General features: G+C 33.8%; 9 protein-coding genes and 3 pseudogenes across 12 annotated transcripts; 8 read left to right on the top strand and 4 right to left on the bottom strand.

The window, feature by feature from the left end:
- The first annotated feature begins 3,034 nt into the window (after nucleotides 1–3,034).
- On the top strand, nucleotides 3,035–4,239 carry LOC131175399 (F-box protein At5g07610-like; annotated as a pseudogene).
- A 20,120-nt stretch (nucleotides 4,240–24,359) lies between these two features.
- On the bottom strand, nucleotides 24,360–27,614 carry LOC110662482 (putative kinase-like protein TMKL1). Of its 4 annotated transcripts, XR_009145709.1 has the most exons (4): nucleotides 26,743–27,614; nucleotides 25,445–26,060; nucleotides 24,854–25,338; nucleotides 24,360–24,760 (listed from the first exon to the last, which is right to left on the bottom strand). XR_009145709.1 is itself a non-coding variant. In XM_021821448.2 (3 exons), exons 1-2 carry the CDS (start codon nucleotides 27,224–27,226, stop codon nucleotides 25,489–25,491), a joined length of 1,056 nt encoding a protein of 351 aa, XP_021677140.2. In that variant the 5' UTR covers nucleotides 27,227–27,614; the 3' UTR covers nucleotides 24,360–25,338; nucleotides 25,445–25,488. The 4 variants fall into 4 exon arrangements, 2 of the variants coding, with proteins under 2 accessions (XP_021677140.2, XP_021677139.2); XR_002496297.2 differs by having other exon boundaries at nucleotides 24,854–26,060; nucleotides 26,743–27,613; XM_021821448.2 differs by having other exon boundaries at nucleotides 24,360–25,338.
- Nucleotides 27,615–35,731: 8,117 nt separating this feature from the next.
- LOC110662481 (uncharacterized) lies at nucleotides 35,732–39,890 on the top strand. Its single transcript, XM_021821446.2, has 5 exons — nucleotides 35,732–36,114; nucleotides 36,507–36,648; nucleotides 37,972–38,198; nucleotides 38,677–38,934; nucleotides 39,400–39,890. The coding sequence occupies exons 1-5, from the start codon at nucleotides 35,893–35,895 to the stop codon at nucleotides 39,703–39,705; spliced, it is 1,155 nt and encodes a 384-aa protein (XP_021677138.2). The 5' UTR covers nucleotides 35,732–35,892; the 3' UTR covers nucleotides 39,706–39,890.
- Nucleotides 39,891–41,706: 1,816 nt separating this feature from the next.
- LOC110662465 (protein DYAD) lies at nucleotides 41,707–45,633 on the top strand (the record flags this gene model as incomplete). The annotated part of the gene is made up of 7 exons (XM_058139931.1): nucleotides 41,707–42,042; nucleotides 42,165–42,883; nucleotides 43,005–43,388; nucleotides 43,532–43,646; nucleotides 43,722–43,805; nucleotides 44,286–45,047; nucleotides 45,167–45,633. Coding segments are annotated over 7 exons (2,604 nt in total), but the record flags the coding sequence as incomplete, so codon positions are not given.
- Nucleotides 45,634–47,493: 1,860 nt separating this feature from the next.
- Nucleotides 47,494–48,813, bottom strand: LOC110662464 (gibberellin 20-oxidase-like protein). The gene is made up of 2 exons (XM_021821431.2): nucleotides 48,439–48,813; nucleotides 47,494–48,344 (listed from the first exon to the last, which is right to left on the bottom strand). Exons 1-2 carry the CDS (start codon nucleotides 48,795–48,797, stop codon nucleotides 47,741–47,743), a joined length of 963 nt encoding a protein of 320 aa, XP_021677123.2. The 5' UTR covers nucleotides 48,798–48,813; the 3' UTR covers nucleotides 47,494–47,740.
- A 3,896-nt stretch (nucleotides 48,814–52,709) lies between these two features.
- LOC110662462 (PLAT domain-containing protein 3-like) lies at nucleotides 52,710–53,431 on the top strand (annotated as a pseudogene).
- An 8,793-nt stretch (nucleotides 53,432–62,224) lies between these two features.
- Nucleotides 62,225–67,034, top strand: LOC110662480 (DNA-directed RNA polymerase III subunit rpc4). Its single transcript, XM_021821445.2, has 9 exons — nucleotides 62,225–62,381; nucleotides 62,468–62,517; nucleotides 62,657–62,726; nucleotides 63,739–63,778; nucleotides 64,779–65,020; nucleotides 65,124–65,187; nucleotides 65,903–65,994; nucleotides 66,098–66,334; nucleotides 66,684–67,034. The coding sequence occupies exons 1-9, from the start codon at nucleotides 62,346–62,348 to the stop codon at nucleotides 66,834–66,836; spliced, it is 984 nt and encodes a 327-aa protein (XP_021677137.2). The 5' UTR covers nucleotides 62,225–62,345; the 3' UTR covers nucleotides 66,837–67,034.
- A 316-nt stretch (nucleotides 67,035–67,350) lies between these two features.
- On the bottom strand, nucleotides 67,351–71,280 carry LOC110662479 (uncharacterized). The gene is made up of 4 exons (XM_021821444.2): nucleotides 70,754–71,280; nucleotides 69,567–69,810; nucleotides 69,214–69,307; nucleotides 67,351–68,032 (listed from the first exon to the last, which is right to left on the bottom strand). The coding sequence occupies exons 1-4, from the start codon at nucleotides 71,170–71,172 to the stop codon at nucleotides 67,752–67,754; spliced, it is 1,038 nt and encodes a 345-aa protein (XP_021677136.2). The 5' UTR covers nucleotides 71,173–71,280; the 3' UTR covers nucleotides 67,351–67,751.
- Nucleotides 71,281–74,396: 3,116 nt separating this feature from the next.
- Nucleotides 74,397–76,228, top strand: LOC110662478 (60S ribosomal protein L15-1). The gene is made up of 4 exons (XM_021821443.2): nucleotides 74,397–74,541; nucleotides 74,787–74,953; nucleotides 75,283–75,480; nucleotides 75,798–76,228. Exons 1-4 carry the CDS (start codon nucleotides 74,538–74,540, stop codon nucleotides 76,041–76,043), a joined length of 615 nt encoding a protein of 204 aa, XP_021677135.2. The 5' UTR covers nucleotides 74,397–74,537; the 3' UTR covers nucleotides 76,044–76,228.
- Nucleotides 76,229–77,263: 1,035 nt separating this feature from the next.
- Nucleotides 77,264–83,440, top strand: LOC110662477 (uncharacterized; annotated as a pseudogene).
- An 11,959-nt stretch (nucleotides 83,441–95,399) lies between these two features.
- Nucleotides 95,400–99,801, top strand: LOC110662476 (leucine-rich repeat receptor-like protein kinase TDR). Its single transcript, XM_021821442.2, has 2 exons — nucleotides 95,400–98,440; nucleotides 99,234–99,801. Exons 1-2 carry the CDS (start codon nucleotides 95,773–95,775, stop codon nucleotides 99,656–99,658), a joined length of 3,093 nt encoding a protein of 1,030 aa, XP_021677134.2. The 5' UTR covers nucleotides 95,400–95,772; the 3' UTR covers nucleotides 99,659–99,801.
- A 4,157-nt stretch (nucleotides 99,802–103,958) lies between these two features.
- Nucleotides 103,959–105,164, bottom strand: LOC110662467 (zinc finger protein ZAT9-like). Its single transcript, XM_021821435.2, has one exon. The coding sequence runs from the start codon at nucleotides 105,139–105,141 to the stop codon at nucleotides 104,152–104,154; it is 990 nt and encodes a 329-aa protein (XP_021677127.2). The 5' UTR covers nucleotides 105,142–105,164; the 3' UTR covers nucleotides 103,959–104,151.
- Nucleotides 105,165–110,288: the final 5,124 nt, after the last annotated feature.

The following is a 110,288-nucleotide window of genomic DNA, read 5'->3' as shown; positions in this document are numbered from 1 at the left end:
CATGACAAGAGATGCGTAACTTATTAGAAACAAGATCCCAACAACGATACCCTTTGTGTTGAATGCCATAACTAAGAAAACAACATAGACGAGCACGGGGTTCTAATTTGGTATGTTCATGAGGTTGTAAAAGAATAAAAGAAACACATCCAAAAGGTTTAAGAATGGAATAGTCAGGAGGTTGTCCAAATAACTTTTCAAAAGGAGATAAATTATGAAGAACCAAGGTAGGAAGACGGTTAATAATATAAACAGCATAAAGAGCTGCTTCTCCCCAAAATTTTTTTGGACATGAGGCAGAAAGAAGAAGAGTAAGTACAAAATCAAGAATATGGCGATGCTTGCGTTTGGCTCGCCCATTCTGTTGAGAGGTGTGAGGACAAAAGTTGAACAACGGTGCCTTGTTGACTAAGAACTGAAGTAAAGAAGAATCCCGATATTCCATGGCATTGTCTGTTCGGAGAATTTTAATGTCACAAGAGAATTGAAGTTTAATCATTTTTGCAAATATGATGTAAATTTGTAATAACTCAGATCGATGTTTCAAAAAATATATCCAAGTAAACCGAGAATAATCATCAATAAATATCACAAAATAACGAAAACCCTTTATTGAAGAAATAGGAGAAGGACCCCAAATTTCAGAATAAATTAAACCAAAAGGAGTGTCTGAAGTAGTATTATTATGAGAAAAAGATAATGCAGGTTGTTTTGCAAGATGACAATTTAAACAATTAAATAACTCAAACTTAGTAGATCCTAATAATCCACGAGAAATTAAAGGTTGAATTTTACTAGCAGAAGCATGACCAAGATGAAGATGCCATTGGTGAATGGAGGAATTAGGGATTGTAGCTGCAGACACAAATCTTTGAGGAAGATGTAAAGATGCAAGCTCAAATAATCGATCCACTCTGCGACCCTCCCCAAGAGTCTGTTCCATTTGTGGATCCTGTACCTTGACACCATGGGGAGAAAAAATAACATTTAGTCCTTTTTCACACAACTGACCAATAGAAATAAGATTGAGTGCCAAAGTAGGGATATAATAGGTGTCAGAGAGATGAAATTTGAGGTAGACACATGACCAGTATGTGTGATGTTCATTTTAGTACTATTTGCAGTATGGATTGGTGGTAAGGAAGATACAGGTTTTACAGAAGACAAGAATTTAAGATTAGTGGTTATATGATTACAACATGCAGAGTAAAAAAGCCAATAAGAATTACCCGGAGTGGCAGACATGGCAACAGGAGAATTAGAAGAGATAACCTGTTTGAATAGTGCCTCAAGATCATTTATGGTGATGGCAGTAGAACCCTCAGTAGCAGCAACAGCAGTGATAGAGGAAGATCTAGGCTTTGAGACATTCTTGAATTTAGAATGCCCTCCTTTTGGTCTTGGAGGGCGTGTGGAACAATGTTCAAGAATATGACCGTAACCATGACAATATATGCATTCTATAATAGGACAATATGCAAAAGCAATGACCAATTTGATTACAATTCTTACAGAGTTGATTGCCAGATTTCTGATGTGATTATCGAGTAGTTGCAAGAGCAGTTTCAAATTGAGGAGTTTTATCCAAACTGAGATGAGTCTCTTCAAAAATAATCTCTTGAATAGCAGTATCCAATGATGGGAGTGGATTTCGATGTAGCAGGGACGCTCGAACGGCCTCATATTCTGATTGAAGAGCCATTAGAACTTGAATGAGATGAAGATGATCTTCACTGATTTTGGCCTAAGATATTTGATTCCAAATGGGTTGGACCTGGGCAAGAAAATCATTCAAAGATTGACCTGCTTCTTGTTTCAGATTATGAAGAGTAGTCCACAACTGATAATAGTGGGCAAGTCCAGTGGTCTGATATCGATTAGCCAAAAAATCTCAGATTTCTTTTGTAGAGTCATAATTAGCAAATTGGATGTGGATGGACGAGACAGAGGTATTGCGAAACTAGGTGATGATTTGATGATTTTTACTATCCCAATCCTCAAGACGGTCAGCAAATTTTATATCAGTTTCATCGTTTTCTCTTGTCGGCATAGTGATATCTCCGGTAACAATACACCAAAGCTTGCGACCTATCAAAAAACTTTTCATTCCTTGAACCCAAAGATTATAGTTGGAACTAGTCAGAACTGTTGCAATAGGTTTTGAAATATCAGATTTCTCCATTGATAACAAGATGAGGAGAAAAAAAATGATATAATAACAGGAATGAAAGAATGAACCAGAACAGGTTGTAGAGAGATAAGAGAGACCCCAGAAACTAGAAATAAAAGTTTTATGGCTCTGATACCATGCTAGAAGAAAGAATATAAGTAATGAAGGAAAGAATTGTGTATTTATCTGTGTCTTATTTACAGAGATATTACATCTATTTATACATGAGAATATGATCTAATTTAGACAAGAATAATATAAATCTCCTATAATCATGCTAATTGCTGTAATTATGCTATACAAATCTCCTATAATCATGTTAATTGCTGTAATTATGCTAACAATACTAATTATTAGATATATTAAAGTATTAAAAAAATATTGAGATCTTTCCCTTCTACCAAAAAAATATATATATTTTTTATTTTTTCTAAAAATTTATTGAATCATATATATCTGCCCTTTTTATCCTAAGCTGAGAGAAAATAGCATTTTCTTTACACTGATAAACATTGGAAGGAATGCACCACCATCGATTTTACAGGCAATTCTGTTAATTTTTTTTACAAGGTCGTTTAGTCCATGCTCTGCTGGACGTCGCCAGAGTGCTTCTGGTAGTTTAGAAGATATCTTAGCAAGATAATGGTTCTGTTTGACATTTTTTCTTTTTAAATCTCACGTGTGGTGTCTGGTTTATGCAAGTCGAAAAGAATAATGAAGAAAGAGGGATTATTTAATATCTTTAACTTTAGACGTTCTTGAGAGTCAACTTCAATAGCTTACACAACAATATTGTTTCCAGGGCAGAGAACCTATAAATTACATTGTTCTTCTCGCAGGAATGAGGCCATGTATTAAATCATCATGTTCTCTTCCAAAAGAATCTGAATCAAAATAACCTTCCCTTCATTGCGATCATTATCGGCGGAGATAATTGTCAACAACGATGATCTCTTAACCGAAATCCTTCTCCGTTTACCCATCAAATCTCTCCTAAAATTCAAGTGTGTATCCAAGCATTGGGTCTCTCTCATCTCGGATCCTCTTTTCTACCTTCGCCTTAACCCCTCCAACTCTCCTTGTGCTCTCTTGGTGCATCAATGGCCAAGTTTAGGCAACCCTGAATTCGACTTCGTCAAACTTGATTCCAACCACTCTAACACACCCTTCAAAACTTTGAATTTTGTTAATCAAACATCAGATATAAAAATCATTCAGCCCTGTAATGGATTACTATTGTGTAGTGGTTTCTGCAAATATTCATGGGAAATAAGCTATTACATCTGCAATCCTACTACCAAGCAATGGAAAATACTTCCTCCACAGACTCAAGTTGGTGAAACTATTGGTCTTTATTTAGCTTTTGATCCTCGAAAATCACCTTACGACAAAGTTATTTGTGTATGTCAATGAGAGATTTCACAACCAGTATACAGAATACTAACTTACTCTCCGGAAACTGGCCGATGGAAGGCCTCAGCAGCTGCGACTTTCACTCTACCCTTCGACGTTGGAATCTATGGAGGGGTTTTCTGAAATGATTCTATTCATTGGTATACTGATTCAGGTCCTTCTGTACGTTTTGATATTGATAAAAAAAAAAAAAAAAAAAGTTAAAAGAAATGCCAATTCCTCCAACGCCAGATGAATGGTATCGAAGAAGGGCAAAATATTTTGGCGAATCTAGAGCACATTTGCTCCTGGTTGAGATTTATACTCCACCCTCTACGCAATTCAATGTGTGTGAGATGAAGAAAGACAACTGAGGATGGTCTGTCAATTACCGTGTTAATCTTGAAGGAGTTGTAAGTGCATTTCCTGAAATGATTAGATCCTATGTTGATCCTTCTGCGTTGAATTACTATCTTTTCCAAATATTGAGCATTGTAAAGGGAGAAAACGAGGACGGCGACTATTTGGTGCTGCATATACCTACACAAATCGTAAGGTATAACTTGAAGGATGGAAGTTTTAAGAAGCTTTGTGATTTTGCTCCAAATCATGAGGATGCCTCTAATTTTGTATAATGTAATGCTTATGAGTACATTGAGAGTCTTGCTTGTGTTTGAGGGTGAATGACCATACTAGGGTAACTCGAAAACAAAAAATACTGAAATGGGCTAACAACTCGAAAAATTATCAAGAGGAGGCGGGTTTCAGTGGTCAGCGCCTGGGACGCTATTCAAAATAACGTCCGAACTCCGGATGCTATTCATATTAGCATCCAAAGTTGGGAGGCTATTTTAAATAGCGTCCTGATGCCTCCGCACGCCACCCCTGCAAGAACCTGCACGCACCCCTGCAAGCACCTGGACGCTGCAGATGGAATATTACGTCCCATCTGTAACAGGGCGCGGGACGCTAGTTTTATTAGCGTCTTGTGTGTTCAACTGTAGCTCCGGACGCTAATATAATTAGCATCTTGTGTTCGTGGCGCATCTCCGGTCTCGTCCCAAGTCCAATCTCCAGGTAGCCGAAGTCCCATCTCCAGTGAAGCGGGACGCTATTTTTATTAGCGTCCTGTGTTCATCCCACTCCCCTTATCTACCCCTGCTCTCTCTCCCTGTGCTCTTATTTACGGCATCTATTTCGTAATTTTTTTTCTAAGAAGCAGCTTACAGCCCTCAAAACGCTCATTCATTCCTCATCCATTGTCTCATTTTGGTGGAGCAGCTTACAGTCGGGTGGAGCAAGAAGGAGAGGAGACAGGTGCAGTTGCAGTGGTAGATCACAAAGAAAGAAAGAAGAAATTTGAAAAAAAATTATAGTCAGGTATGTATTTTGATTGTTTAATAATTTTTAACATATAATATATGAAATGCTTAGGTGATAATAATGTTTATTATTCTGAAAATAATGTAATTTTTTTTTATGCATGTTTGTGAGAAACTTTTAGTGAGCAAGTTGATATTTTTGTAAGCATGACTTAAGAAATAAAATTTTGTGATAATTTTTAACATGCAATATATAAAATGCTTGAGTATTAATGTAATTATTATTCTGGAAATAATTTTTTTTTTTTATGCATGCATGTTGGTATGTTTGTGAGAAACTTTTGGTGAGCAAGTTGATATATATATAGTAATAGCATAATACTGATAAAATAAGTAAAAGTTATTGGGAAAAATAATACAAGAAATTATATTTTTAGTGTATAATAGTAAAGAAGGTAAAGAAAAAATAATATAAATTTGTAGTATTAAGAAAATGTTAGGAAAGAGAAAATAAAAATTATAAATGTAAATTATGTTACAAAATAAATTTTATATTAAGTCATATAATTTTTGTATCACAAAATATAATAGTTTAATAAGTTGAACAAAGAATATTAGTATAAAGTAAAATAATAGTTTAAGTTTTTAAAAATTAGTAAAAGCTATAGAATAAAGGGAAAAATTAATAGAAAATTGAGTTCATAATATATTATAGAAAAGGATGTAATAAAAATAAAATATAAATTTATATAAAATATTATTAAAAAATGAAAAATTAGTAATATAAAAAATTGCCAAAAATAAGTAGCATTTTAATTAAAATGTAATTAATAAAAATAAATTATAAAATTATATTATTTAGATAATATTAAAGAAATAAAAAATAGTAAGATAAAAAAAATTGGCGAAACTCAATATAACAATTAAAATGTAATTATTAAAAAAATTAATATTATTAAAATATGATTAAAAAATAAAAACAATAGTAACATAAAAATTCGTCGAAATCATTGCATATTTAATTAAAATATAATTATTAGAAATAAAATATTAATTTATTTTATTAATTAAAATTAAAAAAATAGAAAAATTAGTAATGCAAAATGTTGTTGAAAATAATTTCTTTATTAATAAAAAATTGAGTTCATAATATATTATAGAAAAGGATGTAATAAAAATAAAATATAAATTTATATAAAATATTATTAAAAAATGAAAAATTAGTAATATAAAAAATTGCCAAAAATAAGTAGCATTTTAGTTAAAATGTAATTAATAAAAATAAATTATAAAATTATATTATTTAGATAATATTAAAGAAATAAAAAATAGTAAGATAAAAAAAATTGGCAAAACTCAATATAACAATTAAAATGTAATTATTAAAAAAAATTAATATTATTAAAATATGATTAAAAAGTGAAAACAATAGTAACATAAAAATTTGTAGAAATCATTGCATATTTATTAAAATGTAATTATTAGAAATAAAATATTAATTTATTTTATTAATTAAAATTAAAAAAATATAAAAATTAGTAATGTAAAATGTTGTTGAAAATAATTTCTTTATTAAGTAAAATATAATGACCTATTATCAACCAGACCGTTTATACTGATAGTTGTTGCGATTTTTATATTATCAGAAATATCAATTCCAACTTTTGCTACTTTATATTGGGATGGAGAAATCATTATGGATGATGAAGGCTATGAATATTATGGGGGTTCATCAACCATCATTACTATTGGTAAACGTATGGATTTTGGTACTTTAGGAATGAAAATTGTCCGTGGAATTAATCTTAAAGGTGGACATGAATTTATATCGAAAATCTTATTCAGACAACCCATTGAAAAAAATAGCTCATTTAAATGGGATTGCATGGGTTTGGCAAACGATGACAATGTGAATATTATGTTTAATTTCATTGATGAAATTGGAGGTATGTCATCGATTGAATTATATATTGACATTTTTCGACCATCTGCAAATGTTGTTGATGAAACGGGCCCATCAAATACTTGTTACACTGAAGCACTTAAGTATACGGATGATTTTGAATCCACTAGCAATGATTATTGTCCCGATGATGATGAGGATGATGCGTAGTCTGATGAAGAATGGATTGATAGTGATGACTGGGACATGAATGAGGATGGTGGTCATCATAATGAGTTAGTAGTAGATTTGCCTTGTTACTATAATACTCATGTTGCAAACCCAATAATGCCGCTTGTCCCTCCTCCTCCTTATAGTGAAATAGATTTTTCATTGCTAACGGTTGATCCATGGTCAACACCACAATGTAGTTCAATGTGGGATCCATTAAAAGAGTTTGAATTAGGACTGATATTCTCATCTAGAGAGGATGTCCAAAAAGCTACCAAAGAATATCATTTACATAGGCACCATGAGTTTTGTAATGAGGAGACAAAGAGTAGAACATATGCCATCAGGTGCAAAGACATAAAGAGCAATTGTAAGTGGAGATTGCGTGCCTCACGAGGGAAAGGAAGTGATATATGGAAAATTACGCGATATAACGGACCACATACATGTGTTAATCCATCACTGTCACAAGATCATAAGCAATTGGATAGCAAATTTATATATGATTTCATTATTGCCATTGTACGTGAACAACCCAATGTGAAGATATGAGCGTTACAGTCTGAAATGAAAGATAAGATTGGATATATGCCAAGTTATCGAAAGACCTGGAAGGCTAGGCACGATGCAATTATTAAGATCTTTGGTGATTGGGAGGAATCTTACGGAAGGTTGCGACAAATTATGCTTGCTTTGTGCAAACAGAACCCTGAAAGTATGTTCTTCATTGAAGATGATCCTTTTTTTGTTAATAATAGATTAGATCCTGCTTATCGGGTTTTCGATAGAATGTTTTGGGCATATAAACAAACAATAGAAGGATTCAAGAACTGTCGACCGGTTATATTCATAGACTCAACTTTTTTATATGGGAAGTACAAAGGATGTTTATTTTGTGCAACAACACTTGATGGTAATAACCATATTTTCCCAAGTGCGTGGGCAATAGTCGACAGTGAAAATACAAGGAACTGGGATTGGTTTATGTCTTGTTTGAGGGTGTTTGTGAAAGATTGTAAAGGAATATGTGTTGTATCAGATAGACATATTGCCATAAAAAAGGCAATGAATCAAGATTGGTGGCAGCCCCCTGATGGGCATCATTGATACTGTTTAAGACATATCCTCAGCAATTACAACACAGTTTAAGAATACTAATATGAAAGAAGCTCTCTGAAAGGCAGGTTAGTTTTCTAAGTTGACTAGTTATTATTACTGTAATCGAAATATAAATTTGACATAGTAAAAAACAAATAATATGGCTTTTTTATTTTTACAGCACAATAAATGGAAAAAAAAAAAATTTATGAGGCCATGAACACAATCAAGAATGAGCATCTTGACACATTTGAATGGGCTACAAAGATACCTTTGGAAAAATGGACACATTCTCATGATGGATGGAAACGTTATGGCTCCATGACAACCAATACTGTTGAGTCTGTTAATGGAATGCTCAAAGGGATCCGTGCTTTACCAATAACTGCAATGATAGAAAAAATATTTTTCCAGTGTGTTGGTTATTTTGACACATGCCGCACGACCCTCCGTGAGCAACTGCAAATGGGCTTCAAATTTACACCAGCATGTCGTCAAATATTACTTGACAATTTAAATGAAGCAAACTCATATAATGTCTGAATCTTTAACCGCGATTGTGGTGAATTTGAAGTTTGGAAGGGAAGATCTGAAACGAAGCATGTGGTCAAAGTTGATGAAAGGATATGCACATGTAAGAAGTTTGAAGAAATACGCATTCCATGTTCTCATGTGATTGCCGCATGCCAAGCAATGTCAATTAATTATGAGCAATACGTTTCAAATTATTACACGTTGGAGCGAACGCTTAAGTGCTATGAGTGGCAGTTTCATGCTCTTGGACATCCTGATGATTGGCCAACAGATAATTATCCAGTTCTTCTACTTGACCCAACCCAGAAAAGGTCTAAAGGATGACCAAATTCTTCAAGGAAGAAGAATGAAATGGATTGGAGTGTAAATCATTGTTCGCTATGTCATGGACAAGGACACACAAAAAAAAGTTTTCACATGCGAAGGAACAACATAACTTAATTATGTTACTATGTATCATTATTATAAATTGTTGCGGACTGTATTTCTTTCTATATTTTAATTTTATGCATGTAAATGTAACATGTATTATTATCAAGTACATTATCTCCCACATTGCTTACCCTCATGATAGTGATGATAAGTCCATATTGCATTATTTAATATAATGTTTGCATTATCATGTGTTTTTCATTTATTTATTTGTGCTCCATTTTGTTTATGTCGTAGATAATATAATGGCTCGTATAATGCGCACTCCAAAAAGGATTGTCAATCAACAACATAGAGCAAGGGTACATGGTCTAATTATGAATTTGATTAATCTACCAATGGAAGTAACACCTCAACTACAGGGAATTACCTACTCTGCATTGTTAAGCATATGATAAGGGTTAACGGGCTCATTCAACAAATCATATGGGAAGGAGAGCTATTAACAAATAAACCTAGATATTTGGCTTTAAGGTCAGCTTTTAGCTGTATCCACGATAAGGGTATATTTGACCGCGTATGGCAAAAATTAGAAGCTAACCGTACCCCATTATATTTACTGCTACTTAAGAGATTCGCAAAAGAATATGCTAGTTGGGTCACTACGCAGACAATATGTCGGTCAACTGGTATAAAAATTCGTGATAATAACAAACATACTCTGTTGAAGCCCATGTTACCTAAAATCAACTACACATTGGACAAAGACCTTTATGATGAGCTAATTAGATCATGTCCTGTGAATCAAATAGTCAGGGTGACCTAATTAGTTCTAATATTCTAAACAATATTTATATGTTTTATTGATGTATATTTATATGTTTTGTTCATGTATATTTATATGTTTTGATGATGTACTCAACAATATTGTACTTTTAAGTAATGTATTGACTATGTTTATTTATATAATTTAATTCCTTCATTATATGTTTTTGTTACCATTCGTGTATTAATTAATGTACAAGAAACATATGTGCATTGTTTTACCTATCAAAAGATCCATTGAAAATGTATATTTTGTAATAATAAATAGGTATGACTACACAACAAGAAAGAAGAGATTACATTGTGCCTGGTCCAATTGATAAAGAGCTTATTCGACTCCAGCCACAACACCGTTCTGAAGGGATTTGGAATGGTACAGTTGAGCATGAAGTGGTTACATGCAGGAGGCAGGGGCTAATATTACATACTGACATTGATGACCGAATTATTCCTCATCTTCGCGATTCTGGATTTATTAGTATTGCTAGACTAGGATTTTTTTCTCTTGATTGGCACCTCATCAGTGCCTTTGTAGAGTGATGGTGACCGGAAACCCATACGTTTATGATGCCAATTGGTGAGTGCACAATCACTCTTCAGGATGTCAGCATTATTTCTGGTTTGCCAGTACATGGGTCTGTTGTAACTGGAATGTCACAGGCCGACTGGCTAGAAGTTTGTGAGACATTATTGGGAGCTAGACCACCCCCAAAAATGATCCGAGGACATACACTAAAATTATCGTGGCTAGCTAATGAGTTTAGAGATATTCCACATCAGGCTGATGATTTAACCGTATTATGGCATGCAAGAGCATTCATATTACGACTCATTGGTTCGATATTTCCCGACAAGACAAACTCACGTGTCAACTTGATGTTTCTACCCCTTCTAGAAGACTTGAGGGAAGCTGCGACATACAATTGGAGTGGAGCTTGCTTAGCCTTCCTTTATCGTGAGCTATGCCGTGTTGCTGTTACTGAAACAAAGGAGATTTCAGGACCACTATTCATTTTGCAGATCTAGGCTTGGGAGAGATTTAAAATAATCTCTCCATCAATAAGGGATCCATCAGCACCTCATGATGCACCTCTAGGTGCTAGGTATGTCATTAAATTTATATTTTTATCCATTAAGCAATGAATAAATTGCCTTTTATTATATTATATTTTTAATTTTCTTATCAACTAACAGGTGGAGTAGAGCTCGACAAATCACGGAAGTAACAACTCATGTACTGCCACAAATTCGGTATAACCTTAACCAGATGCAACCTGAAGATGTAATAATATGACATAAAATTCCATACATAAGTCAAAATTCCATAAATCTGACAAAAAATAATATGTTATATTTTTCCGTACATTTATAATCACTTCATGTTTCGCTAATATTCACTTGCAGATCACATGGGAACCATATAGCGAGGAATTATTGGATGAGCAGCCAGACATGTGTATCCAAGGTCGTCCCAGTTGGAAGACAGTGGTGCCATTAATTTGCTTTCATATTATTGAATGGCACCAACCTGACAAAGTGGTGAGGCAGTTTGGTTTGGCCCAGCCTATTCCAGCACCACCAATGCAAACAGATGAGTTGCACGATATTACTCTCCGACTCAGTAAGAGTAATTGGGCACACCACTATGCAATATATATTAATCGTTGGAATAGGCGAGAACAATATATTGTTCAAGGGCAACAAATGGAATAACCACTCCACTATCATTCTGAATATATGGTGTAACACCCCAAAATTTTAAATTTTATGAGTATTTTTAGTATTTTAATTTTATTTAAATTTTAGGAATTTTTTTGAGATTTTTCGGATTTTAAAAATCGGGTTCGATTTTCCGAAAATATAAACTTTGATGATTTTTAAAAATTAATTTAAAGACCACGTGGCAAAACTAAAAATATATTTGGAGTCTACGTATTTTTCTGAGTTTTCTGAAATTTTTTCGGAATTTTTGGACCTCGTTTTCGGTCCCGAGGCAGAGTAAAAATTCAAAATTTTGTATCTTGAATCGGACCGGCCGAATCGAACCGGACCGGATCGGACCGGTCGAATCGGACCGGCCTTTTCCTTTTTCTTCTTTCCTTCCCCGCGCGCGTCGACCTCTCTTCCTTCTCTCTCTCTTTTCTCTCTCCTCCTGCCCCTGCCGCCGGCCAGCCACCTCCCCCTGCCACCCCAGCCGACCGGCGCCGCCTCCCAGCCTCCCCAGCCAGCCGGCCGCCGCCCCAAACGGCCGAAAAACGCGCGCGAACTCCCTCCCTCGCGCGCGCGGCGTTTCGGCTTCCCCGGCCAAAATCCGGCCGATCCGGCCACCAATTGGACCGGGTCTTGTGTCTAAAATCATCTACTCGGCGAGAGCTTTCCATAGACACCAAGAACGCCGAAATCCATCGAGCGGTTTGTCCAATTTTTGCTCGGGAAGTTTTTAGCCCATTTCGACTTTTGGGCTAGATTTCTCGAAAACCGTGAATCCCACGAGAAAACCGAGAGTACCAGAGCGCTCCACACGTCGAGAGCTTCGCGGGGATATAAATTTCAAAATTTTCCGACACCGTTTTTCGGTGGGTCCCACGGAACTTCGCAGTGTTTTTCCGAGCATTAAATGAGCTTAGAAAATTCTGAAAAATTTATGTACTAACCCCCGTGTTATGGGCTTCGTGTAGGTATCCTCAATTCGCGGAAATTCGACAGTTGTCCGGGTCTGTGAATTTCCTACGCATGCACTACATCGAAAAGTCTCCGAATTGGATCGAGGTTTTGGCTATCCCCCCATTGTCAGATGTCCCGAGCGCGTCCCCAAAGTCGGAATCGGCAAAGGTAAACCCGAACCTTGCTTTTTCATAATTTTCTAGTGCTTAAATAGGATTAAAAATCCATAAAATATTCGTGGTAGCTTAGAAAATTATGATTCTTTTTGCAATAGCCTAGTAATATTGCTAAGGACCGCGGGGCAAAGTTTTAGAATTTTTAGAGCTTATTTGGGCAGTTTTTGCAAAAATGGTCAATTATAGGGACTAAATTGAAATTTTACATGTTGTGATGGATGATTGATTTGGTGGGCCCAGGAGGGGCTGTGTGATGTGATTGAGTTGTGGACATATGGATTGTGAATATAGAAGTGTGTTTTGAGCCCTTTTGCAGGTTGGGTAGGTCCTAGGTATAGGGGAGACTGCCGGATTTTCGGCACGACTTAGGACGTATTGGTCTTTTTCTTTGTTTGTATTGAGTCAAATTTATTAAATGATTGTAATAAAATTGTCAGGTGAGCCGGGACAGCCTTCTTCCTCCGCCCAGCCGCCTCAGTGACCATCGTCAAGTCTGTGAGTAAAATATTAATTTTAATTGTAATTTCACTATTATTATATGTTCAAGCATTCCCATGCATCACTTATATGCATATATTTATGTAGTTAAACTCTAGGCACGATTTATGTTGCCTTGATAACTGTTAAAGTTCCATGATGTTGTTGTGGTAATTTGGAGCAGTGTGCGTGCGTTGGTGTGCGTGTGATGTGGCGTGGACTATGGACAGGACAGGTAGTCACGGCTTGAGTTCTTCGCTAGGACCCGATCCTTCGGGGGGTAGTCACGGCTTGAGTTCTTCGCTGGGACCCCCGATTTGGTTTATTAAGCGAAAGTACGGCTTGAGTTCTTCGCTGGCACCAGGTTGGATTTAAGAGAGTCAGATAGGGATCAGCTCCCATATATTATGATTGATGCTACAGGGTGCGTGAGTGCTCCAAATTACCTTTTTGATGTTATGATGTGAAAATATTGTTGATGTTGCATTTCACTTTACAGGGTGCATTAGTTTTAGATAGTTATAGAGATTATGGTTAAAATTGATATTTTACTCTCTGAGTCGAACGCTCACTCCTGTTCAAAAATTTTTCCAGGCCACAGGAGGATATTTTTGAGGTTAACCTGCTTTCTCCCTCGCAGGTCGATTACTAATGTTTGTATAAACTTGTTAAATCTTAGAATTTCCGCATGTGTTAGAAATGTTTATTTGATTTGGGTCTGTAAACTAAATTATTATTTTGGACCTGTAAACTTAATATTCTATGCATGTTTGATGGATTGGATGAGGGAGCTGAGCTCCCATTTATTTTTATGCTGATGAGTATGTGGAGGGTGAGCTGAGCTCCCCAATTGAGTATTTATTGTGTTTACAGGTCGGGTGAGTCGAAAACTCCCCGTTGGAAAGTCCATTTTATGGCCGGACTCTGTCCGTTTGGTTTCTTGAAATTAGGCCCAAATGGGCCTTAGAATTGGGTAAATGAACAGTTAGGCTTACTACGGGCCTCGGGGGCTTTAGGCTGGCCCAGGTCCTAGTGCCGGTCCGGCCCATAGGTTGGGTTGTGACATATGTGGCATCAGAGCTTAGGCTCCAGATTCTTAGGGAAAAATTGTTTAAGTGTTGGGAAGAGTCTACTAGGAGTCACATGCGGAAAAATAGGGTCCATATTCGTCTTGCATTGTCATCTTTGCTTCTAGTTTCTGCTTTATATATTGTGTGTAAACATGAGTCTATAGAGCTATGTAATGTGCAGTTTTGAATTTTGTGGGCTAATGCTGCTGAATTTCAGGGAAATGCGTAGAAGGTGAGAGCTACCATCGCACTGTAACTGCATGTGCTGACGAGGTGTCGGCACAGGATGAGGCGCCTGCCCCGAGGAGGCGGGGTAGGAGGCCTAGAGCTGCTCAAGTAGAGGAGCAGCCACCCCCAGTACAGGATCAGTCCTTTATGACACAGGGTCCCATGGACCCCATGGCAGCTACTCTCGCTGGGTTGCAGAGAACCATCGATATGATGGCACAATATATGGTCCACCCTCCACAGCAGCAGCAGTCCACTGCACCAAGAGGAGAACCTTACAAACAGATCATCAATTTTAAGAAGTTGGTGCCTAGTACTTATGATGTGTCAGACGATGCATATCGGTTTTTGGATTCCTGCAGACAGGCAGGAACAGAATTACAGTTGACTGATAGAAGACTGATAGAGTGTATGCAGCATGTCATGGGGCCTATGCCTAGACAATGGATGAATGACTACGTGTTACCCCGGATGGAGGGTTTGACATGGGCTCAGTTTGTGGAACTTTTTATTAATCAGTTTGTGCCAGAAAGCTTCAGGGATCAAAAGCAGTGGGCCTTTGAGGCCTTAAGACAGAATGGCAGGTCTGTAGATGAGTATGCTACAAAATTTCTAGAACTGAGCAGGTATGCCCCTACAGCAGTAGCTACAAAAACTATGAAGGTGAAGAGATTCCTAAAGGGGCTGGACAGGAGGTATGCAAACCTGGCCATGATGTCTGATCAGTCTTTTGATGTGGTAGTTGATCGAGCTAGACAGATAGAGATTAGCTATGCTGTGGATGACAGCGGAAGGGCAAAGAAAAACAGAACAGAGGGTTCCTCAGGTGTTCCTTCCATGGGTACTCCGGATAGTGGTGGCCAGAGTAATTACAGAGGAAAAAGTAGGAACAAGAAGAGTGGTTTTAGACACAAACCTCGAGGATCTGCACTGTGGTACGGATCCAAAGCAGTGGTCACGCTCAGCAGTACAGCCTGGTCTGGTTCAGGATCCTCCTTAGCACCTTGTGCACAATGTGGAAGAGGACATTCAGGACCTTGTTTGATGGGATCAGGAGTATGCTTCAGGTGTGGCCAACCATGTCACTTTGCTAGAGAATGCCCCGTTTTCAGTGAGCCACAGATGGGGTCACAGGGTTCTGTTGCAAATGTTCCTCGCCAGTTGTATCCGGGTACTTCCAACATGGCAGCGATCGGTGGCCAATAATAGGCCGAGGACAAGGGGGACGTGGATTTGGAGGCGATCAGAGGTAGAAGTCGATCGTGGTTCGCCACTCGAGTAGGGGTCAAGCTCGGGTTTTCACCCCGACCCACCGGGATGCTCAAGCTTCAAATGCGCTGTGGCGTGTATTCTTCCGGTCTGCTCTTATGAGGCTCGTGTTTTGATAGATCCGGGTGCTACGCACTCATTTGTCTCCCCTGTGTTTGCCATGAGGTTGGGTAGAAACCCTACAACTTTAGAGTGCCCTTTGTCAGTAGCTACCCCACTTAGCGATAACATAGATGTAGTTATGATTTTTCTGGGTAGCCCAGTAGTAGTGGATGGAAAGATTCTCCCAGCAGACTTGGTTCCTTTATCAGTAATGGATTTCGATGTAATCTTGGGGATGGATTGGTTGGCAACTCATTATGCCACTTTAGACTGCAGGAACAAAAAGGTGTATTTCCACATACCTGGTGTGGAAGAGTTTAGCTTTGATGGTGACAGGAGCGTGGCTCCATATAATTTGGTGTCAGCAATTATTGCTAGAAAAATGTTGAGGCGTGGATGCCAAGGGTATTTGGCATTGGTGAGAGATACATCTGTAGAAGGTGTCAGCATGGAAAATGTTCTTGTTATCAGAGAATTTATGGATGTCTTCCCAGAGGAGCTTCCAGGGTTGCCACCAGGAAGGGAAATAGAGTTTTGCATTGATGTTGTGCCGGGTACAAACCCCATATCGATGCCACCTTACAGGATGGCACCAGCAGAATTGAAAGAGCTGAAGGAGCAACTACAGGAGCTTTTGGACAAGGGTTTTATACGTCCGAGCACTTCACCTTGGGGCGCTCCTGTTCTATTTGTGAGAAAGAAGGATGGGTCATTGAGGTTGTGTATCGACTACAGACAGCTGAACAAGGTGATTGTGAAGAACAAGTATCCACTTCCTCGGATCGATGATCTGTTTGATCAGCTCCAAGGGGCTAGATTCTTTTCCAAAATAGACCTGCGATCAGGCTACCATCAATTGAGAATCAGGAATGAGGACATGTCCAAAACGGCTTTCAGGACAAGATATGGTCATTATGAGTTCTTGGTGATGTCTTTTGGACTCACTAATGCACCAAAGACCTTCATGGACTTGATGAACAGGGTGTTCAAGCCATTTTTGGACCGTTTTGTCATCGTATTCATAGATGACATTTTGGTATACTCTCAGACCGAGGAAGAACACGTGTGGCACTTGAGGATGGTGTTGCAGACTTTGAGGGAGCACCAGCTATATGCCAAATTTTCGAAATGTGAATTTTGGCTAGAAAGCATCTCATTCTTGGGACACGTGGTTTCAAGAGAAGGTATTCAAGTGGATCCCAAGAAAATTGAAGTCAGAATCGATTGGCTTAGGCCTACAAATACCGAGGTGCGAAGTTTTCTGGTTTAGTGGCTACTATAGGCGTTTTGTGCAAGATTTTTCCAGGATAGCGGCTCCCCTAACTAAGTTAACTCGGAAGAATGTTCCATTCATTTGGACAGATGACTGTGAGAAGAGCTTCCAGAAGCTTAAGGAGTGTCTAACCACCGCCCCTGTGTTGACACTACCTATGAGTGGTGAAGGATACACCGTGTACTGTGACGCCTCCAGAGTTGGCTTAGGGTGTGTTTTGATGCAGAGTGGAAAAGTAGTGGCTTATGCTTCAAGACAGCTGAAGAGGCATGAGCAGAACTACCCCACCCATGATTTGGAAATGGCGGCTGTAATCTTTGCACTAAAAATCTGGAGACACTACCTGTATGGTGAAGTGTGCGAGATATACACCGACCACAAGAGTTTGAAGTACATCTTCCAACAGAGGGATTTAAACTTGAGACAGAGGAGATGGATGGAGCTTCTGAAAGACTATGATTGCATCATCCAGTACCACCCTGGGAAGGCCAATGTTGTAGCAGATGCTTTGAGCAGAAAATCTTCTGGTAGTTTGGCGCACATTTCAGCAGAGAAGAGACCGTTGATTCAGGAAGTACATGAGTTGATGGATCAAGGTTTAATCCTAGATCTTTCAGATGAGGGGGTATTGCTGGCTCATTTTTCAGTGAGGCCAGACTTGAGAGACAGAGTTAGAGTTTCCCAGAGACCAACAATTGATGAAGATCATAGAAAGAGTACAGCAAGGTGAAGGTGGTGAGTTTGGATTTGCCAATGATGGCGCCTTAGTGCAAGGTTCTAGGATATGTGTGCCCGATGTGGACAATCTCAAAGACGAAATCATGCGAGAGGCACACTATACCCTGTACAGTGTCCACCCAGGTTCCACCAAGATGTACCATGATGTGAAGAATAGCTATTGGTGGAATGGCATGAAGAGAGACATAGCAGACTTTGTGTCCAAGTGCTTGACTTGTCAAAAGGTGAAGTTTGAACACCAGAGACCGTCTGGTAAGCTGCAGGAGCTCCCTATCCCAGAATGGAAGTGGGAAATGATCACCATGGATTTTGTGACTGGGTTGCCTCGTACCACGCGAGGATATGATTCGATATGGGTAATTGTAGACCGCTTGACCAAATCAGCTCACTTCTTACCTGTGAAGACTACATATTCTGTGGCACAGTACGCCCGGCTCTACATTCGAGAAATAGTCAGATTGCATGGAGTTCCAGCTTCCATAATATCTGACAGAGGGCCCCAGTTCACTTCTCGGTTTTGGAGAAAGTTGCAGGAGGCACTTGGCACACAGTTGAACTTCAGTACGGCTTTCCACCCTCAGACAGACGGACAGTCCGAAAGGACAATCCAAACACTGGAAGACATGCTTCGCATGAGTGTTTTGGATTTTGGAGGTCAATGGGATGATCAGCTAGCTTTAGTGGAGTTTGCCTACAACAACAGTTACCATTCCAGCATAGGGATGGCACCCTATGAGGCACTATATGGAAGAAAGTGTAGGTCTCCTCTGTGTTGGATGGAAATGGGAGAAGCGAAGGTGCATGATGTAGACCTAGTGCAGTACACTTCAGAGGTAGTTCCTTTAATCAGGGAACGATTGAAAACAGCTTTCAGTAGGCAGAAGAGTTATGCAGACCCCAGACGGAGGGATGTGGAGTTTGCAGTAGGCGACTATGTATTCCTGAAGGTTTCTCCGATGAAGGGAGTCATGAGATTTGGAAAGAAGGGCAAGTTGGCACCTCGGTATATCGGACCTTTTGAGGTTACGGATAGAGTTGGAGCAGTTGCCTACCGGTTGGAGCTACCACCCAACCTTTCTCACGTTCATCCCGTGTTTCACATCTCCATGCTCAGGAAATACATTCCAGATCCTTCTCATGTACTACAGCCGGATGTGATAGAGCTAAAAGAGAACTTGACATTTGAGGAGCAAACAGAGCCATAGTGGACTACCAAGTGAGACAGCTGAGATCCAAACAGATCCCTATGGTTAAGGTTTTGTGGAGGAGTCAGTCAGTGGAAGAGTGCACCTGGGAGTCAGAACGGGACATGCGTAGCAAGTACCCTTATTTGTTCAATGTATAATCATGTGCTTTATTCTGCCTTGTGTAAAAATTCGAGGACGAATTTTCTGTAAGGGGGGAAGAATGTAACACCCCAAAATTTTAAATTTTATGAGCATTTTTGGTATTTTAATTTTATTTAAATTTTAGGAATTTTTTTGAGATTTTTCGGATTTTAAAAATCGGGTTCGATTTTCCGAAAATATAAACTTTGATGATTTTTAAAAATTAATTTAAAGACCACGTGGCAAAACTAAAAATATATTTGGAGTCTACGTATTTTTCTGAGTTTTCTGGAATTTTTTCGGAATTTTTGGACCTCGTTTTCGGTCCCGAGGCAGAGTAAAAATTCAAAATTTTGTATCTTGAATCGGACCGGCCGAATCGAACCGGACCGGATCGGACCGGTCGAATCGGACCGGCCTTTTCCTTTTTCTTCTTTCCTTCCCCGCGCGCGTCGACCTCTCTTCCTTCTCTCTCTCTTTTCTCTCTCCTCCTGCCCCTGCCGCCGGCCAGCCACCTCCCCCTGCCACCCCAGCCGACCGGCGCCGCCTCCCAGCCTCCCCAGCCAGCCGGCCGCCGCCCCAAACGGCCGGAAAACGCGCGCGAACTCCCTCCCTCGCGCGCGCGGCGTTTCGGCTTCCCCGGCCAAAATCCGGCCGATCCGGCCACCAATTGGACCGGGTCTTGTGTCTAAAATCATCTACTCGGCGAGAGCTTTCCATAGACACCAAGAACGCCGAAATCCATCGAGTGGTTTGTCCAATTTTTGCTCGGGAAGTTTTTAGCCCATTTCGACTTTTGGGCTAGATTTCTCAAAAATCGTGAATCCCACGAGAAAACCGAGAGTACCAGAGCCCTCCATACGTCGAGAGCTCGCGGGGATATAAATTTCAAAATTTTTCGACACCGTTTTTCGGTGGGTCCCATGGAACTTCGCAGTGTCTTTCCGAGCATTAAATGAGCTTAGAAAATTCTGAAAAATTTATGTACTAACCCTCGTGTTATGGGCTTTGTGTAGGTATCCTCAATTCGCGGAAATTCGACAGTTGTCCGGGTCTGTGAATTTCTGGCCAGACAGACCCGTTACCGGAAAAGTCTCCGAATTGGATCGAGGTTTTGGCTATCCCCCCATTTTCAGACGTCCTGAGCGCGTCCCCAAAGTCAGAATCTGCAAAGGTAAATCCGAACCTTGCTTTTTCGTAATTTTCTAGTGCTTAAATAGGATTAAAAATCCATAAAATATTCATGGTAGCTTAGAAAATTATGATTCTTTTTGCAATAGCCTAGTAATATTGCTAAGGACTGCGGGGCAAAGTTTTAGAATTTTTAGAGCTTATTTGGGCAGTTTTTGCAAAAATGGTCAATTATATGGAATAAATTGAAATTTTACATGTTGTGATGGATGATTGATTTGGTGGGCCCAGGAGGGACTGTGTGATGTGATTGAGTTGTGGACATATGGATTGTGAATATAGAAGTGTGTTTTGAGCCCTTTTGCAGGTTGGGTAGGTCCTAGGTATAGGGGAGACTCTGCCGGATTTTCGGCACGACTTAGGACGTATTGGTCTTTTTCTTTGTTTGTATTGAGTCAAATTTATTAAATGATTGTAATAAAATTGTCAGGTGAGCCGGGACAACCTTCTTCCTCCGCCCAGCCGCCTCAGTGACCATCGTCAAGTCTGTGAGTAAAATATTAATTTTAATTGTAATTTCACTATTATTATATATTCAAGTATGTCCATGCATAACTTATATGCATATATTTATGTAGTTAAACTCTAGGCACGATTTATGTTGCATTGATAACTGTTAAAGTGCCATGATGTTGTTGTGGTAATTTGGAGCAGTGTGCGTGCGTTGGTGTGCGTGTGATGTGGTGTGGACTATGGACAGGACGGGTAGTCACGGCTTGAGTTCTTCGCTGGGACCCGATCCTTCGTGGGGTAGTTACGGCTTGAGTTCTTCGCTGGGACCCCCGATTTGGTTTATTAAGCGAAAGTCCGGCTTGAGTTCTTCGCTGGCACCAGGTTGGATTTAAGAGAGTCAGATAGGGATCACTCCCATATATTATGATTGATGCTACAGGGTGCGTGAGTGCTCCAAATTACCTTTTTGATGTTATGATGTGAAAATATTATTGATGTTGCATTTCACTCTACAGGGTGCATTAGTTTTAGATAGTTATAGAGATTATGGTTAAAATTGATATTTTACTCTTTGAGTCGAACGCTCACTCCTGTTCAAAAATTTTTCCAGGCCACAGGAGGATATTTTTGAGGTTAACATGCTTTCTCCCTCGCAGGTCGATTACTAATGTTTGTATAAACTTGTTAAATCTTAGAATTTCCACATGTGTTAGAAATGTTTATTTGATTTGGGTCTGTAAACTAAATTATTATTTTGGACCTGTAAACTTAATATTCTATGCATATTTGATGGATTGGATGAGGGATCTGAGCTCCCATTTATTTTTATGCTGATGAGTATGTGGAGGGTGAGCTGAGCTCCCAAATTGAGTATTTATTGTGTTTACAGGTCGGGTGAGTCGAAAACTCCCCGTTGGAAAGTCCATTTTATGGTCGGACTCTGTCCGTTTGGTTTCTTGAAATTGGGCCCAAATGGGCCTTAGAATTGGGTAAATGAACAGTTAGGCTTACTACGGGCCTCGGGGGCTTTAGGCTGGCCCAGGTCCTAGTGCCGGTCCGGCCCATAGGTTGGGTCGTGACATATGGAGTGGTACCGTCGAGCTGCTAGACGTTGGATCTCAATAAGTGGAGCTGCTATTGGTTGTGTGGTAATGATTAACAACATGTATTTTTTTCATTAGTAAATACTTATAATAATTATTTTATCTTTTTTAACCTAAAATGTAACGTTATGTATATATTTTTTATTTTTACAGGAGGACGCAATTGAGGATTGTTTGATAAAATTACAAAATCCATCAACACAAAACGTGGCAGAAGTTAAGCATACATTAAGGAAAATGATGATTGCTCTGGAACAAGAAAGTAGGCTTTGCCAAATGCCACCTCCTCAGTCTGCACCTCACGCAGCAACTTTTAATGATGAATTGGAAGAGGACCAACCCATCAACCAACCTGGGCCCTCACGTAGACCAGCATGATGTCAATCACGTCCTCCTCGATGTCATCAACATCCAATGCGTCAATCCTCTCCATCTGATGATGTTATGCCCCCACATGTCGCATTTCACCCTTTCTACATGGCATCAGTGTCTGGTCCTGTTCCCTCAGCTCCAGTACCGTCTCATCCTAGTCCATCCACAGTATTCCAACCATATTCAGAAACTATTCCCCCACATTATACTGGTTGGATGCCTACCCCATCAATACCTGGCCCATCAACACCATGGATGTCATATCATTCTCATGTGCAAAGCAGAAGCACATTTGACTTCACTGAGAGTCAGCAGCCACAAACACCGATGAGTAGCTTATTTGCTCCATTTGGCAGACCATCTAGCATTGGGCCATCACAATATGCTTCTAGTCAATTTGGTGGATATGGTTCAGATCAATACTATGCACTATATCAGTCTGGTGCCTTAGGCCATATTCCATCTGGTGCAGGTCTATTTGGACACCATGAACAAGGTGCTATGCATTATACTGCAGGGGGGGAATCATCAGGACAACAACAAGGGCAACCTGGCTAACCCCAAGATGCACAAGGTGATCCAGAAGAGCAGCAAGAAGGGGGACAACATTGAGTTCTTCGACCAAGACGACATATTCGAAGACCTAGTTGTGGCACATGACTAATTTAAATATTTATTTTTATTTGTATAATAATTATGAATACTTGTCTTAATTTATATCTTGCTTTAAGCCAATTGCTCGTATGACATGTTAGTAAACATTTTATATATATATTTTTAATTAATTTGAAAATAATCAAGTAATTAAAACTAATAAAGTAATTACATTTATTAATTGCTATGAAGAAAATATATTTTCCATAATTATAATAAGAATAAAATTAATATTAGTTATACTTTAATAACTTTTAACGTTTATAACTAACATAATTTTATATTTATCAATCTACTATGTTCTAAATATTAGAAACAAAAAAATCCCCATTAAGATGTATAAAATATACTATTTCAAATATTATACATTTATATTTTTAATCTATAAATTAAGAAATATTTTTATGATTAATAATTTTTTTTTACAAAAATATAAAATTTCTAATACGATGGTAATATTTGTAATTTTTTGAATATAAATATTTTTTAAACCGTACAATTATATTCTATTTACAATATATAAATAAAATTAATTTCACAAATATATAATATTAAATTAATATTACTACCACTAAAACATAAAACAAACTTTAAAAAAAATCAATATATACAACTAACATATGTAAATTTAATATATTTTATAAAATATAATAAATAAATAAAATTAAATGATCAAAATATTATAAATTTAATATATTTTATAAAATAGATTAAATAAATAAAATATAAAAATTGTGTTACTTGGGACGCTAATCATATTAGCGTGTTTTTGGGTTACGCAGGCTGCATGGCGTGCATGGCGCGCATGTGGAGAGGGGCTTGCTGGGATACTGCTATAAGTAGCGTTTTGCTCGCTGGGACGCTACTATCAGTAGCGTTTTGCTGCTGATGCCGGTGTTGTGTCGGCTAGTAGGTGAGGACGCTATTTTGAATAGCGTTTTTACGTCAGGACGCTATTTTGAATAGCGTTTTCTTTGGGACGTTATTTTAAATAGCATTTTTCTGTTGGGACGTTATTTTTATCAATGTTTATGTGTTCCCTCACCCCCTTCCCGTAATTATCCAACATTCTAACCTATTTCAGTATATTAATTTTTAGGTTACCCTTGTACGGTCAATTTCCCTGTGTTTGATGATAGATTTGTGCTGGCAATCTCTAAATTAGGTGGGTGGTCTTTATTGTTCTTATGTTTTATTAGTTCAGAGGTTAATTTTTCTTGTTTGTTATAATGCATTCGCACATTAATAATCTTCATCTTGTTAAATAATTCTTATTATATATATATATATATATATATATATATATATATATATATATATATATATATATATATATATATATATATATATATATATATATATATGTGGTCCAGTTGACAACTTGGAACCGAAATTTATCACTTTTTAATTCAATGGTGTATGTATTTCATATTAATGGTGAGAAGTCATTGCATTTAAGAAAAAAATTTCAATAAACATTTTTGGTTTTTTTTTTCGGAGAAGACACATTTTTGCCTTGTTGATATTTATAAATAAAAAAACTGGTTTTAATAATATGATTAGTAGTGGTCCCATCGGGTTCTAAGACTGTGCCACGCTAAATTATGCTAAATGGCGCATCCAGTGGCCCACCGGCCCTTGCCATGAAAACTGTGAAAAGTTGAGAGGAGAGAACCATTGACCAAAAGTGACATTACAATAAAATACAAGACCTCCCTGTTTCTCGAATGGGGATCTCTCACCATCACACTTGGACTTTGGGCCAATCCAAACCCTTGAGCCAGCTGGCGAATGATAATACAGAAGCCTGAATGCCATAGAGCAATGGGAAATGCCCTGTATGATTTTCCAGTCTATTTTCGTTCAATATACATTTGACCATTTAAAAAAAAAAATAATAAGCACTATTAATCAGAACTACAGAATTACCTCACTATAAGGTCTACAGGAAGATGCCATGGGATGCCGGGGAGATTTGGAAACTTGCCTGTTTGGCCTTATTTATTAGCAGAGAACAAACAACAATCCAACTTGCTGAATCATCCCATTTTATCTTCAAGAAATGGAAATGGCCCAAACGTGTTTAGAGGTACCTTTGCTCTGTCAGCAGAAAGAAACACAGGAACTTTTGTTGCTGATAATTGACTCTTTCTAATAAACCTTGTATGCCTTCACAGAGCAAAGCTGGGACCATATAAGATCCACAATCTTTTGTTGCTGATACTTTTGCCAATAAAGAATTTCCAAAATCCGACAATGTCAATCACGGCTGCACTATTCTTGTTGGATGGTTGAAGCGTGCAACTTCAGCTTCAAATCAGTACCAATCCTGGCTTTGTTGGAATCTTCTCCTTAAACGTATAAATCACCATTTCCACTTTTTTGCTTCTAGACACTAAGCAATTTTGCCCTCCCTGCACAGGACAATTTTGTTTTTCATCACTGCTGCCATTATCAAACACCACTTTAGAAAATCAAAGTGAAGAAATTTAGCCCGCAATTAACTGCACAATGACCTACCACCAGAACCCAGTTCAACTTCCCACAAAATAGATAAGATGTCATCATCTTCCAATTTCTTCAAGCCTCCAGAGGACTTGCCTAATGTTTGGTCTAAGGGAGGGTGAAGGAGAACAACATGCCATAGCAAGCTGAAAGAATTTGAGCACAGTTTCCTCAGTAACAGTACTTTCATTTATGTCTGGATGGTATAAATCTGTGATCCTTCTATCAAGAACTGCATTTCTCATGAAAGTTGGCAGATGAAAATCATTATCATTGGTTGGATTCTCATTGATTCGTTCCTTCCCTGAAAGTAGTTCAAGCAAGATTATCCCAAGGCTGTATACATCAGTCTGCTCACTTGCATCTTTCATTTTGATAAGCTCGGGAGCTTTGTATCCATCAGCTGCAGAAGCTTCAAGCATTTCTTGGCCAGCAGTAGGATTCAACAGGAGATGCAGGCCGAAGTCCGATATGTATGGTTGGTAATTGCGATCCAACAAAATGTTTTTCAACTTGAGATTCCCATGAATTACAGGCTTCTGAAATCCTGTGTGAAGATGATCCAATCCTTTGGCTATGCCAATAGATATCCTATACACGATGGTCCATTTGTGAGACTCAGCATTTCCATCTGCCCATAAAGAACATTGTTGGACCATTCAAGATTTTCTGCAACTTAAAAGTACTTAAAGGACAGGAATTTATTTAGAACATCTAGAAATTTGGTCATTAAAAGCGAGGTAATTGCAATTGCCAAATAATAATAATAAAATAAAAAAAAAAAAAACATGGTCATCAGAGGAAGGTTAACAAAGGCAAACAAACATCAGCATTCTTTTCCAAGGAGATGTGGGAAGGGGAGATGACAAAAGGTGCCGACAGATACAAATAAAAAACAAAAACGGTTGACTACTTGCCAAATAAGAAATCTAAAATAATGCAGGCAAAACAAGATTCTGTGAAACTTACACCCCAGCCACTTAACCCCCAAGAAAGAAGAGAGTAAATAAATGAACATTATTGGAACTTGGAAGATAAAATTATACTTGATCTGATTGTCCAAGATCTATACAACTGTTAAGATGCCAAACCAAATTATGGACAACTCCATTGATCGATTAGGTATATGATCACAAAAAATTTGATGATGCAAAATCAAGTTAGAAAGATGAAATATGAAAACTAATTTTGTCGAGATTTCAGATTATTACCTTGCATCCAAAGTTTTCCATTTTTACAGAAAATATGCAGACATTTTCTCAGCAACCAAACAGAAGTCCAAAAAAAAAAAAGGAAAAAACTAATCGAATTACCTCTGATGAACTGAGCCAGGCTGCCATGTCTGAAAAACGGGTGCACAAGAAGCTTTTCACCTCTCGGCCCTGAATAGAAACCCAAAAGAGGGACCAAATTAGGATGTCTAATGCTGCCCAGCAACTGTATCGCCTCCCCAAAATCTTTAGCCCTTGTGGTGCAAATTGGCCTCAAGAACCTAAGCAGCCTCACACAGTTGCTTCTGAGAAACAAGGCCTTGTACAAGGTACCATAGTTAGATTTCCCTATCACCTCTCCGGGAGCATCAAGAATGTCACTGATAATGAGGTCTTCCCCGCCTTGGAATGTCAACAAGTCCTCTATTTCTATCTCATCCCTATGCTTGATTTCAGGGCTTTCTACGTCATTATGGCCATTTCTTGCCCTTCTTTTGAAGTAAAAAAAGATGACAAGTATGAGACTGATGAAAACCGTAGCCGAAGTTAGTCCAAGAATGAGTTTTAGCAAATGGGTGTTCTTCATAGCTGAGCTGTGATCCCTATTAGATTAAAGTAGTGAGAAAAGATATGATAAGAACAGCTTTAAAAAGTGCAGGAGAGACAAAGAGCAGATAATTAAGATCTGGGCAGAGAGTAAGAGAAAGAGAGATTGAATTGGGTTTAGTGAAGGCTTTGTTTTAAGATTTGTATGGAAAAGTGAGAAGGGAGAAGACAACTAGATGAAGATAGAATTGAACTTTGTCAAGATTTATGAGGGTTATTTGGAAGGAAAAAAAAAAAGAGTTGACAATGTGGTTTAGATTAAGAGTAATTGTAATTGCAGAATGAGGATTAAGGGAAGAAGCGGTGCAATTATGCAGAGCTAAATCTAGCAAAGAGATCTAGCCATGTGATGTCTTATTTATTTTCACTGTTTTCGTTGGGCTTCCGTTGTGAATGTTCTGCCACTCCAGTACAGGTTTCTTTTGGAAAGAAGGGATTAAACAAATCTAAAATTAAATTTTAAGTCAAATAAATTTATGTAATATTTAATTAATATTAAATAAATTTTAAAATAATTTTATAAAAGAGAAATAATAATATTTTAATTTTTTTAAAAAATTAAATTTATTTAACCTTAAGTAAAAAATTTAATCTTTATTTAACTTAAAATTTAATTTTAAACTTATTTGAGACCGAATAAAAATATAAGAATTATATAATCTTTTTCCCGATTGCTTTTCTTTCCCTCATTCCTTTTTAACAACCATGATAGGGACTCCCTTTTATGCATAAATTTTTTTTTTTTTTTAAGACCTTATTCAAATATGCACATACGATCATATATATATATATATATATATATATATATATATACATTAATTTTTGAAATAAATAATATTTAATTCCTAAAATTTAATATTATTAATGGGATAATTTTTTTTTTATTTTAAAAATTATGTTAATTAGTTTATATATTAATTCCAATTTGGTGCACTCATTTTTCTAAATCTTAGATGATTTTGATTAATTTTTATGATATTTTTACTTAATTAAATCCATTTACTTTTATATAAAAATCCAAGGTATTTTTTCTGCATAAAAAATGATTCCTAGGATGATTTGTAAACCTCATGGGGACCATTTAAAATAAATAATTAATAATTAGAAATTTTCTTTTACAGAGAAAAAGGATGTCCGTATGTCTTGATGACTTTCCAACTGGAGAATGGTATCAACAGATAATAACTTTGATTCCCGTGGTCTACTCGTTGAGGTGCATTATTTTTCTATCCAAATACACACGCAAGTTAACGGCGGTGATTGATGAGGTGTAAGGTTGCTAAGGTACAGCCTACTTTACTAAAAGCTCAGCTTCCATCGCGATTTTGATAGCTGTTATCTGAATTTGCTTTCGCCTTTTAACTTTTACTTTATTATTAAAGAATTCTTAAATTTTAAGTTTATTTATAAAAAATTATTTTAAATTGATTTTTTAATTTAACATTTATAAATAAAATAAAATAACATTTACAACATATTAGAAAATAAAATAAAATTAAAATTTATAAATATTTAATAACAAATTAAGAGATAAAAATAAAATATTGAGTAAAATTAAAAATTAGCCTAGCTTCTGAAGTTATGCTATCCGGGCAAGTCAACCGTGCCAGCTGGGAAAGACAGGGACCCTCCGCACAACGTAAGATGTCATAGTCTACCCAAAATTGAAAGACAGATATGCCCCAATGGCATCTTTCTTTTTCTCTGTTTCGTTTTAGGTGGCTTTTTTATTTATTTTATTTTAAATAAAATAAAATTACTTTACATTAAAAAATTTTAACTTCACAGAATTTTATATTTTATCATATAATTTTTTCTAAAATAATATTTAATTTTATAAAATAATATCTTTATATGAAATATATTAAATTAATAAAAAATGATATTTCAAAAAACACATAGAAGCATAAAATTTTTTGTAATTTAATTTTAAAATTTATAAATTTTATATATTTTATCTCATAAATTTATATAAAGTGATAGATATTTTGTAAAATAATTATTTTAAAAAATTAAATATTTTCATTGTTATTAATATAATGTCTTATTATATTAGTTTACTAAAAATATTATATTTATATATTTTTTGAAACATTATTATATTTTTCATTAATTTAATATTTTTTTAAATGATGACTTTACAAATTAAAAGGATAAAAACTTAACCTATAATATGTGTCTTGCTTATTTAATAATACAATGAAAATATAAATATTTTGAAATATATTATCAAGTTATGATTTTTTTTTTGTTATAAAAATTAACAAAGCGTTGAAAATATTTATTTTTAAGCTATAATCTGTCAAGAAAATATTAACTTAGTCAATATTACGCGGTATTATCAAAGCTATATGTATAATATTTTCTGCACAGGAAAAGAAACATAAAATATTCAAAGCAAAAGAAAATGAAATCAAGAACATGAGTTGAAATTTAAGCACACATGAATATAATCTTTCCTTTTTCTCAAGGGTTATATATACATATATATACACGGAGAGAGAGAGAGAGAGAGAAAGAGAGAGAGAGAGAGAGAGATATCATTAAACTGTAATATGAACATCACATGCAAGAATGGGACACACCACATCCTTGAGATATACCCAACTCAAGTAAGCAATTATAAGAGCCTACCAATTAATCAATAACTTTATGTGTTGTCTAATTTATTTCTTTAATATTTGTAAAATCACAGCCACAACATCAAAGAATCATACCCCACGAGTTCAGAGTTAGAAAAAGACAATCGGAGATAGCTTGTTAATTTTTTTTTTTAAGAAAAAAATTTAGATGGGGAGAAATTTCTCATATTAAAGTTAATATATACTATTAATTTCATTAAAAAATTTTAGTATAATTTATATATCATTCGCTAAAGAGAGATGGTTAATAAAATTTAAATTTTTAATTTAACAAGAATGCTGATTGAGTCTTACCAATAAAATTATCTTTTTATTTATATAAATTATTGTAATTCAAAATTATTTTTATTTATCTTAATTTGTAATTGTGTGAAAGAAATTCTTAATTCTAATGTCAAAGTACAGTAATTTTAAAATGGAAGCCAGTTTGCTAAGTTTGGGAGTGCAGATCATATTTCACCACATTTTTATTTTATTTTTAATAGAGAAGAATGGGAAATTAAAAGAAAATATCACAAACTCTAAATCACATAAAGTCCACTCAATATTTTAGATTCAGTTATCTAAAATCAATTATTGCTGATAATTAATGAACTTAAACTATAGAAAACTCATCGATGTCCATTGCAGCTACCTAAAGAAAAAGAGAGGCAACCAGGGACCAACGTAGATAATAGTACGTATAGATATGAAATTTAGCTGCACGCTGCGGCTCAGCTCAGGCTCTTAAAGGAGAAGGTGGTCCTATATAATAATAATGCACTTAGAGGTTTGAATAATCTGCATTCTGCAGTGCCTCCTCAAAAGCCACCTTCACTAGGAGTTGGAGTAGATTGAAACTGAAACAAGAGATAGCTTACTCCATATCTCACATACAGTAAGTCTGGTGTGATCACATTCAAATGAACCATATATATTCATCAGGAAAGATCACAAGTCTGTGTAACACCAGAAGCCGATTAATGGGTGCTTCTACAAAGAAAGGAAAGCTTGTGCAAGATAGGATGATATATAAACACTTTTATTTGACACATAAATTACTGAGTAGATCAGATGCCTTTACGTTTCACAATTTAATGCACAATTAAGAGGATGTACACTGTTCTTAAAAATTCAAATCAAATTAAAAACTGTATCAATTGATTTTAATCGCAATAAATTGAACTTATTTTATTATTTTAATTAGTTATTCTATTATTTTAATTTGTTTGATTTTAATTCTTTAATAAGATTTTGTCACGATCCAACCTATGGGCCGGACCGGCACTAGGACCTGGGCCAGCCTAAAGCCCCCGAGGCCCGTAGTAAGCCTAACTGTTCATTTATCCAATTCTAAGGCCCATTGGGCCCAAATTCAAAAAAACAAGTCCGCCATAAAATGGACTTTCCAACGGAGTTTTCACTCACCCGACTGTAAACACAATAAACAATCCATTGGGAGCTCACCACCCTCCACATACTCATCAACATAATAATAAATGGGAGCTCCTCATCCAATCCATCAAAAGCAGACTTAAAATATTAAGTTTACAGTCCAACATGAATATAATATTACCAATTTCAAATAATTCCTAACACATGCGAAAATTCTAGGAGTAATTAAAATTACACAAATATTAATAAACAACTGCGAAGTAGAAAAGTTAACTCGTAACAAAATATCCTCCCGTGGCTGTAAAATTTTTGAACAGGAGTGGCGTTCGACTCAGATAGTTAAATATCTTTTTTAACCATAATATATATTACTATCTAAAACTCATGCAACCTATGGAATGAAATGCAACATCAGCAATAAATTCACATCATAGCATCAAAAAGGTAATTTGGAGCACTCACGCACCCTGTAGCATCAATCATAACATATGGGAGCTGATCCCCTATACAGCTCTCTTAAATCCAACTGGTGCCGAAGAACTCGACTTTCGCTTAATAAACCAAATCGAGGGTCCCATAAGAACTCAAGCCGTGACTACCCCTCGAAGGATCGGGTCCCGAAGAACTCAAGCCGTGACTACCCGCCCTATCCATAGTCCACACCACATCACACGCACGCCAACGCACACTGCTCCAAATTACCACAACAACATCATGGCACTTTAACAGTTATCAATGCATCATAAATCGTGCCTAGAGTTTAACTACATAAATATATGCATATAAGTGATGCATGGGCATGCTGAACATATAATAATATTGAAATTACAATTAAAATTAATATTTTACTCACAGACTTGACGACAATCACCGTGGCGGGGCGGAGGAAGAAGGCGACAATCATATTACATTTATTTAATACAATCTGACTCAATACAAACAAAGAACTCAAGCCGTGACTACCCCTCGAAGGATCGGGTCCCAGCGAAGAACTCAAGCCGTGACTACCCGTCCTATCCATAGTCCACACCACATCACACGCACGCCAACGCACGCCCAAATTACCACAACAACATCATGGCACTTTAACATTTATCAATGCATCATAAATCGTGCCTAGAGTTTAACTTCATAAATATATGCATATAAGTGATGAATGGGCAGACTTAACATATAATACTATCGAAATTACAATTAAAATTAATATTTTACTCACGGACTTGACGACAATCACTGTGGCGGGCGGAGGAAGAAGGGACAATCATATTACATTTATTTAATACAATCGACTCAATACAAACAAAGAAAAGACCAATTACGTCTAAGTCAAATCCGTGAGTCTCCCTATACCTAGGACCTACCCAACCTGCAAAAGGGCTAAAAACGCACTTCTATATTCACAATCCATATATCAACAGTTCAATCATATCACACAGCCCCTCCTGGGCCCATCAAATCAGTCATCCATCACAATACGCAAAATTTCAATTTAGTCCTTATTATTGATCATTTTTGTAAAAACTGCCCAAACAAGCTCTAAAAATTATAAAACTTTGCCCCGCGGTCCTTAGCAATATTACTAAGCTATTGCAAAAAGAATCGTAATTTTCTAAGCTACCACGAATATTTTATGAATTTTTAATCCTATTTAAGCACTAGAAAATTACGAAAAAGCAAGGTTCGGGTTTACCTTTGCCGATTCTGACTTCGGGGACGCGCTCGGGGCGTCTGACAATGGGGGGCTAGCCAAAACCTCGGCCCAATTTGGAGACTTTTCCGATAACAATTTGCATCAATCGCCGAATTTTCGCGAATCGAGGATACCTACACGAAGCCCATAACACGAGGGTTAGTACATAAATTTTTCAGAATTTTCTAAGCTCATTTAATGCTCGAAAATACGACTCACCAAAAGCGGTGTCAAAAATTCAAAATTTATGTCATTGCTCTCGACGAATGGAGCGTCTTGGTGGCCTCGGTTTTCTCGTGGATTCACGGTTTTGAAATCTAGCCCAAAAGTCGAAATGGGCTAAAATCTTCCCGAGCAAAAATCGGACAATCCGCTCGATGGATTTGGCGTTCTTGGTGTCTATGGAAAGCTCGAGTAGATGATTTTGGACACAAGACCCGGTCCAATTGGTGGCCGGATCGGCCGGAAGCAGAAACGCACGGTGGGGAGGCTGGTGGAGAGGAGAGAGAAACGAGAGAGAAGAGGAGAGGGAACGTCGCGCGCGGGAGGAAGAAAAAGAGAAGAGACCGGTCCGATTTGACCGGTCCGATCCGGTCCGGTTCGATTCGGCCGGTTCGATTCGAAATATAAAATTTTGAATTTTTACTGAAACGAGGTCCAAAAATTCTGAAAAAATTCCATAAAACTCAGAAAAATACGTAGACTCCAAATATATTTTTAGTTTTACCACGTGGTCTTTAAATTAATTTTTAAAAATCATCAAAGTTTATATTTTCGGAAAATCGAACCCGATTTTTAAAATCCGAAAAATCTCAAAAAAATTCCTAAAATTTAAATAAAATTAAAATACCAAAAATACTCATAAATAATAAAATTTTGGGGTGTTACAGATTTGAATTAAAACTTTATTAAACATATATGGAATCAAAATTAAATTGATATTCGATTTTATACATATATTTCTTTTTTTTTACATATATTATATATTTAGATGAATCTCTTCTTCTAAGTTGTAGAGAGACTCTCATTTTCTTGTTTCTCTCAAACAAGCAGAGTTTCTCAACTGGTTTTTGTCACTCTTCCCTGCCCTGTCCTAAGGGCAAGGGAAGCAACTGTTTTGTCTCAACCAAGTGGGTGATTTGCTCTCCGTTTCGCTGGGTTTGAAAGTATTTAGGGTTTTTGTATATTTAGTAGATTGAGGCATTTCAATAGAAATAACTTCTTTTTATCAGTGTTGTGGTTATGGTGGTTGGAGCAGCACCACCGTGAAAGTCAGTAGCCTTCGTCTTCTTGGAGGGTCTTCACATATTTGGTGGTGGTTAACTCGAGGTTGTTGAGCTTGTCTCTGTTGGTGGCTGCCCCCTAAGACTGTAAAAGACTGTGAGGCCATGAAATCTACTCCTCCTACCCTCTATTAGCAGCTGTTAAGGGTGGTGTGCGTTAGGTCAACCACCGAGCTAGGTTGATGTGAGACGGTTGCTTTTGGTTGCAAGTGGTTGTGAAAGCTACTATTTTAATCGACCCTTTAGTTTTGCTCTAGTTCTATCACCTGCAAAAACCACAGCACTGAAACTTTTATTGGACATTTAAAGTCTGCGTGGTATTACTGTTGAAACTGTTATCGAAAAAATCACTTTTTAAATATACTGATAAGAGAGTTTTAAAAAATAATTAAAAATAAAATTTAATTAATTTTAATTATAAAAATATTAAAATAACAAAATATTTTTTTTAAATTATTTTTTTAATAACATATATTTTTATTTAAAAAATTAATTTCAACATTTTCAACTCAATACAAAACAGACTATTAGGTTCTCTGTCTTTAAGATTTATATTAGCTTTGGATTTGATTTTCTTATTTGTTAAACTATTTTTTAGCTGGACCTTTTGTATCTTATCCATTGGACCTTATTTAGGCAGTATCGCAATTAAAAAAAAAGATATATTATATATTTTTAATATAATTATATATCTTTACATGTAATTAATATTATATATATATATATATATATATATATATATATTACAATAATACTTTTTTAAAATAATATAATATATTATTATATTATATATTAATTTATTTATAATTAAAAATTATAAAATGATTTAATATATTTATAGTTAAAATTATTAATTTAATTATAAATATATTAAATTATTTTATAATTATAATAAAATAAATTAATATATTATATAATATCATTTCAAAAGAATATATATTATTTAATATGCTAATATATATATATATATAAAAATTAAAAAATAATAAAAATATATATTATATGATATATTTTACATAAAAAATTAATTATAAACATTAAACGTTAATTTAAATATAATTTTAGTGATAATAATTATATAAAATTATTTTAAGAAATTAAAATTAAATCGAATGGTACTGAAATTAAAGTATAGAGAATTACACTAAATTAATATTAAAATATAAAAAAATAAAATTAAAATTATATGAAAATTTAATTTAATACCAATTTTTAAGCAGACGTAAAACGAAATCCGACCGCCCCGTCCTACGCAACGGCACAAGCACTTGGAGAAAAGATACAAGGAATTTTCCAACACATGCGCACTGAACATTGAAGAAATGCCCGTGGCCCGAGTTCGGTCCAGCGAGGCCTCTGGCCCAACCCAAGGCTAAGGCCCCAAAATGATCACTCTGAGACTGAAAGATCCAACTGACCTAATTGAGTGGTCCCACCGATCACAGGCAGTGTACTGCACAGGCCTTCTCATTCCGTCCATGTACATTACAATTGAGATTTGAGAGGAGGTTTCATTAGGTGTTCGGACGATATATTCATTCTCTTACAGTGAGATGGAGTCCACCTCCCATAAATTTATGGAAAAGCATCTTCTAATTTTCCATTTGAGAGAGATGAAGGATAACGACAAAACAAGGATCAACGTAAAGCATAGTAGATGGGCTTAAGAGTGAATTTCTGGAGCCAGACCTCACTCTTGATACCTAAACGACTGCTTCTTCCATCTCATCCTCTTCCCAGGTCATCATCTTCTCTTCACACTTACAGTTTACCAGCCCACAGAAAACCACTCGTGAGAGCAATTGCCAGTTCCACAGAAGCATTAGCGCCAGCGAAAATGGTCAAAGCTATTAGGGTTCATGAGCTTGGTGGACCTGAGGTCTCTCTCTCTCTCTCTCTCTCTTCTGCATTTATATTCTTATCTGAAACCTATGATTAGGCGTCATCTTATTTGATCAAACTCTGATAACCCTTGCTCCTTCTAATTCGCCTGTGTGAAGTAATTGGTGCCTATTTTTTCTCGTAGCTAGATGTTTTATCCATAAGATTTAATGTTTGATTGGGTTTAAACAAATTGTATCGGCTAATGGCATTTTCACTTGTGTGTATTCTGGAATTTAATTTTCATGATCTGGTTATGATTTCATCTAAATAAATTGCATATCTGGGTTATGTCTCCATATAATTATTTTAAAGTTTTCATTTAGAAGAATCGTGGATGTTCTGCTTGTTCTTAAATTATTCATTTCACTTATTACATGATGACACCAGGCCTTGAAGTGGGAAGATGTGGAGATAGGAGAGCCAGGTGAGGGTGAGATACGTGTGAAAAACAAAGCCATTGGGGTTAACTTCATTGATGTGTATTTCAGAAAAGGAGTATATAAGGCTCAATCAATGCCATTCACCCCAGGTTTCTCTCTCTCTCTCTCTCTCTCTCTCTCTTCACTGCATAAATTTGCCATTCAAGTATTCAACACCAATATGGATTCTACTTATCTTTATTTATTTATGCTTTTTGTAAGAGAATATATTGTTAGTAATAAAGGCACCAAATGGGGATGGCACTATGTGCTCTTGGAGTATGCTTACAGTTAGGTCCTGACTGCCTGCTATGTGGAGTTGGTTTATTTGCATGCAAAAATAAATTTATCATTGTTTTTTCAATGTTTTAATTTCGCTTAAATGTAAAATAAAGTCATGAATTTTTATGTATTCTTAGTTATGGCTATCTTAGAGTTCATTTGTAAATGAAATCACATGATGAGATGAACTTTATCTTCTTGTGCGGTTGTTCTTATGGGGTATTTAGTTGCATGGGAAATAACTTTTCTTGAAAAGCCATTAATACAAAGTCATCTCTGAAGCAACCAGCTAGGAAAGGCAGCAGCAATATGTAGAAGAAGGGAACGATGCCTTTGTGGTAGTAGGTTTGGTGTCCATAATTCTGCATGAATTTGGATATAGCATAAAGAAAAGAACACATTTTTATGCAGTGTGGTCTTTGTTTGAACTAATTGAAAATAATGTGTTAGTTTTTGAATGACACATTTGTTCAATCAACATGAATTTGGATTAGGGGTGGGGGGCAAGAGGGTTCTTGACTGTTAAAGTGTACTCAAATCCTGCTTCCTTAGAGAGGTAACCAACTAGAAATAACTGAAGCTTTTATAGAAAATTTCCTCTGAAATAGTTTGTACCTGTTCTTGACTTGGGGAATGATGAAAATATTATCACACATTTTGCTAGTGATGCTTGAATGTGATCTTAATTGGAGATAAATGTCATATGTGATTTGTTAATGGTTGCTATCATAAACGCTTAAAGTCAACTTGGCATAGAAGTTAATTACTTTAACTTGTGTGATTGATATACTGTTGATTTTTATTGGAATATAGACTTCTGGAATTCTACCTCTCTGAATTTTAGATGTCATACATGAAGAAAAAGAGTTTATACTCCTTTTAGTGGATTTTATTGGAAGGATGATATAGTCCATACTCCATAATGAATAATTGAGACATCAATATTTGAAGGATGAAAGATAGATGCATGGAATTTAGAATCTTGACAAATCAAATTGTCTTGGTGTTTGCTAGATCTGTATACACTATAAAGGTGCCCAAGTGTTGTGATCTATTTTTCTATTCTACCTGTTGATGTTGGCTATAAGCATTGTTAAGATAGTCTTGCATGGAGTCATTGACAATAATTCTCTAATATATCTCTTATGTAGGTATGGAGGCTGTTGGAGAAGTGATAGCTGTGGGCCCTGGACTTACTGGTAGGAACATTGGAGATATTGTAGCCTATGCTGGCAATCCTATGGGCTCATATGCTGAAGAGCAGATCCTTCCTGCAAAAAAGGTTGTGCCCGTTCCTTCCTCCATCAGTCCTGTTATTGCAGCATCTGTTATGCTTAAGGGAATGACTACTCAGTTCCTAGTCCGCCGTTGCTTCAAGGTAGGTTGTATAGTAAGTCTTCATAATTCATATTATTGTGATTATTAGGTCATGGAATTATTTTTAATTTGAAATCAGGACAAATAATGTCGCAATAATAAAATTCCTGATGTCTTTCCATCAGGAAAGGTAAAAATATACCCATCGATGCCCCCCACGTTGCATATGAATGATGACTCACATTTGCATTAATGCATAAGTCTTTTAATGTAATGTAACTAAAACATTACCACTGGATATGCAGTTCATTACCAGTGAATATGTTAATTTCATAAATTTGTGCATACATGCTTACACCTGTACGACTTACAATACAAATTCGTGTTAATTTCTCCAAACTATTTCTGGGTTTCAGCTGCAAGGACTTTCTTTTGATTAGCCACTCTCTGAAAACACTTCTTGCAAATAATTATTTACATTAGTTAATTGTTTGTTCTTTTCCATAGGAATATTTGTCTGAGTTATCTTTCTATTATAGGTTGAACCTGGGCATACCATCCTTGTTCATGCTGCAGCTGGTGGAGTTGGCTCTCTCTTATGCCAGTGGGCACATGCCCTGGGTGCCACTGTCATTGGAACCGTCTCATCCAAGGAGAAGGCGGCACAAGCCAAGGATGATGGATGTCACCATGTAATAAACTATAAAGAAGAAGATTTTGTTCTCCGTGTCAATGAGATCACATCAGGCAGGGGTGTCAATGTTGTCTATGATTCTGTGGGGAAAGACACCTTTCAGGTAATTTATACTCTATTCTCCTGCAAGGTGGTTTTTTGGAATACATAACAATATTGTTCTGAATCCACAATTTGTGAATTGATGATTCATAGTTATTTTATTCTATATGCTTTTTATGTCATCACATTTTATCGGCCATATGGCACCACACCTTGAGTAGGTTCAGTTTTCCATTATATCATGTCATCAAATGGTTTAGATTATCAACCCAAGGACCATTGCAGCAGTTATGGTTACAAAGGTTTCACCTAATCTTATAATTATTTCTCTGTGCAAGGTCTTATCTTCCAAAATCTTTTTTTTTCATTGGGCTGTTTTAGAAGGTTATAAAACACCATAGCTGCACATTGGTGAAAATTAACTGTTGGCCCAAGTAGTTATAATTACACAGGCACAGAGCCAAGTTGCACTTTGCTTTCTTGAAATTTTAGTGGTTAAGAGCTCTTAGCAAATCATGATATTCAGGGATCACTGGCATGCCTGAAGACTCGTGGGTACATGGTGAGTTTTGGGCAGTCATCAGGTACACCAGATCCACTTCCATTGTCAGCGCTTGCACCAAAAGCACTGTTCTTGACAAGGCCTTCCCTCATGCTCTACACTGAAACTCGAGATGAGCTGCTGGAAACTGCTGGAGAGGTATTTGCCAACATTGCTTCAGGTGTATTGCGAGTTCGAGTAAACCATACATACCCTTTGTCTGAGGCAGCACAAGCACATGCGGACCTCGAGAGTCGGAAAACATCTGGGTCAATTGTATTGATACCATGAAGCAAATGTTTAGTTGCCAGCTATGCTCAACTCTTCATTGAGGAATCTACTCTTGGTGATTTGCACTTTATTAGTGCCAGGTTGTGTAAGATAAATAATGTGTGTTATGGCAGTTGGAAAAAGAAATCACAACATGCAAGGATAATTTTCATTATGTGTAATAAAAGGTTTTGCATCATCCTCAATCTGTGTTCTCGTGCGTATCCTGTTTTGGTTCCCAGCTAGGGATAAGCTGCTTCTCATGTATGCAATTTAAAATGGACATACGAGTTCAGAAAAAGGTGAGGCAGTGCTTACTAAGGATGATTCAAAACATTCACCTTTCACATGAATATAAAAATAAAATAAAGCTTTTACCACTTGTTTACTGTAATCACATGTGACCTGTGTTGTCAAGTATTTTCCATCTATGCCGCTTTGGCGTCCCCACTCGTGTCTGGATAGCAGCTTGTGTAGACGGGTGTGAGCACTCCCAAACGCTGGTTCGTTTGCAATTTCGCATAATTTGGATGAGCCATTTATATGAAACCAGTTAGTATTCCCCAGGTCATGAATTGTCGCAGCAAGTACATTTCCAGGAGGTATGACATGCTATTGCCTGAAAACTGAATGTGTGAAGATCAGGAATCATTGCTTTCATCGCTTGTCAGCTTAGCTACAACACCAAAACTCCAAGATAGGGAATAAAAATCCCGTGATAATTGGCCTTATGCCTTATGTTTGGTAAACTGGTAGGGGAATGCCGAGCAGCCTGTTTTGTTGGGAGTTGAGACAGAGGGCAGAATGGTAATTTGCTAGCAACGAAAGGAGGAAATGAAAATCTCACGTGAGGCAGATCATAATATATAATCATTGCCATATACTCTCTGTCTCTCTCCATCATAACAGAACATTTCTTCTCTATCACATTTTCTTGCTCTCCAAACACTCACTAGGTCACAATCACAAGCACAAAGCAGCAAAAAGGTCCGCCACTTGATCGCTTTCTCTCCTTGTATTTTTTCAATCTCAGTGCTTGATCATGAGTGTAGTGTAATTACAGGACTTGAGCTCGGATGGATCCTCATCTTGGAAAGGTATAAGCTTTGTCCAGTTTCTCTGTTTTGCTATCCTCCTATCTACAATACAGATGACTCCAACAATAAAACTCGTCTCTAAACTTGGTTATCCATTTTTTGTTGCTCAGTGGAAGTCTATGAGGTCTTTTCCCTCTGTTGCTTGCTCCTCTCAGTGGACTAACAGATGAATTTAGGCCAATTAATAAGTTCAGCTCTAAAAGTAATGCCATCTTAGTGTTTGAATACAAAGCCTTGCATTTTCCCTAGGATTTCTCGCCGCTCAAAAACTCCCTCCGTTGCCATTGCCATTGTCTTTTCAAATACACAAATTAATGAATTTGATTTAAATATTTTATTCCTCGTTTGAAGATATAATTAACCGGGGCAAATTCTGTGCATTTTGGCTCAAATGGTGTGGTATGGTAGACTGCTAGGTCACTAGCTTTTAGGGAGCTCGGGTCTCTCTGCTACCACTCCAGGGATTCCATTTTTCTGTTACTCATGTCTCCATATTACTCCACGCTCACTTTCTCTCGACCAACTCACGCGCCAAAACCTCTCAATAGCGTCAGCCAACCAGACGTCGTACATTCACTTAGTACTGCAGTTGGTTTCACGCGTGCGTCAGGCGGGTAAAAATCCACACGTCTGGCTGGTTTAGCATGTCGTTGCAAACAAAAATTTCCCAAGCTAATGATTAGAGCGCGTGATCAGAGGGCACATATATATCACCGTTAATATTCTCTGCACCACCATACACGAATGCAATTCATTCTGTTCATTTTGCGTTTACCAAATACAATTTTGTTCAAGAGGGAAATATGAATGATGTGTGTGTGCGTGAGTGAATTGATGAGAAAAAAGGGTTTGTCGTGGATTGTGGTTACTGGTTGGTTACTGGGTTATGTTATGTGCATATGCATGCAGGAAATAATGTACTTGAAAAGGCAACAACAAAGCCCCGACGCCGCCGCAAAAGATACATATTTGGGCGGACAACTGCTGCCGATATCTTCACCAATTGGTACCTTTTTTCCCTGATCACCTGATTCCAATCAAACTTTTCTTGTCCGTTCTTGCTCTCGTCTTCAGTTCATTTTCTCACAGCATGTCCCTGCCATCAGAGTCTCTTCTTCAACCTCAAAGCCCATCCCATCAGTGTAGTTTCATGCTTGAAGATCCTACAGAGCATATTAAAGTGGGTTCCTTCTACGAACTTGCTCATTCCAAGCTTCCTCCTAAATTCCCAGATCAACTAAACTCAATCCGGGTAGTCATGGTAAATTACAACCTATTAATTACGTACAATATTGGTCCATTTGCTTTTTTATCTTCTCTATTTTTATTGGATCCTGTTTGTGTGATTTAACTTTGAATTGTTTTGGGTTCTGTTTTGATCAGGTGAACGAGAAGACTAGAATGAGGGTGTCACTTAGATTTCCAAGCATCTACTCTCTCCGGGCCTACTTCCGTGAGACAAACTGTACTAAGCCGGATGTAAAGAAGCTGCCGGCACTGGACGAGAAGTACATTATAGGATCGGAGGTAGCAGCAGAAGCTCTTTATCGGCGAATTCCTCCTCATGAAATCACCGCGAAGAGAGATTCGTGGCATTTCTGGGCTGTTCCTTCGATTGCTGCCGAGAAAGTTTCAAGCGCACCCTCTAATTCTAAGCCTACAAGTACTGTTGTTTCGAAGAAGGGTTCTCTTTGGTCTGAGCTCAAGGGCACCGGGATGCTCAAGTGGGGCCAGCGCCGGCAGGTCAGATACTTGGCTCGGCATGTCGAAGATAAGCGTAAAATGATTTTTTCGACTAACGTTCCGGCCAAAGAAGAAGAAGAGGCAGGAGAAGAAGAAGAAGAAGAAGAGAACGCAGAAGAGGTCGCAAGTGACGAGGATGAAGAAGAGAAAGCAAGTGATGACGAGAAAGAAGATGATGTGAAGGCTGGTAAATCACAGGACACCAAGACGAATAGCAAGAGAAAGCATCATGGGTCCATCTGCAACACCCAGAATAATAACAAAAGGCCAAAACGTGAAAAGAACAATCAAATTGTAGCTTGCAAGCAGAAGAAAAACAAAGTCCTCAAAAACTCCATTGACAGATGGTCAGCTGAGAGGTGAGGACTAATAATAAAGTTTAGTTAATCAATTAATATCTTACTCCTTTTATTTTTATCAGATTTATTTGTCTATGTAGTCAGAAAGTTTAATTGCTGTGATGAATGACTGTTTACGAAGGTATAAGTTAGCTGAGGTGAACATGTTAAAGATAATGAAAGAGCAAGGTGCAGTGTTTGGGAAACCAATTCTAAGGCCAGAATTGAGAGCTCAGGCAAGGAAGCTAATTGGGGATACAGGTCTGCTGGACCATTTACTGAAACATATGGCAGGGAAGGTGGCGCCAGGTGGTGAAGAGAGGTTTAGGAGGCGGCACAATGCAGAAGGGGCAATGGAGTATTGGCTGGAGAAAGCTGATTTGGTTGATATAAGAAGGGAGGCTGGGGTGCAAGATCCTTATTGGACTCCACCACCTGGGTGGAAGCCTGGTGATCATCCTTCTCAGGACCCTATTTGTGCGAGGGAGATCAGGGATCTCAAGGAAGAGATTGTTAAATTGAAAAGGTAATTAATGAACCTTTTTTAGCCACTAATTATCTTAATTAAGTATGCTTTTCAAGTAGTTTATTGGTTTTACTGATCTTTCTGCTGCAATATGATACTTTGTGTTTGAAATATTGAATTTTTGCCCATTGTTTGATGAACAGGGACATGGAGGAGCGGTTATCCAAGAAGCATGAGGAAGAACTAGTTATTGTGACCCCGATTCCTTCTGTTACTAGTCACAACATGGAGAATGAGAACTTATTAACTCCACTGAAGGTAAATCTGAAAGTAGGACCAGATTTTGACCAACACAAATATTTCTCTTGACCATTTATTATTATATTTTTGTAGGAAATGTATATTGATTTGGTGAATAAGAAGGCTAAGATTGAGGGACAATTGATGGAAATTTCACAATCCTTGTGTGGGATGGAGGTATGAAAGCATGAACATTTAATTTTCCGTCTTCTTTATATAGGGAAAAGGATCATTACAACCCGAATTGTAGATTATAGATTTCGATGCTACTTTTTTGTTTTATTTCAAAATAGTGTAGCTATGGGGTACTGATTTTAGTTTACGTGCATGATGGATTTTGCTATCTTCAATTTCAAGGTTTAAATTTGACAAAGAATAAAGGTTTAAAACCGTCATAAATAGTTCCATAAATTAATGTTGATGAATAATTTGCACTGCCTTTGTTACTTTGAACACTCTTTGGTTATAAAGATTTTTTTTTAAGTATAATTGATTTTGATTGAGACTTGAACTGAGATCTCATCCTGCAGGAAAAAAATATCTAATATAAAGTCCATTTGTCATAAATGATTCTTTTAACAGAATTGTTTATTGATGCTTTTAGTTGTATGGCGAAAATGGTGATTATGGTGATATTATGGGCTTTATTTAATGCAGGAACAAATGGGGAAGCTAAAAACAGCCGTGGAGGAAGCAAACAGAACAGAATCATCTGAAAGACCAGCATTAATGGGATTACCAGAATCAACATCACCAACAGGCACTCAGAGAGAAAGAAAAGAAGCGGTAATGCAACAAAAGAAAGAAGCAACTGTATCAAGGGAATTAAGACAAGAGCATAGTGTGGCAGGAAGCAATAAAACCCCACCAACAGCAAAATCACCAGCGCCAACAGAGGACAAAGCAGCAAAAATAGAAAGGCTGAAGAGTGGGTTCCGGATATGCAAGCCCCAGGGGACTTTCCTGTGGCCAAACATGGTGATCTCATCTCCTCAGGTCGTGGTCCAGCTTGAAGACCTCTTTGCTGTCCCCACACCTCCCTCTGTCTCTTCCACATCAGCAACACAATCCCACCTCCCTGCTCCTCCTTCTCAACACCATGGTCCCATCCCTACTTCCACTCTGAAGCCATTAGCTGAAAAAAGACCTGTCACAGTTGCTCTATCCACAGCTGTCACCAGACCAATTCATTCTCCTGGCAGCACTCAGTATGAGAATAGCAGCATTAGTACTACATCTGCTGCTAGCACTACTACTAGCACCATAACCTCCCTGCTCAACCTCAATGAGCCTCCTAGCAATATTCAAAATGACAATGGACTTAGTGGGTCACAGTCTCATGTTCAGACCTCCAACTTTCCTGTCACCTACCAAAGACGAGGCCATCATGCTGTGACAGCCATTGCTACCATGCCATGTGTATGTAGTGTGGAAATTAATCTCACACATCCATATTTTTCTGATTTTTAATTTTTTAGCCTTGACTGAAGTTACATATATCATGCGCCCTTTTTCATGTTTCTGCTCCTTTTTCACAGTTGGAACCTGCAAAGAAAGAGATGAACCAATGGGAGGAAGGTAATGATGAACAAGAAAAGAAAATGATGAGGTACTGTGAACAGCAGCAACAGGGATGCTGCTCCGCCTCTTCCACATCTCCGTGCTTGTCAGTGGAAGTAGGAGCGTGGTTGGCTCTTGCTACTTCTAACCAGCCCTCGGATAATAAATCTACAAGGGGTTAAAAAAGTACTAATTACGGGAAAGTTCATATATTTTGGTGTCAATTACAGGATCATACATTTGAGATTCAATTACAGAATCATACATATATACTTTGAACTCCAGGAGGATACACGCACCAGAGATTACTTTTATCTTTTTCCTAGATGAGCCTTGATACATATATCTATATATACACTTAATGCAGGCTTGGTAGGATTTATGCCTGCTTTATGGGGATTATGATATTCATATATTTGTTAAATAATTAGTAATGATTTTGTTTCATTACCTTTCAATTCCGCATTCTTTAGCTATCATAAATCCAAAATCTCGTCCACATCTAACACAAAATTGAAATTCAACAAATTTCAAACCAGTTAGTTACTTTAATATTTTTTAATTAATTTTAATTAAAATTTAAATATTAAGATTTAAAGATGATTTTAAAATTACCTGCCTCAAAAAGGTTAAGTATTGGCTGTTGGGTAGCTAGCAAGCCCTCCATTTGGATTATTTTGTACACATGATTCTATTCAACCACCATATTTAATTAATTATGAAAATAAAATTATTATAATTCTATCAAATAATTATTCTTTTATGGTCAAGCATAATCATAACAGGTGACTCGTTTTTACACGATACGATTATATTTGACTCGAACACGACATGATTATTAATCATGTTATAAATTTTTAATCTAGATACGACTCATTTATTAAATATGTCACATGATACAACCTGTGAAATCCATTTAATAAATAGGTCACTTAAACAAGTCATAAGACAAGATTCATATAACCTGTTTAATGACCCATTTATTAAACAAGTCATCGAAACAAGTTATAACCTATTTAATGACTCGTATTACTTCTTTATTTAAAAATTTTAAGGTAGTTGCAAAGGAAAGGATAGGATTTGAACCTAGGTCTATTCAGTAAATATAATCTTCTTCATATATAAATTAAATTAAAGTTATATTAAAATAAATAATTAATTAATAACATCAGTAATTTATTTTATTAGTGTATTCGTAGAAATTATTTTTTAATCAATACTAAAATTTTATTAAATTTAATCTTTTATTTTTATTCTTAAAATAAATAAAAATTTATTTTTAAATATTAACAATCTTCAAAAGAAATTTATAGTCACTATGTAGTTTTATCTTCTTAACCTCATATCATTTATTTATATATAAAATTAGTTATAATGAAATCAATTATAATATTGGGGTCTAAATTTTTTTGTCACTATATAATTTGTTTAATATAGATGATATTAATCAAGAATTGAAATTTTCTTTTAATATCAAATGTTTTATAAAAATAATAAAAAATATAAATTATAAGATATTGAAAGTAAAATTATATTTTTTATTATAAATAAAATAGTTATAATAGATTTAAATGAATTAAAATGAAACAGGTTAACCTAATTAAATAAACAGATTATTGCGTGTTTTATCGGGTTAAGCACATTAATCCTATTAAACCCTTATTTTTAGCATGTTATAAACATGTTGACCCATTTATGACCCGAACCTGTTTATACTAAATTCAAACTTGTTTAACTACGTGTCGTGTAATCAAATCGTGTCAAAAATTACCAACACTAATAGGAATCATCAATTAACAAATAATCTGTAAATTACATTGTATTTCTTTAAAGATATTAGTGATATATCCAGACCCTAGTGAACGTCCCCTCACGTAATCTTTACAAACTCCTTTTTTTATTTAATTTTTATTGTTTATTTACTCGATCATTTTGCGCAAAAATATTTCTTCAAATTCGTGGGGAAATTTTCCCAATTGCGTTCTGAATTTTCCTCATGGATAGTCATTTGCTATTAATGAATGATTATAGTTCCAGCAGAAGCTTTGCTTACATACAGTATTTACTAATTAATTTGTTAATTATGCATGCCTCAAGTGATTAGTTAAGAATCTCTCCTCGCAAATGAAAAAAAAAAAATTTTTGTTAAAGAAAAGATGCAATTTGTCTCATCAATCTTTATGGGACATTAAAACATACAAATTTTTATGTTGTCTAATATAAATATACTAAAAATTCATAGATTAAAATAAAATAATGTTAAAATGGGTAAAATATTGCAACATTATCAAAGCCTCAAGTACAAATCCATAACCCCATCACTTTTTTTTAATACGCTCTCACTTATTTTCAAATTTCTCAACCCAAATATACTTAGTGGACTGTTATGTAATACGATATATAATATAATCAAATTTTTTTATTAAATTTTAATAAAAAATTTTGATTATATTACCATCTACCAAATATTACAAAAACAGAAAAAGGAATGTAAGCTGAGACACAAAGTGGGGGAAAAAGCTTTTATAATTAATTTCCATCTACGTTTATATTTATCCCCCATTTCCTGCAAAATCTTTGACCGTGAACCCAACCGTATCAAACTTGCCTTTCTCACAGCTTTCTCTGAATTTCAAATAATCCCTGCAAACAAATGGCTTGTACATCATGAAATTTCCTTCTCCAACCACTTCATTAGGTGCTAAAATAACTTTCTCGTCCTCAAAGCACCAAAAGAAGGCCAAAGAAAATCGATTAACGTATCGTTTTAGAACAACTCGGTGCTCAGATGACCTCAACTTGCCATTGCTCCAAGCATGCATTAAATCCCCAATGTTCACAACCAAAGTATCTTCACATGGGTTTATGTCCATCCATTTCCCTTCCTTAGATCTCACCTGAAGCCCTCCAATCTCATCCTGACAGACAATTGTCACGCAGCTCATATCAGTGTGCATTCCAAGCCCTTCAACTCCTTTTTCTTGTTCCACGCTCTCTGGTGCTGTATAATTGTTTATTCTCATGTATCCATGGCAGTTGCTAAAATCAGATTCATAAAAGTTGGTATCGAAATCTTCCCCCAAGCTCATTAGCACTGCCTTAACTATTCTTTTTGATAGTTCAGACATCTTGTTGCCATATTCTTTCAGTGTTTCACTGTCATAAGTTGAACACATGCAAATCACATAAATCTTTAAGAAACAAGCTCTTCCAGAGATTAAAGAGATATAACAAGAGTTATATATGTTACCTGAATTCAAGGTTTGGATGATCGAAGAGAAGTTCTGCGGAACTTTGTGCAGAACCATGGAAGTCAGGTCCAGAAACTCTGAGACTTTCAAAGAAAGGAGATGCAATGAAATGAGGGGTGTAAGATTTGAGAGAGGACGAGGGGCCAACCTTGATCTTGGACTCACAAGGGAGGCTGAAGAGATGATTGGAGAGGGAATAAAGTTTCTTGTAAAGATTTTTGGAAACTCCATGGTTGATTATATGGAAGAAACCCCATTCTTTGCAAGCTAAAGAAAGGGAGGAGAGCGATGATGGACTTAAAGGCTGAGAAATGTCAAACACAGGAAGATGTATACAAGCCTGCTGGGATTCAGGCATTACTTAATGGATGAGTTACTTTGTTCTGTTGGATTACTGGAGTTGATTAGATAGATTTTGATTTATATATAGCTAAATGGTGCATACATAATTGACCAAAGACAAGCATACAGCTGTCTAAGGTACAAGTTAATATGAAAATGTAAGTCAAATAATGAGAAGGTCAACCCCCACAGCTGGGATATTCTTTGAAGGTAATCAATTTCTAATAATTTCTATATTGAGAAGGCCAACCATGAGAAACATGAGTTTGTTAATTTGTAAGCTGATGGCCAGCAATAGGCAGGAATGCAGGAGGGTGTTCTTGCTGCTCATCTGTACTTTGTCAAGTCAAATTTCTGTTTTGCATTTCAAGCTTAGATTCTGCTCAGGAATCGTTGACCATTTGCATTATATGTCAAACAAGAATTTTGGACAGCTGAATAAACCACAAGTTTACCTAAACAATTTTGGACAAACTGGTAGACATATAAATTCATTGACCATGTAAATGATGATGGTATAACTGTCAAATTCCACTCTGCTCACAAATTGAAATCCTAAAACAACTCCACTACTGCAATATAGTATGCATCTGTTATTTCTATCAAAGCAACATGATTTCTCAAAAATTGGAATTTACTATTTTTGTGTGAGTGCAATAGACAAAAGGAAAGAATGAATAACCATCGTTATAATTTTCTACCTGTTCCAGGGAAAATAGCTTGCGATGTGGCTCCAGCTTGTGATTGGTGAAGTAATAGCGGTAGATGTTGGAGTATTTCTGATCACCATTATAACTCAACTCAACACAACTCAATTCAACTAAGTTTTTATCTCAAATTTATTGGGGTCTGCTATATAGATTCTCTTTCTCCACTCTGAATGATTTTGAGTTAGATCCTCAGAAATGTGTAATATTTCTAGGTCATGTTGTACTACTGTTCTTCAAGTCAGTTTAGGTCTACTCATTCTTTTTTTTCTATCTTCTAACCAAACGTGCTCTACTTGTCTAACTGGAGATTCTGTATGTCTACGCTTCACATGACCAAACCACCTCAATCTCCCTTATCTCAGCTTATCCTCAATTGACACCACTCCTACATTTTCTCTAATACTCTCATTACGGACTTTATTTAGTCTAGTATGGCTACTCATCTCCATAACTCTTATCATACATCCATACAACTCCTTCATTGCCCAATACTCACTACCATATAACATGGCCAGTCGTATGGCTGTACGGTAAAATTTTCCTTTCAACTTATTGGAAATCTTGCGATTACATAAACCATCCGGCTTTAATCCTATGACTAACATTATCCTCACATTCCCCATCTACTTGAAGTATTGAGCCGAGATATTTAAAATGATTATTTTGTAGTAATACTACTCTATTCAAACTAACTCCTTCTCTATCACCAGTTCAGTCTTCATTGAACTTGCAATGCATGCATTCTGTATTCGTTCTACTTAACTTAAAACCCTTTGACTCCAGAGTATTTCTCCAAACCTCTAACTTGTCTCATCTATCAGAACTATATCATCCGCAAACATCATGCACCAAGGGATACTCTCTTGTATATGTTTACAGTTGAACCTTGGTGTAATCCAATTGAGATAGGAAAATCTCTTGTGTCCCCTCGCACTGTGCGCACAATAGTAGTTGCTCAGAAAATCTCTTGTATCCCCTCGCACTGTATGCACAATAGTAGTTGCTCCTTCATATATATCTTTCAACATTTGTATATACCTAATAGATATCATATTTTGTTCTAACACTCTCCATAAAACATCTCTTAAAACACTATCATAAGCCTTCTCCAAATCGATAAAAATCATGTGTAGATCTTTCTTCACATCTCTGTATTACTCCATCAAGCTTCTAATGAGAAAGATCGCTTTCATAGTTGAACGACCGGGCATGAAGCCAAATTGATTGGGAGAGATAGAAGTGTCATGACATAGTCAATGTTCCACAATTCTCTCCCACAACTTCATAGTATGGCTCATGAATTTAATTCTCTTATAATTTGAGCAACTCTGTATGTCTCCCTTATTTTTAAAAATATGTACAAAAATACTCCTTCTTTATTCATCAGGCATTTTCTTTGAGTTTGGAATCTTATTAAATAATTTAGTTAATCATGCTACTCTCATATCTTTCAAACACTTCCATACTTCAATTGGTATTCCATTGGTCCACTGGCTTTACCCACTTTCATTCTCTTAAGTGTTTTATTTACTTCTGAAGATCTAATCCTTCTACTTCTAGTATAATTTATAACTTTTTCTATTATTCTATAGTCTATATTCACGCTATTACTACTTTGACTATTATTAAAGAGATCATTAAAATAATTTCTCCATCTTTTTTTAATGTTCTCATTTTTCACTAATACTTTTCCTTCTTTATCCTTAATGCACCTAACTTGATTGAGATCTTGACATTTTTTTTTTCTTCTCCTTGCTAATCTATAAATATCTTTCTTCCCTTCTTTAGTTCCAAGTTTCTCGTATAACTTTTCAAAGGCCTGTGCTCTTACCTGACTAACTGCCTTTTTTCTCTCTTTCTTTGGGTTAATTACCGTACGAGTGTGCAATGAGAAGGAAAATAAGGAAAAAATGTTGAAAATCGAAAAATTGCGAGAGTGGAGTGAGTTGAAAATATAGACGCGAGTCAAAATAACGTCTTTACATAATCGATGTCCCGCTCATTTTGCCTCCGCATGCTATCAAAGATAGCGTCCCAACTAAATACGCTATTTTGACTCGCGTCAGTATTTTCAACTCACCCCACTCCCATAATTTTTTAATTTTCAATCCTTTTTCCGTATTTTCCTTCCCATGGCACACTCGTGCGGTAATTAACCCTCTTTCTTTGCTATCTTATACTGTTCATACGCCTCATTATTATCACACTTAGGTAATTTCTTATACCATTCCCTCTTTCTCTTCACTGCCTTTTGTACTTCCTTATTCTATCACCATCTAGTCTTTTGAGGGTGGTCCATGTACTCTAGACTCTCCAAGTACTTTTCTAGCTAATTCTCTAATCTTTGATGCATACCATTGGTCTCCACATCCGGCTTCCATGCTTCGGACTCTTTTGAACTTCACTTGCTTTATTCTTTTGAACTCGTACCACTTTGTTCGAGCTACAATATTTTTTCTAGTTTTACTTAAATTGTTTCTAAACTTGACATCCTCTTATCACCATTTCAACCAAGAAAACTTATGTCTGAAAATGGATGAAATGCATAAGGATGAATAGAATATATTCTTTTATCTTTCCCAATTGTTTGGCATGAAACATTATGCCTCAATGCCCATTATTATTTTAGGAATGCTACCCCCAACCATCCAAATTTCCAGATTTCCATCATCCACAATTGCATAATGCAGAGTTCCCTGACTCACCCCAATGCATTCGGGATGTAGACTATTATAGGCATTGCTTGGAAGTTTTACAGCACGAACACGACAACTCGCACTCATTTCTTCGTCAATGGAAAATTTCACCAAGTATCCCATGTCAGTTAATTTGTAAACTGCCCCATTGAAGTAAACAAATCACTTATTTCAAAGAGCAGGGAGTCGAGCCATCTTCCAACTCCAAGTTTAAAACCTTCCAAATCCTAGACTTGGAGGAAAACACCAGTAAGCGAGCGTTAAGATTATCAAAAATAACAAGTTTGAAGTGAAGGGATACACAAGGATCAAAAGCCAAGGCAGCACGCATTTCATGGCTTGTCAATTGGTTCTCAGGAGCCAGAATCCTAATCCTGACAAACTCTTGGGTCATGTGATTGCATACCACATAAACTGATGGAGGTCCTCGTAGAAGCAACAGCCATCTAATAAATCACGAGCCAAGGGTGGAGAGAGCAAAAATGTAGAACAACTATAAAGAACTCGTCTGTTGTCAATATAATGCACGTGGTATGTTCTTCCTCAAAAGCTGCTTACCAGGAGTTGGAGATTCAATGTCTTGGGGATGCGGAAATCAAGAATCCTGCAGTGCCACGTCTTAGAAAAGCACATGAATCTTACTTGAGATTTCAGAGGCAACTCACATAAGATCTCTAGGATCATATCATGCATATGAACCTTGCCAATTGCAGTTGTAGTTGAGGCTGACGAATAAACGCTTAAACTTTAGAATTCCTACTTGCATTGGGGCATCTGGATGTTCTCTTCTCCTAGGATATAAACCCTAGTTCCAGGAACCGATTCCAAGATCAGCCTGTCCCTCGATGACCCACAAGGCCTTTATGTTTGGGTCCAAGACCTCCAATCCTGGGGCCTAATGGGCCCCTCCCACAACTACTACGAGCGAGGCAACCTTGACATCTTCAGCGGCCTCGGCCCCTCCATTTGCACACCCTTTTGCCGCCTCAACTTGCCCTCTGGTGGCTCTGGGTCACACCATGGTTGGTACTGTGATTACATCGAGGTCACCTTCACTGGGCCTCACAAGGAGTGCAGCTAGACCATCTTCTACGTTGATCAGTGGCTGGCTCCCAATGTTGCACCTTTCAAATTGACGGGTGAGCTTGAATGGTGTAGTTTGTGGGACGAATCTGAGAACAAGGCGGTGAAGGAGGAAGGAGTGGTTTGTTGTTGGAAATAGCAGAGGATCTGCGGCCGCCTGAGAAGGGAACAGTACATTCTTTTTTTTAAGCAAGAGAATTTTGTTAATAGAGAAGTGGTGTTTTCATTTGTTGAGAATCCTTTTAAGCTAGTTTGGGTTTCTGATGAGTATATCAAGGCAACGAGGCTTAATGATAAAAGTATAAATACATATTATATAAAAAAAAATAAAAATTAATATTATTTTCATTATTTTTATTTTTTACATTTAAATTTTATACAATAATTAATTGAATAATTTTATTTTTATAAAAATATATTAATAATTAATTAAATTACTTTGATCTTACTTAAAAAATTATATAAATATTTATTATAATATTTAATAAGATAAAAGGTAAAATCAAGAAAAAAAATTAATATTCCTTAATTTTTTTAAAATATAATAGATAATTTTAAATAAAGAAATTTAAATGCAATAAATAAAAGAAGAAAATAAAAAAATTAATAAGGGATTGTAACTTAAATTAATTACAATTAAACATGCAAAATATTTTATTTATTAATTTTTGTAACACCCCTATTTGCATAACCTGGTAAATTATACTGTTCCGGTGATCGATGTCTGTCCAGAGAATTAAGAGGATAAGAATCACAATTAAGTCACCTAGAAAAGCTCTAAATGAAAATAAATAGTAATTACTGGATGGTAAAGTATAAATAAGAAAAATATAGCATAAAAGGTTAAATAAATCGGGGTCATAACAATAGGTGACTTTACCGAAAAGTGACTGCGAGGTCAGTCTTAACTCCAATTTTGAACGGGTAATTGTGACACCGCAGTCCTAAGGACTATGACGAATCTAGTGGAAAAGAGAAAATCACGGAAAAGAGCTGATAAGTAGGTCAAATAATTAAGTCAGAGCTCCGAAAGAAATATCAAATTATTTGCAAACTGGGTCAAACCGGCGAGGGGCAAATTGGTCAATTCACCCATAGAGGTGACTCCTGACCTAATTGTCTAATAAAATTGGAGAAATGAAATTTTCGAAATATAAAATTAAATTAAAGAAGAATGGAAAAATAAAGGAAATAGAAAAAGAAAAGAAAAAGTGAATTACTACATCACCTTAATGACATCATGTATGATGTCAAAAATAAATTTTCATTTCCTTAATTTTTTACTAAGTCAAAAAGCAAGTTAAATATACAAAAATTAAAAGAAAAAAAAAAAACAAATGTTGTCTTACTCACCCTCATTTGTCGTCCCTCATCCCTCTCTCTTCTCTCTCACTAAATTCCACCATTGAAACTTGATTTCAAGCTTCATAAACTCTAAAAATTCCCCATAAATTCTCCAAATTTCTTGAATTTCCTTACTTTGGCAACTTGAAAAGAAGTTTGATCAAGAAAAAAAGGAAAAAAAAGTGAAAGAATTGAGAGCTGGAACTTCAAAGTAAAGGTTAGTAACTTAAACTTGTAAATTGTAGTTAAATTATGCTTATGTATGTGAATTAAACTTAGAATGAAAGTGAAATCCAAACAAAAACAATTATGGAGGACCAATTGTGAATTTTGGCCAGCCCTTAAGGGAGTAGAAATTGCAAGATTTTGATGCTTTTAAAGATGTAAATAAGATGGATTTAATGTGTAAACAATGTTTATATACTTTAATTTTATGGTTTGAAACAAATTGTGTGAATTAGGGTTCTTGAGTTCTTGAAATTGGGAGAAAAATTAGAGAAAATGGTCAATTGATGCAAATGACCTTAATTGAGGTTAGAAATGGTACATTGGGACCAATTGTGATGTGTAGGAATGAGTGGAAACAAAATACAATTCGGATTGGTTAGGGGTTCCAATATGGGAGTTTGACCTAAGTCCCTTTCAAAGACCAAAACTGAAATTCTGCTAACCCAATTGGTGTGAGGCCAATTGAGAATAAAATTAGACACATAAAGACACAATTTTCATGTAGAGACCATGCCCAGAAAATGACATTTAAATAGTGAACAATTATGTCAAATTCGGATATTATGTACTGTCACTTTACAAAAATGACCAAATGAACAGTGTTTGTTCATTTGGCTATAACTTGGGCTAGACAGGTCCAAATGACCTGATTTTTGAGGCATTGGAAAGGTATGATATAACACTACAACTTTTATGGAAAACACCAACTCAAATTCTGCCCATAACCAAATCATTTGCCACTCAAATTTAGTTGTTTAAAACTGCCAGAACCAATAAAGTGCCCAGAAATTTTGGATAACACCTATCCGGTCAGTCTTAGTAAAATGCCCATATCTTGGGCTGAAAAACTCCAAATGGAGTGATTCAAAAAGAGAATTAAATTTAAGATAATAAGAAACAACTTTTATGAAGAACACTTTGCCAAATTTTTATAGTAACTATACCAATAGAACAGTGAAAAACAGGGCACCAAAACTGAAAAATTGAATTTTCTCTTAGGAAACTTAAAAATTGAAATGGCAACCAAGACCAATAAATTAGGCACTCAAAATGTGATATGTGAGTGTAATGAGAATTGGTACACCTATTTAGTATAGAAAAGTCAATATTTTGACCCAATAGTCAAATGAATAGTAACCACCATAATCAAGAACATAAAGAACTCAATTTATGGGATTATATAAGTAAAGTTTAAATGCAAATTTCAATTGCTAAAATTATGATTAAATATAATTTGGATAAATATTGAAACATCTTAATTGTGTGCTTCAGTGGAAAAAGGCCTTACGAGAAAAAGAATCGACAGGAGTGAAATAAGGAAAGATTAATTATAAGGTTTGTGCACAATAAATTTATTTAAGTATTTCTTATTGAAATTTGATTTAGTATGCAATATGAATAGTTTTTAATTGTTTTGGCTTTGGGAATTTTATTTGAAAATTATTGTGTTGCCTACTTTGTAAATAAAAATTTTGAAATAAAATGTGATTTGTGATTTGTATAAAATATTTAAATGTTGTGATTTGAAATTATTTTTTATTCACATTTGGCATGACAGTCCCTTACTATGTTCCTCCTCCATTTGTGGGGTTGAGTTTGATATGTAACACCCTTACAGGCATAGTCTTGTGCAAATCACTGTTCCGGTAACCGGTGTCGGTCCGGATAATTAAGAGGATTAGAATCATATTTAAGTCACTGAGAAAAACGCTAAATGAAAATTAGTAGTGATTATCAAAAGGTTAAAAATAGATCAGAAAAATAAAACATAAAAGGTTAAATGAGCCGGGGGTCACAGCGATGGGTGACCGCACCGAGAAGTAACTGCGAGATCGGTCAAAACCCTAATTTCGTACGGGGCATTGTGACACCGCAATCCTAAAAAAAATTGCGAAGCTAAGTGAAATGTGAAAATCACAGAAAAAGGTTGAGAACTTGATCAAATAATTATGTCAGAGTTTCGGAAGAAATACAGTATTATTGGTAAATCGAATCAAACCGGCAAGGGCAAATTGGTCAATTCATCCCTAGAGATGACTCAGGACCTAACTTTCCAATAAAATGTGAGAAATTAAAATTGTGAAATATACAATTAAATTGAAGAAGTGAGGAAAAAGAAAGAAAAAGAAAAAAAAATAAAATAAAAGATTAATGACATCATATAAGTGACAAAAGCATGGACTAATTAATCCATAATTTTAAATTTTGAATATTATGGGATAATTATAATATAAAGTAACCAATTAAAATAAAGTTTTCATTTTCCCATTTCTCTTCTTCTTCTTGCCGAATTGCTCCCCTCTTTTCTCTCTCTCTCTTTTCATTTAATCCTCCATTAAAGCTCACCTTGGAGCTTCCCTAACCCTAAATTTTACTATAATTTCTCTAGCGTCTTAGATTAAATCTTATGTTTGAGTTTTGAAAAGAAGCTTGGAGATGTAAATTGAAGGAAGAGTTGGAGAGATTTGAAGATAGAAAAACTACAGAAAAAGGTTAGTGATTTTCCTTCAAATTCTTTCTATTTTATGAGTTAGATACTTGAATTAAGTTGAGATTGATGAATTATTGTAGAAATAAATGATAAATCATGCATGTATAACCACCAAGAATTTTGGCCAGCCATAGATTTATGAGGACATGATGTGTTTTGATTAAATTAAAAGTGTAAGTAAGCTTAAATGAGTGTGTAGGTAATGTGTATACATTTTAATTTCAAGAATTAAATCAAGTAGCAAAATTAGGGTTCTTGACCCTTAGAGTTTTGGGGAGAAAATTTGAGAATTTAGTAAATTAATATACTTTGACCTAAGTGAGGTTTTAAATGGTCAATTGGGACCAATTGAGATGTGTTAGAGTGATTAGAATTGCAATGAAATTCAGATTGGTGAGGGGTCATTACTGGACAGCCTGACCTAGGTCCTTTTCAGGGATCAAAACTGTAATTCTACCAACTCAATTGGTATGAGGCTAATTGGATATGAAAGTAGACACATAATGGCACAATTTTTATGTAGAAACCATGCCAAGAAAATGATATTAAGATAGTGAATAATTAGGTCAAATCCGGGTAATGTGTACTGCCACTGTACCAAAATGACCAAATAAATTGTATTTGTTCATTTGGCCATAACTTGGTGTAGGAAGGTCCAAATGACCCGAATTTTATATTGATGGAAAGCTGAGACATATCACTACAACTTTTATGAAGAACATAAATCCAAATTTTGACTATAACTCATTCAAAAAGTGAGCTACAGTCAGCACATCAAAACTTCCAGAACCAAGAAAGTGCCCAGAATTTTGGGTTTGTACCAATCCGGCCAGCTTTAGAAAAACAGACCTAACTTGGGCTACAAAGCTCTAAATACAGTGATTTAAAAAGAGAATTAAAGCTAAGACAATAAGGAACAACTTTGATGAAGGAAACTTAGCCAAATTCTCATAGTAACTAGACCAATGGAACAGTAGAATACAGGTGACCAAAATTGAAAAATTGTAATTTCTCTTAGGAGACTTAGAAATTGAATTGGCAATCAATGCCAAAAAAATTGACATCCAAAATGTGCTATATGGGTGCAATTAGAACTAATAAACCTATTAAGTATAGAAAAGTCAATATTTTGACTTGAATAGTACCATGAATAGTGTCACTATACACAAAAATATGAAAGACCCGAAATTCATAAACCGTAATAGGTAGGATAAGTCTGCAAAGAAATTGTTAGAATTAAATTATTAGAAACAGATACTGAAGCAATTTAAATTTATGTGTTTCAGTTGAAAATGGATCTTCAAAGGGGAAACGAAAGTTTGAGTAAATTGAGTTGACAAAAGAGGTTTGTTCACAACTAGTTTTAAATTGCTAATGTTTTGCATATCTAATTAAAGTAAATGATTTTATGTTCTTTATTTATTATGTTTACCAATTATTAAATTTATTTCAATGATTATTGAAATATGTTATAGTATAAATGAGTTTAGTTATGGGAAAATGATTAAGTTATGATTTTATTTTAAATATGAATTGAATGAGTTCAGTTTTGAAAATTTGTTAATGAAATGGGATTTGCATGGAAAAATACAAATTTATGTTTTGAATTATGATGAGCATAAAAATTATTGGATATTAGAATTAACTTTGAATTGAATTGTGTTATGATTTATGCTCCCAAAAAGAACAAAGAAATTCATGATATTATTTTATATCTCACTATAAATGCTTGACTAGATTATTACCCGTCTCTCTCATTTGTTGAGGAAACAATGGAGTTAGCTTTGTTTTGTTTTGAATACCATGGTATATGCACAGGCTTAGATTCTCCTCTTATTATAGGTTAGATCTAAGTTTTTCGTTGGCCCTTTTAGAAGTTTCATTATTGTGTTGTGTACTGTGCACGATGATCCGACCTCCCCGACCATAGGGAGTTAGAATCGCCCCGAAGATGGCCCTTACGAATTAGTCTTGCATAGTTAGTAAGATAAAGAATGGGTTTTGAATAGTAAAAATTGTGATTTCAAATGGGATTTATGCATAATTAATTTTATTAAAATTAAGATTTATTTTCACAAATTACTGGAATTACTTTAAATATTTAGTTATGATTTGATAAATTGAAATTCTAAAGCAGAGTCATTTTAACAAATGATTTATTTTATTGGTAATGAATATTTTGATTGAATTTCAAAATTTTCAAATTCTTTGCTAAAATTTTGGTAAGGTATTGTATATTATGTTTTAAGTCATGGTTGTGCACCACTAAGTTCACCACTCAGCGATAGCTTGGTATGCTGTCGCAGGTGAAAGTAAAGATAGAGCAGCCGAGTGAGATTGCCGGTAGCTGCGCCTTGAAGACTCATTGGGATTAATTTCAGGTATATTAGAAGTATACCCTTGTACATTAGATTTTGATATATGTATGTAATTATATGTATGTAAATTGTTTGAGCAGTTGTACAAAAACTCTTGTAATATTATTTTGGTATGTAATGAAATGTAAATTACTGTAATGTTCAAACTTATTTTTGAGTTTTGTAATTAATGTAAATAATTAATTCTTTTTGTAATTTGTGAATGATAAATTATTCTTTTTTTTTGAAATGAGATGCTTCGAATTGCGGTTGATTTTGAGTTGAGCTTCTTGTATGAGATTGTGAGATGAAATGGATTTGTATTGGAGTTATGGTTGAGTAAAAATTTTGGAAGTGTGTTTCTTTTTAGGTTTTGAAGAACTGTTTTATCAAAATACAGCTGGTACTCTACCAGAATTTTTATAAAAATTGCGGTAGTTTTAAATATCCAAAAATTTGATTTGTGACTTAGTGTCAATTAAAAGTTTTTAATATTTATGAAAAATTTACCCACCGGCTTAAAAATGAACAGAAATTATTTTAAAATCTCTTATAGTACATTCAATGGGTTACCGGTAGGCAAAATACAGTAATTCGTTAGGTGTACTACAGGATCATGCTATGCTTTACGAAAGAGTAGAGTGTAACATGATATTTGATCATTTTCCTCCCTCTCTGGCTTGCCAGTCTGAGGTGAATTTGGATGAGTACTCATTAGCTAACTAGCTACCCCCCTCATTGATTTCGATTAGTGGGGTGAGTTTGTATTGTCGTGGTGTATAACACGGCAAAGTTTGAAAATTTTGTGTCATGACTTTGAATGCCTGTACTCAAATTTATAAGAATCCCTAAACATGGACAGATTCAAATTGAGAATGCCTACTCTCATACTTTGGGTATATTATTCAAAATAACACCACTTATAGTATGGGTATGTCAATGCCAATAGTATGACCACCGGCAATATCACAGACATCATTAGCCTGGCCAAATTCACCTTGGTTCAATAGTTATTTTCCCATAGACACAGGTTTGAGCAAAATTTTTTCATTTTACCCAGGTTTGGCAAAAAGCCCTTTCTTTTCTCACTTGATGATCTATTAGTCTTTAACTTGCTATCTCAAATTAAATAGCACTTTGAGTCAGATTATTGAAATCCATGTGGTCTTTGGATGGGAATGGATTAGGGTTGCTTGCAATTAAGGATCATAGAGCATTCACCTTTTGCTCAAGGAGAATCCCAACCTCGCATACTAAGTAATTATTTTATTTCACATAGTTGAGTTCCATCATTTTAAGATGTTTTACAGTTTTTACAATGTGGAGGTGGTAGCAAATGAAGTTAAGGCTTGTTATCTCTAGAATATAAACTTCAGAAGCAGTTTTATGGCTTTGGTGATATATTCTTGTCCATCTGCTAAAGTTATTATGTGCAAGTTGATCAGGATTTAGCTGTTTGAGATGAAAACAAATTTCAGAAGGGTAGGTGTTTCTGTCAAAACCTTGGTAGACCCTGCCAAAGAAGATACTTGGTTGTTAGCTACTAATGCTCCTTTAGGGCAACTGTTTTACTTAAGGTCTTCTCATCTCATGTTCTCCTTGGACCCGAAATTTCTGATTTAGTTGGGTTTCTTGCTGTAAACGGTTGGTTCAATTGTAGAATTGATCTGTCTGCTGATGGCGGTTTGTGTTAATGTGTGCAAGGCTGTGTTCTACGTGGTAACTTATACAGTACATTCATTGCATTAAAAAATAATGTACTAAATAAGCAAATACCAATAAGAAATCAATTAAGCCATGAATTTAGAAAAGTGAGATCTACTAATTTGTAAGTGAAAGTACACATACTCTGAATACATTCAATAATTTTTCGTTTTACTCTTTTTTTATACTTAATAAAAAAAATTCAATTACGATATAATAGAAATATAAAGTATAATATCTCATTATTTATCAAATTAAAACTTGCATTAAATCATCATACATGGCAGCTACTATAAATTTAACTTTATATAAAAATAAAAGTAATAATTTTACATAAAAGATTTATATTAAAATTCATACAAAGACGATTCAAATATATGCTAATGAAAGTAAAAATGTTAATATAAATATTTAATTAATAAAGTCATTCTAATATAAAATTGAATTTAGTTTATAGTATCTTAACCATATAATTTTTTTTCCCAAGAAATTCATATTAAATTTCAAAATTTATCAAGAACTCTTTGCATATTAATTAAATCAAACCAAATAATTAATAATAATAATAATAATAATATAATTTCAAATATTCAAACAATGATTAAAATAATTAATAAAATACAAAAATTAGCTTAACCAAAACTGAATAAATCAGTACTAAATTCAAAATTGCCATTATTTCGATTATAATTAAATTATGCCCATCCATAAATGGCATGGTACATGAGCTAATTTTTTCATATTCGTTTGTTCGATTGGTTAATGCATTGACAAGGCCAGAATTATTAAATAAATAATTTGTAGAATTTGGCCAAATTAGTTTAATAGTTCAATCGGCAATTGCTCGTTTTCGATCGGTTGAGGTCGTGGGTTCGAAACCGAACAGATTACCTTTTTCGCAAATTTTTTCCTTCTTGCTCGTCGTCTTCTCTCGCCGGAAAATCCATCACCATGGATCAAGAGCAACCATCTTCAGCTCGCAGAAAGGTAAATCCCGTAAAATTTGCATCTTTAATTTTCATATGAGCTTTGAATCTTACTCAGATCTTGAATTCTCATGAAATCTTCAACAGGGGAAGTTCACCCCCAAAGGTGGAAAGACTAAGCCCACTGTCCCTAAATCGTACCGTGCTCTCAACTTTTCTATGTTTTAGCTTTGCTTCAATTTCTCTTTTTTTCTTTGGGAAATATTTTTGAATAACATTTGTTTGAAATTGAATTCTTTTGAGGTTTGTTTTCATCGTCGGTGTTGTGAAATGCAGTGAAGTGAGTTATAATACTAAGAAAGAAGATGAAGCAGCCCAGGCTCAGAAGCTCGTAACCAAATTCAATGTAATATTCTTCTTGTTCCCTTCTTCTCAATCAACATTTTATGTTCTGCGCGCAATTTCCCTTTCTTTTTCTTTTCTCAGCGAAATTATTACGTTCTATTTCTATTCTTGAAATTGTCTACCCTTACAATTTTAATAAGGACAATGGCTAAGGGGAATGTCCCGCGAGTGAATTTGATTTCAATATATATATATATATATATATATATATATATATATAAAAGAAACTGTCATTTGGTTTGTTTTACCTTTTATTTTCGTTTAAGTGGAAGTCTATCGATCCAGTGCGGATAAGGTCATGGGTTTTCTTTTCTTCGGTTGGGTTCAAAACTTCTGTAAATTTTAATACTAATATCTTTGAATTTCAATGAGGATAGGCTTTTACTTATATAGTTTTGACCTATCTTCCTTCCTTCCTTTCTTTCTTTATTTAGGGTTTAGACTCCCAGGTTTGGTGTCGTTTTATAACTTTCACTAAACTTGCCCCTAATCTTACGCTCCGAGTCTTACAATTATAGCTTTAGCTATTTCCATTGCTTGTTTTACAAATAGGAAAATATCAAGCCATTTCCCTATTATTTGGCTGCTCTTTTGTCTTTTTAACTTGCTTGGTAACCATATAGAGGGACATTTATCTCATTTCATTAAAAAAAAAAAACCCACCTTGTGGAGGTTATCTTGGTTGTCATTTAGTTCACAACTATAGAAGATTGGCATTCACTTGTTTCTAATTTCAATAAGGAAACAGCTCTTCCAATTAAAGAAAAGGAAAACCTTATGCATTGGCAGGCCATAGTATTTTCTACTAATGAATTATCATGACTCATGTTTGAGACAAAATCTTAAAACAGTGTCCAGTTGGTGACAGAAATTTGTAAGAATGTATTGACTGTGTGCGGTGAATGCGGATAACTTGTTTTAAAGGAGAATGCAACACTACATGCCACCTTACACTAACCTGATAGTAGAATAATGTCAACTGAACTGTAATTTGTTCTTCTTGGCATTTGCAGGAGAATCTCAGAAGAGATGTGCCAAAAGTTCAGAAAAAATGTAACTTCTCTTTAACTAGTACATACATTTATTCTGTTGTGTTTTTGTATTGTCAACTTTTGGTTTTTGTTCATACTTTTTCATGTTGTTCAACTTTGTTTTGCTTTGATTTTTCACTCTTTGGTGCTGGATTTTTCGGCTGCCAGAAAATTTTATTGGTGATTACATGGCTGATTGAATTTTGGCTGCTATGAATATACAGTTTTTATATAGTTTGAAGGTTTGCATTGCCAGTCTAAATTTATCTTCAATTTGCACATTCTGATTTTTACCAAGGTACTTGATTGTAAATGAATAGATCATGGACAGTATTTTTCTGTTTCAGTGTCAATGCCTATTCTTGTTGCATGTTTCATTTTGCTTATTGACATGCTACAATTAGAAATGCATTTTGAATCCTTCAACCTCAGACCACAGAGTTGAGCTGGATACAACAGGAGTCCAAACATAATTATTTGTAAATTCGGAAGCAAGAAAATGAACAGTAATCATAAAATTTTAGATCAGAAGGCTTAGAATAGAACTTCCCTCTTAAGGGTTAGCGCAGTGTTGGCTTATGAGGGATAGCGCGCCTTGGTAAAATTGTCATGGTTTTACTAAATAGCGTATTCCTTCCTTGAGCTGCATGTGTGTGCATACAGGCCATATGATACAACAATGGCTGCTGTTAAAAAATTGAAAATGAGGATGCTGCAGAGGCAAAAGGCATCTTCATACTTCCTTTATCCTTAACATCAGAAAGTTCTTTTCTCTACAGTGCTGTTAATTCATTCTTATATAATTCAATTTCTATATTGCAGTATGCTGCTTATTTTTGGTGGGTATGTATCATGTCGTCCTCATTTCTGAAATCACAGACAAGGCTTGTTAGTTGTGGTGGAATAGATTGTGGAATGTGTGCTAATTAAAGACTAGTTTGCGATGAGGAAAAATGAACTGCCAATTTTATTAATGTTAGCACAATTATCATTATCTAATGTTTAAAGTTTCAAACTTGCAGCTTCAGTGCAAGTTGCCTTTGGGCCAGGTACCACATCAACTTCTTTAAGGAAATATGGTGTTCCTAGAGATGAGAATGCTGGCAACAGCAGTAGGTCAGAGATAAAAGACTCTATTGATGATGATGGAAAAATCATCAGTTCTTCACTTTCAACTGTCACAGAAGATGGGAGCATTGATTCTCCTTCAAATGCCATTGCAGCATTGCCCCTGAAAATCAAGAAAGATTACAGACAACCTTGGGTGAGGAGTTTTATCTACGAACCTTTTGTTCTGTTATTTTCCCATAAGCTTCTTTATCTCTCTCTCCTATTCCCTAAACCTGGTTTCCCTGATGCCATTGCAGGATTACAAAGATACCTACTATCCTACAACTCTTCCTTTAAGAGAGCCTTACTCAGGCGACCCAGGTATTCTATTAGATAAATGTAGAACCCAGTTTCCCTTCTTTCTTCCACAGCATTGTATGCTCATTTCAACCTCTGAAATGGAAAACATCACATGACTAGAGAATTTTATACAAGGTTCAGAATTTCCACATGGTCATTAATCAGCAGCAGATGTAGTGCAAAAAGGGGGTGGTGAATTGACCCTCTTTTATATATATATATATATATATATATATATATATATATTGATGCATCGTAAATTAATTATTGAACCATCTTTTTGATAAAATTTTGAGACAAAAATATATGTTGTGTATTTAAAAGTTTATTTACATTTAAAATTTACTGTAATTATTTTCAATAAGAAATTTTATCAAGATAAGATAGCATAATTGTATTCGTGACTAATTGATAATGACCGGTTATTTACTTATAAAAAATATATATATTTGGTATCATTAAAAATAATAATGTAATTTTGATAATTTTCTAGGTATTAGATTTCTTCGAGTCTAATTATTAGATATTAATATTATATTTTTTATATATCTTTATAATATCTTATTTTTTATGTGTTGATCCTGGAAAAAAATTTTCTAGATCTGCCATTAGTCATAAAGATTAAAAAAATATTGATTGGTCTATAGTAATAGTATAAGAATGTTTCTGTAATGTCCTTTTTGCTATTAGTTTTAACTCTACAATATTGAACTAAAGTTGCCTGTGTTGCTTTTAGAACTTCTTGACGAGGCTGAGTTTGGGGATGCTGCAAAGAAATTGGAGTATAATGAGAACACTATTAATCCTGCTAAAGATCTTGGACTATTGGTTGGTTTTTGGATTAATAAATTACTCAAATAATTTTGAAACACCACATGTTTGATACATTTGAAAGACTTTGGCATTGAAGTAAACGTGTGGTTGGTAACAGGAGGAATGTGATAAGGAAAGGATGTTATTCTTTCAATTTCCCCCCAAGCTGCCCCTTGTCAAGCGATCAGCTAGTGCAAAGGGAAAAGAAAAGGCTGAAGGCTCAACTCCTTCACAAGGCAAGAGTGTTTCAAAGAAAGAAAGCAATTTGGAAGAGTTACCAGGGGGATACATGGGGAAAATGCTAGTTTACAGGAGCGGAGCTGTCAAGCTGAAGCTAGGTGATACACTGTTCGATGTAAGTCATCACATGTTTCCTTTACAGTTTACACACAAATACGTGTGCCTGCCTACTGTTTTTCTACTCAATGGATGAAGGCATGGATATTTTTGTGCTAAAAATCTTACCATTTCGTAAGGAACTTAAGTTGCTTCTCCTCCTTTTTTGTTCTTCATTCTTATTTTTGAGGCCTTAGCATATTTTTCTTTATATGAACCCATACTATGTTTTTTCTTAGTTCATTTCCAATCCTTTGAGATGCATTCATGCTGGAAGTAAATATTCTTATATTTGAGTTGGAAGTAAAAAGATCTGGTTTGATGCTTAATTTGCTTAGTTTTATTCCCCTTTTTTGGTCTATGGACAGGTTTCACCAGGTTCAGATTGTACATGCGCTCAAGATGTAATGGCCATCAACACTGCAGCCAAACACTGTTGCACTATTGGAGAACTTGGGAAAAGCGTTGTTGTAACTCCTGATGTTGATTCTCTCCTGGATTCTGTGATCAACCAGAGCTAAATGCACAGCAATAGATTCAATAGGTTAACACTTAACAATGTCCATAGAGTGTGAAACACAGCAGTTCAATGTGTAAATGGTTCAGTAGAATTGCAACAATGTTGACTAGATAGCAGGTGAAGTTGCTTTGGAAATTTGCAGGATGTCATTCTTGAGCTATGCGCTCCACTTCATGAAAACTAAATTTTGCCTTCACCACATGGCATGGTACATACCGTTCGCTGGTTTCTTTTTTGTTATTTTCTTTTTATTCCCCGTAAGTTTTATTAATATCTCATAACAATAAATATTCATATAATTAATCCAAAGTAATTTGAGATTATGATTTTATTATTATTATTATTATTATTATTATTATTATTATTACAGCTAATTTTTTACAGCCCAACAATGAAATGAATCTATGCAACCTGAATTTGACAACTCCTCCCAGCTTAAAGGCTCCAAATCCAAATCATAAGCTAAAGGCTTTATTAATTAACAAATGCAACTTAACATTCAAAAATCCCAAATATCGCACATAACAAGTTGACATTAATAAGACTATCCAGAGAGGCGTTCTTAACAAGACAAAAGGACTTAAATTAATTACATAGCCATAATTAAAAAAAGAAAAATGCATAGCCATAAGCTCTAACACAACTATATCCTGAGCTGAAAGACTCAAAAGTAAATACCCCAGAAAGGATACCACCCGTTATGTCGGCAAATTAAGGTAAAGTCACCCTCAAGGGGTTGGTTAAGGTGATGAAAGGAATTTCATTCAACCTGAGAGATCTTAGGAAGTATCCCAAACTTTAGCCCTAACATAAATGCAGTGAGAATACTTATAAATGTGCGAGTACAAAAGGAGCAGTGTTCCTTACCAGATGTGTGGTTAGCCTAACTGTACTTTTTTTTTTTTTTAAATTATGGTCAAGCCCTATGGGCTCGAGTCACAACCACAACCAGCAGGACAACCACAGATAACAGGAAAGATGTTCTCAGATTTTCCTCAAATGGACCTGTGGCTCCTGTTGTTTTCTTATCATCATTAGGTACTTTGAACAACTCATTCATCAGCTTTGCTATCTTCTCAATTGCTTCCATGAATTTTGCCTTTGTGTTTTCAAATATCCACTTCACAGCATTCAATACAGGATTAGAGTCATGGCCAGTCTTATCTGAACTCTCGGTGGTTGAAGTTATACTTTCGTCTGCATATATCATGGGAAGGCCACAGTATTGCGTGCGAGAAATTTATCCAAATAGTGATAAATGTCATAATATAATAATTATTCTTTCTATTTGAATAAAAAAAGGACAAAAACAATTTCATCAAGGACGAATAACAAAAACAACAGAAGTTTGTTTAATTGATACTTAATTTGGAAAACATTATCTTTCGAAACAAATTTGTTGTATACATTCAATAAGCACAGAGAGAGAAAATCCTATTTGAACGGTTTTTGCTAGCTATTCTTTGTAGCTACGAATCACAGATAATAAACTCTTAATACAAAATAGAACAGGGGGGAATTTCTCAACGATGTAAATGCTTTCATCAGAGACTAGGCCACAGTACATTCAAGATAACTATCTGCCTTTCTGAAAGAATTAAGAGAAATGATAATAAAGCATGGATCTGAAAAACACATCAAACATGAATTGAGTGCTGGCTAGATATTGTGAAGCATTAAGGATACCCAGCAGCCAGCGACATTATCAAGGACCAACCCTAACCCAAAACCATTGGAGAGATAATGGTGAATAAACAAAAAGGAAAATTAATCTCCTGACTTTGTGATTTATGATATGTGCATCACCTTCTGCATTTTAGAAGATACAGGTTTAAAAACCCTCTTATATTTGGGAAACATTCCAGTGAGGAACTCAAAAAGTGAAGCTCTAACAAATTCAGGAATGGCTTTGTAGACTAAAGAATTGAGATTCAAAGACTCAAGTATCAAAACATGAACATCAGTTGATCTTAAGCATGAACTTGGTAAGGGAAACTGTAAAGTCAGATTATGAGTTCGCTTGAGACTGGTTGAATGTATTACATTAGGAGTAGTACATTTGAACCTTGATAGCTTCCTTGGATAATTAACTCCTTTGAAGTGAAGATTAAACCAGAAAAATGATAATTCTAAGTCCACAACAAAGAGCCTGAGAGTTTCTCTTCTCAAGCAATTAACATCCTTTGCCCAAGCTAAGAAAACAGGGGCACATCTCAAAGATTAGCAGATGACTCAAACAAGAACAACTAATTTATCAAGATATTTCAAACCTGATGAAATATATGAAAGAAACTTCCTTTTCCTTCCTACTATTAGAGGTGAAATATATAAAGCCCCTTAGAAATGTTCAGTGTTAATGTAGTGTACTTCATACTAACCTGCATGGTAGGTCTCACGCAGCTCCCGAACTACCTCATTGTTCAAAACAGCATCCCAAACAGCTTTATCAGTAGACAATGAGATGACCATTCTCTGCACAACAAGTTTATAGCCTTTGATAAGGGGAAACAAACAGTAACCGCAGCGGGGTCACTTCTTCAATGAAAAAATAAAAACACTAAAGTATGTTTCTTAAACACTGAATGACCATATTTCCATTTTGTTTAGGTACACATCAGAGGATGTGCATGTGGACTTTAAAAAAGTGCATAGATTGATTCCTGTTTACAGAAAGGAAAGTGGCTCAATCTAACTAAACATTCAACATGCAACTGTCATTAACAATAGTCACCTGAATAGATGGCTCGGTCTGCAATAAATGGAAAGCATCATAAACTCTGTCAGGTCCATAAGGACGTAACATTCTTGAGTTATAAAGATGTGGAGAGGGCTCCAGCCAATCTATTTCTGACCCAGCTGGAGAAACATGGGGCAGCTTCTCAGTTGGACTCAAAATTTCATCTGCTACATCCATATCCACATTACAAGCAAATTTATCTGTAATGAACTGTGGGTACGACGCAGCATCAAATACCCTGCAAGAAAAATTTCCAGAACGGTACATGGGACATATGCATGCAACAAGTAACCCATATTTTTTACAACTTATATATATATATATATATATATATATATATATATATATATATATATATATATATGTATAGAAGCTCTCTCAGATGCACACATGTTGCAGTTTAGAGATCAAGAGGGAAGCATCTCACCCCATCTACATGGAGTTCTCTTCACATCATGACATATCACGTTCTTAAGAAGTTTTATTATTTCTTTTATTTTTTTCCCCACCTGCATTCTCACATTTATTGGGCCTAATTCTCATTTCTCAAATAAAAATACTCGTTTAGCTCATGAATGAAGTGCCAGAAACAACAAAATCTTCATTTCTTGCTGAGTAATCAGGAATCAATTAGAATTGATCGAGTAAAACCAGAATTAAGCTAGACATATTTAGCAGTTCCCACTGTTCAAACTAGAGACATATTTAGTAGCAACCATTGTTCAAAATTACATCTTTTCTTCGCCTCAAATTTTTAACATAAATAACATTCATTCTCAAGACTTTCTGGTGTTCAAAATAGAAAAATTTTAGGAACAAGAAACTGAGGTGTCAGATAACCTGATTTATGCAGGTAAACATCACTGTCACCTTCATTCTCATTATAAAAGCATTGATTTTAAGGTTAAACTTGAGATAGTCACACTTGATTTTAAGAAAAACTGCAGCAATTTCTAAAATACTCTTTCGTGTTATTGTGACCTATAATAATCTATCTAGAACAAACCAATCAATAATACCAAAATAACAAGACACCAAGCAAATTTGAAATAATAAAAATCAATAATAGTTCTGAATTTTATCAAATATGCAGAAAGCGAAACCAACAACAGCAAACATATAATTGAACTTTAAAACAATGGAACAAATAATTTTCATTAAAAAGGGAAAAAAAATCTCACTGTGTAAGGGCAGAGACAGCGCTATGAACTTCGTCCCTGGAAGGAACAGGTCCCAGAACAAAATCATCACCAACTACAATTGCAGTATCCTCTTCACTCCCTTCCACAGAAACCCACTCATAATCATCACAACAAGAACCAGAAGGAGCAAAAGAAGGCCAGCAAGAGGCGTTGGGACCCCCAGAATTAGCAGATACTGGAACATTGCAAGTAATACCAAAAGGAGACCCAAAAGCTGAAGATAAGATAAGATTATTATTACTGGAAGAATTGAGCCTTTGGGATGACCTAGAAATAGCAGAAGAAGAAGAAGAAATGGATTCTTGGAGGTTGGTTACACCAGCACGAGTAACTGCCCTACCAACCACCTTTAACATGCTGCCTCCTCCACCGCCCATGCCTTTGCCTCCACCAAACATGAATATCACTCGGGTGTCGGTAGCTGGGAACAAAGATTGCGTATTGGGGATTCTTGTAAGTGAAGAAGACTTTTATGGGCTGATTGATATCTACGAGGCTATTGCATAGCGGATAGGATCGGTCCCAAACAAGTCCACTTTAAGTAGAAGTCTACCTCTTTTCTTTATTTGTGGAATTTACCCTTCACTTCCCTTTTCTTTTCACTTCTATCCTTATTTTAGATGGCAAGGGACATAATTTTTTTGGATATTCAATTTAAATATTAAATAATTCAAATTATTTTTATCAAATATAACAAGCAATGGGATAGTAATTAGAAAAAAAATAAAGTAATTTTTGTGATTACTGTTCTACTTATTTTTCAATGGATGGGTTCATGTGAACCCATTATTCATATTTTTTTTATAAAAAAATATTAAATACATATATTTATTTTCTTTTATTTTTTTAAAAACACCTTTATTTTCCTTAATAAGTAAAAATTACCAATTAATCATATTTTAAATTTAAATACACAATCTAAAATTATTCTAAATTTTTATTTTTACATTCAAGTAATAAGTAATATAATGTAAACATATGAAATATATAAATTAAAATATAATGAATGATATTGGGAGTATATTGATGAATTTCAATTTAATAATATTAGTGATATTTTTAAATTATAAATTTAAAATATAATCAGAGCTTAATAAAAAAATATAATAATAAAAATTTATTATTTAATTCTTTTACATTTTAATAACCTAACTATTTACTCTTTTATCTTAAAAAATATATATTATTTAGTTTTTTAATTTTTTGTTGATAAACTCAAGCTCAATTATTCAATTTTATAATTTAAATGATATAACTATTTAATCTCATAATTTTAAATTTATTAATTATTAATTCTTTATATAATTATTTTCTCTCATTTAATTAATTTAGCTAACATAAAAATTAACCAAATTACTAAATAGTTAACGGAAGAATAAAAAATGAATAAACTAAATTATATATTTTTAAAAATAAATAAATTAAATTATTAATTTTATTAAAATATATACACCAAATAATAAATTTTCTATAAAAATATGATATGAATTGACAATTGAGTTTTGAATATTAGCGTGGAATGAGAATCCAAATCCATTCAATCATTAAAAAGAATATATAAATATGGTTATTGGTTGCGATTCATAAAACGTTCCATTTCAGCCAAAGAGTCCAAAATGTGGGCCCATTTTTTCTTGTTTTCGTCTAATTGATTTGTTCTTGTTTTCTACCAATTTTTATGATTAAGCCAAATAAATAGTACGCAAGTAAGGTCACCTATTAAATTCAATTTTCTTTTCTTTTTTTTTTTTTAAAAAGTCAAACTATAAAAGGCTTTTATATTAGATTTTATAATTGATCGTATACTTTATGGAGTCTTTTTTTTTTTTTAATTATTAGAGACCACAATATAATCTTAATTTAGAAAGAATGCCAACATATGAAATTTATATACATTTCCTTTTATAAAGTATCGTTATTTTTAATATGTATATTTTACATTTATGTTAATTATAATAAATTTAGAAATATATTATAAAACTCTAAAAACTACAATTATGGCATAAATTTAGTAAAAAAAAATATTAAGTGTAAGATAATGAACTTAAATATTTTTTTAAATTAAAAATAAATAATTATTATTTAATAATTAAAATTTTTATTTAACAATAAAGTTCATACATATATTCTCTCAACCTTCCTCATCTCCCTCAAGTATGTAAATATGAAATTGATGTAAATAAAAAAAAATGGCATTTCAGTAATAATCTAAGAATTGTGATAAATGATCTCTTAATTTTAGTTATAATTGATATAAATAGGGGTGAGCATTCGGTTCAAACCGAACCAAACTGAATTAAATTATAAAAATCGAACCGTAAATTTTAGAAATCGAACCAAACCGAAATGGGTAAAAAACTAAATCGAACAGAACCGTTCTGTTTCGGTTCAGTTCAGTTTAAACAGATCGGTTTGATTTTTTATTAATTTTTTAATTTAGACTTGATTTTCAAGTTATTTTATCTAATTTTAACTTTGGTTTGAACCTAATAACCATTAATCAATGAAATTAAAAAATTAATATATATAAAATTAAATATAATTCATAAATTTTTCATAAAAATAAATCAATTCAAAAATCGATTCGGTTCGATTTAGTTTGATTTAACTATATAAATTACTATTCAGTTCGGTTCAGTTTAAACGATTTTTTATTCTTCAAAACCGAATCGAAATAACTAAAATTTTTATAATATAAAATCGAACTGAATCGATTTAGTTTTAAAACCGAACCGATTGAACCGAATTGACTCGGTTCGGTTTGCTTTTTCGATTTGAACCGAATTCTGCTAATATTTAATTATATATAGAATGGTGAAATTTCAAATTTAACTACAGCTAATTGTGTAAAAAAGATTTTTCTTTTTTTTTTTTAATTTTCTTTACCAATCTTTAATTATTAAATGCATGTTTTATATGAAGGGAAAGATAAATGAAAATGGTAGCAATAGGAAAAAAAAAAGTAATACTTTTATTTTATTTGAAGAAAAAAAGAAAGAAGGAAAAATTAAAAATTAAATTCCCTGTTTTGCAATTTTGAGTCACCAATCCTCAATTATTAAAAGCTTGTTTTATATAGAGGGGAAGGGAAAGGAAAATGATAGTAATAGGGAAAAAGGCAACTGCCTTATTTTATTAGAAAAAAAAAGAAAAAAAATTAAAAATCAAATTCCTTGTTTTGTAATTTTGAACCATTTTGTTTTCTATACAAATATGGCAAAAAAGGGCGGAAAACAAATTAACTTTTTTGTTTTTGCTTTATGCCATTTTTTCTTTCCAATAGTTAAATTTTAATATAATTTTATTTATTTAATATAAACATAATAATTAAAATGTCATAATTTTCTCTCTTACCTTTTTATTAAAAAATAAAAAATAAATAAATCACTTCTTTTTTTTAATTTAAAAAAATAATAATAATTTTAATTTTCATAAAATTTTACTTTCTTATAATTCTATTTACTTTTCCTTTCTATAAAACAGGCTTTAAAACTTTAATATCATACTGTGTGGAATATGGATGGTTTTGAAATCTGGGTCAACCATGTAACAAACTTCAACCCGAAATCAAGCAAATCAACCCAAAAGAATAATAGTGGGCCAGACCCATTTCGAGCCCAACTTCATTAGGAAAATTTGGAATAAGTAAGGGTAAATTGGTCCTTTGGCTCTTACCATCTAAAACCCTAATCGATATTTATACGACCCTTAGTCAGCATCCCTCGGAGCCGAAACCGCAGAGGGGAACCTCAACGAACAAACAATGGGTACGCATTTCTCTTTCTTTTGCCTTTATCTCTCCATTTCTAGCATCTCTAAGATTTAACCTTTTCAGATTTATCTGTGTAGTTCTGTGCTAATTTACCAGGCTATTTGTTCTTGAATCTAATTTCATGAAATCGTTATGATTTTGGCTAACAGAGGCCTTTTTTTAAAAAAAAAAAAATCATTAATTACGTATAACCTGGTGGGTGGTTTATAGGACTAATTATGGTGATTATTGTGAAACTAGGGGCGTACAAGTACGTATCGGAGCTATGGAGGAAGAAACAATCGGATGTGATGAGGTTCCTGCAGAGGGTGAGGTGCTGGGAGTATCGCCAGCATCCTTCCATTGTGCGTGTCACGCACCCCACCCGCCCTGACAAGGCTCGCCGCTTGGGTTACAAGGCCAAGCAGGTAAAAAAGCCTTTTTTTTTTATCATGTTATTGAGATGATAGTTGTCGTGTTGCAACTGTGTCTGTGTGCTTCACGTAGGGGTGACTGATCCTCTAATCATTTTACTTCAAATTAATCTAATTTGCTGAATAGCCACTTTGTTTAATCTATGAAATGAATGCTTGTGATATATCAATTGAAATTGGAATTTTTCTTTTCTATTCAATTTAAAAGTTAGTGTTATTTGCTATGATAATAGATATGGCAGTGCAATTTTACTTTTTGGTTCTATTCTTATTATTATTTATGACTTGACTGATACACTTGCCCTGACTGATATACCTGCCAGGGTTATGTGATATATCGTGTTCGTGTAAGGCGTGGTGGAAGGAAGAGACCAGTGCCCAAGGGTATTGTGTATGGGAAACCCACAAATCAGGGTGTTACTCAGCTGAAGTTCCAACGCAGCAAGCGCTCAGTTGCAGAGGAGCGTGCTGGTAGGAAGCTTGGTGGCCTTAAGGTTCTCAACTCTTATTGGCTCAATGAGGTGTGTACATCTTTTGAACTTTTGATAACCATTATCTGTATATATTTTGATTGTCAGTTCTTAAAGGATAGGGTCTGGTAATGAAGATGGGAAACTGTTAGTGAATGTTTTATTAGTGTGGATTTTATTTATTTGTTGCTAATGTTGAGATTACTGGGGATGTTGGAAAGTGTAATTATTCTGTATAGGATTTTTCTAAATAATTCTCATGGGAAACTTAGCGTGGTGGCAACTTACGCGTGCAGAAGTTGAGAACCTGTGATTTGTGATAGGCATCCTGATCCTAGTTATTCTAAAGTATCTTTGTACTTGTGCAGGATTCAACATATAAGTACTATGAGGTAATCTTGGTTGATCCTGCACACAATGCAATACGTAACGATCCAAGGATCAATTGGATCTGCAATCCTGTCCACAAGCACAGGGAGCTTCGTGGGCTTACTTCTGCAGGGAAGAAGTATAGAGGTCTGCGTGGCAAGGGGCACTTGCACCACAAAGCAAGACCTTCAAGAAGGGCAACCTGGAAGAGGAACAACACTCTTTCTCTTCGACGTTACCGTTGATCGTTGTTACTCTATTTGTTGTTTCTATCATTCTATTTTTATTTTCTGTTGTAGGATTTGCCTATTTTGATTGAATTGGTTGGGCTGCTTCTGTTAAACTTGTTTAATTTAGCTGCATTGAGGCTGTTGAGTTCCGTATTGGTGGAACTGCTTTGGGATTTTATCATATGATTTTCTTTGGAGCCTGTTGGATGTTTGATTGTTCATATTATGGAATGTTATGGGTATTACAATATTATTTAAACAAGGCAGAATTGGGGTTTGGCGGAGCCGTGAAGAGAGATTCATAATTGGCAACCAAGAAGACATGATGCTTAAAGTTGCTATTCCAATGCTCCTTGGGGTGTTCAGAGCATTTCAAATAAATCAGACTCTGCCCTGCATCCTAAGCAAGTAAGCATGCATCTTCCGTTGACACGATTTCAATCATCTGGGAGGCTGCAGATTAATTTCAGGGAAAAAATATGTTCGCAAAAATCTATGCCCCGTCTGTTTTTGCTCAAGTATCATTAGAATTGAGCAACGATTTGATTGAGATACTTGTATACGACATACTAGCCTCACTTGATTTTTTGGGAATATGGTTAAGGTACAATCTTCTCGCGGAATTGTTGTTTGGAATGATTGTTTGAAATTGAGGCTGAGGGGTTAAAATTATATTTCTAAAAAAAGTTAAAATTAATTTTTTTAAAAAATCATTTAAATGTTATTAAAAAATAATTTAAAATAATTTAATTTTTTGATTAAAATTTATTTAATTTAATTTTAAACTATTTTTTAATATTTTTAAATTAATATATTTAAAAAAATAATTTTATTAATAATAATTTTAACAGTAATAATAAACAGTCTTAAACATCATTGAACATGATAACTATAAACATGAATTTCTCAAATTAATTTACAGTAGGAATTTGAAACAGAAAACTGAAAAAATGAGTGGAATATTTTTATCAATTTAATTCAGCATATAGATCTATTTTGTTATATTTATAAAAACAAATTGTATTTTCTGATATATATATATATATATATATATATTAAAAATCACAAAAATGTATAAAATTTTTACTGCCGCCCTCTAGGCGCAGTCATGCGCACGCCCTGACCTACCGGGGCGGTAAAAATTTCTTCACTTGTTTATTTTCGAAAATCACCGGTGATTTTTCCCTGGAGGGGAGCTCATTTTGCAGCCATGTCTCTCTTGCTGGGTAGTGAGTTTATCTCATTTTCCATATGAACCAAAAACAGATTTTATGGCTCGGTGTTACTTCTGCTCCGTCTAATTTACAAGTATCCATTCCTAAAAATCTGAGTGCTTTTTGACAGATTAAAGGCATCAGCAGTTCAGCCTCTGATGGCCAGCGATGCCAATCTATCTCGCACTTTCAAATACTTATTGGGTTAGTTTTCCTTCCTCTTTTTCTTTGCATTTTTCCCTCCAAAATTAAGGTTATGCAGTTTGGGTGTTTATAAAGTATTGGCCAACCTTGGCGAGGTATAGCCACACAGTTCTTGTCAAGAGGAATTCCATTTATTTTCAAATATTGGATCGTCAGGCACCTCACAGGAGAGGATTATGCGGTACTATCATTTCTATGAACTGTTATCAGCTTTCTGTTTTTGTTCTTTCTCTTCCTGCTTTTATTTTAAAAGTTGTTTCATTCGGGGTTATGATCCGAAATAAAATTTAATTGCTCTTTTTTCCCCTTCAAATTCAGCTTTACGCTGTTCAGTTTCATCTGTTTGTTACTTGTGTCTTGTTTCTTAGTCGGGAGGGATTTCGGCGAGCTTGCATGAGGGCTGAAATTAAATGGTATTACCTCTCTGCCTATCTTAAATCAACCTGCGTATGCTTCTTGTCATCTCCAAATTGTTATAAAATGTGGTTAGTGAGAAGAGTGCTTGATTTGTGAAATTCTATAATATCTGTAATTTGATTTATGGTACAGTTCTAGACAACTTTTGAACCGTTTCCTTTGTTAGGATGTAGGATCTTTGCTTCATGGTGACATATGTTTTGTGTAGAGGTGAGGTATCATCTGATCTGATGATCTCATACTTGTCTTATGCCACAGTGATGGTACGTCAACAGAAGAATATGCAGCAAATCTATTAAAAGTAGCTTGGATGACTCTCCCTCTTGTGATAGTTATCACAGCTGCTGCCTGTATTTTTGTAGTTTGGTGGCAAGGACTAAGCCATTCTGACCCATATGCACAAGCAATCTTGATTAATGGCAACATTTTATGACCGCCTCTAACTTTTGAGTTAAAATTTTGCAGCAGGTTTTCCCTTCTTTTAAGTTGGTTTTTGCCTTTTATTTATGATTCGGGAGTAGCAGCCAAAAAAATGTTGGCTCTCACGTACTTGTTCCTTAAATGTGATACTTGAGCTTATAGCTTCTGTTTCTGTACCTTCTGATGCTTGAGATTTTTTGGGATTACCTCAAAAGTCACGGCTTATTTTTATTTTAGGGAGCTTAGTAGTATTGAGGACAGAATTTAGGAGAGGAACAGAAGAGTGCCAAGCTGAAGGATCATTCAATCAACCAAATGTTAATGCATGTAAACTGAAGCAGTATTCATGATTGTAATTAGATAATATATGAAGCAATTCTTTAATTTTCATTAGTTCATTGTCCTTCCTTCATGAGAGCTCTATCATATTTTTCTCTCCTTACTCAACTGGTCTTAATTCTTTTTCTCCCTCGTCCTTGTTACCATATACAATCATAAGTGCATTTAAACATGATATCACTTCACTTCATTTTGCAGGCTGTGCATGTATACTGGAGCTATTGGCTGAACCATTATATATCCTTTCTCAGAATTTACTCCTGCTTGAACTGCGCTTGATGGTTGAAACAGTTGCTACCCTTTTCCATTTTCTGACTATGTATATCCTTATTGTCAGACAACCCAGCATGGTAAAACTCTTAATTGTTTTATCTCACTAATTGCATGTTTTCAATCTACTAATAGCGCATTCCAATGGAATACCCAGACCTTTTCTTAAAATCTTAGATTGAATGCTGTTATTTGTTCTTTAGCTAATTCAAAGATGTCCTGTGATGGCACTTCAATGTGAAAATCCCATTTTCAAAAGTTTGTGAAGTGCACAAGTAATATCAATTACATCCCTGTCGATTCTATTCATAATTATGCTTGCAGTAGGGCATGCTGTATTCAAATCTTAGAGGAGAATCTCTCATCCTATCCGTGGATATTCTTTTGGTGTTATGGCATTACACCTCACTATCTGTTCCTTATCTCAAAGTCGGTTTTCTTTTGATTTATTTTTTATTTTTACTTATGTTGATCATAAAGTTTGCATTTTTTTAAAATGTTTTTGGTAATATAGTTAAATTTTTGGAAAGCATAACTAGTTGTCAATAAGTTGTTTCATGGCAAATGTCACTAATAATAAAAGGTTAGAGACATTTCCTCAGTTCTGTCTCCGTTTCTAGTCAGCTAAGTAATAATCTAGATCTTAATTGGTAAATGTGGCAAGACCTACTTGTTTTCTTGTAATTTATGTGGGCCTGGTCTACATTTTTGCATGGTGACGGCTACTAATATAAAAATTTCCCTGATTGTTGTAGGAGAAAGGGATCATCTTTGCATTGTCACAAACTGCATATGGAGCTTGCTTGTTCTTAGGATAGTGGAGTTATTTTCTTCTTTTCCGTGCATTTAGACGCTCTGTTCTTCTCCATTTTAGGTATAGATTCTTCTTCTATCATACAATTTTTTTTTTCTTTGATATGTTTTGGTTGTTATTGCCCCTTCAAAAGAAAAAGGAAAAAAGAGTAAACAAAATTGTTGAGATTAATTATAAGATGTATATAAAGTTATGAACATCAAATAGTAATGATTTGAATCCTGAGACATGACCTTAATGGGAAATGCCTCCTTCAATGGTCTGCTGAACTTCCAAGTTTCATTGGGAGGGCTCAACCTGTTTGATTTGCGGCTCCTATTCTTTTTAAGCTATTAAAAATGACTCTTAAAGTTGGTTGTATTACATTATTATTAATTATATGCTAAAGTTGTTCATAAATGCTTGTTTTTTCCGGTTTTTGTCCAATTATTTTAGTCAATCATGTTCTTTCACAGTCTAGGAACTAAATTGGATTACGATAAGCAACTCTCAAACATGTGTATGTTGTTTACTCTTCAATCCTTTCGGAAGCTAATTCTTCGAGAAGGGGAAAAGATGGTCCTTGTGTGGTTGGATACCCCTAATAACCAGTCTGTATATGGGCTTGTTGACAAACTGGGTATGTGGACTACCTAGATATCCTGAGCCTTACTGTGTTACAGTTTCAATTTTCTGATCACATTAAGTTTTTTTATTGAATAAATCAATAACAACTTTTACTATTTCAGTTGAGAAAAATCCCATTAATCTTGGATGTTTGAAGTTCGGAGCATGTTATAATTATTAAATTATTTATTCCAGGAAGCTTAGTAGTGAGATTGGTGTTTCTGCCATTTGAGGAAAGTTCATATTCTACCTTTGCTAGGTCTGCATCAGGTTCACCTCTCTCTTTGTTTCTAGTTCATAATGGTGTTTTGTTTCAATAAAACTTGGTTTGTCATTTGGATTATGTAATGCTTTGAGTCTGTTCTGCATTTTCCTTCTTGGTTGTTTCTTTTTTGCTATCTGTTTGAATTTAGTGTATTTCATTAGTTATCCACTGTTCTGTTGCCCATGAGGAAGCATGCAAACTGGCTTTTATGGAATCAGCCCATAGGAAAGGTTGGTTGGTTGATTTAAGGAGCATGATTATCACATCACAGATTCGTTGAGGTCAATGAGAAAACTGGATGGCACTTTGTTCTGTCCCCTGTGCTTGGGTGGCCCATATTTTTTTCCTTAACAAGTCAGAGACAGTTTATCTCTTTGCTGATCATTTGCATGTCTCTCGTGATTAGGCGTGAATTATGACCTGGTACTGAGAATAGGTCTGAGGCCTAATTGTTCATAAATTTTTTTGTCTTAGTATTTGCTTCTATTTTATGTCATTATACTTGCTGCTAATTCTATCAGATTACATTTACTGGTATTGGGAATAGGTCTAAGAAACCTCTTTCAATATCCTGTGTTAGTTTGTAACTTGTTAGTTATAATACCTGCTTCTATTCTGCGTCATTATACTCACAGCTAATGTTGTCACACTTTGTTGTTTAGCTAAGTGTCTGTGCCAAATTATTCACAATTCTGAATTCTCAAATTTTCCCATATTGCTTCCCCTTATTTTTCTTTTTCTAATTTCAATGTAGAATCGCAATTTCTTCCTTTCCTAATTCCCTTAATAAGCACCTAAACATTTCTCCCTCTGTTGACAGGAGAATATCCACACAAAAGCGGCAAAATTTGGAAGCTACCTCACTGAGGCCCTTAAGCTTGTTTTGTTAATTGGTATTTCCGGTTGCTCGCTTGCCATTGTTATAATTATTCCTTTTATCCATTTAATCAGCTCACTGTTCAATTTTTCATCTGATTATCATTGTATTCCATAATGAAAAATTCTGTAGCATTTAACTTTATGCTGATATGCATGTCAAGAAGTGCTGAAAATCGGGACATTCTTTCTATATCAACTTGCTTTGAACTTTATGACTACAAATGATCAATTCCATCCTTTCAAGAATCCTCTTCTTATACTTTCAGGTCTCGTATTCATGGCATTTGGCCCAAGTTACTCTTACTCTCTAATCAGATTATTTTATGGCCATAAATGGAGTGATGGGGAAGCATCAACAGCCCTCCGGTATAATTGCCTTTATATTGTTGTTTTGTCTATGAATGGTGAGTAGCTAGTTTTCATCACCATTCCCAAATATATTATTTATGTAGCAACTACCATTACGTATCACTCTTCCATGACATTCTTCTTCATTTCCTTCTTATTTTGATTCTTGTTGATTCCTGGCTATGTATTGGATGACAATAGTGCTCTGTCTTATATATTCTATCATTCTATTGATCCAGAAAACAGTGCAACAGAACTGTAAATTGTGCTTACATGTCTGTGAAAATGTAAACACAACATCATACAACTCAATTATTTTAGATGTGCATATGCTACATGCAGCTATCCTTGAGATAATATTATGGAGATTTTGATCCTTATTTTGTTTTTGCATCAGGAACCTCTGAAGCATCTCTACATGCTGTTGCAACAGAGAACCAACTCAAACGTTCAAATGATTCATTGCTTGTTTTGTCTCTGCTATATGTGGCACTGAATGTCCTACTGATAGGTCAGCTGGTGCAGTTGGCTTGATTCTGGCAAATTCATTGAGTATCCTTTGTGTTTTGAGTTTTTCAGCTAAGAGACCAACTCTACTAGATGCATGGTACGCCATTGCGGTTACACATATTGTAAACTATACCACCTGTAATTGATAGTATTTCATGATAAAAATTCCAATGTGATTTTTTTGGCACGAAATGATGCTTTAGTTCTTGATTCCAGAATTCAACTTCTTGTCATTCTCAATGAGATGAGTGCTTTAAGTTGGTCTCTAGTTTCTTGACTTTTGTGAAGATATGAGTTTGAGGATTATATACTCTGCAATATTCATCAGGCATTATTTCAAGGTATGAGTTTGATGGTGCAACTTTGCACATTTTGATCATCCAGATTGACCTTACACTGGAAAATGTTCCTCTACCTCCACAGGATGCTTCTGCATTTACATTTCACAGCTGCTTGCCTTCAGCTTGGACAGTTCTTTTGTTTTCAGGTGTAACCACTCTCATCTCTGAGAAAATATTTCTGGACCTCAAAAATTTCTGGCCGACATTTGTAGTTCACTTTTTCATCGGGTTCACTTGCTATTGCATATCCTCTATTGTCATGTGAGTATCTTCTTGTGTTACCTTTGTTGTGACTTCTGAAAACTGAATTTTAGATGTAAAAAGCGATTGACTATTTTACATCTTATTTTCATGCCCTTTTTTTTTCATTATTTTTTATATGGAAAGTTTACCAGTAATTGTACTTGTCAACATAAATAGTTATCGCCGGGATAGGCCTTTTATCGAAAAATTATCCGATTTTGCGATCATGTGGACTGAAGAATGGCGAACTACCTCAAGAGCTTTCGAAGATGGATTTACTTTCTTTGGTATTACTCAATCATTGTCTATCTACCCTTGTGATTTTTATTTTTATTTTTATTTTCTTCCGAGTGATCTTTTCATTTGGATATATAATTAACAAAAGTGGCCTTTTGATGCAGCACAAAAATATGAAGATTAGGGAGTCACAAGGCATTTATTTATTCAAATAAATGATATATCCTATAAAAATTCTATTCACTGGAAGTGTTTAGGATTAGTAGCATAATAATTATGAAAATAACAAGTTATAATTGTTGCCACCAGATGCCCTTTAGCTACCTGACTAACCCCACCCATTCTCACCTTTAATTCTTCTATCTTCCAATTTTCATCTACTTATAACTCTGTACGATGATGTTCGGAAAATTTGAAGGGCATCTGCAGTGCCAATTCTCAATTAATTTTCAATATCACAATTGAATAATAAGAAAGCTGAAACCTGAAGGGAAATCTGAAATTATTCTTAAAAAAAGAAAACTGCAGCATTTTGCCTTTGTAGCATATGAAAGTGCAATTGCAGTAGATTCTATGTTGGGTCCTTATTCACTGTTTTGATAGGGGAAGGAAAGGTAGTGGGATGGAGTGGGAACTCTGTGCCCTCTCCACTGTTTTGTTCAGCATTTTCTTCAACTCCTTTCATTCTCTAAAGTGGAACATATCGTGCATTCTTACGACCATAGCTCCAAACACCCTAACTCGTGACCAAGCACAGTAGTTGTATTAATCATTGTCCTCTTTCAGTGATACTATTTATCTTCTTGCTTTTGCATTATAAAACTCTAGCTGACAAGCATTGATTATAAACACTTGATTACTGTCAAAACATTCCATTGAAAAGGTTGACATGCAATTTTCTGCATGATAGTAGCATTTATTTTGGCTTGCATAAAAAAAAATTGCAAATGCAAATATCATATTTTAGTAGGAAAAGGTAGTGAACGTTTAAACATGCATAATAGCCATTATAATGGGTTTTTAGTCAATGGCCCCATTTTTATATGGAAAAGTAAACTTAGTTCATTATAAATGTTTCCTATTTATCAAGAGTAACAATTTGAACAGTGTTTGTTCTGTATGGTGTGTAGCAAGGGAAGGGTTAGGTGAGAATTTTAATTTGGGTTAGTGATGGGAGGCACAGGAGCAGAGGGCCACAAGGAACAAAGTGATGATTCATAGGACTCCCACGGGTGTGTGGGTTGTCCTCCAAAGTCACTCCAGTAGCAGCAATTGGTAATTATAGGGTTTGAAAGGTTGAGAAAGAAAAAGTAGATAAAAGGGGGAAATTGAAACTTATGATTAAGATGTAGACTAGGGTTTAGAATTTTGACAAGTATCCAACAAACAAATGAACATAAAGTTGCTTCCATCTTCTAAAACAAAATGATGGCAGTTTTGAGTTTTGCTTAAGAGATTGGATTCCTAGTGGAAAGTGGATTGCGTTTTTAGGAGGTTGGATTCCTAGTGGTAGAACGATAGTGGATTACATGACAAAGCCCTTTGCTTCAAATTGCAGGCAGCACTTGGACGTATTCAGGGGTTGATGAAAAGATAATCTAAAGAAGAAACAACTTAACAGGAAAAAAAAAAAAAAAAAAAAAAACATTATCATTTTAAATTCTATTTAATCTTATAAAATAATAATATGTCAAATAAAAAAAATCCCACAAATTTACCACATTAGAACAAACTGGAAATCAATAAAAAACAAACTGAACTATTAATCTAATTGGGTTTTAGTTTACTTTATAATTTAGGGAAATTGTACATTGATTAATGATTATCTTTAAAGATGAGAATGCAACAATATAATCCAGTCCAATGCCCTTCTTATACCTCTGGCTTTTTCCAATGAATATTCCCATAGAAGTGTTTATATGACAGTTTATGAATCGACGGTTGGCATTCAGTTCTCAATGTGTGACTATTTACGATTATGCATCAAAATTTGAATTCTTATTTATTATTTTCTTTTTCTCAAATTTTAATAATTAATACTTTAAAACTATAACAAAACTTAAATTAAGAATTTTAGTCAATATAATATTTTAGATTTTTATTTATCAAATTGTAATTAAAATTTAAATATGAGATCCTACGACTTTAAATAGTTAAATATTACCCTTATAAGGGATGTTTGGTATGAGGTTAATAAAGGATAATTGTTACTCTTATAACTTTTAATTTTTATTAATGTTTAGATACTTCAAAAAAAGGAATAGATTAACTTTTTCCTTCATTAATATTTGTGTCTTCTTGAGATGTTAAACATTAACTTTGGGGTTTAAATTAATAATTATTTTCCTTAAAGAATAAAACTTATAAGGATAATATTTAATCCTTAATTCTTTAACCTTTTATCAAACACGCTTAGGAAGTTATAAATATTAACCTAGCTCTTAAGTTAAGATTTATCCTTCTCCGGAGAAAGGAATAAATATTAATAGGGTAAAAAGTTAAACACAATCTCTTTTAAATATTCAAACAATACTAATAAGGGGTTAAAAGTTACAAGAATAAATTTCATACCAAATACCCCTTAATAATTAATTGCAAACAATATTTTTTTGATGAAATATAGAAACAGCTATATTTAACTGCAAACAATTGACTCCAAGATTTGTTATTTTGCAAAAAGATTTTGATATATATTAAGTGCAAGACTTTACTTTCAATTTTCAATCAAATGTTTTATGCTCAAATTAAAAATTAAGAAATAAATATTAATATTTGGACATTTATTGGTCTAATTATATGGTCAAAATTAGTTGAATTATATGAGGAATGTGGTCTTTAAAAGGAAATAAACATTCTGAATAGGGTTTGGGAATTTCATAAAATGAGTCAGTTTGGTAACAAAAGCAACAAAAATACTTTTTCAATTATTAATCCTTCTGCAACTGCAAAGCTTTACCTTACCTTACCTTACCCTACCTTTTGGTCATGTACAAGTTTCACTATAGATGATGAGGCTGTCGAGACATAATTGTTGAAAGAAAAATTTCCAGAAACATGTTGATGTTCTCATTCACGAATCCCAGAAAAAGGGAAAAAAACCCATGAACCTGTCATGCTTGAAACCATAATTTTGACCAAACTATTGCCAGATGCTGATGAATTTTCTCTCTAGCAACTGACAATTCTGCGTGTTCCATCTTGAATTCGTTTCAAGTTTCAATAAAATACACTTTAGTTAGGAGAAAAAGAAAAGGGCATGCATCCATATATTAGTTCTTGCAATATATACCCATTTTGGGTTATTTTTTTCAGACTTAAAAATTATCATGATGGAAGAGAAAGGGAGTGCTTAGCTCTTTCTCTTTACTTCAGAAATGTTTATTAGGGCAACTTCCCAAAAACCCACCTCCCATAAACACTTTTTCTCTCCCCAAAATGTCCCTTTGCTTTAGAACGTCTAAATCATTTGGTTGTCTATTCTCATTTCTTCCTGTAAGCACCTATGCAGTGACTCAATTTTAAAATTATTTTCATAAAAATTATTAAATTTTAATTTTAATTTAATTTTATAAAAATCACCATAATAAAAAATTAAAAATTTTTAAATTAATCTATTAATCTATCTAACTATTTTAAAAATAAAAATAACATTATAAGTTTTTAGAATATAGATTATTTAATTTTTTTTATTTAATTGAGTCAATGAATAAATATAAATATTTAAATTTTTTGTTAAAAAATAATTTTTTTAGAGTATCAAATGTGAGAGTTTATTAAAAATATATTCGCATTCAATTTATTCCCAATTAAAAATTAAAATCTTAAAAGTCGGTGACGCCGAACCTCTAATTTTTATATTTACAGAGGATTTTTAAGTTAATTTTCGCAAAATCTTAAAAATAGACTCTTTCATATCTGGGTGGTGCAATATATATCCAAATATCTTGAAGTTAAAGCATCTTTTTTAACAAACACCAAATTATAGAACAAGACATGTAATGATAACATGGGACCCTATCTTGTTGAAATTTAAATCTTAATTGTCATCTTTGTTAAAATATCCCATTAAAGACTGATGGCCAACTATTAAAGGTTTCAAATGTTTGATTATTACTTGACATAGTTCCGTGATCACTTGCTTCTCTCTTAATTTTATCCTCTTTTACCTTTCTAATTCACCAAAAAGCTCCATAATTTTTTCAAGTTTTCATCATAAACAACACAATCATGCTTCATTACCCATTCTTACTTTTCTTATTGTTTTGGCTTAACGTTTGTCTAACTCCAAGCAATTAAATTATTTTTTTAAAAAATAATTTTTATTATTTGATTACAATGTTATACTAATAGTATATATTTATGTCATGCAAATATAAAAAAAAATTATTAAAGTTCACAAAATGATTTACTTTTTTTAAAATAAAAAATTATTTTTTTTTCAAAATGACTTAATTTTCTTTTAATTAGAAAAATATTTTCCATTATTCCATTTTCAAGTATCTCAAATGCTAAAAAAATATGAAAAATATTATATATAAAAAAAATTCTCCAAAATAAATAGAGCCTACCATCAAAGACGATTTCTAATCTAGCATTATAAGAGGGGAAAGTAAAATGCTATTAATAAGATTTTATTATTCCATTATAAGGAGTGAAAAATGAGAGTTACTTTCATTATATAATTTATTCTTTTTTTTAAATCCTGCATTAACTATTTCTAAGTTATATCATTTTTAGATATCAAATTAATTAAAAAGATTACTTGAATTGAGATTTTCCTTTTTTATAATGGTGTGCTTGAATGGAGAGATTGCAATAAAACAACTATTTTGGATTTTTTTTTAATTTCTATTCCAAAAAAGGTTGATAAATTATTGGATATGATTCCATTCGAAAAACAAGAGATAACAAGAAAGCTACATGCATTTTAAATTGGTCAATTTTGTAGTGACTTGTTAAGCAAATATTGACTCTAAAATTTATTGATTGGAGAATATATTCAGATAGTGACTACCTACAATAACATAAATCAAACACGTTTATACAATAAGTCACTCAGAAGCTATCAATTATTTGAAAGAATTTTGAGTTCATCCACCTACTTCCATTTCCCATTATATATTTTGCTTCAAATATTGGTTCCCAATCATATAATAATTAAAATGGGGCTACAACTAAATTATAATGTGGAAAGATAGAGAGAATGAGAGGAAAAATGAGTGGGAAAAAAATTTGAGTGAAACCCTAATCTCTTGCTGGCACAATTGTTATTTTTGGGTTCTATTCGGTAATATTAGTTATTTTAGTAGTTATTAGTTGTTTTAGTAGCTAACAGTTATTTTACTAGCGATTAATTATTAGTGATTAGTTATTTAGCTATTAAAATATAAGTGTTCAGTAAAAATGACCGTTAGATTAGCTATTAAATGTAAAAATAGTAATATAATATTATTGATCCCTTCAACCTCTAAGTTAAGAGGGTTAACTTTTTATAAATCACTCTCTCAACTTCTAAACACTAATGTAAATATTATACTACCAAATAATATAAATAAAAAAGGTAGTCAAAATATTAAACGCTACCTTAAAAATTATTATCAAACAGGACCTTAGTTATGAACTTTAATCCGTTATTAATGCCTTAATTAGGGACTAATGAAAAACAAAACATTTTCATCATTAATTGATCCATTGCTAATAAAAAAATATATATATATTTCATACTTCTATAATAATGATAATTTTTTTTTTTTTTTTTTTTAATGAGGGCCGGAGTCTATGTTAAGTCTTGACTTAGAAGAGGTCTCTCACATGCCCATTACACCCACCTTCAAACTCTAATAATTTTGTTCTCCACTTAAAGATTAGAGATTAGATATGTTATAATGTTGAGTGGAAAAAAGAGGGCTATGGTAGTCATGAGGAAGAAACTATTTATTGGTTTGGAGTGCGTCAACAGTGAAGTCAAACAACCAAGGAGGCAAACCAAAGTATTTTTTTTAAAAAAAAAAAAAAAAAAAAAAAATTGGTGATGGGTCACACACAGAGAGGACCCTATCTTTTCTTTTCTTGCCCAATCTTGTGCTCAAGTATGTTTCAATTCTTTCATCATTCACTTGTGGAGCCACAGGTTCACCCTTTTTCACCTTTGTATTACATCATCATCTTGGATCTCTTCTCCCTTTGCTTTAAAACTTGTCAGTTTTATAATCTTGTTTGTTTTGCTGTGTTCCTAGTCCTTATCTTTAATGCTTATTGCTTGACAACATGCTTTCTTAATTTAGTCTTGTGATCCAAAAGGCTTATTTTGGTTCTGTTGGGTGCCTGCGTAATTAATTAATTAATTAAAAATTCGATTCTTTGCCTTGAGAGTTCATGTAATTACTTCCATTTACATAATTAGAAGTTAATTAATATATTATATTAGATTTTATAAAAACACTATAATTCATTTTTTTTTAATGGAATTTTCTTAAAAAATTCAGAACAATTATACCCAATAATTATTGTAACAAGGGTTATGAGCATTTTTCTCATAATAATTTGTGGATATTAATTTGTGGATCATGCACATTGACTTAAAAAATAAATATGAGTCCACACGCATGATTTCTTTTCTATCATGTTCTTGATTTACATAATTAACCTAATTAAGAACTAACTCATATCCAAATAAGAAGCCTATTATCATGATTAACAAAACCTTGTGCAAAAAAGCTGGATTAGTTAGGAATATAATTACGCGTTATCTAAGTAAAGGCAGCCAAGCTAATTAACCAAGCAAAAAGCAAGGCTTTAAAGCAGCAATTCACCAAAGCCTATTTAATTATTTATTAATATTCTCTCTAAACCAATTTAGAAAAAGATGAAAAGTGAAATAAGAACTGTGGAAAAGTTTTCCTTAGATCAAAAGCATTGCATCAAATTAATTTTTTAGTATCAAGTAGTTTTAATGTTTTACACTTGATCAATGAATGATTTTCACTTACGTAATAGCGTAAACAAAAATTTTGATTAGTGTCACACTGCATTAAACTGATGTAGCTAGACCCTAATAATGGAGCGTTAAAGGGTGGAACCCACATTGCAATATTTTTCTTTTTTTAAGATAAAAATTATGTTTCAAATCTAAATTACGTCTTTAATTTAACCCAACCCCATAGGAAGAGACTTATCACTGAGCTTGAGATAGCACCTAATGTGACACACTATTAAACAATCAACTGTCGACTTGCATCACACCCTTGAGAAGAAATAATATTTAATCATCATATTGATGTGGAGAATCGAATCGAAATAAGATAAGACCATCTCACTATGTTAATCACCAAGCTTGAAAGATTCATTTTTTCAAGGCCATATAACTTTAGGAGCTGATGTTTGGTATGTAAGGTTATTGTCTGAAACTACAAGGATGTAACCCTACTCATAACTCACCCTGTCTGCAATACATAAACCCCACTCCTCCCATGTTACCGATATCGACAATAGTTGCTTGTGGGTCATAAACCCTTGTGAGATATTAACTCTTGAGTGTTAATTCAATAGTGATGTTTACAGAACCTTTGAGAAGCAGCACCCAACCATGCCCACCCCTTATCAGTTACATATCTCAACTTGTTATATTAACTAGTTGTTGGGGTAAATATATGTGCATTAATTATATAACATGCACGTTTGACCTTGTTTAAATTAAGCTAATGATTTTTATCAGTTTGTTAATGAAATGATGAGAAATTTTAAACAAGTCAACTCTCTATAACTAATTTCATTATTAGAAACTCATAATTTAACAGTTTATTTGGGAGGAAATTTTTAAAGATAATCTACAAGTTTTTAAAGTATCACGTTTATTTAAAAGAAAATTTTTTTGGAATGTATATATATATAATTTATCTTTTATTATCTCATTTTACGGTACTTTAAAAAAAATTCATACACTTCATCCAAACACATTATAAAGTGTAAAGTACATTAATTTAATATGAAATTAATAATGGATCAAAATTATTAAGATATTCTTATTCTCATTTCAATTTTGAGAATGCTGCAAGCTAGCTAGCTAGTTCTCGAAATAAATGAGCAGAAGCTATCGCAATCAAACAATACACATGGCTCTTTAATTTTATCCTTCTTATTTCATAGGCTGCAAGTTTAGTTTAGTGCACCTATATCAGGAAAAGGGAATAGGTTTGTGGCAAGCCATGCCACAAGCTTACAATATAAGATGATGATTTGAGTGCTATCTATGGGTTTTAATTCTTTCTCTGCTCCAAGTATTGTGTGGTCTCTGTTGCCTAAACTTCAATAATTGGGAAGTTTTAGCTATGTGCCTATATGCCAACTTCAATCAAATTTATTGCTTTACTCACAGAAAATATATGAGCAGAGGAATCTAATTAAATGGTCCAAAATTTTTTCCACCACTTGGGATATTTGAGGCAGTTCATCATGATAATTTCATATAAATATATGAATCTCTTTTTGAATTGTAATAATTTTTTATTTAGGACCACCCCCCATGCTTTATTCAAATAAAAGTGACAAAGCTTCTTAGAACTATGGCAGCTTCTATATGCACATTTCAATTTCACAAAAAAAAAAAATCCTTACATGGCACAAAAATCATTGACATTTTTCTTTGCATGCTCATGGGAGGCAACTGCACCTTCCATTTCTTCACTTTTTCTATAATATACAATTTTTAATTTTCACAAAATCTCAGGTTATCAAAATTCTATCACTCCCATACTCATACACTAAATACATGCTAAAAAATATTATTAAATTAAGATTAATCAATAAATTTTAAATATTTAATCATTAAATTATACATGTGCAATCAATTTCTCACACAAAAATAATTTTTTGTAAGAATGGGGTTAAGATTTTATAATTAAATAATTGAGGTTGAGAATTAAAATAGAAAATAAAAAGAAAGCTGGATATTCTAACAAGAAAAAGGTGGGTTTGGCAAATAAAAGGAAAAGGCCGTTAGATATTGTTGCCTTTAGTGGAAAAGAACGGGGACAATACCGTCAAGGAAAAGTATACAGAGAGAGAATGATACGTGGCAACTTGTAATCACTTTTAATTTACTTATTATATTTTATAATTAATATATTTTATTATAAATAACCGTTCCATAATAATTTATTCAGCCACCATCATCATCATCACCATCAAAGATGTTGGAGTGCAGGGCCACGTTTGTCACGCGATATCGCACTAAAGTAAGAGCGCATTGCCAGGCACGTGCCATCGCAAAAACCACCATCCACAAAGAACATTCACAAAAATGCACTGCCACTTCTCTTCAATGGCTGTTATTGAAGGGTATGAAGGGGACAATTCAAATCTGGGACCCATTCCTCCTGCGTTCTGCCTCTTAAGCGGTTAAATAAAAAAAAATTTATTAAAAAAAAAATAAAGAGAACAAGTAATCTTCTACAGTCTTCTAATGGGTATTTCGGTACTTTAACATACGATTAAATGCGACGATCTGTTGTTCCCTCTATCCCTACGCGCCCTTTAGGACTTGGAAAACATGGCCTTAAACGTAGGTTGTCACTTTCAGCTTCGGAAATCAGAATTTGTGTTTCTCATAATCTTTCCCTAGCAATGATGTGGTGTCCGGCAGGCGCTGGAGTGGAAGCATGCGCAAAGCAAAGTCATACGTTCGAATATCAGTAATACCCTCGCGACGAAGACGACTACACGAGACGTACGCTTCTACTTTTTAATTTTTCTTAAAAAAAAAAAAGAAAATACAAGAAAAGAGAAATCCAGCGTGGTGTTCCTCTTTTTCCTGTGTTTCATTTACGATAATAATCATAATAATAATAATAATAATAATAATAATTTAATTAATCCAAATAATTTGATTGGAATTGTGCCACATATAACAATGGAAAAAAGATGTCGGATGGTGGTATGCGAAAATCCAGATTTATTTAAAAGAAAAGAAAAGCAATGAGAGGGATAATTGTGGTGGAAGGTTTGTCCTTACGCGAAGAAATGCTTTAATGGCAAATATTAATTATACAAAATTAAATGGTCATCATGGAAGAATTGTGAAGCTTTTGCACAAGTCAAACCCAGTGATTGCAGCTGCTAAAGCAAACCGCCAATTTCTCTGCCTTTTTTAATCCAAATTTAATGCTCAGATAATATTGTTTCTACTCTGTTAATGTAAGGGACATTTTCGGCAATTTCTCGATTTTCAAACACCCACCCGCGCCATTTTGTTAAAAACTTGTATGATAATACTGACTAGTTGAAAGAATTTGTTTAGTTAATTTAAAATTTTTATAATTAATATATATTAAACTTAATTTTAAATAAATTTTTAAATTTTTCTAATTAACGTATTCAAAATTATTTTTTATTAATAATTTTAATAATATTAAAGAGGGTGTCTGAAGTTTCACAATCCACTAATCATTTACTTTGTCGGAGGTGTTTTTATTTTTAAATTCTTTTAGCATATTTTTCAAATATTAATAAATTAAATGTATTGTAAATTCACATATTAAAATTTTAAGTCAGTCCTTGCAGATTTCTTCTCCTTTGTTTTCTTTTTCTTCAATTTTCATATGTTTTTGTGTACTGTAATTGATTTTTTTTAATATATTGTAATTAAATTTTAACACAAATATTCTTTTAATAATGACTTTATTGGAATTTTATTAAAATATGAATGCTGTGAGATGAATCGCAAGTACTATTTCACATCAATTTAAAAAAAATTAATAAAATAATAGTTATCAAATCTATCTACATATATAAACATTTTTAAAAAATGAATATGGACATGGCCAAAGGCTAGTTTGGACCAATTAAAATTGATGGTTTTAATTTAAATTTTGTAAGGATTAAAAGTTAAATTACATAATTCTTTTTAATTTTAATTTGGTTTTAATTTTATATATAATTTTTATAAGATTGAATAATTGAAATTTTAAAATTTTATTTTATTTAAAAAATAATTTTAACTGAAAATTAAATTGGTTAGTTTTGATTTGATTTAAAATAAAATTTAATTAATTCAGATTCCATTTATTTTATGAAAAATGATTTGTATATAAAAAATATTTTTCATAAAAATTATTTTTTAAAAAAATATTTTTCACAAAAATATTTTTTTGTTATTTAATTTAATGTTAAATTAATAATATTTATTTATTATATATATATAAGTATATTTATATTTTAATAAAATTTTTAAAAATTAAAAAACAAAAAATGATTTTTTTTTAAATGAAGATCATTTTTTAAAAATAACTTAATTTTATTTTAATCAGAAAAATATTTTTTGTTAACTAATTTTTCTAAATATTTTCAAATACAAATAATATTTTCTAAGAAAATATTTTCCCTTAAACAAACAGATCCCTAAATTTTAATCGGTCTCAATTTTAAATTAAGCCAACTTCCAAATTTAAAATACATTAACCAGGTCTAATGATTCATTAAAAAATAGACTATGTTTATTTTGATTAATCATTATAATGTTCCCATATCCCATTTTAAAATTTATAATTTTACAAAAATTTAATTTAATTAATTTTTAAATTTAAAATAAAAAAATTCAATTATTTTTTATTATTTTTAAAAAAATAAAAACAAATATGATTATAAAAAAATTTAATTTTTTACAAATAATTTATTTCCAACAAGATCATACGGATAGTGGTTCAAGCACTTACTCTGAAATTCGATTTAAGCCCAAAATGAGATTAAAATTGTGTTTAAACTGATTATCTCTCTTGATTTAAGCCTGATCATAATCAACGATTTAAATTAATGATTTGATTTAGTTTGAACTTTAAAAAAAAATTAAATGTTAAATTATCTCAACTCTAATTAAACCTAGATTAAAATTAAAATTAAAATCATCCTCAAATCAAAATTAAAATACCAAAATCAAACAGTGAGGAACCGACTCTTTACGGTTCAATTCGGGTCCGTCCCCTCTACGAATTGAAACCACCAACATCGTTTCAAAAACGGACACAACCGACTCTTAGGGAAGGTTTTGAGTTTTCACCTAAAAATCCGAAAAGGGGAGATACAGAGAAACAGAAAAATAGAAAAAAACATTTTATTTATTTTTCTTTTTAAAAAATAGTTTTAATAATAAGGTGGAAATAAATAAATAAATAAATAGAAATGACTTTCTTGGATCCTGGGAGGGGCCATTGTCGCTGTTACACATATTTTACTAATTTTTTAGCCAAGATAAAGGAAACAAGGAATGATGAAAAGTGGAAACAAAAGAGAGAAAAAGGAAATCCAAGAAAACAAAAAGTATTGGGGAGAGCCAGACAAAGGAAAAATACTGGTAAGTGAGAGAAATAAAGAAAGAAAGAAATTGCAAACAAAGGATATGGAAGCTCATGTAGATGAAGAGGGACTCACTGGGAGGAGGAAGGAGGGGATATTAGTAGTAGTTTCTCTCTCATTCTTTCATTGTTCGTACCCACCCACTGAAGCCAATAATCATCATCATGAAACACCCTCTCCGCCCAGCACTCTCAAAAAGTATCATCTCTCTCCATCAAAACCTTCCTTCCCTTAAATTTACATCCCTTAACATCACACATCCCTCAACCAGAATCCCAACTTCACCATAACCATGAAACCTCCTTTTCTTTTCTGTCTAACATTTTCCTTCTTCTACTTACTTCAAACATTTCTACTATTCCACTCTGCCACCGCTCTGCCTCTTCAACTCCGTGCTCTACTTTCCCTCAGATTATCCCTCCAAGACCCTCTTGACACCTTCCATGATTGGGATCCCACCCGACGACCATCTTCCAAGTCTAATTTCCGAGGCCCAGTTTGGTGTTCCTGGTCTGGCATCAAATGTGACCCTAGAACTACTCAGATCATAACGCTTGATCTCTCTTCCCGAAGTCTTTCTGGTGTGATTCCAGATGAGATCCGGCACTTAAACAGCTTAATCCATTTGAATTTGAGCTTAAATGCTTTTACGGGGCTGCTTCAACCAGTCATTTTTGAACTGACTCAGCTCAGGACTATTGATATCAGCCACAACAACTTCAATTCCACATTTCCACCTGGGATTTCCAAGCTCAAGTTCCTAAGAGTATTCCATGCATACAGCAACAATTTCACCGGTCCACTGCCAAAAGAGTTCAGCTCGCTTCGCTTCTTGGAGCGGCTCAACCTTACCGGAAGCTTTTTTCAAGGAGAGATTCCACCCGAATATGGCAGTTTTCTGAGATTGAAGTTTCTGGGCTTAGCTGGAAATTTGTTAGAAGGACCGGTGCCACCCCAATTAGGATCCTTGAGCCAGCTTGAGCGGATGGAGATTGGATACAATAACATGTTGACAGGGAGAGTACCTGAGGAATTTGCAATGTTGTCTAATCTCCGGTATCTGGATATCTCAGCATGTTCTCTGTCGGGTAATCTCACCCAAGAACTTGGAAATCTAACAAAACTCGAAATGCTGTTACTTTTTCAAAACCAGTTTACTGGTGAAATCCCTGTGAGTTTTACAAATTTAAAAGCTCTGAAGGTTCTTGATTTGTCTGATAATCAACTTACGGGTAAGATTCCAGCGGAATTGTCTTCTTTGAAAGAGCTAACCAGAGTGAGCTTGATGACAAATCAACTAATTGGCGAAATACCGGAAGGAATTGGTGAGCTGCCAAATCTTGAAGCTCTGTATCTCTGGAACAACTCGCTAACCGGAATTCTCCCGCAAAAACTCGGCTCAAACGGCAAGTTACAGTGGCTGGACGTGTGCTCCAACTCTCTAAGTGGTCCAATCCCACCAAATCTTTGTCAAGGAAACAAGCTATTAAAGCTCATACTCTTCTCCAACAAGTTTATTGGGAATCTCCCACAATCACTGGCAAACTGTACCTCTTTGACCAGGGTGCGAATTCAAGACAACCAACTAAACGGTTCAATCCCATATGGCTTCGGGCTCTTGCGGAATCTAACCTTCGTTGACCTAAGCAAGAACAACTTCACGGGTGAAATTCCTCACGATCTTGAGAATGCACCGCAGCTACAGTACTTAAACATCTCGGAGAACACTTTCCACAGCAAATTGCCAAGTAACCTATGGAGCGCACCCAATTTACAAATATTTTCGGCCAGTTCAAGCAAACTAACTGGAAAAATCCCTGACTTTAATGGGTGTAGCAACTTGTACAAGATTGAATTGCAAGATAATTCGTTCAATGGGGGCATTCCTCGGGATATTGGACACTGCGAGAAGCTTATTAACTTGAATTTGAGCCGCAATTCTCTCACCGGCATAATCCCATGGGAAATTTCAACGCTTCCAGTAATCACTGATGTCGACCTTTCTCATAACTTTCTCATGGGCTCAATCCCTTCAAATTTCGAGAACTGCACTGCTCTAGAGAACTTCAATGTTTCCTACAATCGCTTAACGGGACCAATTCCGGGCTCTGGTATATTTCCAAACTTGCATCCGTCGTCCTTTTCCGGTAACGGTGGGCTATGCGGCCGCGTTTTAGCCAAGCCTTGTGCGACAGACACGCTGTCAGTCGGCGAGGTCGAGGTCCACCAGCGGCAGCAACCGAAGAAGACCGCAGGAGCCATCGTGTGGATCATGGCGGCCGCGTTTGGCATTGGGCTATTCTTGCTGGTTGCTGGGACAAGGTGCTTCCACGCCAACTATAACCGCAAGTTCAGCGACGATCGCGAGATCGGACCATGGAAATTAACCGCCTTCCAGCGCTTGAATTTTACCGCTGACGATGTGCTGGAGTGCCTGTCCATGACCGATAAGATCATAGGAATGGGTTCAACTGGAACAGTGTACAAAGCCGAGATGCCAGGTGGCGAGATCATAGCTGTGAAGAAGCTGTGGGGCAAGCACAAGGAAAATATCCGACGGAGGAGAGGGGTTCTAGCCGAGGTGGATGTGCTGGGAAATGTGAGGCATAGGAATATAGTGAGATTGTTAGGGTGCTGCAGCAACAGGGAGTGCACGATGCTGCTGTACGAGTACATGCCAAATGGAAATTTAGAAGATCTATTGCATGGAAAAAATAAGGGAGAAAATCTAGTGGCTGACTGGTTTACAAGGTACAAGATTGCCTTAGGGGTAGCCCAGGGGATATGTTATCTTCACCACGACTGTGATCCGGTGATCGTACATCGCGATCTCAAGCCTAGTAATATTTTATTGGACGGTGAGATGGAAGCTAGAGTGGCAGATTTTGGTGTGGCCAAGTTAATACAAAGCGACGAATCCATGTCGGTAATTGCCGGATCTTATGGTTACATTGCTCCAGGTGAGCTGTGTTCTTGTTCTTTTTCTTTCTTACCATTATCACATCACAGGTTTACATCTTCCATTCGATGGTGCATACATTTTGTTTGTCTGTTCCTTTTGTCATATCCTGTTCTCTTCCTCGTCATTCAGAATGTTAATATATGTTTCTTTTACAATTCCTTTATACTGATTTGTGAAATTGGCAACATGATATGTGATAGGGAGGGCTGAAAGTATAAAATTGAATTTCTCTTTTGGTTTTTGGGAATTCTTCAATGTATCTGGTTTTGCTTTTCTCCCCTTTTAGTCCAAATCTTGGCTTGTTTTTGAAACAATAATCGTGGGGTTGGTCACGTTTTTTGTTCTTGGATACCTTTTCTTTGGTTCTATTTGTTTTACTTAATTCGTTTTGTTTGGGTGATCAAATCGACCACCATTTGTTAGTATAGTGATAGTGCGTCACCTGGAACTATCCAAACATTCTTTTTGATGGGTTATTTTCTTGGTTAAAATATGAAGACAACCCAACCATTGATTTCCCCTTTATCTTTGGTAAAGCAAGTTCCACATTTTGTTTTATTTTTTTTCGTTCCAAGGAATGGGCTAATACTACAGTTCAGTGCACGTCATTTCTACTTTTTGGCGCCGATAACTCTTCAACTCCTTTTGGTGCATGGCGCACTATTGGGCGCAATATAATAATATTATATTTAGATCATTTAATGGATTACAGTTTTCACATTATAATAATGCGTTTCAATTTTCATTTGAGTTTTGTGGGATCATTAATTAATGGTTGAATTGTTTCGCAGAATATGCTTATACCTTACAAGTAGATGAGAAGAGTGATATTTATAGCTATGGAGTGGTGTTAATGGAGATTATTAGCGGGAAAAGATCTGTTGATGCCGAGTTTGGGGATGGTAACAGCATTGTGGATTGGGTAAGGTCTAAGATCAAGATTAAGGATGGTTTCAATGACATTTTGGACAAGAATGCTGGGGCATCTATAGCATCTGTAAGGGAGGAAATGATGCAAATGCTTAGAATTGCACTGCTCTGCACTAGCCGGAATCCAGCAGACCGACCCTCAATGAGGGATGTTGTGTTGATGCTCCAAGAAGCCAAGCCCAAGAGAAAATTGCCTGGATGTGTAGTTAGCGGTGGGGTTGGGGGTGGTGATAACTTAGTTTCAGCTGGTGGTGCTGTTGCGCAAAAGCCTGCTGTGGAATGTTAATATGATTAATTTTACTTTACTGGCTTCATTTTTTTTTTTAAATATTTCTTTTATGTTTTTTTTCAAATGTTGGGGGATTGGTATAGGAGAAGTGATTTTTCTTACTTTATTTCTAATGAAAATATCAAGTGTTCTTGTTCTAATTTCTTTTGTGTTAAATTGGGATTAAATTTTGTTATTGCACATAAATTGGAGGTTAAGTTATTTTATAGCATGGAATATAAAATGGTGAGTGGGCCAAAAGTGGGAAGATTTGTAATCATGAAAAGAAAATACCTTCTTAGACCGAAATTGCCGTAACGGGTGGCATTAGCAAAACACTATACACAAAGAAGACACAGTTTTGTGCCCGTTTAAGAAATATTTAGAATTACGGTTAAAATTAATATTGAGAAAATTATTTTTTTATATATATTAATTAGAAAATATTAAAAAATAATTGATAATTAAATTTAATAAATTTTAATGATAAGGATATTAAAATAGTAAATTATTTTTTTTTAATTTTTTTTTCAACTACATTTAAAATAATATTTAAAAAAAATAATTTTATACCTTCAAACGCAATACAAAATAGGGCATTAGTCTATAATCCAAATCAACACTTCAACAGATATTGTCCTTGTTTTTGGATATCATAAAAAAAAAAGAAAGAAAAGATACTCTTATAACAAGTTCTATATATGTGTTTTTATTCTTTTAATATAATATATTGTCAAATTATTAAGTGCATTCGGTATATGTATGTCTTTACTAATAAAACAGTGGGTTCTATTTTTTTATTTTTATTATATATTTATTTTTATATAAATATATGATGTATTATTTTTTAATGCACTTAATATATTATATAATTTAACATTATATATATATATATATATATGGGTTTTGAACATTAGAACTGAAACTGCAAGCAAAACACCCCACGTTTTTTCAAAATTTCAAGTTGGATTCAATTCTAATATTAAAATCATTCAGGTGTTAAGGTTAGGGTCCTAAAATATTATTAAATCTTTAACTTTTTTTTTTTTTGTTTTTTAATTAAACGCACATGTATTGAAATAGTAGAAAATCAAAGCTCATGCGAAGGAAATATATGACAAAATTAAGATTTTATTTGAAACGGGCAAACACGTGGTTAAGACACAAAGGCAATGTAAATGTGCATAATATGAAGTTTAGAGACGACTCAAATACCATATCAAAAAATAAAATCTAACATCATAATTCAAGTGTTATATATATATATATATATATATCCGTAAGAGGTGCCAAGCGTTTCAGGAGTGAAATATTAATCTCATTGATCATAGCATAGGCACTACAAGGTAATGCGGCATTAAACAAAGTTTCAAAAGTAAATTTCAGTGATTTGTTTTGCCATTTTAAAAGGAGAAGTTGAGCTTGAGCAAGGCCGCTCCTTTCTAGGGCAGAACCAGATACTTTAACTAGCCCCCGCGTTTTCTGATATAAACGATCAATTGATAGGCCCATGAATGAAACAACCCAATAATATTTAGTTAAAATAATCCAAGGATTCCCTTTGCAATGTAAGCCCTGAGCCTGACCTGATTCCTCCAGATTGGACTTGTGGTTGGCTCGCAGGGTGGCCCTAAAACATCATGGGCCCATTGAGCCTGCGCTTAGGGACCCATGGCAAGTGGCAACATTCCTTGCCGGACTTAGGCTGTGGCTAACCCATCTTCCAGTTGATTCTTTTACCAAACTGGTTTGTGATTCACTTGCTTACCAAACGCCTCTCTCCTGTGCCTGAAAAGGAAGATTCATGGATTTTACCAAAATGTTTATTATTGCTTTGTTAGTAAACTAATTAAATTTCTTGTTATTTAATAAATTAATTACCAAGATATGTCATAATATGCAATTTAATTTTTATATTTTTAACATTTAATAGTTGCATTCTTAAGATTTTCTTCTATTAATAAATTAATTCATCTAAAATATTCCCGTCATCCATTTCTTATCTGTAATTTAAGATTTTTAAATAATAATTAAGAAAATAATTAAATTACTTAAATTATAATAAAATTCTTCTTAATTAAATTAAATTACATTTTATTTTATTTAATTAAGAAAGGCAAAGAGAAAGAGAAGTGATAAGATGAATTATATAAAATTATAAAAATAATTAATGCACTTTAATCTTATCAAAATGACAGATAGTTTATACAAAATAAATTTTAAAAAGTGAAAAATGAAAATAAATAGAGTGAATAATTCAAATTTTCTTGACTAATAAAAAAATGCCATTCTACTTAAAATTTGAAAATCCAATCCTGCAATACAAGCATTGCATTAATGACTGGTTTTTAAATTGAAATTTTTCAAAGAATAAAATAGAAATTTTTAAAAGAATGTAAAGATTTAGATATTTTACATTTATTGTATTTAGTAATAAATTAAAGGATTCATATAATTAATTTTAATTAATTTAAAATTAACTTAACAATTGTTGTAACAATGAATTAAAGCCAAGTTAAAAAAAAATTAAAAAAAAAAGGCGCATTGAACATTATTTTGCCTATATTACGCTTGTGGCTTAATTGCTCGCCATAATAAGTGTTAATTACGGGTTAATTAGCAGAACAAAGCGAAGCAATGCAATTTATACGGTGAAATTATTACTTTTTATATGTTGTTCACTTTAAATCATTACCAATGTGATAAAAATATTATTATTTTATATTATTGTTGTGATATGATTATAAAAATAAAAATATTAAAGTTTTTTGTTTTTTTATTAATTATAATTAATTTTATATATTTATTTCATTTATAGCATGTTAATAAATTTTGACTTAACTTAGTAAATAATAATTATTTCATTACTTAACACGATTATCAAAAATAAATATCTATATTTGTTACTACAATAAAAAATAATTTTTTTCCTCTTCGTCTTTTTTTTGAAGTTTATTTATGAAAATAGATAAATTATTTATTTATTTATTTAAAATTAAAAATATCCTACTATCCATTTCTTTTTTTTCTTAAATTTCTTCCTTTCTCTACCTATTCCCTCCCACTCATTGTCATCGTCCCATTCACCGTCATTCAGTGATATTTACACACATCCATCTATATGTTGATTATATATATATGCTACAATGATTATTGTTGTTATTATTGATAGTTGTATATGAATTTTTTATTTTTAAAATAATAAAAATTTTATCTATTTTTATAAATAAATATCATAAATACAGGAGAAAAATATTTTTTGTATTAGATTAAGTAACATAAAAATTTATTTTGATATTTATATTAAATAATAAAATATTAATTTTTAAATAAATTAAATCAAAATTAATTAAATGACTATGAATGAAATAAATCTATAAAATTTATTATAAATGATAAAAATAAAAAGTTATGACTATTATTATTATAATTACTTCATATCAGCACCATACAAAATAATAATAATAATTTTATCATATCAATAAAACGTAATAAAAAAAATTACAATTCAAAATGTTTCAACAATAATATATTAAAAATAATATTCTTATCACATCAACACCTAATTACTTAATTAGTTAACTGGCCATAATTAATATTAAAATTTTAATTTAAGCTCAAATAGACAAAATAAATTACTGTAATTGAAAAAACGTATAAAATTTTAAATTTTTTTCATTAAAAGAAAAAAAAAGTTTGCGGTGAACTGGCCACATATCTCCCGTCCATCTCCACCACCGCAATGACTTGGAAATCATTAATTATTTTGTATAAACTTTATCATGTTTATCCATTAATGGTTAAATTTGACCACATCCCCCAAAACAGATTTGGAGGTTATGTTAGGATAAATACCAATAAATTTTCAATATATATATATATTTATATGCAATGGCATTGGCTGTTTGGCTATTGGGGATTTTGGTTGAGAGTGGCTGCACTTCACAAGAGCAAAACTCTGGCCCTAAGGAAAGAGGAACCAAAATGGAGAAGATAAGAAGGAAATTTGTATCTTGACTTGTTCACCAACTGTACAAAACATATTAAAAAAAAAAAAGCAAATTGGCGATGCCAGGTAGAAGCTAATCCTAGTATCCAAACAAAAACAGAAAGCTCTTGATGGACTTCCTCTCTCTAGATATTTTTTTAGTGAGTGAAATTAGCGAAAACAGTTAGCCAAAAACAGATGGATAGGAAACCAAACAATGGTATCTCCACTGTAACTTCTTTATATGTATGAAAATCTAAAATTCTTAATAGAATTAATTTTATAATCAAATGGAATTATCCATTTAAAGGCCTCTTTTTTTACTGCCAATGCTTGAAAATACAATATGCTGTTCACCATGTAACTTGCAAATGAAAGAAGAAACAATCTATTGTACCAAACTATAACAAAGACAAATGCCTAAAGAAGTTAAACATAAGCATGCACTGCCATGAAAACCCTTACAACTGTGTTTTTCACTTAACATAGAGATGTTTCCAAGCATAAATCTCACTTGCCATTCCTAATAGCTACCACAGTTTCTCAGCTGATATGCCTTTGCGTTGGAAACTGTTGAAAGCTCAGCTTGACTAACTTCACCATCATCTTCAGGGGCTGGCAAATTCAAATCTAACAAATTATCAGAAGATTTAACTGATGTTTTAACATTGCCTAGGTAGGAATAATGCACTTTTTTGTGCCCACCTAGTGCTTGACCAGATTCAAACACTTTATCACAAAATGGGCACTTATACATTTTTGGTTCAATAGGCAAAACACCATTATTGTTGTTGTTATTACCACCACACCCACTACCTTCTCCTTCATCATATTCATCATCCTTCACATGAGTCTTCATCTTCTTGTGACTTGCCTTGTGTCCACCCAAGGCTTGATAAGATCGAAAACTCCTTTGGCATGTTCCACACCTATACTTTCTTTGATTTTTAGATCGCACAGCAATCTCATCCACCGATTCATCATCATACTCATCTTCAGCATCAACCTTCTCTTCCATGTACTCATCTACTTGCTTTGTCTTCTCCCATTTATCCCTTGAAAGCATCAGAAGACACAAAGCTACACTCTCTTCATTAGAAATATCAGATATAGAACTTACCTGTTCAGTTGAATCGGCTACTTTTACGACTGATTCAGCCACTTTCTCCACCGGTTTGCGGCACCGTCTAGATCTTCTCCGAGTAGGGTTCCTTGGCGACTCTGTATCACTCTCACCATCCTGAAGAATAGCTAAATTAGCTTTTGACATGAAAGGAAGCTCATGATTGACAGATCGATAGGATTGCATGGGGTTTTCACTGGAAAGATAGTTGAAGGATGAAGATGATGAGGACCGTGATGGTGATTTTAAGATTGAAGCCTCAGCTTGTTCTGATGTGATTGGTTTTGGAGGAAGGGGAAGTTTTGCTAAGTGAGATCTCATGTGTCCTCCCATGGCTTTGCCATTAGCAAAACGTCTGTTGCAGATCTTGCAGATTCGATTCTTCTCCATTGATGACAAAGGAATTAAAGCCCTCTCTTTTACCTTCTCTATGCCACTGAGGGTTACCCATTATATGGAACGTGGTGGAACTTAGAAAGGAAATAGCTGACATGGCATAAAATAAGAGAACGTATACAGTGATTACGATCCTCGCCAAAAATAAATACTTAAATATATAAAAAAATATTTATTTTTTAAAATAAATTTTATGATAAATTATAATTTAATCCCTAAAATTTGATAAAACCTGCGTATTAATCCATATATTTTCAAAATTCACATAATTTAGTTTTGAAATTTTACTAAACCTATAAATTAGTTTGTACCGTTAAAATAATAGTTAAGTTGTTGTTAATTTAAATAAAAATAATTAAAATGTCATTTATTATATTTTATATTTAAAACAATTTAGTCTTTAAGATTTTTTGTAACACGTACAATTAGTCTTTATAGATTATAATCATTAAAAATATGATTAATTACTTTAAGGTCCACTCTAAAAATTAATATTAGCAACCAACCAAATCGGTTAATAATCCATTAAAATCAATTGCTAATCAATTTAACAACTGATTCAGTCGATTGCAATGAGTCTGGTTCTAAATATCAACCAGCAACTAAATCAGTTGTTACATTAATTAAACTTAAAAAAATAAAACTTTGGATAAAAAACTATTAGTTGCTAATATCAACCGATTTAGTAAATGAAACATAATCAGTTGTAAAAAATTATGTGTCTTTAATTTTGTAATTTTGCAATCATTTTGTAAATCGATTACTATTTTCAACTAATGTAACAATCAAAAAGTTGGTTGCTAATTTTAAAAAATTATAAAAAAAATTAAATTTCTAAATCAAAAATAAAAAATTCAAATAAAAATTTTTTTCAAAAATTACTAAAATAATAAATTGTTAGTGAAAATTAGTATTAAAAATTAATATAAAATATTATAAAAAATTACTAATAATAACTATTGTAAAAAATATTAACAAAAAATTAAATATAAAAACATATTTATAAGACAAATTACTAAAAAGAATTTCTCTCTCTCTCTCTCTCTCTCTCTCTCTCTCTCTCTCTCTATATATATATATATATTATAACAAAAAAATATTAAAAATTAATATTACAAATAATTTGCTAACAAAAAATATATTTGCACAAAAAGTTTTATTTTATGCCAGAGAAAATTAAATTAAATAAAAAATATGAGAAAGAAAAAGAAGATGAAGAAGACAGAAGATGAAGAAGACAGAAGATGAGAAAAAAAAAAAGATGATGGAGAAAATAGATGAGAAAGAAAAAGATAATGAAAAAGAAAATAGATGAGAAAGAAAAAAATAAAGAATAAAATAGATGAGAAAAAAAAATAATAAAGAAAATATATGAAAAATAAAAAATGATGAAGAAAATATAAAATATGTTAGAAAAGAAAAGATGATGAATAAAATAGTTGAAAATGAAAAAGATGATGAAGAAAATGAGAGAAAATAGAAGAAAGAAATAAAAAATGAGTAGTGAAGAAAAAAAAAATGAGTAGTAGTTTATATAAGCGAATTATCAACCGATTGTCGGTTGCTAATTTCTTTTAATAATTGAGCGGAAAATGTTGGGAGAAAAATTTTGCAACCGATACGCAATTGATTGCAAAATTGATTACTATAGCAATCGATTTTGATCAGATGCGGAAATCAATTATTGTTAGCAACAGATTTGTAAATTGATTACAAATCAAAACAAAAAAAAAATGGGTGAAATTTTTTTTGGAGAAAAAATCGATTGCTGTTAGTAATTGATTATAAATCGATTGCAAAATAAAAAAGGAAAACAAAAGATTGGGGGGAATTTTTTGAGGAAAAAAATGGGTGGCATGAATTTTTGGAAAAAAAAAATCAGTTGCTATTAGCAACCGACTTTAATGGGTTGCAAATCGAAAAAAAAAAATTGAGCCGAAATTTTTGAGAAGAAAATTGGTTACAAATCGTAAAAGAAAAAAAAAATTGAGTAGGAATTTTTAAGGAAAAAAAATTTAGCAATCAATTTACAATTGATTACAAAAATCGATTGCTATTAACAACTAATAAGGAATCAGTTATAAATAACAATTGATTTTAACAATCGATTGTAAATCGGTTGCTAATTCTGGAGCTAATTAAAATAATTTTTTAATTTACCAATCGATTCCCTAAATAGGTTGCTGTTAGCAACTAATTTTAAAATCGGTTGTTATTAGCAACAGATTTTAGCAACTAATTTTAAAATCAATTCCAAATCATATATTTGAGATTTTTTTAATATGGATTAGCAATCGATTTAATAACCAATTATAAAATTAGCAACCGATTCTTGAATATGTTGCTAATTTTTTTTAATTAACTATTTTACTAAAAAACAAAAATATAAATCATAAATCAGTTGTAAAATTTGTTACTAATAATAACCGATTTTAGTCAGTTACAATAATCGGTTGTAAAACTGATTGTCTTTTGTAGTGGTCCTTAAAAATTTTGGTTAAATACAAAATTATCCATATATTTTACAAAATAATTCCTCATATTATAACTATTTACAAATAATTAGCTCTTATATTTTTGCAATAAATAAACATGTAACACCCACACTTTAGCAAGTCCGTACATTTTATTATTCTAGTGACCCGTGTCGGTCTGGACAGCTAGAATGTCTGGAACTATATTTAGACTAGAGTGAGGAGTCATAAATTATTCAAATAAGTGTAAGAAAAATTAAGGAAAAATTTTAGAAATAAAATACAACAAAGTTAAATGAGCCGGTGCCCCGGTAATGGATGACCCTAATAGGAAGTAGCGGTGAAGACAGCTAGTAACCCTAAACCTGAGGAAAATCCCGTGAAATAATTTATGGGATGCCAGAGAAGAGTTACGGAGCCCTAGGTAGCATTAGAATGTCAAGAAAAGGTTAGGAGAATTTTATCAATCAGTATAGACGATTTTAGCTCCTTAAGCCAAACTAAAGGCATTTTGGTCATTTCGCCTTCAGGGACGATTTTTGACCAACTTGTTCATTTAAGTAAGTGAATTATATGATATAAAATATGAATAAATATTGCTAAAAATTAAATTGAAAATAAGTAGGAAAGAAAAGAAAAGAAAATGAATAAAATTTGGAATTATGACATAAGATGATGTCATTTAACATGCCTCCACCAATCACAATGCAATAAGCTTTCTTAAAACAATTAAAAGAGATAAAAATCAAAGAAAAAAAAATCAGATTTTCCTTTTTCTTCTTCAGCTTACCGAGACACTTCCATGAGCCTTCCACCATTGATGAATTTTTTAGCTTTATTTCCTTCCTTATCTCACCCCAAACCTACTAGTTGTCTTCACAAAAATTAATCCTAGCACCTTGAACAACCCCTAGGCAGCAAAAAGGAAGGGAAACCAAGAAGTTTATCAAGCTTGGGGTTAGCTTTCAAAGAGGTTAGTGCTATTTCTCTTTACTTTCTCTTTAGATTTCATGTTAGGAGCATGAATTGAGTTGGAAATTTAAGGAATTAAAAGAAAATAATCATGTATGGACCAACTTCAATTTTTGGTAGCCTTGATGATTGAAGTGTTTGATGAGTTTTGAATGAGTTAAAATTGTTTATGGGTGGCTTTGAATGTGAATTTGAGACTTATAACATCATTAAGTATGTTGAATTGATGTATGTGCATGAATGGATATTTGAGAATTTGGGTTTGAGGCATGAAGTTAGGGTTTTGCTCTTGTGTTGGTAAATGAAAGTCCTAATAGTCAATTAGTGACCATTTGGTTGTGTTTGATGAGGAATTTAAATAAATTATGGTTTTGAATTTGAGGTTGGGTATGCTGCCTCATAGGGCCTGCAGGGCTATGATGCATGCATTTTAGATCATCATTTAGGAGTAATTTTTGCACATAATTTACCCTTATTCATAGCTATTATTTTAGATATTAGTATATATTTAGTCAATTTTACAATTTTCACATTTCTTAGTTTAATTTTTGGAATTTATTTGTTTTGTAGGTTAAATCTGGAGAAATTTGATGTATTTTGATCAGAGTAGCCATTTGGAGGAGATTAAAATCGAATTGCAAAAATTTTGAAGTTGAAAAAAAAAAAAAAAAAAAAAATGGCCGAGAGCGACACAACCTGCAGCACAACCGAATTAGCTCATGTCGCAGGTTGTGTCGATCGTCAGATATTCACGCCGAGAGCGACACAACCCGCGACACAACTGACTCGGCTTATGTCGTTTTTACTGGAAAATTTTTGACGTGGCATTTCCGTTACTCCAGCCTTTTTACCTCACTTTCTCTGGATCCTTCCCCCTTTTACCCATTCTAGAACAGTCCCCTTGCCTATATAAAGTGCCCTTTATCACTTTCTTTCCATAGAGAGCAAGGGAGGCATTTTTAGAAAGATAGAAAGAGGGAAAGGGAGGAGCATCTTCTGCATCTTTTTCCAGCAGCTGCAGATCACGTTTTCTGCACTTTTGTGCAGCAGAATCTGCTGCAATTTGCTGGGTTTTTCTACCCCTTTTAGCTTACATTTCCATTATTTCTTCATTTCTTCATTTGGGTTTATTTTTAAACAATGATTTGTGAGTAGTTGATTGAGATTCTAGAGATGGGTTTGTAAATATTGATTTGTTTTGTGGTTTTGAACTGATTTAGCCATTTAAATGAATATTGTTATATTTTGATTTATTGCTTGTGTGCTTATTTCCTTGCTTGATGAATGGGCCCTCATTAAGTTAAGTTTTAATCCTTAATAGATGGACTGAAAAGTGAATATTGGGGATGGATAATCTTGCAATAAACTTTATTTTCTTGGTGTTAGAAATAAGCTAAGAAGATTAAGGGGAACTTTCCAAAAATCAATTAGAGCATTAATTGGGTTTTTGTTAGATTTGAAATACCGTGAAAACAGGGTTTGATTTAATGAAAACCAATTTTGAGATGCTTGAAAAAGGTTTCAAAAATTTAAGAATTGATTTCCCTCAAAATTGCAATTCTCATGTGTTTGGCTAAATTAGGGATAAACCACATGCAAACAATATTGAAAAAATCCAATCTCTAGAATCAATTTAATTTTCATTGAATTTAGATTTAAATCCTCCAAATCTCATAAATAGCAATTTCAATTTAA

Source organism: Hevea brasiliensis, chromosome 17 (assembly GCF_030052815.1).
Source record: "Hevea brasiliensis isolate MT/VB/25A 57/8 chromosome 17, ASM3005281v1, whole genome shotgun sequence".
Taxonomy (NCBI): domain Eukaryota; kingdom Viridiplantae; phylum Streptophyta; class Magnoliopsida; order Malpighiales; family Euphorbiaceae; genus Hevea; species Hevea brasiliensis.
This window is presented reverse-complemented; position numbering and strand designations above follow the sequence as displayed.

Coding starts and splice junctions, on each gene's coding strand:
- LOC110662476 (XM_021821442.2), top strand. CDS start 95,773: ATGAAACCTCCTTTTCTTTTCTGTCTAACATTTTCCTTCTTCTACTTA. Junction 98,441..99,233: donor TTATGGTTACATTGCTCCAG/GTGAGCTGTGTT, acceptor ATTGTTTCGCAG/AATATGCTTATACCTTACAA.
- LOC110662464 (XM_021821431.2), bottom strand. CDS start 48,797: ATGCCTGAATCCCAGCAGGCTTGTATACATCTTCCTGTGTTTGACATT. Junction 48,345..48,438: donor CATCCAAACCTTGAATTCAG/GTAACATATATA, acceptor AACTTATGACAG/TGAAACACTGAAAGAATATG.
- LOC110662482 (XM_021821448.2), bottom strand. CDS start 27,226: ATGAAGAACACCCATTTGCTAAAACTCATTCTTGGACTAACTTCGGCT. Junction 26,061..26,742: donor CCTGGCTCAGTTCATCAGAG/GTAATTCGATTA, acceptor CTTTATGGGCAG/ATGGAAATGCTGAGTCTCAC.
- LOC110662479 (XM_021821444.2), bottom strand. CDS start 71,172: ATGTTTGGTGGAGGCAAAGGCATGGGCGGTGGAGGAGGCAGCATGTTA. Junction 69,811..70,753: donor GCTGTCTCTGCCCTTACACA/GTGAGATTTTTT, acceptor TTTTTCTTGCAG/GGTATTTGATGCTGCGTCGT. Junction 69,308..69,566: donor AGACCGAGCCATCTATTCAG/GTGACTATTGTT, acceptor CTTGTTGTGCAG/AGAATGGTCATCTCATTGTC.
- LOC110662478 (XM_021821443.2), top strand. Junction 74,954..75,282: donor TGGGTTACAAGGCCAAGCAG/GTAAAAAAGCCT, acceptor TATACCTGCCAG/GGTTATGTGATATATCGTGT. Junction 75,481..75,797: donor ACTCTTATTGGCTCAATGAG/GTGTGTACATCT, acceptor GTACTTGTGCAG/GATTCAACATATAAGTACTA.
- LOC110662481 (XM_021821446.2), top strand. CDS start 35,893: ATGGGCTTAAGAGTGAATTTCTGGAGCCAGACCTCACTCTTGATACCT. Junction 36,115..36,506: donor ATGAGCTTGGTGGACCTGAG/GTCTCTCTCTCT, acceptor TGATGACACCAG/GCCTTGAAGTGGGAAGATGT. Junction 38,199..38,676: donor TAGTCCGCCGTTGCTTCAAG/GTAGGTTGTATA, acceptor TTTCTATTATAG/GTTGAACCTGGGCATACCAT.
- LOC110662467 (XM_021821435.2), bottom strand. CDS start 105,141: ATGGAGAAGAATCGAATCTGCAAGATCTGCAACAGACGTTTTGCTAAT.
- LOC110662480 (XM_021821445.2), top strand. CDS start 62,346: ATGGATCAAGAGCAACCATCTTCAGCTCGCAGAAAG. Junction 62,382..62,467: donor CATCTTCAGCTCGCAGAAAG/GTAAATCCCGTA, acceptor AATCTTCAACAG/GGGAAGTTCACCCCCAAAGG. Junction 62,727..63,738: donor AGCTCGTAACCAAATTCAAT/GTAATATTCTTC, acceptor TGGCATTTGCAG/GAGAATCTCAGAAGAGATGT.